This window comes from Narcine bancroftii, chromosome 11 (assembly GCF_036971445.1).
Source record: "Narcine bancroftii isolate sNarBan1 chromosome 11, sNarBan1.hap1, whole genome shotgun sequence".
Taxonomy (NCBI): Eukaryota; Metazoa; Chordata; class Chondrichthyes; order Torpediniformes; family Narcinidae; genus Narcine; species Narcine bancroftii.
In genome coordinates, this window is record NC_091479.1 from 89,599,821 (window position 1) to 89,721,716 (window position 121,896).

The 121,896-nt window shown below is 40.1% G+C and overlaps 3 protein-coding genes across 9 annotated transcripts in view; all 3 read right to left on the bottom strand.

The window, feature by feature from the left end:
• Window positions 1–6,420, bottom strand: part of dyrk2 (dual-specificity tyrosine-(Y)-phosphorylation regulated kinase 2) — a 15,033-nt gene extending 8,613 nt beyond the window's left edge. Inside the window, exons 1-3 of one of the 4 annotated variants that reach the window (XM_069903972.1) lie at window positions 5,908–5,980; window positions 5,005–5,054; window positions 4,394–4,533 (exon numbers count right to left, since the gene is read on the bottom strand). In XM_069903972.1, coding sequence (XP_069760073.1) covers window positions 4,394–4,533; window positions 5,005–5,047 — 183 coding nt within the window. In that variant the 5' untranslated portion in view covers window positions 5,048–5,054; window positions 5,908–5,980. Of the gene's footprint in view, window positions 1–278; window positions 423–4,393; window positions 4,534–4,695; window positions 4,981–5,004; window positions 5,055–5,907 lie in introns of those variants that run through there. The other 3 variants (XM_069903971.1, XM_069903973.1, XM_069903974.1) reach the window with 3 other exon arrangements.
• Window positions 6,421–70,076: 63,656 nt separating this feature from the next.
• On the bottom strand, window positions 70,077–87,172 carry LOC138746111 (uncharacterized). 2 transcript variants are annotated; one of them, XM_069903976.1, is made up of 6 exons: window positions 87,019–87,172; window positions 86,228–86,288; window positions 82,201–82,408; window positions 80,783–80,884; window positions 80,180–80,312; window positions 70,077–75,365 (listed from the first exon to the last, which is right to left on the bottom strand). In XM_069903976.1, exons 1-6 carry the CDS (start codon window positions 87,022–87,024, stop codon window positions 75,159–75,161), a joined length of 717 nt encoding a protein of 238 aa, XP_069760077.1. In that variant the 5' UTR covers window positions 87,025–87,172; the 3' UTR covers window positions 70,077–75,158. The 2 variants fall into 2 exon arrangements, with proteins under 2 accessions (XP_069760077.1, XP_069760076.1); XM_069903975.1 differs by having other exon boundaries at window positions 82,201–82,453.
• Window positions 87,173–94,385: 7,213 nt separating this feature from the next.
• On the bottom strand, window positions 94,386–121,350 carry cand1 (cullin-associated and neddylation-dissociated 1). 3 transcript variants are annotated; one of them, XM_069903979.1, is made up of 15 exons: window positions 121,082–121,350; window positions 114,986–115,129; window positions 113,564–113,718; window positions 112,412–112,535; window positions 109,553–109,809; window positions 109,344–109,449; window positions 108,979–109,106; window positions 106,750–107,042; window positions 105,976–106,117; window positions 102,340–103,833; window positions 100,837–100,932; window positions 100,073–100,242; window positions 99,817–99,981; window positions 98,700–98,807; window positions 94,386–97,011 (listed from the first exon to the last, which is right to left on the bottom strand). In XM_069903979.1, exons 1-15 carry the CDS (start codon window positions 121,147–121,149, stop codon window positions 96,790–96,792), a joined length of 3,672 nt encoding a protein of 1,223 aa, XP_069760080.1. In that variant the 5' UTR covers window positions 121,150–121,350; the 3' UTR covers window positions 94,386–96,789. The 3 variants fall into 3 exon arrangements, with proteins under 3 accessions (XP_069760080.1, XP_069760078.1, XP_069760081.1); XM_069903977.1 differs by having other exon boundaries at window positions 108,958–109,106; XM_069903980.1 differs by lacking the exon at window positions 102,340–103,833 and having other exon boundaries at window positions 108,958–109,106.
• Between the last annotated feature and the right edge of the window lie 546 nt (window positions 121,351–121,896).

A 121,896-nucleotide genomic window follows, 5' to 3' on the forward strand; every position in this document is an offset into this window, starting at 1 on the left:
ACTTCATTGAATTAAATGTGGCCAATGAAGTCCGAAAGTTCCAAAGGTACGTAGATAGGTTTGAGTTAGGAGAGACAGTCAGTGAATAAAATGTAAAGTTTTCTATATTAGCACAAAAATCAAAGGCAAGACATTTTAAAATGAGAGAAGCTGAGAATTGTTGGTATTCTGAACTGAATTTTCATTACACTTGAATGCCAAAAAGTCAACATTCAAGTAAAAACAATGAAGAAAGGCCTAGCTTTTGTTAGAAAAGTATGAAAATATAAATAACATACTTTTTTTCCCTACATGTTCCATTCTTGTCCACTCAGTCAAACTTGTCTATGTTCCTATAGAATTGCAATACAATTTTTGCAAAGATCTTAGTATCTCGAATACTGTGTTGAATGTTGGTTTCCTTGCCAAACAAAGACTCTTATCTAAGGAGAGAGTAACAAAGTTTCACCAAACTCAAGGATAGAAGCATTGTCCCACAAGGAAAGGCTGAGCAAAATTACACATTTGTCATCCTACACTTATTTACGCGAGATCATCTCATTATTTTTTTTAAAAGGGGGATTGATGAGTAGATGTGGGGAAGAATTTTCCTCTTACTGGAGAATTTAAAAGTCAGAGTTATTTTTCAGCTAAGGGGTAGGAGATTTAATATTAAGATGAAGATTTCTGGCTACCTCTTCTCCAGAAAGGCATTGATCAGTGATTCTCAACCTTTTTCTTTCCACCCACATACCACCCTAAGCAATCCCTTACTTATCACAGAGCACCAATGGCATAGGGATTACCTAAAGTGGTATGTAAGTAGAAAGAAAAAGGTTGAAAATCACTGGCATAGATAGTCAGTGGTCAAGATAATCAAGATGAAATCTCAATAGATTTTTTTTGAATAAGGCTGTATGAATGTTAGCGACGACTTGTTAGACTGCTTGCGGATGAACCCTTTACACTATACCAGGTATAATGTGACAAATAAATAAAATCGCATAAAGTTGCACCAGGATAATGTAGGAATGTGCAGTCGAGGTAAAAGATGAGCAATGATTTTTTTTAAAATAACAACAGATGCAAATAACTAGACACAAGGTATGGACAGCAAGCACCCATTTCCCAGGTCGAGTAGCAAACACCAGAGGACATCAAAACAATGCGAAGGGGGTGGGTGGAGCTTAGGGGAGACATCAAGGGTATGTATGTTTTTTTTAAAAATAAATAGAGTAGTGGGCACTTGGAATGTTTTGCTGGGGTGGTGCAATAGGGACTTTTCAAACACTCTTAGACAGTCACATAGATACAAGAAAAAGAGGGCAATCGGTGTAAGGTGGTTAATGTTAGTTTGTTGAGTTGGTTTCTATCACTTGACACAACATCGTGGGCAAAAGGGCCTGCACTGTGCCGCAATATTCTGTTAACTTTCTCCTGCTCCAATTTCTTACAAATTTACAATGGGCAACATCACCATACTGCCAACATTTCTGAAAATTATTTATATCTAATAATGGCTCACCAAAATAAAGGAAAGGATTTAAAAGTTCTACAACTCCATATTTTCAGCCAGACTAGAGAAATTCCAGTGATTGCATTTGCCTTGAAAACACTTGACCTTTAATGTTCACAGCACAAAAATGTAACTTTAACTACCACTGGAAAATTATTTGGCAAAATATTGGATATTAATCTGCACAATCTACACTAGTGGGAAGAATATGAATATTTTTCCCACAATCATGTAACATAACATGCAATGTTTTAGTAGTTGCTTTTATACAGGTTATCCGTGGACCAAAGTATCCATGGACCATGAAAGAAGGACTGTCCAATATCAACTTCATTAAAACATACACCAATCAATAAATGGAGTAAGCAATTGAATTACTATTAGCAATTGAATTGTTAAGAGCAAAGTTTACTACAAAGTTTAAACCATGGAAGCCTCCCATAAAAACTAGTTAAATCAGTGAAACTTTAAAATCATACCTTAAATTAAGAACCACACAAACCTGTCGAGATAGATATATTAAATATCGGAGCCCAGAAAAGAAGAACATATAGCCTTGCTTTTCTATTTGTGGCAATATATTCTATTTTGACGCATTCTTAGTTAAAGTGTGTAGACGACACATTTAGCAATGGAGAAATGCTGACTTTTCATTTCAGTAGCTGAAGAGAAAATTAACATCACCAAACTGGGCAATTTTAGACTTGTGCTAAACCTAGACCTAGTGTTTAATTCCTGATATTTAAACATTAGAAATACGTATCTTAAACAGTTACTGGAAACCTTTAAAAGGCTGACTCATGCAGGTTGCAAAATAGATAGATACATGAAAAATGATTTTGCATCCAAAAAATATTTTAGATCATCCAAAAGATTGTTCAAGATCTTAACTGTTGAAAGAAAAAAAACACTATCCGAGATGATAAAATAAATATATAGCCTATAGTGCAAAATCCTACGAAGAGGTACAACTTAAATTTTAAAGACAGTACGAAGCAAAGCTGCTTTTTAAAAAAGGCCATTAAAAAGTGGACTCGAGATGTACAAATCAGGAAAGTGACAATCCACAATCTGCTTCCCATTGAACCTGATCTACCACCCTCCCCATACACTAATAATGTCAAGTTTATAATTGCTAACATCTTATATTATGACAAAGGGTCTTCAACCCAAAACGTTAACTATTTTATTTCCTCACTCATGTTGTCTGAACTACCAAGTGTTTTGTTTCTGAAACTTTATATAGATTTAAAATGTATTGCCACTTTAGATGTTTTGTTTGAACCATTTCTGCAATGAACATCATTTGTGAGAGTCTGTTTTTGAGGTTATTTGGCTCCTGGTAAAACACACTATTTATTACTGCTTGAGAGTATCACCTAAAGTGTCTTTGGCATGTTTACTCACCTCAATTATACAAATTTACGAAGTACTCACGTTCACGTGGACAACTTACTGTACGAGTGCATAAAAATGCTGGCAACACTTTCAGTTTCAGCAAATGAGGTCAACTACCTAACCCATAAATAACCACATTTTTGCCCATGCAGTTGACAACTTTTTTTCAGATCTTACTTATCTTCCCTGTGACTCAAACTGTGACATTCTCCATCAGAAGCAAAGTAACAGCCCTTTTCATTTTGAATGATCTCTCCTCCCTCAATATAGCATCAGCTGGGCCCTTTGTATTTCAACAACATTCCACACGATGATGGTTACAATTAAAATACATTACCTACAAAATATACAAAAGGTAATCTCACAATTTGGGATATCAAAATGGGGTAGATATGGGGATGAGAAAACAATCCAAAATCTATCATGAATTCTAAATCTTAAACCAATTTCAAAACATAAAAACCAACATCCTAAAAGGTCCACCAGTAAAACAAAATCATATTGTGAATTATTATGGTTTAATGATCCACTTCAATGACTTTTCTCTCTGACTATACTTATCTCATGGTTCAAGTCCTACTCAGTAAGTGAAATGTAATTCCTGCCAATAGTGAATTATTTATCATGCCTGTACAATACTCCACAAAACAAAAAATAACATGTTACCTTTGACTCCAGATTTTTAAGTTCTCTAATTCTTGCATACAACTCCATCCCAATACAATTTGTTTCCATCTGATCTTTCCTAAACCGTGGATATTTTACATTTAGTCTCACTTACAAACAGACTTCCTTGGCATCCAAAAGGATAAACATTTCTTGTTAGCTTGCTTAATCGCAGGAGAATCCGTCAGCATCCTCTATCCCCACTGCCCACAAACTATCAATGTTCAAACACAATGTTCACTCTAAACTGTGATAGGTTTGTGCAATGGGAGTCAAAACAAAAGCTCCATTCCAACCAAGACCCAAAAACCGTTCACCGCCATCCCATGCTCCTGACTTGTCGGAGGAGGGAAGGAAGCCCACCCAGGGCCTTACAACACACACACACAGACAGAAAGCAGATCAGGCTCGACTTTCATTCTCAACACACCCCTGGATCATGTTTAACATGAGAGAGAGAAAAAGAGAGAGACAGAGAGAGAGAGGAGAGAGAATTCAATTCCAGCCACCCCACCAAATTAAACTTTATGTCAACTGGTTCATTACTAATTTCTGCAATAGCTTAAAAACGGTTAAACTATGTATAATCAATCTTGAAACAATAAGCAATTATTTCTATCTGGAGAAACCACATAAAAGCTTTAATCTTTAAAATTGAACGTGGTGGGGGAAACAAAGTCTGGGTGAAGGGACCTGAATTTAAAAGTCTTTTGACTGAACCTAATTGTTGCAACAAATTAGACAGCGCGGTTTCCATGGGGAGCTTCTCATTGCCTTTGTGCGGGGGCCGACGCGGGAACCCGGCTTGAACTGGGGCGGATCGACCCGTTTTACCGTGCGACTCCTCAGTGGCGGCAATCCAAGGGGCGACGGCGGCTCGCCCGGCCGGGATCCTCGGCCGCCTCTCCGGCTCTCCGAGCGCTCGGTGCCCGTCCTGCAGTCCGGCTGCGAAGCCGAGCTGTCGGCGCTCCAACCTGCCACACACCCATTCAAATCATGTCAAAGTTGGCCGGGCGCCCCTTATATCACAGAGAGGGGGGGGGGGGGGGGGGGGGACTGCGCCGCAAACACCGCCCTTCGGGCCATTAAAACGAAACGCCGCACCATTTTTGTTGGGTCAAAGACATCACCCCCACCTCATTATAAAGGTAGGGGAAGCACCGAGTCGGAAGCCAAGGCGCCTTACATCACTGGCTTGGCCTTCCCTCCTCTACCCACGCCTCGGGGATGCCCGTCTCTTCCCTCCACCCCCCACCCCCTCAGCTCAGGGCCGGCAGCCCAATGGATGGGAGCCGGTCCCGGGCCCCCTTTTTCCACGAGGCGACTCGTCGGAACTTCCTTCCCAGCGCCCGAGGGTTCAAGGGCCCGGGAGCGCCGCGGCTCTGCATCGGGCACGGGTGTTGCCACCCACCACCCTCTCTTCTCTCCGGTCGACGGCTCCTTACCGGTCGGATAGACAGCAGCAGCGCACGGTCTCTTCGTTAACATGGCCGCTCTGACAGGAAAGGGGGAGAGACAGAGAGGGGGTGAGAGGGGCAGGGGCTAGAGGGGGCGAAGGGAGAGAGAGGGGGTGGGGGAGAGAGAGGGGGTGGGGGAGAGAGAGGGGGTGGGGGAGAGAGAGGGGGTGGGGAGAGAGAGGGGGTGGGGGAGAGAGAGGGGGTGGGGGAAAGAGGGGGGTGGGGGAGAGAGGGGGGTGGGGGAGAGAGGGGGGTGGGGGAGAGAGAGGGGGTGGGGGAGAGAGAGGGGGTGGGGAGAGGGAGAATGAGGGAGTGAGGGGGGTGGGGAGAGGGAGAATGAGGGAGTGAGGGGGGTGGGGAGAGAGGGGGGTGGGGGAGAGAGGGGGGTGGGGGAGAGAGGGGGGTGGGGGAGAGAGGGGGGTGGGGGAGAGAGGGGGGTGGGGGAGAGAGGGGGGTGGGGGAGAGAGGGGGGTGGGGGAGAGAGGGGGTGGGGGAGAGAGGGGGTGGGGGAGAGAGGGGGTGGGGGAGAGAGGGGGTGGGGGAGAGAGGGGGTGGGGGAGAGAGGGGGGTGGGGAGAGGGAGAATGAGGGAGTGAGGGGGGTGGGGGAGAGAGGGGGGTGGGGAGAGGGAGAATGAGGGAGTGAGGGGGGTGGGGAGAGGGAGAAAGAGGGAGTGAGGGGGGTGGGGAGAGGGAGAGAGAGGGAGTGAGGGGGTGGGGAGAGGGAGAGAGAGGGAGTGAGGGGGTGGGGAGAGGGAGAGAGAGGGGGAGAAAGAGGGAGTGAGGGGGGTGGGGAGAAAGAGGGAGTGAGGGGGGTGGGGAGAAAGAGGGAGTGAGGGGGGTGGGGGAGAGGGAGGGGGGAAATATCTTCACAGCGAGGAAGGATCACCTACATCCGGAGGCACGGGACGGAACGGCGGCCAACTGCTCCAAACTCGGCCGCTGCTCATCCAGCAACATCATGCAGAACTTTCTCTGATGGGGAGGGGGGGAGAGTCCGTTCAGCGCCCCTGCACAATCCCGCCGCCGCTACTCTGGGAGCGGCTCTGCGCTGTGGTCGGGTAGCGCTGACTGACTGCGGTCGGGAAAATCTGCCCGTCCGGTTGCTAAGTGAAACTCCATACGTACACATTAGAGAGAAGGAGAGAGTCGGTGGAAGCAGCCGACACCCCCCAGCCCAGCCCAGCCCAAGCCCAAGCCCAGCCCAGCCCAGCCTGAGCAGCGCGACCACGTCACTCGGGCACAGGGCAGCGAAGGCGACTGCTCTCCCCTCCCTTCCAAGCGGGTCGGTGCACGGTTTCTGGCGAAACACGCTCGGTCACATCCAAACACCCTCTCGAGTTTCAAAGCAAATGGTAGAAGGCCGCTCGCGTTGCGATGGATTTGTTTTTGTTACCAAACCTTGCATTGAACCCACCCCGAGATCGAGGGAGAATATGAAATAGGATGACCCCGAGTTCATGTCATCAACAGCAGGAGTCCTCGCTCCTAATATGGGAATCCAGCACTCCAATGAAACTCATTTATTGACTATTTCTTTGCATCCACAATTTGGACTGAAAATGACAGCAATGGCGCAAAGATGAAATCACTTCAGCTCTTTTCAGATCTGGTTTAAAATGCAAATACCTCACCAAAGATATAAGCAAATTTAAAATGGTCTGTGTTTTCAAATCCTGCATTTGGCAATGGATGGCTCCCTGAGCTCATACAGAGACCCTGTTTCCTCCAGCTCAATTTCACTTCAGAGTTAGAGATTTTAGAATAGTTTGATGCAATAATAAATCGATCACCATTTCGGAGAGGTGAGAGACAATGTCTGCCTGTGAAAGAGATTAACTCGAATTATTGAGACGGATTTAGAACGTCTTCCACCCAATGTGGGAGCAAGCAGCAGGGAAATTTGAACGGGTTATTTTGCCAGGAAGTGTTGTCAAGCAACTGAAAATGCAGGAAAGATAGAGGTCGAGCAAGCGTCTGTAACAAGCTGGACCAACGAGGGGGAAATCAGTGCAGAAACTTGTGAGCAAATAAGAAATCTGTAAAGTGTTTTGAGAGGAAGAGCTTGAAGAAATGAATCAGTATTGGATCCCCCCCCCCCCCCCCCCCCCCACCTTTAAAAGCGGGTCAATTAACATTTTCACGTCTGAAATCGATAGATGTGCGTCTGGTCGGAGCATCCAAGTGATATGGACCCAACCCAAGTCGGTGAATGAATTACATGGAGTTGTTTATCGTCAGGTAGCGGCCAGAAAGTATCGAACCGGCGATGTGACATCGGTGCGTGATCGTGTCAAGCGCGTGATTCTGCCCTTTTAAAAGGTTGCGCGGGTCATTCCCAGTCGTTTGACAAGGTTCGAGGTCGTGACGAGTTGCTGCCACGCTGTCTTTCTGTTCGTAACGTTTGTGACTTGGTGATGCAGGGGCAGGCAGATGAGGTCACCAAAAGTGGAGCTACCACCTTTCTGGACAGCTGAGCCTCAACTGGCTGAAGCACAATTTCACCTCGAATTGGACACCACTCGTTATTACCATCTTGTCAGTCCCCTGGACCAGGCCATCGCTAAGAGGGTCGGCGACTCCCTATGGGATCCACCACATACCAGCAATTATGATACTTTAAAAGCACATTTAGGGTATGTCCCGTCGGGAAAGGTTAACTGCATCTCCATGGGTTGGCAGAACTAATGGATGAAATGCTTTTCCTAGCAGCTGGCGAAGGGCCCAATATGTTATTCCACCAGCTCTTTTTAGAGGGAATGCAGGAGGAGATTAGGCTCTTGTTATCCAAGTGCTGTAGTGGCAGAGGCAAACATTCTATGGCTGGCTAAAAAGAATGGCAAGGAAAGACAAGTCTGCACAACCAGCCCCTCTGATATTGACCTCGTGTCACACTCTAGTGCTCTTAGCACATCACTCCCTAAAAGCAGGCAATGCCCAAGACAAGCAAGCAGCCTGTGGACATCTCCTCTTGGGGTTATTACCACAGGCGTTGGGGAGGAAATGCCCACATGTGCCTTCCCCCTGCCTATTTACATATTTTCATAAAAGTGTCTTTTACAGTTTGCAGTTTCCTTTTAGCATTTATTTTTACGCTTGATAAAATCGAAATGAATCATTGAATATCCTGATCTACATCTTGTTTTCTCATTGTAAAATATATTCTTCAACCTCTGAAAACGTTTTACTTGTGCAGTTACCAAATATGCAGGAAACGTCCAGGCTAACCGCCAGTAAGGGCTGCGGCAATTGGCGAGAAACCTGCAAGCCGGACCAGTTGTCCCAGCGAAAATTTCTGGTAGACATGGGTTAGTCTATTTCCACCCATCAGTTTTGACACATGCAACTACAAGCACTTAACAGCTCCAAAATTCTGACCTTTGGCACCAGGAAGATGAATGTCAAGTTCGAGAATCATCTCTACACTTGGCCATTTATTATAGCAGCATTATCCCGACCTTTGCTTGGTGCAGGTTTTCTTCAGGCTCATTCATTTCTCATCCACTTAAAAGGGCGTTGGCTAATAGATGGAACTACTTTTCAGACTATTCCTCTGGCAGACACCTCGACCCCTGCTCTGTGCCTTCAAACATTAAGTAAACCAGTAGATGAATTCTCCAAGCTGTTGGAAGATTTCCCTTAAATTATACTCTACAATTTTCTGTCTCCACGGCAAAGCACGGTGTTACTCATCACATTTGACCTAAGGCCCTCCTATCCATGCTAAAGCCTCCAGAGAAGCTGCATTTAGCTAAGGAAGAGTTTGCCAAGATGGAGAAACTAGGCATAATTCGTAGGTCTGACAGTCCCTGGGCATCTCCATTACATATGGTCCTGAAACACAATGGAGATTGATGACCTTATGGAGATTACAGGTGGCTTAATGATGCCACCATCCCGGATAATTATCCGGTATCTCATATTCAGGATTTCTCAGCTAATTTGCATGGAGTGAAGACCTTCTCCAAAATAGATGGTGTGTGGCCATCACCAAGTACCAGTAGATCCAGAAGACATTCCAAAAACAGCAATAATTACCCTGTTTATCTTGTTCGAATTCATACGAATGCCTATCATCCCCAGACCAATGGAATGGTGGAAAGATTTCATCGACATCTCGTCAGCCTTGATGGTTTAGTTAGAGGGCCAGAACTGGGCTGATGAGCTGCCCTGGGTATTACTGGGCATTAGAACAACTCCAAAGGAGGACCTCCAAGCTTCATCTGTGGAATTCATGTATGGTGCACCGTTGGTCATTCCAGGGAGTTCATCCCCTACCATTCCACACTCCAGCAATGATCCTATGGAACTGTTGAGCAGGCTAAGGGAGACCGTATTGTCACATGAAGAACACTCGTCTTTTGTACCACTATTGTCACATGAAGAACACTCGTCTTTTGTACCTGAAGACCTCAAACACTGAATATTTCATCGTCCGAAGGGGAATACTTCTCAACCTTTACAGATGCCCTACGAAGGATCTTATAGGATAGTCAGACAAACTAGGTCGACCTGTACTTTGGACATTGGAGGGAAGCCACAGTCTTTCACTATTGACAGGTTTAAATCAGCTCATGTGGACAAATCTTCCCCAACAATCCATCAAAGAGGTGACAACCTAAAAGGCAGGCAAGCCTTTCTGCCGGTTCGGGGGGGGGGGGGGGGGGGGTGGGCATGTAGTGGCGCTATGGGGCACTACAAGTCCCAGGAGGCATCGAACGGGCCATGTGATGTCAGTGCGTGATGATGTCATTACGTGACGAGCACGTGATTCTGGCTTTTAAAAGATGGTGCGGGCGATGAAGAGGAAATCCATTTGATTCACTCTAGAAATGCCTTGTGTGGTTATTTTGTCATGTCCACTGCAATTCCAGTGGCCACAGTCTGATGTAGGGAGATAGAGTGAAAAGTTTTGCTTTGCGTACTATATACTTGCCTTGAAAAAGAAACGCCACAATGCTCTGGTGCCATTTTGGATCCACAGATAACAGGAACAAGATTAATTATGACAATTATAGCATTTAACTTTAATATTAGCATAACAGACAAACCAAGTTTAAAATTTAAACCAAATGCAACAGTGGCTTCCCAATAGGAATCCAGCATAATTGAGGCTCCAGTCGTCATTGCGTATCTATGATGGTGGCTAGAATTAAAGCTATTTAGGGCCAATCATGATATAATTGAATGGACATAGAGGCTCAAAGAGCAAATATATTTACCCTCATTCCTTTATTTCTACAAAATGAGAGAATAAGAACCAAGAGAGTGTTGTTTTAAACCTTTGACAAGGCCTTTCAGGGGCTGGTAATTTGATGGATGAGTTGGCAGATGAATGGGGATAAAAAAATGACAGGATAACTTTGCTGAAGTGACCTTGGATGAAGTAACACGTGCTATTATGGGCCATTTTACATATGGTGCACAGTGAACAAAATCAAATTGGCATGAGTAGCAGTGGGAATTAGTTCTTAGAATCCATTTGGCATGGCTTCTTAAAGCAGTATGTTGAGCAACCAACCAAGGAGCAAGTTGTTTTAAATCTGAAATTTTATAATCAGAAAGGATTAATTAATGTGCTTGTAGCAAAAAAAAATCCCTTGTGAAAATGGTAATTACAGCATGGGAAAATTTCAAATTCAGACTGAATGGTGAGTACAGAGTTCGCTTAGGTGGATGGGGAAAGAAGATTAAAGAGTAAAAAGGTAGAGAACACAAATAGATTTTTTTTTAAATAGTATCAAATAACAAAAGAGATATTTCATAGTTCTCAGTAAAGTTGGACTCTGGTGAGGGAAAAAGACATTTGTTTGAGAAAGATGCACCGACTGTTACTAATTATGTAGGCTAAGGATAGTATCGAATCAAAAGAAAAGGTATGCAATGTTTACAAATATTAGTGTAAGGTAGAGGACCAAAAATTAATAGAATCTAGCAAAAGTCGAATAGAAAAATCTTGAAGCGGGAACAGATAGACTATGAAAATAAATGAGTGAGTAATACTAAAATATATACATTAACAGCTTCTACAAATATAAAAGAGACGAGAAGAAAGTAGCTGAAGGAACATTTGGAGAATGAGAAATAGAAACGTGGTAGCAATTATAAATAATTATTTTGGATTGGTCTTTATGATGAAAGTTGTAAAAAAAAATCCAATAATATTCAAAGAGCAAGAACTGAAAACAATCTCTATCACTGTTGAATTAAATTGAGTTGTTTGTTGTAAGTTGTACTGAGGAAAAGGAACAAGGCGACTAATTGAGCAAAAGGGCAAAGACTGACGAGATCGCTGGACTTGCATGGGGGGGGCAAAAAAAAGTGGCTGCACATTTGAGAGTTTAATTTGCAAAATGGAACTAGATGGAATTAGGAGTTATAAACCACTACATTTTTTTTATATTCTGGAGTTGACCCTGAGAATCAGAAAACTGCAAATGTAGCAACACTATTCAAGAAAGGATGGAGAGAGAAAGCAGGAAGCTAAAGGCCATTTAGCCTAACATCTGTCATTGGAAAAAAAATGGTATCTATTATTAAGGTTAGCAAAACTGAGGAGATGAGGAGATTACAGATGAGGAGAACACGATCCAGTCCTCATCAAGGGCTCAGTAGTGGAGAGACTCAGGAACTTCAAATTCCTGGGTGCCAACATCTCTGAGGATCTGTCCTGGAACCTCCTTGTCAAATCAATCACAAAGAAGGCTCCCCAGTGACTATACTTTATGAGGTGTCTGAGGAGATTCAGTATGTCACCGAAGACTCTCAAAAACTCTACAGGTGTACCATGAAGAGTATTCTGGCTAGTGGCATCATTATCTGAGACAGATATGCCAACATTCAGGATAAGAAAAATCTCCAAAGGGTTCTTAACTCTGCCTGTGACATCATGAGCACCAGACCTCACTCCATCGAGGACATCTATAAGAGGCAGTGCCTTAAGAAAGCAGCCTCTATCCTCAAGGACCCCACTACCCATGCCATGGCTCTTCACTCTGCTAACATCTGGAAAAAGGTACAGGAGTGTTGTTGGGAGGAAATGTGGCCTCCCTGGAATGTGTGTATTGTGGGTGGTCACGTGTCCTCCCTGTCTCAAACTTATTCGGAAGTCACATCACCTCCAATTAAGGTTAGACTCCAGGCACCCATTAGTGCACACCTTGCCTTTGGCTAATTTAAATCACTAGGGTCATTATTGGCTAGAAGCACAGATTAGCACTATATACAATACCAATGCACAGCACGTTCTTTCTCTCTGCCTTGTGCTCCAAGTCCCAGACATCGCTCCATGCCAGGTTGCGACTGTGGACATTGCTGGAAGAGTCGCGAATAAAATGTGCACTTCACTGAAGCTGAGCAGTAGTATTGCAATAGATCAATGCTTGTAGACAGCTGCACCCTCATTGGTACAGGGAACCAAGTGTATGTAAGAGTCCCTGTTTGTAGTGTGTGTACTCAAGTATGTGATCGTGTCGAGTATAGGTTCACTATTGTCGGAATCCAACCTAGGTCCAAGATAATCATTGCTTATGTGAAATAGTAATTGAGTAGCATTTAACGTTCTTCCCTCCTTGCTCCCATTTGTTAATTAAAGTTATTTGTGAGTGTTACACTTGTTTCCAGACTAGTCTCTGTGAACCTACCGGATCTAATACTTTTTGCAACACGAGCCTAAAATCAAGCACTCAGCAGCATTAGGACAGCTTTTCCCCACTGCCTTCAGATTCCTGAATGACCATCGAACCAAACACACTGGCTTACTCTGGCTTTTCTTGCACTATCTTTTTTGTAAGGTGGTTTCTATGAATGTTTGCCCTGTGACGCTGCCACAAAACAACAAATTTTGTGGCTTGTTCATGACAATTAATTCTGATTCTGAAGTAAAAACATAGGACATCACAAGAAAGCTTGGTTTTATGAAAGGCAAATTGTGTTGAGCAAATTTGCTGCAGCTCTTTGAGAATGAAGCAAACAAGGTTGATGTAAGGGAAATAGTAGATGCAATGTATTTGGATTTTCAAAAGGCATTCAATAAATAACCATATAAAAGGTGACTTCACAAGATGAACATATAACCATATAATAATTATAGCACAGAAATATCACATGTTATTAGGGATCAACATTTGACCTCATGAAGAAAGCTTTTACACGTTGGACCTTAGCTTATTGAATTATAGAAGAAAGAGAGCTGTTTTTATTGAATTGCATAAAATGTTGAGGAGAGTTGACAGGATGAATATTAAGAGGATGTTTTCTCTAATAGGATATCTAAAACTATTAGGCACAGTTTGAAAAACACCAGTTTTAGTGAGTATAGTGCAGAAAATTAGTGCCAAAGAAAGCAAATAAATCTCAAGATAGTCATGGAGCTAATGAATGGTTATTGCTTCCCAGAATTCTATAAACTATGGAATAATTCCCATAGATTTGTGTGTGCCAAATATATCATTATTTAGAAATGAAGAAAACAAAATAAAAATGTAACACAGTTAGCCCAAATCAGTATTGCAGAAAATGAGGCTATTATAAAGTTTCAGATAACAAGACACTTAGAAAATACCAATGACTGGGACCAGGTGGTAAGTCCACATTGGAGTTATCAGAGGCACGGTTGGGTAGGTGGCTGAGACTGTGTGGTAACTCCGCAGTCGGTGTGTCGGGAGCTCGGGTAATGGGTGGCCAGGGCCTAGGCGAAAGTTGGCAGGTGAGGGGTTGGGAGTTCAGATGGGTCGGTGGCTGGGGCTGAGGAGAGAGCCCACTGTTGAGGTGTTGGGAGCTCTGGTGGGTGGGTCGGCGCCCTGGGTCAAAAATAGGGGGATTGACTTTTATATGCGATATGGGGTCAACGTTTACATGGGATTGACTATATACAGAAGGTGATCACCATAGTCTAGTTCTGTTCCTACGTTTTTTTATTGCCCTGGGTTTGTTTTCAACTTTTTGTGGAGTTGTGGAAGATTTTCTGTTCTCAGAGAGTCATGAATTTATTTTAATGCTACCCTCAAGAACAATGAGAGGGAGCCTTTAAATATTTTGAAGGTGATTTTGAAGTGAGAGACCAGAGACTAAATTGCCCAAACCTATGACTATAGTCTTAATTATATATTCAGGCTCTGGCATGTTAAACTGCAATAGCCAAATAGCACCATGGGGTTGTATTGTTTTGTCATCTGTAGTAAGAAGCCAGCAACAGCAAAGGAACAGTATTGTCTGCTTCAGTCAAAGCTACATAATTTCAGATTTTCTGCCTCACACTTTATAGGCTAGAAGTACTATCCTACATGCTGCGTGTGCAAATGACCGCTACTACTCATCTTTAATCTTTTTTCTAGCTTTGACAGGCCAGCAGATAAGCTTTGACCTTTATATCCTGTTGTTAATTAAATGTTTGTGGGAGTGAAAAACGAAAGTCTGCTAATTTCCTCCTTGAAATAACATGGCTTTCCCTCTACAACCATCAATTTGGCCCTCACCCACATATCCTCCATTACCCGCACATCTGCCCTGGCCCACTCCACCCCCATGCGCAATAAGGACAGGATTCCTCTTGTCCTCCCACCAGCTTCCGCATCCAACATATCCTCTGCTACTTTCACCACGTACTATGTGATCCCACCACTGGGCACATATACCCCTCTCCATCTCCAGCAAAGTCCACTCCCTCCATGACTCCCTTGTCCACTCCCTCCCCACCAATCGTCCCCTGGGTACCTACTCCTGTCATTGCAGGAACTGCTCCACTTGAGCCTACACCTTCTCCCTCAGCACTATTCGGGGGCCCCAAACAATCTTTCCAAATGTAACAGAGTTCTGTGTTGTGTATTTGCCTAAGTATTGTGTGATTTAGTGTTGAAAAGTGGCAGTTTGCCTTAGAGAGCCAAGGTGAAGGTGGACTGCTGAGAGAGTGGGAGACGGACTGGGCATGTGCAGAAAATAATCTAAAAATTTCTAGACTTGGACAACAAACCACCACTGGGTGGTGCTGTGGAGTGGAAGAAGGCCCAGAGCATGAGTCATGGTCTGGAGGACAGTTTAGAATGTTGGGATTTCACAAAGGGATGAACATTCCGAAGGCAGCCAGAAGGATCCGGACCAAGCCAGTTGTTCCTCTCTCTGCAAGTGACACAAGACAACTTCGAATTTTGTGCTCTCGCTCTCTCTCTGTCTCTGTCTCTGTCTCTGTCTCTGTCTCTCTCTCTCTCTCTCTCTCTCTCTCTCAAAGATCTTTTGGCTTCAGTTTACCAAACAAACTGAATTTTGTTTATGATCTTTGCTTTGGTTGAGATCAAAGTTTTGTGAGTTTTGTGTTTGTTTTGTGTCTAAGTTTTTCTGTGGGCTGGTTGAAAATATAACTTAGACTTTAATTACATATGTTATATTTAGGCTGGGGAATTTATTAGTTTTACCCTGTTATAGTAACCTTTGGGGGATTTTGAATTAAAGTTTGAAGGTGATTTTTTTGTTAATAAAGTAATTTTCATCTTTACCTCTGTGTGATATGCCTTCTTTGTGGTTGCTGGTTTGATCTTGTAATACAAGTGAAGCAATTATGAATCTGCAGGGGTCATCTACTGCATCTGGTGCTCCCGTTGTGGACTCCTCTACATTGGAGTGACTGAATGCAGACTGAGAAATCACTTTGTTGAGTACATCAGCTCTGTCTGCCACAATAGCATGGATCTCCCACAGTCCCATTTCCTTGTTGACATGTTTATCCATGATCTCATGCAGTCAAATTGAGACCACCCGCAAATTGGATGAACAACATCTCATCTTCCGTCTGGGCACACTTCAATCAGGTGGCATTAACATCGACTTCACCGGCTCCATTTTGTCTTTCCCAGCTCTTTCCCTTTCTCTCTCTCTCTCTCTCTCTCTCTCTCTCTCTCTCTCTTCCTTTTCCCCCTCTGTCTCCTGAACCAAAATCAGTTCTCACCTCTACTCTTATCATATCCAATTAACACCTTTCGTTGAATCCTCCCCAAGCCAGTCTTGCCTTTATTCTGACACCTTCCTGTTCTTTGCTTATTCCCTGAAGAAGGACTCAGGCCCAGAACTTCAGTAATATTTCTTTACCTCCTAAGGACCTTGCGAGACTGGCCTAGTTCCTCCAACATATCTGTATAATTAAGTGTTTGACAGCCTTCATGCCTATTGGTAAAAGGCAAAAGATTTATACGATCTGAAGAAATTATTACTGTTTTTATATCCAGCTGCCAAACTAGGTTAAATGGTTTACCTTTTATTTCAATTGTATTATTCCTTTCCTGTTCCCTTCACATCACATTTCCCTCTGACTTCCTAGCACTTACACAGCCATCAACTTCTCACTAAACTTACCTTCCACGCAGTTGATTTGATTTTCACCAGCTCCCCATACTTAGTCCATTGGCTTTCTTCTCCATTTTCCAGCATATTCACTATCCACAAAAGATTTCAACTTGTTCATTTATGTAGAACATCATTAACACTTACGTGCTCATTTTGAAGTTCACAGCTGCACAGCCGTCCAGGGAAAGGACCAAGACTGAGAAGGACTATCGACATTTGTAATGCTCACCTGCACAGAGAGTGAACCATTGAAGTTTATTGGTACTGGTGATGTCTTGTTTAGTGGTGTCTTTCTCCAGGATGCTTGCATATTACTTGTTGCCAATTATTTTGTTACATCCTGGAAATTTTCAGCAAGCTTCTAAAGAACTTGACAGTTATCCATCTTCTCCGAAACATTCTAACTTTCCCCTTTTCTGTCTCTCCACGTTCTTCTCGGTAACCCACTCAAGAAGATCCCTCTGAGAAGCATCCCTTCCATATGATGCACAGTCACACATTCCATTGTTGGCCATCACCAGCACAAACAATGGCATTCCATATGGGTTGGCAGAGGGTTCTGTACAATGGGACATGCTTGGCACAGAGGAACAGGAGCAAGGACTATTGGCAGGAAGCGTCAGCCCTGTGGGAGATGGGTGTGTGGAAAATTTCTTATCCAAGCCCTGAATAGACAAAGACATCAGCAAGACAAAAGCATTTCAATATCACTTTCAAACATTGATGGACTTGACAGGCAGGTTCCACTGTGTCTTATGAGTGGGTTGGATCTTGAGCAATATCAAGATTTTCCATTGGCCTCAATTCCATGTATTCGTGAGGGCTTATCTCCCCTGGGAGGCATGTCAAGTGACAAAAAAATTCCTGCATTTGTTGCAACAATAAATATCCTATGCAAACTGAACCTCGTGGCCAATCTGATTCAATCATATGTGATGGATCAAAATAAACCCAGTAGGCACCTCTACTTATCTGGAAACTAGTGTGTGTGGAGATTTTGATTCAACGGGTGGCTGTAACACCGTCACGCCAGATGTTGTGACCAAACTTTACCATGGCAACATCAGTGACAGTAGCTGTCAAATTCAAAACCACAGTCAAAGTTTGTGATGCGATTGTTTGAAGCTACCGTGGGGATACTGTAAATAGAACTAGATCAGCTGCTCGTGGATATCTGAAGCAAATTAGAGTTGAATTATTTGTTCAGGCATCACACTTCACTTCTTTCCCATGGCAGTTTGTAGCAACATGAAGATGATGGTGCAGGATTCCTGAAGGAATAGAGCCTGGTAGATTGCACTCCCCATGAGGCTCTAAGCTCTACCAAACAGTCCAACTACTTCAGTATGTGAATTAATAGGCTTAGGACTGCCACAGTCTTCAGATGGCTAAAGCCATCATCACCAATAAACAAACAGGGTGGAAAGGTTAGTGTAGCAGTTAGCATAATGCCTTTACAGCGCCAGCGATCAGAACTGGACCTGGGTTCAAATCCCGCACGGTCTGTAAAGAGTTTGTACATTGTCTCCATGTTTGCATGGGTTTTCTCCAGAGGCTCCAGTTTCCTTCCAGCATTCAAAATGTACCGGGGTATAGGTTAATGGGGAGTAAATTAGATGACATGGACTCATTGATGCCTGTTGCAGCGCTGTATGTCTAAATTAATTTTTTTTTATTTTAAATTTAAATAAATAAACACCAAAAAAAACCAATCATTTCACTTCCATGGCCCATTCCTATACCAACATATCTATCCATGGCTTCATGCGGTGCCAATCCAAGGCCACCTGCAAATTGAAGGAATAATATCTAATATTCTGTAAGGGCCCTGTCTAACCAGATGGCATTAACATTGACCTCCATAAGCCCATCCCCTATCTCTATTTCTCTCTCTTTACCCATCGCTCAGTCTTCTTTCCTCCAGCTCTCCATCCACTTCCCTCACCATTCAGAGAGCTAGCTATCCCCTCACACTATCACTTTCCAGCTTTTTTCCTTTCTGCCCTCCCATTCATATCCACCTATGACCTCTTTCCTGACGGGCTCTGCTCATCCCCCTGCCCCTCCCTCCACTGCTTTATTTAGGCATCTGCCTGCTTTTTGCTCATACCTCGATGAAAGGCTCAGGGCCAAAATCTTGGTTATATATTAGAAACCTGTAGCTCCAGAGCCACATGCAGCTTTTTAAGGGTTTGTGGGCAGCCTCTGATCCAAATGAATTGATGTCTGCTTTCCTCCCACTACAGAAAACTAACAGATGATGTGATACCATCTGACTGCGTGATTCATCAAGAAATTGTCTGCATACAGATGTTTCTGTGATGGCATTAACATCTCCAGAATGATTACCCTAGTTATACAAAATAATTGCAAAAAGGTTGAATCACTGGCAATTCTGTTACCTCTCTGAAGAGGTCAACTGACAATATTTAAACCAACTTTCATTTGGAAAATGGAAGGTGGCTGAAATAAAAACTAAAATGCTGGCGACCAGGTGAGATTTCAAAAAGAGATATAGTGATTGTTTCTGCTTCTATTCACAGAAATCCTGACATTAGGCAGTAAATAAAAACAATGGGAATAAGCCAAAATATTAATGGAAAGCAATGGAAATATCTCTGGTATTTAAAATGCTTTCCTTTGCATCAAAAGTCTTGCATGCTCTGCAGATCGGCCAATTGAGAGCAGAGTAGGCTGCCCTTGTAATTGCTCACTTCAATTAATATAGATCAAGAATTGTTTAAAATATGCAATTATATCCATAACCAGTAGAATCTACAGAGATGCTAACCACTGCATCTAACAACAGCCCTCTTGTTGGAGAAGCCCAGTGGACAAAGGGAAATCAGGAAAGCAGTGCCTGCCATAGGCAACCAAGACCACAAAATGGAGCTTCCTCGGCAGGCTGAAGATATGACAAAGGATTCCAATAGTGGAATGAATCAGGGTATGTTTTGCTGGCCCCTAAAACAGGAGAGTGAGAAGCAATGGCTCCCAGCTGGCACCTTCTAGTGCATGAGCATAGATATGCCCCTCTTGGATCTTTCCAGACACTGATGTAATATTTGAAATAATATTTCAAAGTACAGATGCCTCTGTCAGTCACTGTAATAATCAAGATAATAATCTGAATTTTTAAAAAATTTAATCAGATGGCCTGCCCATCTTATGTTATTTTCTGTGCCAACATCTCAGATCAGCCTCAATTCAAATCGTGGTCAAATGCCAAGGGCATTGAAACTTTCCCTTATCCATGTCTTGTCCAATAAGGGGCAATAAATGTCTAGGTTTTAAGATGTGCAACATCTAAAAGAGCAAGCATCTCGGAGTTTTAATGTGGGAAAGAAGCAAGTTCCTTTGTGTTAAATAACTTCACTTATAGAAGGGGCTACAGGAAGCTTTTAGCATGTGAAGCAGAGGAGGAAATTCTCTGCAACAATAAGGCCTGATGTAAACTTGGAGCTGAAGGGAATATGTGAATACAGTCATAAAAAAAATGAAAATGTGCAGTAAGTTTTCAGATACCATGTCAATTGAAAATCAGTCCTATTGTCAAAAAAAACAAAAGTGTACTTAATCCACAATAAATAGTAGATTAATCTATGTTTCTATGGAAAGGGCACACCATAAAAAAAATTATTGGTCACAAGGACCAAGGCACGTCACAGCTTAACAGGTAAGGTGGCTGTGAGGTTTGGATGGTCATGGTGTCAGAATCAACATGAGTTTGAACTCAAGAGTCAGTTCTGGGGTTCAAGACTGGCAGAGGAATAATGAGAGGCATAATCAGATGAAGATGGATTATCTGAAGGAGAGCCACAAGGTGGAATTTGTACCCTTTTTCCAATGTTGGAATTCAGGGCTAGGATGCAGTCTGATGAGCCCTTCTTTATTTTTTTTTCTGAAATAACCCTCACATTCACTGTGAAGGTCTATTTTCCAAGCAAAAGTGTACCATATACAGACCACTCACCTAAAATGCAAATTTGAGAGTATCTTGGTCAGGTTGGTACATTGATTATAATGATAATCTGCTCACCTCCCTCTCAAAAAGGATTGAAGTATGAACCAAGATTCAAGATTATTTTCTTGTCAAGTATTAAAACAGATGTAATATCACACAAAATTGCACTTAATCTGCTGTAAGGCAGACAAAGATTCTCAATCAGCAGAAATTGCCCAGTGCCCCTTACCATCAAAGAAAGAGAAGCAAAAGAGAGTCCCTGCAAAGTCACAGAGTGTCCATGTATTTGCCTCCAGCGCTCTCACAGCCTCCACAGCCTTCAGTCCAAACCATCAGCAACTTAAGTTCCAAATGCATACCTCTGACAGGATCAGAAAGCCTTCAGCAACCGAAGCACCTCAGGAGCCACTCCCACCCTTGGAACTCACTTGCATCCCGGTTCCAATACCTGGTACCCCTTCAGCCAGTCTCACAAGCTATAATGAGTGTTAGAAATGGGGAAGGAGCAGGTTATTCACCAGTTTAAATTTTTGTATCAGTTTGTTGGAGGGGATTCCATGGCAGAGGCAGACAGTGTCACTGCATGGGAATCTTGAGGAATGATAAAGAATGGAAGCTTCAGAATCGTAGGATTCTGGGCATTAAGCATTGATGTAAGTTCTAGGCATTGTCGATATCATCAAGCAAACTGCTTGAGCAATGCAGAATTATTTATGTCAAAGGAGAAAATGGCAACTTCAGAAACATCTGCCAAGTTGATTCCTGTTCCCAAGACCCCAGGGGCTCCAATTTTTCAGGTCCAACATTTCTTGAGGTTTCATTAAGCTTAATTTTGAGAAAATCCTCTGCAGGATTTCCATTGTCATCACACTGCTGTAACAACAAGGTACTCAGCAAAAGGTGTGCCAATGCATCATAAACTGATTGCATTTACGAATATTCTAGAGTTGCCTCCATAATATTTGGGACTAAGACACTTTTTTCCTATTTACCAGTGTGCTCGACTTTTTTAAATTTGTAATCAAACAAGTCACATGTAATTAAAGTGCTGGTTATTTGTGTACATTTTGGTTTGACCATGTCAAAATTACAGCTCTTTTTTATACATAATGCCCTCATTTCAGGGCATCATAATATTTGGAATATAACAATAGTATGTATATAAAGTAGTAATGTTTATTACTTTGTTTTATATCCCTTGCATGCAGTGACTGCTTGAAGTCTGTGATATGCAGACATCACTAGGTGCTGAGTATCTTCTCTAGTGATACTCTGCCAGACATCCACTGCAGTCACCTTCAACTCCTGCTTGTATCAGGGGTTTGTCTCCTAAGTTTTCTCTTCAGCATAGGGAAGTCATGCTCAATTGGATTTAGACCAGTCCATTCAAAAATGTTCAGCTTTGAAAAACTCCTTTGCTGCTTTAGCAATATGTTTGTCTTGCTTTGGGATGAAGTGCTATCCAATGAATTTGGAGGCATTTACTCGAACTGAAACAGATGTTTCTATGCACCTCAGAATTCATTGTGTTAGTACCGTCAGTAATTCTATCATCAATGAAGAATAATGCACCAGGACCCATGGCAGCCATACATGCCCAGGCTATAACTCCCCCACCACCATGTTTCACAGATGAGGAAGTATGCTTTGAATCCTGGGCAGTTCCTTGAAGCCTCCTCTCTTGCCATCACTTTGATACGGGTTGATCTTGGTTTCCTCAGACCACAAGACCTTGTTCCAGAATTCTCTAGCCTCTTTTAAATACTTCTTGGCAAACTGTCATCTGGCCATCTTGTTTCTGAGGCTAACTCGTGGTTTGCAAGTGTAGCTTCTGTATTTCTGTTCATGAAGTCTGCAGATGGTGGTCATTGACACATCCACACCAGCCTCCTGAATAGTGTTTCTGATCTGTCGGTCAAGCGTTTGGGGATCTGTCATCAGCACTGGAGGGTCTTCCTTGGCCTACCAGTTGCTTTGCGATTACTGAGCTCACCAGTACACTCTTTCTTCTTAATGATGTTCCAAACTGTTGATTTTTGTAATCCTAAGGTTTGGTCATGTGTCTTCCTGTTTATTCTGATTTTTCACCCTCATAATGGCTTCTTTGACTTTAATTGACACAACTTTGGTCCTCATGTTGAAAAATGGCAACTACCAAAGGTGATCAAAAGTTGGGGACTCTTTTTGAATTACTTTTATAATCTTTGATTTGTTACAAACTGTTGACTAATGAGGTGATTTATCATTCTGATAAGCATTCTGTCTTTTTTTTTGGCCAAATAGCTTCTTGGCAGTGGGTTTAGATTTTCCTTCTTTTCATAATAAAATAATATATCAGTACAATATAATACAATCTGTTTGATTAAAATGTGGAGTATCCTGGACGAAATGATATGATTTGCGTAATGTATCTCTTTGAATTTTAACATACAGTTAAAATTTTTTTCCAATTTAAAAAAAATATTCAGATAAATGAGAATATCCAAAACAAATCGAAATCCTCATTTAACCAATTTTTTTTTGGAGCTGAACTGACCTCACAGGTTGAAAAAAAATTCACTCAACATGAAATCAGAATGACGATAGTCCTCGTTTCAGGTAATTCCCTCCCCTCTCTCTTTCCATTTCTTCTTTACCTTCCCCTACTGATGTTTCTCTCCCTCTCAAACTGTGGACCATTATCTCCCAACCACAAGTGGTCAAAAGAATCCCTTGTCCCACTGTTTTCAAGGAGAGCAGCCTCCCGGGCAGGAGCAGGACCTTGGGTTCAGTGGCATTCCCTCCCCTCCCCTTCCCTCCCTCCTCGGCACACCGGCGCTCCCGACACCGACTCCAAACCCTCCCCTTGGCCTACTACTGCATATGTGTGTGGTAGGCCTAGGGGAAGATTCAAAGTCAGGACTCAGGAATCAGGATCTCCATTGATCAGGGAGTCAATACTCATTGGTGAGTATTTCACTGGCCCGGGAAGCCTCTCCGTGGATCAGCGGTGGGGACATTTCGGGAATAGGTGACGGCAGTTGGGAGGTCTTAGTGATCGGGGGCGGCATTTCTTTTGTTGAGAATTAAACATTATTTTAATGCATAAAAAGCCTTCCCTTGTTTAAACATTGATACAAGTGATTTGCTAGTTTTAAAAAATGGCCAGTTACCCCAAAAAAACGTTTATCCAATATAGGCCAGGTCCCGACCATTTTGGATAATTGGAAATGTACCATATATCCATATGTATTCTGTATTTTTGGATGTGAAATTTCAATGTTAATAAAAATATTGAAAAAGAACAAAGGTGATCAGAAACTTAGAAGAAAGCCTAGCTCTCTTGTACCTGCATCAATTAAGCAATTAAACATTCCTGGGTAATCACAAACACCTGTGAAGCCAAATGTCCTGAACATTATAGTGTCCTGAAATGGGGAACTTTGTATAAAAAGTGCTGTAATTTTCTACATGGTCAAACCAAATTGTATGCAAATAACCTTGAATAAAATTTTGAATGTGCACTTTAATCACGTGAATTGCTTGATTACTAATTTTAGAATGTGGAGCACAGGGCAATTAAAGGAAGAAAAAAAAGTGTCTTTGTCCCAAGCATTATTGAGGGCATTGAATGTAACATCAAACTACCATTACAATATATTTTGACGCAATCACATTTCAAAAGTACTTCAGTGGCTGTTCAATGCTTTGAGCCATCCTGACATCATCATTGTGATTACACAAGTCCAAGTCCTGTTTTTACCACTCCCATTATTCATCAAGACACTCTTTACAGATTTCAAATATATACTCCAGTTTAATCGGCTTCTGTTTGGATGTGCTACAGCTTGGAACAGGAACTGCTCTGCCCAAGATGGCAAGGAACCACACAGAGTTGTGAACACACCTCAGGCCATCAGACAAACTGGCCTCCTCTCCATCAACTCTGTCTATACTTCCTGCTGTCTCAGGAAAGCTGTCAAAGGACACATCCCAATCTGGTCATGATCTTTCCTCCCCCTCTTCCATCAAGCAAGAGATGCGTGGGTTTGAAAGTAACAAACCTCTAGATTCAAGAATAGTTTCTTTCCTGCTGTTATCAGACTATTGAGTGAACCCCTCATTAGTAAAAGATAATACTCTTGTATTGTGTAAGCTGTATTATTCACTGTGTTATGATATGTTCTGCATTCTTTGACTTACTATAACATTGCCCCCTGAGCTTTTGCTTTATTATTGCATTACCTGCGGTATTTAAATAAGAGTTGACTTGCCTGGATAGCATGCAAAAATAATATATCTCAACACATGACAACAAATAATTCAATTGAACAGGAATTTAAAACTGCCAGCAAAATCATTGTGTCACTCCAGAATTACTTAAAAGTATTCAAAACGGCGATCAACCACAAATTAATTTTAAACTATACAGGACAGCAAGAGGAGAACTTCTTAAAAATATGATTTCCCAAATTACATTTAGCCCACGCACAAGATCAACTTGACCAAAATATTTCTCATCTCATGTCTGGTTTATTAGCAGAGGCAGGTTATTTGCAAAACAAAACTGAACATTTCACGGCAGCCCTCAAATTACTCTTTAATGCAGTGTCAGTTACAATTAGTTGCCTCTGCTCCATATTATTGTGTTATACATTTTTGTTCATCATGAAACAGCACTCCACATTGTTGAGTGCTTCCATAAACAAGAAACAGGCCAAGGTTTTCAATTGCACATAGCAACAATCTAAAGCTGTGTAGAGTTAAGGTTTATCCATTACCCACACATTTTAATTTCTTTTTCAAGCAATTGGAATGTTGTGTGTTATATGACAATTAAAATATAGATATAACATTCCCTCGGGTACAGATACAACGTCAATAAATGGTATTGCCATTGGAGCTAATATATAACAGTTATAAAATGGTATTCCATCCACCCCTAGATCCATATACCGCCAAATTTTCTGGATATGGCCGGAGTCATATAGAAATCTAATAGAAATTGGTTCCACCTGCTTCCTCCATCCATCCCATAGCCAATTCCAAGGCTAAACAAGCTCAGGATTTCTGGACTATCATTTGAATCATACAGCATTTAAAGTCGGTTCACTGTCCACAAATTTAAGGTGAATTTGCTTATAGCTTCTCATTGCCAATGTGGTATTATATTGACTTTCCTGTATGAAATATGATAAAACAGTCCATTTGAAGTATATTGTAAAGATAAAAGATTGTCCATTAATTATGAAATGAATTATATAGTTTGGGTGAAATTAACTTACATAATTTGGATCTTATTCTCAGAACAGTTATTATATATAATAGCCACAGTCAAGAAGAGAAAAATAAAAAGTGCCTGCAAATGCTGGAAATCTGAAATAAAAGTGGAAACACTCAGGTCAGTCAGCATATGTGGAAAGAGAAACAAAGTTAATGATTATGGTCTGAAGAGAAACATCGTAGAATCATAGAAATGTACAACAAGTCCTTCCAACCCACCTCGGATATGCCTAGCATAATATCTACTTACATAAGTCCCATTTGCTTGCATTGGCCTTCTAAACCTTTCCTATCCAAATTCCTGTCCAAATGCTTCCACCACTACCTCTGGCAGCTTGTTCCAGATATTCAGCATCCTCTAGGTGAGAAGTGTATCCCTCAGATCTCCTTTAAATTCCCCCACTTTAAACTTGTGCTCACTAGCTCTGGACTCCCTTGTCCTGTAAGAAACATTCTGATAGCAATCCTATTGCTCCCCTCATAATTTTATAAATTTCCATAAGATCACCTCTCAATCTCCTACATTCCAGAGAGAATAAACCCAGATTATCCCACCTCTCTTTGAACTAAAACCCTCCATTCCAGGCAATATCCTGGAAAATCTCTTCGCGATCATCTCAATTGCTACCACATCCTTCCTGTTCTATGATGACCAGAACCATAAACAATACTCTAAGTGTTGTCTGAGCAACATGACATCCCAACTGTTACCAAAGCCTATGAATGCAAGCATATCAAATGCCCTTTTCATACCCTATCCATCTGTTTCACCAGAGTAATGGACTTGAACCCCAAGGTCTGTCTATACATAAATGCTCCTGTGGTCCCTGCCATTTTCTCTGTATCTCCCACTACAATTTGACTTCTCAAATCTCAAATATCACACGTATAACCATATAACCATTTACAGAGCGGAAACAGGCCATGTTGGTCTTTCGAGTCTGCACCGGTTCACTGATTTTGTGCCTGGATTAAGTTCCATCAGTCACTGCTCTACCCAACTTCCTAGCTAATCCATGTCCTCTTGTATCCTTAGACAATCGTTAACACTACTATACCAATTTTTGTGTCATCTACAAACCTGCTAATCAGACCATCTACCTTCTCATTCAAGTCATTTATATATACAGCATTGTAAGCAAGATAAGAAAAGTGATTTTAAAAAAATGACCGGGGGGGGTGGGGGTATAACAAATGGCACAATATTAGGAGTAAAATAAGGAAGTCTGCAGACACCGTGGTTGAAGTAAAAACACAATGCTGGAGAAACACAGTTGGTCAAACAGTGTCCTTCATAGAAGCAAAGATAAAGGTGCATAACCAATGTTTTGGGCTTGAGCCCTTTATCAAGGTATGGACAACCATGTGGCCCAGACAAAATGGCATAATATTAGAAAAGACCAGAACAACTATAAATTATTACTTTAATTCTGTTGGACGATATGAACACAGAAAAGTTGGGATAAAACTCGTAATTCAGATATTTTTCATCACATGAAAAATAGATAAATGTCACATAAATGTGTAAGAGATTTGGAAGAGTTTCAGACAGTGTTTGTAAAAGAATTGCGTCGGTAGGAAAGCACTCTGAAAGTGAAGAGGGTGTCAGCAAAAGTTATATTGTCCCAACATCCAATATGAAGGTTAGGCTTCATGCGATTTATTGATATGATATTACTTTGACATTTGAGGGGACTGATAGATGGCTGAACCTGCTGTTTTCTTATCTGTGGATTAACATTGTAATCAAGTCCTCATAGGCTGGCCACATTTCTTCTCGGAGTTCATTCTGATCCTGTCTTCATTCAGTTCCTCACTTCAATGCCTTTGAACTCTTTCAAGGATCAATGGATAGATTTTCTATATAACATGCCATTTCAAAATGCAGTTTTAAATTAAGACTTCAAGAAGGTTGAAGTTTCTGATGTTCAAAAGTAGAACAATTTCTTGAAAATTCCCAGTAGTTAAAAGAATGTTCTCTTCCTGATTACATGTTTGGTTTTTTTTACCGCTATTTATGGAAACTCAGTGTGTATAAATTGCCTGCTTTGTTTCCCCACATGACAGCAGGGACATTTCAAAAAAATCACATTGTTTGTGAGGCACTTTGGAATATCCTGAGGTTAAAAAAGAACACAATTTAAATGACTGGTTTTTTTAGTTATTCTGTTCAATATTTAATCACAAAATATGCTCAAATGCCATTGAACCCACTCATGATGTCAAATGCTACATAAATTATATACTAATTAAATAGAGAACTTCAAATGGGTTTAACATGGCTGCAGAGTATTTCAATTACTGTAAATGTTTTTGATGTATTATATAAGCAATTATTGGTGTCTTTCATCTACTTTTTGGGTTTTTTTTGTGCATTTTTACCTGTATACAAATGAATTGTTATGCAATTGTCAATTTAGTATGTATGCATACATGTTCAACTCAATTTTTAAAAAAAATTAAAAAGAGGAAACTGGAGTTTTGCTCATTGTCCAATTTTCCAATTTATAAAATTATTGTTATTAACATATGGGCTGTTGAAGTAATGCCATAATCTCTCATTTTAAGCTGGGTCGTTCAATTGTTTGTAAAATATATGATTCTTCTTCCAAATGAAATCCAACATCTGCAGTCCTTGTTTGCCTCTATATGGATATACAGTAGTTGGTGATTTGTGACCTGATGTATAACTAATGAGGGCAGAGGATCAAAAATTCATGAAGAAATTACAGATGATGAAGCACATGCAAGATATTTCTCAGACACTAGTGTGTTCACCAAGACGGTCTCTTTGCCACTTGTGCAGCTCCTCTATATTACCACACAGTGATGCAATAGAACCTAAAAGAACAGAAGACGGCTGTGACCAGCTTGGTGAGGGGCTGGCTCCGGTGACAGAACCCCCAACCTACAACATTCACACAATGAATACAAGCATCAATGCCATAACGATCTTGCCAAAGCTTCAGAAATCAGGTCAATGATGGCAAGTACAAAATGTATTTAAGACACATTTCAAGAGACTTTTAGTAGGATTATTGGGTATTTCGTCCTTGTTCAGCTCAGCCATGATTTTATTGAATGGTGAAGCAGGCTCGACAGGCCAGATAGTCAAATCCTGCTCCTATTTCTTATGTTCTTAAGATTGCAATTTCAAGGGAACAACCTTGATTAAAACAGCTGGCATTATTATGAAACAGATGTAACAGCAAGAAAATTAAAATATTTAATTTGTTGAGGGAAACAGTCAGCAGGAGATTAGTGATAGAATAACATCCTATTGATTGAGGTAATGATTATTGCTCAGATGCATGATCTGATATCAGCCATCGAAGTGATAAATTAAACAGGTACTGAGACTATTCATGATGCTGGTTTCAACAATGAGAAATGAAATCTGTCTCCCTTTCACTCCAAGTCTTCTGAATGATGGACCTATTGGAATTAAGGAATTGTCCTGTTTATTTGCACATTTATTGCACATCCTGTTTAGTGCAATATCATGATCTGAAAATTAATTCATATGTGACACGTGGGATAAATACCTTCAAGAAGACTAAAAAAAACAAATGGAAGGTTCCTTTGTTATCTAGGAATCACCACACAACTCAGAACTGTTCAAGACTTGACCTGAGTAATACTTCATGGAGTTATTATGTTATTGCACCACTCACAATATCAAATGATTGATTGTTCACTGTGGAAAAAAAATCTTATTTCAAATGCACCTGAAGTGTCTCAAGAGACACATGATATTGTCCTGTTGCTATGGTGATATTCCACTGCTTTTTGTTATGCCTGGTAGCACGCTATTAAGAGGTAGTCAAGTTCATATAATGTAGCATTGTCTTATTTAACTTTTTCTTCTCTGTGCTGGCTCTGTGGAGTGTTTTTACCCCCTCCATAAATCTTCGTCCGCGAAGCCAAGCCAAAGAGAAAAAAAAAGACATTATGTTACATTCAACAGTCTAATGTTCCAGTTGACTTCATTAATCGCAAGATCTGAAATTCCTAAACAATACTTGAGTAATACTTTTAAGATGTGCAGTAATTCTAAATCAAACCAAGAGACTTGGCAATGACAAATCAAAGATCTTCGAAACGTTGCATTCCAATCATGGCAATTAAAGCCATAAAGTTGTACTAATAGATCCAGGCAGTTAGAACAGATCCAGTGATGGTCCTGCCATGCACTTCCTCAATGCAAACACACATGAAAGACAGCTAATAGAGATGTACTTTGCTATTTGTACATTTATTCAGCAATAATTTGGAAAAGAGTTTACTATAATATTCATTGAAACATTTTTTCACCAGAAAAAATATATACACACATATATATGTATGGATATATATATATATCTATATATAGATATATATATATATATCTACATATATAGAATATAGAAATTCTCTTCACTAAAATAATTGTAAAAATTATTTTACAAATTACTTTCCAAACTGGTCCCATGTTTCATCGTTCTGTCTCTCTCTGTGGGATTTACTGCTGATTTCATTTGATACCTGAAACATTAAAAAATAAATATTCAAGCCACATCGGAAAGAACTACAAAAACTAAAATGCACGCAAATGGCGCATCCTTATGAAATAATGGCTGGCGCAATATCTCAGCTAGGGATGTTGCAGCCTCACAGCTTCAGCCACCCCCAGCTCAATCTTACCTCAGGTGCTCTCCTTGTGGAGTTTGCACATTCTCCTTGTAATCACATGGGTTTCCCCCAATTCTTCAGTATCCTCTCATGCCCCCAAAAAGTGTGGATTGGTAGATTAACTTACCAGTGTGAATGCCCCTATTGAATGGTAAAATTTATGGGGATATGGGGAAAATAGATTACAGTAAAAATTAGTGGGGAAATGGGATTGCTCAGAGAGCCAGCATACACTTGATGGGCTGAATGACTTCCTTTTTCTCTTACAAAGTATTGTGGAAACTATGGAAGAATCTAAATGTTCTTATTTTCAGTCATTAACATTTCTAAAGCTCTTTCTATACATTCAGTACTAGAAGGATTCAGACAAATGAAATGTCAAGAACTTCTTAAGAAGATCAAATTGAGTTCTTTTATAATAAATGTCAACAAATATCATGTACAAGATGTTATTAGCATCTTGGTGCCATCTCTTAAAATATTAACCACAAACTTTATTTGCTCAGTACAAGGAACAAATAGAAAGTTCCTGTGGGCAAAATATATAATCAGATAACGGAGAGATGGAGTGAAACACAAAAGTCTGCAGAGACGCTGTGACTTTAGCAAAATCCATTGAAGGGCTGGAGGAACTCAGCCGATCTTTCAGCATCCATAAGAGATGAAAAAGATATGTTGCTGACCTTTTGGGACTGAGCCCTACTTCAAGGAATAAGATGATTGAGCCAAGAGCAGGAAATCTCAGAATTCAGACAATGCTGGCTGGGGGAGGAAATCCAGACCAACAAAAGATGGAAACAGAAATGTGAAATGACATTTATTGCACATCATATGGGGGTGATACAAACAGTACATTTAAGACAACCTTAATCATTGAAGATAAAATTATAAGGTTTCATACTGATAACGTGTCAAGCCTGTCTCTAGTTGACCAAGATGTTTAGAGGAAATATTGCAACCATTTTCAGTTGAAGCAGAGCACGTATGGTGCAGGGATTCCTTGAATTATAGGGACGACAAAATATTGAAGTGACAGTGGGGACAAATAGATCATGTTATTCATCTTTGAAGCATGCAACAGCAAGCACAGAATGGATTGAGTCATTCTGACCAACAGACAGTGTGCTTTAAGATACTGCAGCATTTTTACAATGGATCAAGGAGCCACACACGCTTTGGGGTAAACCCAAATAGAAAATTGGTATGAGTGAAAAGTACAAGAGATCTCAAGCACAGAGATGTTGGCAGACTACAGCCTCAGTTAAGTAGTAATTCACACGAGAACTCATTGGCTTCCAAACTGCTATCTGGCACAGCAAGAGATAGTATAAGCTTGAAGTAGAGTCCGGAGTTGGCAAGTGGTTCTCTCCTGAGAGTAGGCATAGAGATCAAGGTATGGGTCACAATGCATAGGCAGCACTGAGATGTGGTCCATTGAAAGAGCAATGTATATCTTGGGGCTAAAGGGTCAGCAATGGCCTTTTTTCAGTGTTAGTGGTAAGTCTTTCCAATGTTCTAAGTCGTCTTGTAATTTCTTAATTAATGGCTGATAATTTAGTTTGTATAGATGGCCTAGATTATATACATACACACATACAACAGTACATGCAATTTGGGAAGATCTAAACCAGGTATTAAATAAAATCACAAAAAGCAACATACCAAAAAATCCAGAGATCTTTCTTCTAAGACTTTCTTTGGCTTGGCTTCGCGGACGAAGATTTATGGAGGGGGTAAAAAGTCCACGTCAGCTGCAGGCTCGTTTGTGGCTGACCAGTCCGATGCGGGACAGGCAGACACGATTGCAGCGGTTGCAAGGGAAAATTGGTTGGTTGGGGTTGGGTGTTGGGTTTTTCCTCCTTTGCCTTTTGTCAGTGAGGTAGGCTCTGCGGTCTTCTTCAAAGGAGGCTGCTGCCCGCCAAACTGTGAGGCGCCAAGATGCACGGTTTGAGGCGTTATCAGCCCACTGGCGGTGGTCAATGTGGCAGGCACCAAGAGATTTCTTTAGGCAGTCCTTGTACCTTTTCTTTGGTGCACCTCTGTCACGGTGGCCAGTGGAGAGCTCGCCATATAATACGATCTTGGGAAGGCGATGGTCCTCCATTCTGGAGACGTGACCCATCCAGTGCAGCTGGATCTTCAGCAGCGTGGACTCGATGCTGTCGACCTCTGCCATCTCGAGTACCTCGACGTTAGGGGTGTGAGCGCTCCAATGGATGTTGAGGATGGAGCGGAGACAACGCTGGTGGAAGCGTTCTAGGAGCCGTAGGTGGTGCCGGTAGAGGACCCATGATTCGGAGCCGAACAGGAGTGTGGGTATGACAACGGCTCTGTATACGCTTATCTTTGTGAGGTTTTTCAGTTGGTTGTTTTTCCAGACTCTTTTGTGTAGTCTTCCAAAGGCGCTATTTGCCTTGGCGAGTCTGTTGTCTATCTCATTGTCGATCCTTGCATCTGATGAAATGGTGCAGCCGAGATAGGTAAACTGGTTGACCGTTTTGGGTTTTGTGTGCCCGATGGAGATGTGGGGGGGCTGGTAGTCATGGTGGGGAGCTGGCTGATGGAGGACCTCAGTTTTCTTCAGGCTGACTTCCAGGCCAAACATTTTGGCAGTTTCCGCAAAGCAGGACGTCAAGCGCTGAAGAGCTGGCTCTGAATGGGCAACTAAAGCGGCATCATCTGCAAAGAGTAGTTCACGGACAAGTTTCTCTTGTGTCTTGGTGTGAGCTTGCAGGCGCCTCAGATTGAAGAGACTGCCATCCGTGCGGTACCGGATGTAAACAGCGTCTTCATTGTTGGGGTCTTTCATGGCTTGGTTCAGCATCATGCTGAAGAAGATTGAAAAGAGGGTTGGTGCGAGAACACAGCCTTGCTTCACGCCATTGTTAATGGAGAAGGGTTCAGAGAGCTCATTGCTGTATCTGACCCGACCTTGTTGGTTTTCGTGCAGTTGGATAATCATGTTGAGGAACTAGAGCTGGATGAGGTTCCCACCCTGGATGAGACATATAAGGCAATCGAACAACTGAAAAGTGGCAAAGCAGCAGGTATGGATGGAATCCCCCCAGAAGTCTGGAAGGCTGGCGGCAAAACTCTGCATGCCAAACTGCATGAGTTTTTCAAGCTTTGTTGGGACCAAGGTAAACTGCCTCAGGATCTTCGTGATGCCACCATCATCACCCTGTACAAAAACAAAGGCGAGAAATCAGACTGCTCAAACTACAGGGGAATCACGTTGCTCTCCATTGCAGGCAAAATCTTCGCTAGGATTCTACTAAATAGAATAATACCTAGTGTCGCTGAGAATATTCTCCCAGAATCACAGTGCGGCTTTCGCGCAAACAGAGGAACCACTGACATGGTCTTTGCCCTCAGACAGCTCCAAGAAAAGTGCAGAGAACAAAACAAAGGACTCTACATCACCTTTGTTGACCTCACCAAAGCCTTCGACACCGTGAGCAGGAAAGGGCTTTGGCAAATACTAGAGCGCATCGGATGTCCCCCAAAGTTCCTCAACATGATTTCTTCTAAGTAATATAAGAAGTAAAGAACATGGCCTCGATTTGGATGGAGCACAAAAAAGATTTATTATGATAGCCTTGGCTGTAGCAAAAAAATGTATTATGTCAACCTGGAAATTAGAAGATAGCCTGAGAATACAGCATAGAAATGAATAAATGTATTCCATTGCAAAAAATAACATCACAGTATTCGAACAAATTTGGGAACCTTACATGGAACACAACAGAGAAGTCCTACCGCCGACCTCCACCCCCTAAAATGACAGAAGGAGAAGAAGACGAAATGAACTGACCCAGTATGTAAAAGTAGAAGACACAAATTTCTTGTTTATTTTCATTGTGTGATGACATTGTTTAATGGGTTTAATGTATCATATAGGTTGAACGTTGAGTGGGTGGGGAGGGAGGGAAGGGAGGTGGGGAAAAGGGGAGAAAATGACACTGTGTATATTCAAGAGGGAAATGTTTGTGTGTACTTTGGTCAGTATGATTCATAGTGTGAAAAATAAAAAAATAAATTAAAAAAAATCAAGGACTTGTTCTTGTTCTATCGAGACAATCAAAGGGACTTTTAATGTGTTTTGATTGGGAAACCTTTTGAGAATTTTTGTTCTTTTTTTTTGTCAAACTTACAACCTTGTAAATCTAGATCCATGCAGGATTTGTTACCAATGAAGATTTCCTGAATTCCAGGTCCTTGACCTGATGCCAGAGATAATTGAGAAAGGCAAATTCTTGCTCCCTGGGGTACTGGCAGGTTGTCGGTGTCTGAACAGATGCATGACAAAATGGAGGATATTTGCAATTTGTCCAGGCAGAGTGAAATGCTTTTATGTTACATATGGTAATAACAGCTTGACTGATAGCCCAAACAGTATGAATATAACCATCCAATAAATTATTGAACAGTCAGAAGCAAAGTTAATTCAACCTGCAATTCTGGGGAAGATGTTCTAATTTGTTGGGATCACCTTTAATAAACATTTTACGTGTGACATACTCTGTTATTTATGCTCTCAGCTCACTTATATATATATTTAAAATTTTAAAATTTAGACTTACAGCATGGTTACAGAATAAAAACATGAATATCTGCGACACTGTGGTTGAAATAAAAACACAAAGGTGGAGAAACGAGGCAGGTCAAACAGTGTACTTTATATAGCAAAGAAAAAGAATGTTTTGTTCAGGTGCCTGCCAATACTTTTTCATACCTTGATGAAGGGCTCAAGCCTGAAACATTGGTTATGTATCTCTATCTTTGCTCTGTAAAGTGCACTATTTGACCTGCTGAGTTTCTCCAGCCTTGTGTTTTTACAGCACGGTAACAGGCCCTTTTTGGCCCACAAGCCCGTACTGCCCAACTACACTCAATTGACCTACAACCTTCAGTACGTTTTGAACAGTGGGAGGAAACCAGAGGGCCCCCACGCAGATACGGGGAGAACAAACCCTGGCCTCAGTCGCTGTAATAGCATTGCGCTAACCGTGCTGCCTTATCTATAAGATAACCCTGAGAAACTGACCCACAAACACAATTTTGAATTCACATGATTCAGCAAAGTGATCCAGACAGAAAATAGCAACAATTCGCCCCCCCCTCCCCCCCCCCCCCACCCCCACTGTTACATGTTGCAGCTTTATATTTTTAACTTTCTCCCACACAATGATACAGACACCAAAATGCTTTAGTCAGGTAGGCATTTGCAACAACTTAGAAGAACAGAGGATGGAAAGTAAGTGGGCCTCAGAGGTAAATATTTAGCCCCCAACACCTCTGACCATTCAACGGGCCCCAAAGGTATATGTCCAATCGGGAACTGCACACGTTAATCCACAAGTAGGAATTTACCTGAATTACTGATAGGATGGAAATACAGGAGCCTTGATGTCTCACTCTGTAAATACAGCAAACACTCTTTCTTTTGCTTCTGTCATTTTATTAGTACAGGCTTTTAGTTTTGTCCTGCAAGTTATCTGCAGAATATTATTTTCTCTGATAGGCCTACAGAACATATTCCACTTCAGGGAATCAAATACACACATTTTCTTTGACACAAGAGAGTATATTATACTGACAACTCTGTTTAATAACATTGATTGTACTGATAAAACTTTTGAGATTGTTCATAAGGTACTGGAGACTGATACAGTGCCTTGGAAGGCTGCTTAAATTTTACAAAAGTAATTCAAAGGTACTTGAATACATGTCCTTAAAACCCAATCATCAATTATCTCAATTATGAGATAAAGCAGAGATGGATTATTTTTCATTCGGTTTAGACTGTCGTGTTTGATAGCTTTCACACCAGAATCATGGTTCATTAATAAGCATCATGCTTTAATTTGCTTCACATGATTAATATTGAAGAGGCAGATTAAATTTTCTTTGCTTTCTTGAAGCAAAATAATTTCTTTGAAACAATTTTTTTTTAAATTTGTACACATAAAAGCTCCGGAAACAAAACCATGACAAATAATTAGGTTATTTAAAATATTCTACCACATTTTTTAAAAATCAGAGTAGAGTTAGTGAGTATCTAATACCTTTCAGGGAAGGAAATTTGCCTTTCTCGGCCTGTGTGTGACCTTTGACTCAGAGTAAAATGGTGAGCTTTTAACTGTTGCTTGAAATAAATAGCCTGGCAAGCCATTTAGTTAGAATATAATATAAGACCACCTAGAAAATGTCTGTTTTAAAGAGTCAATCAAAGGGAGAAAATTAAATTTGTATCAATCTTTACATTTTTTAGTGATCTTAACCATGAGATATGTAAAGTGTTCTTTAACTGCTCTAAAAGGTATATGAATATTCATTGCAAATAGTTCACTCATGTGGAGATTAAAATTATTGGGAAAAGAATAGATTTCTCAGAATCTGAAATATATACTATAAAAATACCTTATGAATTCCATCTCCTCTGTTAATACCTGAATATCACTGGAGTCACGAAGTGCTATCACTAAAAGTTCCAAAGCTAGGTTAAATAATAAAGGACTTAATGGACAACCCTGTCTCGTTCTTCGAAGCAGATTTTAAAAAGAGGATTTTTGATTATTAGTCATTACTGCAACCACAGGAGGATGATAGATCAAATTAATCTATGAAATAAAACCAGGACTGATATTAAATCTTTTCAAAATTTCGAACAGATATTTCCATTCCAGTCTATCAAAAGTCTTTTCTGCACCTAACAATACTGTACATTCCAGAATTTAGGGATTTATTAAAATTGCAATCAATTTCTAATGATAAATATAGAGGATTTGGGGAATTGGAACTTCAGTCATTTCTCCCAGATGAATTTTAGGAAAAGATTTTTGGAATGGTAAATACCTCTTCATTATGTGCTTGACATGCATTGATTCAGTTTAAAGTGGTACATCAGGTCGAAAGATAAATTAACTCGTATCTTCCCTAATGTCAGTCCTATGTGTGATAGATGTAAATCACAAGTGGCCGCACTAATGCATATGTTTTGGTCTTGCTTTGTATTGGAGAAGTATTGGACAGATATTTTCAAGACTTTGTCAATTACACTGGGTATTAGATTGCAACCTAATCCACTGGCTGTTATTTTTGGAATTATAGTTCCAGAGGTGGGTCGAGTTCCCATTTCTGCACATCAGCTATCAGCCTTTACTACACTTTTGGCCAGAAGAGCCATTTTATTTAAATGGAAAGATCCTAATCCTCATAGAGACATTTCAAATATTGAAAGGTTTTGACAGAGTGAATGCAGATAAGATGTTTCCCTTGATGGGTGAATCGAGGACAAGGGTCATAGTCTTAAAATTAGATTATCCAATTAAAAAAGATAGGAGGAAGAACTTCTTTAGTCATGGATCTGTGGAACTCACTGCCGCACAAAGCAGTGGAGGCCGATTCACAGTGGGCAAGTATCTCATTAGTAAGGGTATCAAGGGATATGGGGAAAAGGCTGGAAATTGGAACTAGGTGTGAGCATAGTTCATCTTAATGTAGAGTCACAGAACAGACTCTAGTGGCCTGCTTCTGTTCCTTTATCTTGTGATCTTGCAATTCACCTACTTTGATGCGATGATTATCTCAAGTTATATCATGCTTACATTTAGAAAAAAATTAGAAGCTGCACTTTTGATACCTCTGTTAAGCTTGAAGAGTCTTGGCTTCCTTTAATAAACCATTTTTGTATGAGTTCATTTTTATTTTGACTTTACCTTCCAGACTGTTTTGGATTTCTGTTGGGGTTTTTTTATTGGCAAGGACCAGATAAATAGTTTGTATTGATCTGTTGTAGTGAACTCTCAGTTTAGGCTGACCAGACTTTTTCATTTGTTTATTTTGGTTGGTTGGATGGGGTTTTAACAATATTTTTTGTCTCTTTTGAATATTCCACATTGAAGAGAAAGGGACAATATTGTTCAATATGTTATAATGTTATACGTTGTATTATATATAGCAATATATTGATGCCTTTGTTTTCACTATTCAATTCTGGATTCTATTCTCCTCATGTATTGTTTACTATAATATGTTTAATAAAAAGATTGAAGAAGAAAGAATGTAACAGAAGAATATAAGAAAAGAGGATCAGGAGTAGGTTCCTCATTCCCTTAAGCTTATAATCGTGGCTGATCTATCTGAGAACTCGTCTCATCTGTGCCAGTTCCCCCATAGTCCTCAATTCCCTGATCTTTCAAAAATGCAGTTACTTCCTCTGTAACTATCTCCACTGATGTCACAAAATTGTCAGACTGTTATATTCAAACACGAAGAATAAATCCAAAGCAAAATAGTTTGATGATGGACACTTGAAATAAATCCAATAACTTGAGGTGAAATATGAAAGTCTGCCGATGCTGCGATTGTAGAAGAAACACAAAAAATGCTGGAGGAACTCATCTGGTGCTGGTGGATAGTCAGATAGTGGAGTTGGTGGGTATGTGAGAGAAATACATTGGTGAATGAGTGAGCCAGCATAGTCAATGGGCTGAATGGCCCACTCTGGCATATAGAAAAATAAGGAATAGTATGAGAATCATATGGCACCACCAATCAGTCCCCCAACCTCAAGACCTATGAGATTTTGTGGACTATTTATTTTTCTTGCCTTTGGTACACTCTATCAACCCAGTCGCCTCACTTCATTCATTAAGGATGGAATTTCCATCCAAAGTGGGCTACTCATTTTAGAGCCTGACATTTATAAGCAATTTCAACAGTTTTTTTTTAAAACAGAAACTACATCTAAATAGTTACAGTGACTGGAATTGCCTGCTTAAAACAGTGGGCTTAAACATTGATTTAAACATCGCAAATATGTTTGGAGCAGAATAACACAGGAACAATGTTGCACAAGATTCATGTCTGAATTTTTTTTGTGCTTTACTTTAAATAATACAATTTTGCTCTGGAGCACTTAGTGGACTGTTGTGTTTTTACCAAGGTTAGAGCAAGGCAGGTGCTTTCTTACTATATATGGTTTCTGTAATTTAATGCAGGACTATCATGTTTCTTTTCTGTATGAACCCTCTGCAGACTAAAATAGAAGACATACCATGTTCCAACAAGAGTTTGCTTACACTAAACATAAAGTGCTCAAGTGTATTTGAAGCAAAGCACATCCTGTTGGCTTTCTGGGGTGGTGTCGAGGAGGAGGGTTATTTTATCATATGTTTACAGATTGATGTAAAATTTTAAATCTAGTAGATTTGTCAAGGGAAGGACAAATACAAGAGATCCATAATTACAGGGCAGCAATCAGTTCACTTTTGCAATTCTATAGAAAAAGAAACACAGAGATGTTTAAATTTTCAAAGCACAACAATAATTTCCCATCCCAAAATTTCTCCCACTGAAAATGGTGCAACTTTCCACAAATCCATATTATTTGTTTCTTTAGCCAGCAAACATAGACTTTTTATCAGAGAAGTTAATGGATGCATTATGGAAGTAATAATCAGGAATCTATACCGATGTTCTCATATTGTTATTTACATGATTATATTGGACTTGATTTAATCTTGGAATTTCACCCAGGATTTCTGAATCCGTCAGTAACTTAGGCCAGATGTAAAGGGCTGATGCTGCAGATCCTCCACAACTTTGAATTGGGCAGCAAACTCTCAGTGGTGTTGAGGCCAAAGGTGATGTAGCACAGAGATCTGGTGTGCAGAATGACCTTGCAGGCTTTCAGGGAAGGCAAAGCTCGGAGGCAGTTTTCTCTTCTGTCAAAACAGTAAGGCATTGAAAGTCATTAAATGTCCATAACATTGAAAATAAAATTTTACAACTTGCTATTTTAATAAAAAGGTAAAGTTAATTAAAAGCACACAAGAACAAGTAGGAATGAAATCATTGAGCAAAACACACATTTTTCCTTTGCCTTCCTAATCCACAGGCCTATAATCAGCATTTTAAAAAATCAATGTGATCTCAGATCCTGCATCAGGTTCAACTTTGTGTGACGGAGTGTGGTGACAGATACACCACCGTTTGTCTGACAGTGAGTTTGGAGTTCCACATTTAACAACACATGAACTGAAGTTGGAGATTTACTGGAGTTTCAACATGTGCTGTCAGTTCCCATTAGAACCGTTAACTCTAGCAAGACTTCCCCTTGCGAATCCAACTGTTTCTAATCTACATTCAGAAATCTTACTAAAATTTATAAAAGATGTTAGAGATAACAATTGAGCCAAAGACCTGAAAAAAAAGTTGGATAAAATCTGAAAATGACAGTTTAGAGATGGAAGAAATTCGATATTGGTAGAAAATAATAACTGACACAAATATGCCATGACTGATGGAGGAACAGAAAAAGCAAAATGGAAGTCCATCTGTATGTGATCATAGTTTGGCACATGAATTGAAAGCTTGAGGAATAATAGCAAACAGAATGATTAATTACTTTACTAGGTCAATTGAGCACATGACGGAAGATGTCACGCTAAGACTGAATAGTGCTGTGATCAACCTTCTGCTTGAATCATGTGTTCTGTTGTCATCACCAAGACATGCAAGAAGAAGCATTCAAAACCATACAGATGGTAAAATTTATTCATCAGATTCCTAATGCCATTGGACTTGACGAAGAGAATCAACTGGAGCAAATGGAGCTCTTGAACTGTGAATGGAATCAGCTGATAAATGACATTATGGAAATAAATAGGGAGAAATATGATTTATTTGGAACATTACTTCAGAATATATCAGGAACATAGTAAAGGTCATCTGTTAAAATGGTGAAAGATAAATTTATATTTGTTTTTGGAATGCTTCATCAAAATAACAATGAACATATGGCTCTGTATTTCAATAGAGATATTTTCAAACTTTGATGGGAAAAGTAAAGTAAAACATGAAAGTCTGCAGATACCGTGGTTGAAGTAAAAGCACAAGGTTGGAGAAACTCAGCAGGTCAAACAGTGCACTTTAAGTATCAAAGACAAAGATTACATAACCAAGGATTCAGGCTTGAGCCCTTATCAAGGTAAGAACAAATGCCGGCAGGCACCCAAACAAAATGGTAGGGGGGACGGGTAAGGGAGGAGCACGGTCCCAAAGGCAGGAGGTAATAGGTGGATAAGAGAGGGAGACCACCCCAGTAAGCAAGGGGAGGAGGGATTACTCTGTGAATGGAGAGGGAAGGGGATGGAGAACTGGAAGAAAGAAGACAAAGAGAAAGGGAAAGGAGGGAGAATGGAAAGTAGGCTAGCAGAAACTGGAGGTCGATGCTAATGCCATCCGGTTGGAGAGTGTCCAAAAAAATCAAGCGTTGTTCTTCCAATTTACAGGTGGTCTTGGTGGGGATAGTAAATGAGGCTGTGGACAGACGTGAGCATGTGACTGGGTTGCAGAACTCAAGTGGTTAGCCACTGGGAGATCACAGACACTATTGCCGATAGAGTGAAGGTGGTCAGCGAAGCAATCTCCCAGACTGCGCCCAGTGTCTATGATGTAGAGAAGGCCACATGGGAGTACTGGATCCAGTAGATCACTACTGCGGATACATAAGTGAAGTGTTGTTTCACTTGAAAGGACTGTTTGGGGTCAGAATGGTGGTGAGGAAGGAAGTGTGGGTGCAAGTGTAGCACTTTGTGAGGCCACAGGGCAAGTTCCAGGAGAGAGGGGCAGTTGATGGGGAGGGATGTGCACAAAAGAGTCAGGGAGGGAGCCGTCCCTACAGAAAGCAGAGGGGAGGAGAAGGGAAGGTATGTCTAGTGGTGGGATCCTGTTGTAGATGGCAGAAACTATGGAGGATAATGTGTTGGGTGTAGAGACTGTGGGGTGGTAGGTTAGCACAAGAGGAATCTTGTGGTTTGTTGCATCTAGGGGCAGAGGGGTCAGGGGTAAATAAATGGGAAATGGAAGAGTGCAGGTGAGGGCTGAGTTGATGGTGGTGGAGGGGAAGCTACATTTGTGGAAGAAGGCCGACATTTCAGATGAAATGGAAAAGTAAAGAGGAAATTAAAGCTTCTTTATTCTCGATGGATGTTTAAATTGGATTTTTCACTTTCCCCATCAGGAGCTACGGATGATATGATGCAAGGTGATCAATATGAAGTGTGAGGAAGACCAATAGCATCATTAAATGTAGGCGCACAAATAAACCCATTAACTAGCACAACATCTATATTGTTACACTCTAATGTACGAATATTTCTACTGCTCCTTAGATCTTGGGCCTAACATTTAGGCTCAGATATGCTCAGTAATGCTGAATATATTTTGAAGGACATTAAACAAATTAAAAACAAAATAGTTTTGAATCAGTAGAGAAGTAAAAGAAGTCATTAATCACAGGACTGAAAAGCTTCAGGTTCCAAATATAAACATCTATTTTATATTTATATTAGCCCAACTTCCCTCCTCACCAAGGAATCCAGCTACATCTCCCACTATGTAGGAAAGACAGGCAAGATGCTGAAGGACCCATCACACATTCTCCTCCCATCAGGGAGAAAAATGTGAAATTACACATCAAAAGGTTTGAAAACAGTTTCTTCCCCATGGCCTTCAGGCTCCTGGATGTACTGCAGTGCTCTCAAGCTGCTCTTGCCTTGTACTAATTAATCTTTTATTCCATTGCAACTCTATAGTCCGTAATTGTGCTCTTCTTTTTTATATGTCTGTATGAATGTTTGAGTTGAACTGTTAGCACAATCAGAACCAAGTTGTGGGGGGAAGCCGCGGCCATGGCCCTCCCCTTGCGAGGTGCTAGGCCCCCATACCCTCACGGCAGCCATTGTTCACATTCAGACCTACCCCCACCCATATATTAGTGTGCATTAGGTGTCACTAGTGTCCAGCTTGACGCACACTAGTGACTCTCCATGCAACAAAAGCAGCCCTTTCGGCTGCTCTTTGTTGAAGGGACAGAGGAGGTTTATGTCCGCTCGGCAGTTAGGCCACCACCAGCACCTTCCCCTCCCCAGCAGAGCAAGTTTACGACCATCGGACTGTGCCCCACCCTCTGCCAGCAAACCCCCCACCCACTGAGACCGCTACCCTAATGCCCTCCTCTAACACTCATTCTGGCACTGACCCTGGCTGTTAGAATGTTCATGGAAGAACTCTTCTCACTGCATCAGACATAATGTGACATATAAACAAAACTATTTAAACAGACTGCACCAAAGGCAATCAATGCACCAATGCTTTCTGCCATTGAAGATTCAGAATGCAATTTGTTTTATATTCAGATCATAAAGGATTGAGCAATCTTGGTCATTCAGCACAAAGGAAGTGTTGTCAACATAAAAAGGAGGGGCCTTAGCCCAAAATGTATTGCCTCATAAATAGCAGCGTGTGAAACTTCCAAATTGCAACTTGAGGAAAGCTGTCATTATTGGTTACCGGCAACCTGACATCCATCTCTGCTCTGCAAAAATCAGTATTTAACAAGAAAATGATAGATGACAAAATGGGATGTCCTTCCAAATGCAGGAACCCTACTGAATATCACTTCAACAGAATATTCGACTTTGCTCGCTTTCTATTCATATAAATTTTGCTGGCTATACAAGGTAATCGCAAGGAGTTGTTTGTTTGACGAGCGCATCAAGGGGCAGGTGCTCTCATTAACTGGCTCCTTCAAAGGCAGGATCCCCGGAGAACACCAAAAATATGACTCAACATTTATTTAACCTGCCCCTGCATCTTCAAGGGAATAATAATGTTTGCTTGATTCGTGAACAAAATTAAAGTGATGGTATGGTCAAACTTTGGTGTCATTTGTGCACGTGAATCTTAGCCCATATCTCTAAAATGGTCTATTTCCACCTTTGCCCCTTATCAGTTCATCTGCTGCTGATATCCCACATCAAGTGGCTTTGCTCACCCCTTCAATCTTCCTTCCGGAAACTGGAATCACCCAAAATTCTGATGCCAACTTTCACTGTGCCACTGTTGTCAGCCCTGTGCTTACTGATTTTCATTGGTTCTCCATCAAGTTGCACTTCCCATTTTAAAATTCTCAACCTTAATTTCAAAACCACCCAACCCTATAAAAGCTCAAAGGCATTCACACTCTTCAAAGCCTCTCTTTTTGATACTTCCCCAAATGTAGTTGTCCTACCATTAGCAGCTGTGACGAAGAGTGTCTAAGGCTGTTCTATGGACTTGAGAAATTTCCACAGTTATGTGCATGGTCAATCGACGTTCATGGCAGATACAGACCACAAACCATTGATAGTGATAATCAAGAAAAAATCTCAGTGAAATGTCACTGAGTGAAGCACGTAATGAGAGTTCCACAGAGACAAATGTGAATCCCCATGTGAATTTGATCACTGAATCTCTTCCCTTATCTGACATGAAATCCAAGCAGATCTCCAGCTGAAACAAAAAAGGATACAATTCTACAGAAGGTCATCAAGAATCTGAATGAAGGATGGTCTAGAGGTGAATGTCAGCCATACTACAACATCAGAGCTGAGCTGAGCTTTGTCAATGGGCTTCTACTCAGACAGAGCAGAATTGTCATGCCTCAATCACTGTAACAAGAGATCCTGAAAAGGGTGCATGAGGGGCACCTTGGAATGGAAGCATGGAAGACGAGGGCCAGAACTGCTGTCTATTGGCCAGGGATAAATGCTCACATTGACAGGATGTTTTCCAGCTGTGAGACCTTTTTGAAATATTATGCAAAGTAGACAAAGGAACCCATGACAATAACCAGCTCACCAGTGGAACCATGGCAGAAAGTTGGGACTGATCTGTTCCACATGGATGGAAATAACTATTTGCTGGTTATTGATTATCTATTAAAGTATCCGGAAATTACATTGCTTCCTAATACGACTTCCGCTCGTGTGATCAAATATATGAAATTGATTTTTGCAAAACAGGGAATTCCTCAAATTATCTACAGTGGCAATGGAAATGCTACAGCTGTAGAGAATTCCAGAACTTTTCAGAAATGTGGATTTTTGAAATGTGAGTTCAAGTCTTATGCATCTACAGTCAAACAATAAAGCAGAGAAAGGAATTCACACAATTGCTCAAGAAAGCACTAGACAATGGGTCAGATCCATATCTAGCTCTATTGAGTTTCACATCTTGGACATGGCATGTCATCTTCTGAGCTTCTGATGGAACGTAGATTATGCTCCACACTTCCCTACTCTGCAGACCCAAACAAGAATATAGATGTCAAAGATGTTGAATGGAAACAAAAGCATCTGCAATGGAGAAAAAAAAGCAAACTATGACAAGTCAGCAATAAGCTTCGGGCCCCTGACACAACAGGACACAGTGAGACTCAGAGATTCCAACACATGGGACCTAAAGGCTACTGTTCTGGAGGGAGTAAATCCAAAATCCTCCACTGTCAGAACAGAGGATGGTCGAATACTGAATGGTCTTCAAGAACCAACAAAGTCTTCAAAATCGCCTTTGCAGTACCTTCACAACCCAATAATAGTGCACGCACAATCCCATTTCCATTTGGTTGCTAGAGTGTGTGTGTGCCTTTTAACAGTGTCCCCCTTCAGCCCAAGAAAGCTGTACAGGAATTGTGAGGGGAGGACAAAAAAAATACTGAGAAGGAATGGAAAGAGCCAACTGAAAACACAAGAGACAGTGCAAAAGCAGACAAATGCAGAAGATCCAGCCTGCACAACAACAGAGGAAACACCACCAGTGCGAGACAGCAGTGAAAACACAAGCATCTCTGTTATCAAAGCACCTGACAGACAGGATCTCTGAAAGAAAGAGAATTGCACACTTAAAAAGTTTATGTTGCTAATATTGTGTTTACATTTGTATTGAACTTTAAATTGAAATGATTATTGTATTAGTGTGTAATCCTGTTAGATTAAACATCTCAAGGAAAGGGGATGTAGTGTTAGAGTGCTAATGATCCTCCTGATCATTGGAGGGAGTCAGAGACTAGTTTGTGGCAACTTGGGTTGGATTCAAGATGGATGCCTACATGCGGTCTTGTGCACTTTAGTTAATAAAGTATAGACAGACAGCCTAAGCTCTGCATTCCCCTTCCTTAGAGATGTTCCATTACATTAATACATCTGGCTAAATTTTCAGTCAACTGCCCTCATAACCTTGATTATCAATGAATTTTATTGAAAACCCCTGGTATCCACCACCTATGGGAATTGGTAGATGCTGGATAAGTATATTTTCTGTTTACTTGAGACTTACTCTTACAATGTCTAACCAATACACCTGCTTAACCAGTTTAAAAGACAAAAATACTATACTGTACTTACACTGAACAAACTTCATTTACATGAATATATAAACCTTAAAGTATTTTACTTTATTTTCAGTCAAACCTTTTGAAAACATTTAACCATCACTGCTTCTGCAGGTTCTTCCCCCTCCACGGAGACACCCAAAAGACAAACAATCACATTATAGATAATTAACCATCCCCTTCCCCAAGCTTGCAGATAAAATCTCTGGCCATGGAGTCTCTTACTAAGCAGGGGTAAGGAGGCACTTTAAGAGCGTCGCCCCAACAACGAGCAGCATCGACCAGCTCTACATCCTGGGTGAGGCCATTGCTGTTTCACACAACTTTATTCAAATAGCTGCCAAGAGCAAAGCACGACCAAGGCACGCTGCTGGCTGAATATTTGCTCCCATCTTCATGAAAGGTTTACGTGGTACTTCTACAATTTTAAACTTACACACACTATATAAAGTTCACTGTTTGACCTGCTGAGCTTCCCCAAATGCAATTAAATTTAGGTAATAAATGGTGGCTTTGTCCGTGACACACAGATCCATGGATGAATAGAATTTGTAGATTTAAAGGTCTTGTTTAGTTAGACGTCAATGTAACCTCATAACTTCACACACACAACGTTGTGTGCTACACTCCAGTAAATCCTTAGATGAGCAGGAGGCCATTGTAAACATTGCACTACTTGGTTTCTTATCAGTGACACTTTTGTTTTCATGCTCCATATATAATGCTGAAAAGTTTTAAGAAGCAAATCATATTATTCATGAAAATGCATTTCTAAAGTTAGTACCATTTGACGAACTGCAGCCTGAACAGAATTTTGAATTTATGATTTGTTTTGCTATGGGCCACTCTCGGTAGTCAATGCGACTTTAATTGGCTAAGTTTTCCATATTGATTCTATTAACATAATTTCCTCTCCCTGCAAATTGTATTTTATAGTAGGATATAGTCCTATAGCTTTATTTAAAAACAAATTCCTAACATTCTAATGTCAATCAATTTAATGGTAACACGTCCAAGAGTCAAAAGGATTCATGAATTTAATGGAATGAATATTATCATACTCACTTCCAGAAAACTAACTGGAAGAGAGTCTGGGGTATTCTTTCCTATTTAATTCTTCTGTATATGCAATAATAACAAGAACATTCATTTAAATCACTGTCAATCTCATTGACAGTTGCACATAATTTTTATTCTGTTCTTTGCTCTCCGTTCTTTAAGGTCTCAAGAAATGAAATAGAGAATAAACAATTATTTGAGAAGAAAAATAGTTGAGGCTTTTCCTTGCCACTGTTCCCTCTGAGCTGTCCACGTGTGCACATGGACACATATTTTGCGACCAGCCCACAAAGGAAATTGATGTGTGCACAAAAGGTTAGTTATCTAAAATAATGTAGTAATTAACGATTATACTTACTTCCAGGGGTGCAGTGCTAAATTTTTAGGTGCCAGAGCTCACCAAAAACGGCGGCAAGCAGGCACCAAAGCTGCCCCATGCGGTGCCCAGAGTGTCCCCATGAGGTGCCAGTGCGGCCCTCCGGCAACACGGCACCCCTGCTTACTTCGAACCATCGTACTTGTATTACATTAAAATATGCCAATACAGTTTTATTAGCCATGAGAGATAGGCTGTGCCAAAATGATCTTGAAACAACTTTAAGTTTACATTTGCACAAGCATTCAGTGTGCAAAATACTTTTGTCACAGGAAAACATTTTGCATAGACACAGGGAGAGCGTAAAAACTCCTTACAGACAGCACAGGATTCGAACCCTGGTCCCGATCGCTAACATATGGAATATTGTGTACAGATTCGGTCCACTGATATAAGGAAAGATACATTAGCTCAGAACAGGCTGACTAGAATGATTCTCAGAATGGTTTGATGTAGAAAGGTGGAGAGATTGGATCTATAATCATTGACGTTTAGAAGAATGAGAGGTGATCTCAGAACATTCTGAGGAGATGGCAGACTAAAGGCTGGCTGGCTATTTCCTTTCATGGGAAAGTGTAGGGCTAAAGGTTATAACCTCAGAATAAAGGGATGCCCTTTTAAGACTGTGAAAAGGAAGAATTTCCACTCTGAGAGTTGTGTCTCTTTGGAATTCCTTGACCAAATAACTATGGAGACTGAATCCTTGAATGCATTCAAAGCAGAGAGGCAAGATTTGTAACCAGGAATGGAGTCAATGGTCATGGTGAGATGGTATGAAAATGAACTTGAAGACAGTTGGATCAGCCATGAATGAATGGTGGTCCAAATAGCCTGTTCCTTTGTCTACATCTTATTGTTTTCAGATGGGCTGCATGTGTTAAATTCATAACAAGCCACAGCAAAGATACCCACAGTGTTGCAGAGATGAGAGGGTGAATGTTTCCTTTGTTAGAAATTCAGTACCATAGAACTACCATGTGTCGCCGCAGCAACCCCGCAATCACTATGAAGAACAATTGACTTCTATGAGGCTCATAATCTCCATCTAGAATAGCAACAATGAATAAGCTTTCAAACAATATTTCTCACTAAATGCACCATTGACCTTAAGGCCTGCTCAGAGCACCTGCCATTAATCATGTTACATCAGTCCGAGCATTGGGGGGGATTTGCTGTTTTGCAGTGGAAGCTGTGACATAGACCTCCGGCACTGAATCATGGAGCTTTATGGTACAGATTTTGTGCACAACAGAATAAAATTGGAGAAGACAAGAGTGACTAGAAAGCCATTCAATGTGTATTTGGTATTCTTTTCTATGCTTGCCTGTGAAAGGTGCAGGCAGTGGCTTCACACAATGTGTGTTAGGCCAGCTTTTGTGGAAATGGAAGTGGCTTTCCTGTGTCCATTTGTACTGAAGATGACTTTTAAGATCTCATGCATTGTACTTTACCATTCATGCAAATCCTCACTCCAGCAGTCCGAGGCTCCACCATGCTCTTGGCACTCCTCTCAGCAGTTAATCAGTCACCATCTGTCTCACACTGACCTTCAACATCTCAATCTTCCCTTTAACTTCTCCCCATCATCCCTGTCATTGTAAAGCTCAAAGTAAAAGGTTATTTTAGCATTCGTGTGTGTACGATCTGTTCCTCAGTGTCTTTGGCTGGGCTCAGGAAGTGGGAATCCAATCAGACATGCTGACAATAGCCAAAACCTCCGGCCTAATGAATAGCCTGCCTTCGTAACTCATTCAAGTTTAACCTCAATTCTGAATTTCTAAACAACTTGGAACTACAATCCCCAAGGCAAACCCTCAGTTGAATAAACAATGTCAACATGACAGAACCGAACAGGACCTCACCACACATATCAAGGAAGATTCCTAAGGGAACCAACAGCAGTGGTCGATAAACCTCTGCACTGAAGTCAGAAAATTTACCAGGGACACTTGGTGGAATCATGATTAAATTTGTTTTTTTCTTTATCGGTGTCAAGTGCAGCAAAATCTGATGCATTTAATTTTCATCTTCATGGCTATTTTTAGGCCTCCAAATAAAAGTGATTGAATATTTCCTCATTAGGGAACCGATGCAGCTCCAGCTGTTACATTTTTTAAAAGGTCAAGATATTCTTGGCCATTGCCTTTGGCAGTGCTATGCTTTGATCAGTTGAGCTGGTACCAGCAGTAGTTATTGCCCTTTTATCATTGCATGTCCTTCACTGAAGCTGCTGGTTGAATGTTCTACTGTTTCCCATTACTCAATATATTGCAAAATGCTGACGGCCCATTTCTATCCACAGATGCTGACTGATCTTTTTCGTGTTTCTCTGTTAATGCAATTAAGTTTGTTCTCATTGGTGGCCCTAGACATACTTCAGGGAACCTAGACCTGGACATACTATTGTTTTAAAAGCACACAGAAATGCTGGAGAAACTCAGCAGGTCTCGCAGGGTGTTTTTACTATAATCTGCAGACTCTCGTCTTCCACTTCATTCAATTATTTTATGTATGCTTTATGTGTGTCATGTGATAGCATTTCCATGAAGACATGGTCATTAAAAATGATGCCAGACATGAAATGGAATTTTGCATTTGTTTACTTTCTGCTCCTCTTTGTGTTGGAGGTGCTTGGATCTGAAGGTGCAAAGCCTGCCTGGACACTATTTCGTTGATATTCATCTGGAGATTCAGGGCTGATGGACACAGGTATCAAATAGGCCGTGGAACATGACGATGGAAGCACAGCATTGTGCTCCAAATTAAATCCGAATTTATTGTCATGAACAAGTCACAAAATTCATTGTTTTGTGGCAACGTCACAGCGCAAACATGTGTATGAACTACCTTATAAAAAGAGTGCACAAAAAAAATCAAAGTGAGGCAGTATCTTTGGTTCATTCAGGAATCTGATGGTAATGGGGAAGAAACTGTCCTTGTGCCACTGAGTGCTTGTCTTTGGGCTCCTGTACCTTTTTTCCGATGATAGCAGAGTGAAGAAGTGGTGGGGGTCCTTGAGGATAGAGGCTGCTTTCTTAAGACACTACCTCTTGTAGATCAGCTGTCCCTGACCTTCCAACCCATTGTGATCCCTATGCCCCACTTCCCAATCACAAGTCGGACATCACTCCTCCAACCTGTTCTTAAAGTGGAATTTGTCCCCTTCCCCACTACCCTTACAGCCAGTCAGGCTGACCCTCTCTTCTCACAGTACTACATGCAGTCTGAAGATATAGGAAAACTTATCCTGCAATTTCAATTCATCTGAACCAAGGAGACATTTAGTTTAATAAAAGACCTTGACACAGTGGGAGAATATAAAACTAGGGGTCATGGTTTTAATAACCATTTCAAATAAGTGATTTCCATTTTAAGATAGAGGAAAGGTTTGTGAACTTCCCTCCTCAGATGACATTGGATGCTTAAGATAATTTTATGGCAGATATGGATTTTTAGCAACATTGGGGGTGGGGGGGGGGGGGGGGCGGTGAGAAGTTACTGGGACTAGGCAAGAGGCCAGAGTTGAGTTTACAGTTAGATCTGTCATGATCTTATACACTGATGGAGAGGAGAGTGGCTTGTACCCACTCATTTATATCTTTGCACAATGTATAATAATGAAATAAAATTTTAACATGACAATTAACAAACTTCAGGCTCTTTCTAACTGCTCTAAGATCATATCAGAATTATGGGAGCCAAGCATGGCAGGAATATGTTCTACCCATTTCCATATACTAGCCCAAATTACTTCCTTCACAACTGAAAATACAGATACTCTCACTTAATATAGAGTCAGTTGATCTAGAGGTGGGATAATGACAGGTATTGAACAAGTCGGATGGAATGCATTCCAATATACTACAAACATTGTGCTCTTGATAAGGATTAGATCAACTACTGCAATTGCTTAAACAATTAATTAATTTTCAGATCATAATGATCTGATTATCTAACAAGGATTGTTACTGAATATTTCAGAGGTACATTGTTCACATAAAATTAACCAGACAAGTCTAGATTTGAAAGTCTTGGTATTTAACCATAAATGTGTTTCTACTTTCTATTCATTGAATTTGGCAGCTGTTTATTAAAAATGAAATCATTCCAGTCTGCTCTCTTTGCTGATCGACTGACAGATCCAGTCATGTTGTCATTCACAGATCAGCTATTCTACCTACATTAAGTGCTCAGTGACAGGATGGGTGACAGTAACTATGTGTTTAGCATTGCTCAGTAGATGCCAAGCATGCAGTTTAATACAGCAGTTTCTAAAAGAGGTGCTGGGAATGTCTAAGAACAGAATAGCTATTACAATTTCATCCTGAAAAATCTTATTTGAAAGCCTAGGTTTTGAATCTGGGTGCAACTTAGACTCACATATTCATATAGAGTTGTAGTGAGGATTTACAATTGCATGCAATTTTCCTGTTTATAATACTTGGATCTGAGAATGTTGATATTACTAGAGGGTGAAGGAAATTGCATTTAAAAGGATCGGTGTAAAGTGATCAGGAGGGGCAATTAAAATCTCAACGGCATTGGCTGTGGGTCAGGCCCCATCGTTGTTTGGGTATTGCTGGAAGAGAAATGGCAATGAATTCAATAATAATTGAAAACTAAACTGAAGATGTTGGAAATCTGAAATAAAACAGGAAACACTCAGCAGGTCAAGCAACATATTGGAAAGAGGAAGAGAGCTAATGTTTCTGTTCAGACTTTTTTTAAAAATCAGATCTGACGGCTGTTCTTAGCCTTGCTCTCTCCCATTAAAGCACTCAGCAAAACTAACCTCTAATACTGTCTATCCTAGAGTCTCTTTTTATATAGCTCAGTGTCTAATTTTGGTTGTAAATCCAGCGGAGGATTACATTAAGGTCATATGTAAATATAAGGTAGTTGTTTAAGTAGTGTAAGAGATGATTGTGAACAGAAGGGTGCTGTCTCCTTTTGCTCCTTGCATTGCCCGTGGAGATTAATAGCTCATTGCTATCAAGTCTGCAGGTAATGTGGGGCACAATCAGAATAAATTAATTCCTAATTATTGTGCCTCACATTTTTCTATCATGGTAAACATAAAATAATACTCTCTAAAAGTCAAGGTTTTTTGTTTTATTATCGTATTATATGGTAGCAATTTTTGAAAATGTATTTTCTACTCTTCTGATTAATATGCAAATTTATGCAGTATGCAAATTAGCAAGGGACCCGAGGAGCACATTTTTCTTGGAAAGTAAATGGAACAAGGTGCCAAATGAAGTGGCAGATACAATTCCAATGTTTAAAAAAACATTTGTCTAGATAAAGAATAGAGGGATGTTGATTCTAAACATTTGAATTGGAAAGGAATAGAGTAGGGGGTGGCCAAACTATGGCCTACGGCCCATTTTTAAGTGGTCCATTAGAACATAGACTCTAACAATAAATTGTACTGCATGGACATTGCACTTCTTAGTTTCAACACAAGATGTCGCTGCCATTTTGAGCAACTATTGAAAAGTTTTATTGTATTCATTTAAATCAAAGAGCAGAAATACCTATTGTAATCACATCAATAAAATACTGTTATGTCAACAGTTAAACTGTTCAGGAGTGTAGTTATTCAGATAGAAAATGAATTTTCGATTGCACAGGGGTTTTATGGTCGAAAACAACATTTTTCTTGCAGTTGTAACTGGTTGAAAACGTGATGGACTTCATATTGTTTGGCCTGAGGCTCCTTTTTTTTTCTGCATGTGACTTGCAACAAAAAAGTTTGGCCACCCCTGATATAGAGCGATATTGGGCAAAAACATTTGAATAGAGAGGGATGTTACCAATAATATTCGGATAGGAAACATATAGAGGGATGCTGGCAAAAGAAAAAGGTCAGCATAGACAATTTGGGCTGAAGGATTTGTTTCCATGCTCTATAACTCTATGAGGTCACATTGTTAGAATTTGTCTCACAGAAAAGCACTGAAAATTTGCTTCAACTGAATAACCACATGATTCGATAATTCAAAATATATTATCCTGCGTGATTTCATGAAGCATCATCTGCTATGGATGAATATTTCCCAAAATTAAGTTTTTGTTTTTACATGAAGTCTGGCACAGTGCATTTTCATTGCTCAGTCTAATCCACAGATGGTACTGCCTTCAAGAAGAAAAAAAATTAGGGCGAGGGTCATTGAGAATTTTTTTTTTTAACCATGAACATTCGAAATAAAAAAAGACAATTGCTTTGAAAATAAATCACTTAATGTCAACTTGTAAATGTTCCTGGATAAAATGTGATAATTAAGTGATAACATTCCTCAACAGGAACAGTCATTTACTGCAGTTCCTACAAGAATATGGACAAATTTTAAAAGTTCACCGAGTCCTGTTGCCTTGGCATCAAGGGTCAGGTTTCCACAGCCAGGGATGGGCTGTTCATTGTTGTGCTAGCAACAAAGTTAACTGTGTCATCCTGAATTAGCAGGATCCAGGCACTCAGTCTGTCAGCCCTACCACGAACTATTTCCCAGAAACTCACAGTCAGCAGTTCCATTAACTGAGAGAAAGAAATTAGAAAAAAATCTTTCCTTCAAATAGAAAACCTAACTTTGCCGAGCAGATGCCCAGATTTCCTCTTGCTCACTGGAGAGTTATCTCTTTGGAGAAAACAACGAACCACTGGAGGAATAAAGCAGAATGGTACAAAGTGTGTACATTCCAATTAGATCAGCAGACATCATCCTTCTATTCATCGCCTACACCTAGGACATAGAAAGTTACAGCCCAGTACAGGACCTTCAGTTTATGATGATGTGCCGACTTATATAAAACGATTCCATAACAATCTAATCCTCCACTACCATAACTCTTTAGTTTTCTGACATCCATGAGCCTATCTAAGGGTCTTTTAAATGTCCCAATTAAAGCAACTTCCACCACCACCACTCCCAGGAATGCATTGCAGGGACCCACCACTCTATTTCAAAAACTTACCTCTGACATCTCCCCTAAACTTGCTTCCACTCACCTTAAACAGACACGGTCTGGGGGGGGGGGGGGGAGAAAGTGCTGACTGTCTACCCTATCTATACCTCTCACCATCTTAAATATTAAGTCACCTCTCACCCTTTGTCACTCCAAAGAAAAAGACTGAGAGCAATCATTAGATCAGATAAGGGCTCTGAGAACAGAAACATTAACTCTTTTTCCACAGATGTTCCCTGATTTGCTGAGTCTTTTCTGTTTTTATTTCTGAATCCTAGCATTTGCGTTTTTTCGCCCCCCTCAATTACTCTTGCATTCACAACTACTTCTTTTCCAGGAATGACTGAATCCTGATGATGGCTGACCTGATAAGTGTTCCCAACACTTTATTTTTAACTCAGTTCCTAGACTGGGGCATACTTGCCTACTAACTCTTGTTGCTCATGTGGGCTTCCTTTATACTAACATTCACCTGTCAGTTTTCAATTCACCTGCACTGTAGCCTTAACAGTGGTTATTGCATGAATAGGTCTTTCAAACGACAATGAAAATTACCCATCATGATCTCTTATGCTCATTGCCCGATTCCTTTAAATGCACATACTGTATATCTTTGTCTATACCCTCCAGTAATGTTAACACACTCTGCTGGAGCTTCAGGTATCAACATGCAGGAAATTGCACTTTTCAATATCAGGCTGTCGACTCTCTGAGGTTAAGCTGCATCTCGATTCAAAACCTAGGCTCCCAAATAAGACTTTTCTGAGTTAGCTACTCAAGACTGAAGTGTAACAGCTATTCTACCCTTAGATATTCCCAGCACCTTCTTTTAGAAACTGCTTTATTAAACGGAATTCCTGATTCCTACTGAGCAATGCTCAACACTTATAGTTACTGTCACCCAGCCAGTCACTGGGGACTGAATGTAGGCAGAACAGCTGATCTGTGAATGACAGCATCACTGGATCTGAAATTAACTGTCAGTCGATCAGCTGAGAGAACAAACTGGAATGAGTTCATTCTTAATAAACAGCTGCGAAATTCAATGAATAGAAAGAAGTACAATTCAGTTATGGCTTTGATACCAACTTTTAAATCTAGTCTTGTCTCGTTAATTCTATGTGAGCAAAGTGCCTCAGAAATATTCAGTGACATATTTTGCTGAGTCATCAAATGATTATGAGCTGAAAATCAATATATTGCTTATTTTAAACCAATTCCCAAGGTTGATCCAATTCCATATCAACAGCACAATACAATGTACCACAGTGTTTGCAGTGTACTGGAATGCATTCCATTTGACTTACTCAGTTCCTGCTATTAACGCCTACTCACAAAAAGGTGATTCTATATTAACTGACAGTATGTTTATCTACATTTGCAAAAGGAAGTTATATGGACTGCCTAAAGAAATCTCTTGGTGCCTGCCACATTGACCACTGCCAGTGGGCTGATATCGCCTCAAACCGTGCACCTTGGCGCCTCACAGTTCGGCGGGCAGCAACCTCCTTTGAAGAAGACCGCAGAGCCCACCTCACTGACAAAAGGCAAAGGAGGAAAAACCCAACACCCAACCCCAACCCACCAATTTTCCCCTGCAACCGCGTCTGCCTGTCCCGCATCGGACTTGTCAGCCACAAACGAGCCTGCAGCTGACGTGGACATTTACCCCTCCATAAATCTTCGTCCGCGAAGCCAAGCCAAAGAAGAAGAATATGGAAATGTGTAGAACATACTCCTTCCATGCTTGGCTCCCATAATTCTGATGTGATCTTAGATAAGTTGGAACGAAACTGAAGTTAGTTATCATCTGAAAGATTTTATTTCATTATTAGACATAATTTCTGTTCCTGTTGAAGTGGCACCTTGTACAAAATCAAATGAGCAGGAACAAGCCACTGTCCCCCCACGTACTGCTCTATCAGTGAATAAGATCATTACTGAACTGAATGTAAACACAACTTTTACCTCTTGCTTAGCCCCAGTAACTTCTCACCCCCTGTACAGCTCAAAAATCCATCTATGTCATAAAAATATCCAAAGATTCTGTTTGCATTGCCATCTAAGGAAGGAAGTTCACTAATCTCAGAAAAAAAAATCACCTTCTTAAATTGGAGATCACCTATTTTTAAGCCATGGTCCCCAGTCTAGATTCTACCACAAGAATCAACATCCTCTCCTTCTACACTTAAACGAAATGTCTCCACTGTTTAGAAGAGCTGAATAAATTGCAGGACATGTTTTCCAATTTCCTCAGATAATAGGTAGGGGTGTGGGAAGTGAAGGATTGCCTGATTGGCTGCAAGGGTTGTGGGGCAGAGGACAAGTTCCAGTTCTTGAAAGGTTGGAGGACTGATTTGGGTTGTGGGGCAGAGGGATCGTATGGGATTGGAGATTTTTGGGAGAGACAGGGACTGCTGTCAAAAGGAGGTAAGAATTTAACTTGGAGCACTGTTTCCACCATGTACCAATACCTGTTTGATGTTCTTGCCCAAGATTCTTGAATTCCCAGATGAATGTCAAGGAAATGTCAAAAAAGTTGTTTCCCACAGTTGTTTCCCACAGTCTAGGACAAGAGGGCATAACTTCAGGATTGAAGGGTGTCCACTTAGAACAGAGATGAATAGGAATTTCTTCAGCTTGAGGGTGGTAAAACTGTGGAATTTGTTTTCACAGATAGTTGTGGAGGCCGGGTCATTGGGTGCATTTAAGACAGAGATTGATAGGTTCTTGATCAGCCAAGGCATCAGGGGAAAAGGCCAGGCAGTGGGGCTGAGTGGGGAAAAGGATCAGCTCATGATTAAATTGTAGGGCAGACTCAATGGACTGAAATACCTATTCTGCTCCTATGTCTTATAGAAATGTCAAGCACTGCCTTGCAGTAGCATATCTGACACAGATTTCCTAGAAGAGAAACAATTGCAGAATTTGCATTTCATTTCATAAATTTTGCTTCTTTTTTAATAGTAAACTCTTCATAGAAATATGGCATCACATATAAAAATTTCATAAAACAATACCATTTCTAGGTCAGGGTATTCTGAAGAATGTCTTAGCACTGCAATGAGAATATGTAAGCCTGCCAGGAGTTTCATTAGGCTGGAACTTCCTTGCATTGAGTATCGGGGAAGACCTGATCATTCAAGCACCAGCTGTGGTGAAGGGCAAGCAAGCAGTGACTACAGGTTTGTAGCAGCTCAGCTGATCACAGCATAGCACTACCAAAGTCAACAACCAAGAATATCCTGACCTTAGAACTAGAAGAGTAAATGTAATAGCTAGGGGATGTAGTGGATATGTCATGGGTAAACATTCATTCACTTTTATTTGGAGATGAAAATGAAATACATTAGATTTTACTGCATTTGTCACCAAATGCAATCACTTCAACTGGTGCCCAGGACATCTCAACAGGTAGAAATATAAATATTTAAATCTGAAACATGTATCCATACTCACAGATGAATCTGGGTGGGCTAAGTCAGTCACCAATGAGTTTCCAGCTTAGAAGTAACCTGGGTAAATATTCCCTTCAGCACAAAGGCCCTGTTCGATTTCTTTCATGTTAACATTGGTTACTCAACCAAGGTTCTGCCTTGGAGATCATTTTTCTCTGTCATTTGGAAATTATTTCAGAATTGTGATTTAATTGAAATGAGTTGCAAAGGCAGGCTGATTGCAATATTCAATAGGTCAGAACATGTTGACAATTGTCAGAGGTCCAGCTGGATTCCCCACTACCTGAGCCTGAGGCCCAAGGTTTGGACCACTTAGGAATGGATCCTGCACATTTTAATGCAAATGTGACCTTTCCTCAATAACTTTGCCTGGCAGGGGTGCTGTGGCAATTTGGGTGGGCTCTGTTTCACAAGCTATGGACCACAGAGAGTGGGTGAGGAGGACTAATGAGTGTGTCATAGTACCTGGGCAGTAGGAGGGAAGATGGTGGTGTTGAAGGTGGATGAGATAGGGATAGCAATTGGTTGCTAACAGGTGTGTCAAGAGCATGACTGAGCTTGGGACTGAGGATGCTGATCCCAAAGACAAGGAGAGTGGCCTCAATGTAACAGGATTGGTGAAGACCAAATCACTTTGGTTTCCTCGGTGTCAGCTGCTGACCAACACTAAACAGCTCAGTCAGTTCTGGTGTAGACTAGTCATATTGTGTTAGACTATGAAATCCTCCATCCAAAGGAGTACCCTCAGTGTCATCGCTTTGCACTGCTTCTTCCAAGGGAGGTTCAACCTATTTAACCAATAGCATGTCCTAACCATCATGCTCCTAGAAATTTAATTTGCAGTCAAGTTTAAGAACTGCCAATCAAAGGTGTGTTAATCTGACAATCACTTATTTGAATAATTTTGAAAATTAAAATTATTTTTTTTAAATTTTAGACACATGACACAGCCCATGAACCCGTGCCACCCAATTAAACCAACTGACCTACAACCCCTGTGCGTTTTGAACAGTGGGAGAAAACTGGAGCACCCAGAGGAAACCCCTGCAGACATGGGGAGAACATACAAACTCCCTGTAGACAGCACCTGATTCAATCCAGGTGGCTGGCGCTATAACAGCGTTGCACTAGCCATGCTGTCCCAAATTGTTGATTAAGTTTTTTTTATATATACACTGTAATGCTGGAGGAACTTAGGTGCATAAAAGACAAAGATCTACTGTATTGCCGACATTTCGGGCTTGAGCCCATCTTCAAGGAATAAGTAGAATAAGCCAAAAGCAGGAAGTCTCATTCAGAAAATGCTGGCTGGGGAGAGGAGCCCAGACCAAAAAAAAGGTGTTAATTGGATATGATAAAGGGAGAGGTGAGAACTTATCATGTCTGTGCAAATAGAGACGGGGAAGGGAAAGACTGAACTGGGGTAAGAAGTGAGGAGAGAAGGGGAGATTAGTAGTTTTAATGAAAGTCAGAAATGGGTATTAATGCCATCTGGTCAAAGGATGTTCTGCCGATAGATGAAATGTGTTTTCTCCAATTTTCCAGTGCTCTCAGTCCGGCAGTGCATGAGACCATGGACAGATATGTCAGCAAAGAAATGGGAGGTCACTGGGAAATTCACTTGATTGCGGCAGACAGAGCCAAGGTGATCAACAAAGGGATCTCCCAGTCTGCGTCCACTCTCTAGAAGAGATTACAATAGGACCATTGGTGCAGTAAATGACCCCTGCAGATTCTCATGAAATGATGCTTCACTTGGAAGGACTATTTGGGGCCCAGAAGTTTGGTGAGGGAGGAGGTGTGTGTGCCATTGGAGTATCTCTAGTGGTCACAGGGATAGGTACCAAGGGGATGATTGGTGGGGAGGGGGGGGGAGTGGACAAGAGAGTCATAGAGGGAGTGATCGCTGGAAAAGATAGAGAGGGAAACATATGCCTAGTGGTGGGATCATGCAGTAGGGGGTGGAAATGGTAGAGGGGAATGTGTTGGATGTGGAGTCTAGTGAGGTGGTAGGTGAAGATGAGGAATCCTGTTGTGCATGGGGGTGGAGGGCAGATGTGCAATTAATGGAGGATATGCACAAGACACATTCCCCTCTCCCTCCACAGGTTCCATTCCCTCCATGACTCCCTTGTCCACACCTGCCTCCTTGGTACCTACCCATGACTGCAGGAGATGCTTCACTTGTACCCACATCACCATTCAGGGCTCGAAACAGTCCTTCCAAGTGAGGCAACATTTCACATGTGAATCTGCAGGGGTTATCTACTCCATTCAGTACTCCTGTTATGGTCTCCTCTACAGAGAGACTGGGCACAGACTGGGAAATCACTTTGTTGAGCACTTTGGCTCTGTCTATTGCAATAGCATGGATCTCCCTGTAGCCATTCATTTCAATTCTCCATCCTATTCCCTCGCTGAGTCTGTCCATCGTCTCATGCACTGCCAGTCTGAAAATTGGAGGAACAACGCCTCATCTTTCGATTGGGCACCCACCAACTAGATTGCATTAATAACTACTTCTCTGCTTCATTTCTTCCTCTGTCACCTTCCCCAAATCTGCCTCTCCCTGTTCCCCATCTCCACTTGAACAAGCATGATAAATTCTCCCCTCTCCCCTCATCATATTCAATTAACACTTTTTGTTTGTCTGGACTGAGCACTGTCTGAACTCTTAAGATTTCCTGCTCTTGGCTTATTGCTCGAAGGGCTCAGGCCTGAAACATCAGCATTGTATCTTTGCTCTTTATGGATGATGAAACAAAGATCGAGTGAGTTTCTCCAGAATTTCAATGTGTTTTTACTACAATCACAGCTTCTGCAGACTTTCGTGTTTTATTTAGCTGTATTGATATCAAGTTGCTACTGAAAATATTTCTAACCACTGGCTTTAAAGTCTTCAGAACAAAAACCACAGGAACTTCAAAAGTGAAACAGTGCCACCCAGTGATCACATTATGACCTGAAGCAATGGATAATACTGCATAATTAATGCGAGATTGCACAACCATCCAGCATGCACCTGCGTTTTGCAAGTGGGATTGAAAGTAATCATTCAGAGGCAGACATGGTAAACGAGATTAACAGGACTAATAATGTTCTTAACCTCAACTGCTGAAGCTAGATAGACTGGACTAGAACTTCTGTGGAACACAATGCCAACAGGATCTATATTATTGAATTTCCATTTAGAGAAAACACGCAGTAAAGAAAACTGGAGACTTGGGGATTGTCAAGTCTGTGACTTCTCCACCCAGCTCTCCTATGACAGGCAAGTGCAGGAAAGCGACTGAACAGGTGATCATCTCTGCAGGGCTTTGTCTTCTTGTTGCATGCAGGCAACTCATGTCCCATATCTCTTCATGCAACTTGAGGTGTTTTTATGCAGGGCCTCCGCTTTGAGGCTGGCTCCATCTGCAGAGAAAAACCTGAACTTACCTTTTTATAGAGCAGCTCTAAAAGGCTATACTCCAGTGTCGCTTTCATGCAGATCGACTTCTCAGAGAGTCCTCTGGAGCCATTGTTAACGGGGTAACCATTGCCATGGTACCGCCCATCAACATGACAGCATAAATATGTGGCACATTTCCCCACATGGCTGGAACCGCTCTGGGAAACACAGAGCAGTTCCAGCAGCATGTGGGATCATGGTTAACAAAGTCAGCCATTGATCATTCTTAGAGACCAGGAAAGGAGAACTGGCGAACTAGTGCACCCTCTCCCCAATCTCTCTCTTGGGCATGGGGTGACTGGTGGGGGAGGGAGAGGATAGGGGAGGGGGATCGTTAGAGACCAGGACTGCAGTACAAAGTCAGCCCAAAACTGGTGCTCAGCCATGCATTCCCGAGAGGAGGCAAACTCCCCTGTGAGCATGGGGTGGTGGGGGGTGGGGCTGGGTGAGTGAGGGAGGTCGGCAACTAGCACAGGCAGACGCGGGAGCAGCGACCTCAAGGGAGGCTCATTATAGAAATGTCTGCAGGAATTACTCAGGGTTCTGCCTGACACGAACTGTTTAGCGCAGATTCACTAAACAGTTTTATTAAGTCCTAGGCTGACCCCTTCATTGCGACATCATCACCCCACCCCTTGCAAGCCGTTTACAGCGGCTGTATATTTATGATGCGTGGTGGAGCGCTCCGCTCCACCGCTGACACTAGGTTGAAGAGGGATTGGATTCGGCACCTTGTAAAACATAGGAACATAGCAAGTAGGGACAGGAGGAGGCCAAAAATGGCCCATCGAGCCTGCTCCGCCATTCAATACGATCATGGCTGATCTAATTTATGACCTAACTCCACCTACCTGCCTTCTCCCCATATCCCCTAATTCCTCTATCATGTAAAAATTTATCTAACCGAATTTTAAATATTTTTAATGAGGCAGCCTCAACCATTTCCCTGGTTAGAGAATTCCAAACATTCACTACTCTCTGGGAAAAACTATTTTTCCTCATCTCTGTCCTAAATCTACTCCCCCGAATCTTGAGACTGTGTCCTCTCGTTTTAGTTTCCCCGGCCAGCTCAAAAAACCTTCCTACATCTATCCTATCCATACCCTTCATAATCCTATATGTTTCTATAAGATCTCCTCTCATTCTTCTGAACTCGAGCGAATATAATCTTAGATGATTTAATCTTTCATCATAAGTCAACCCCTTCATCCCAGGGATCAACCTAGTAAACCTCCTCTGGACCGTCTCCAAAGCCAGTATATCCTTCCTCAAATATGGAGACCAGAACTGGACACAGTACTCCAGGTGCGGTCTCACCAGTACCTTATACAGTTGCAAAATGACCTCCCTACTCCTGAATTCAATTCCTCTAGCGATGAAGGCCAACATTCCATTTGCCTTCTTAATAACCTGCTGCACCTGCAACCTAACTTTTTGCGATTCATGCACAAGCCCTCCCAAGTCCCTCTGCACAACAGCATGCTGTAGTTTTTCACCCTTTAAATAATATTCAGCTCTTTTCTTTTTCTTGCCAAAGTGGATAACCTCACACTTACTAACATTGTACTCCATCTGCCAGACCTTTGCCCACTCATCCAGCTTAACTATATCCCTCTGCAGACTCTCCACATACTCATTACAATTTGCTCTTCCACTCAATTTGGTGTCATCCGCAAACTTGGCTACACCACATTTTGTCCCCTCCTCCAAGTCATCAATATAAATGATGAACAGTTGTGGGCCTAACACTGACCCCTGCGGCACCCAACTTACCACTCTCTGCCAACCTGAAAAACTCCCATTTATCCCGACTCTCTGCCTCCTGTCAAACAACCAATTTTCAATCCAGGCCAATATATTTCCCCGGACTCCACTTTCCTGTAACTTACTGATAAGTCTCTTGTGCAGCACCTTATCAAACGCTTTCTGGAAATCCAAATACACAACATCAACCTGTTCCCCTCTATCCACCACACCCATTATATCCTCAAAGAATCCTAACAAGTTTGTCAAACAAGATCTTCCCTTTCTAAAACCATGCTGCGTCTGCCTGATTGAACCCTTACGTTCCAAAAGTTTCACTATTTTATCTTTAATGATGGCTTCAAGCATTTTTCCAACCACAGATGTCAAGCTAATTGGCCGATAATTTCCAGTCTTCTGCCTACATTCCTTCTTTAAAAAGTGGCGTGACATTTGCTGTCTTCCAGTCTGCCGGGACCTGCCCAGAATCCAAGGAATTTTGGTATATGACCACCAATGCATCAACTATAACTTCTGCCATTTCCTTCAGAACCCTTGGATGCACATCATCAGGACCAGGTAATTAGTCTGGCTTTAGTCCCATTAGTTTCTCCATCACTACTTCCTTTGTAACAACTATTTTATCAAGGCCCTCCCCAATATTCGCATCCTTAATGCCGCACTTGGGCATGCTGGACGTGTCTTCCACTGTGAAGACTGACACAAAATATTTGTTTAATGCCTCGTCCATTTCCTCATTTTTTGCTACCAGTTTTCCTTTCTCATCCTCCAAGGTTCCTATATTAACTCTGGCCACCCTCTTCCGTTTTATATATTTATAACATTTTTTGCTTTCTGTTTTTATATTTTGTGCCAATTTACTTTCATAATCCTTTTTCCCATTTCTTATTACCCGCTTTGTAACCCCTTGTTGTCTCAAAGTTTTCCCAATCTTCCAGTTTCCCACTGCTCTTTGCAGCTTTGTACACCTGCGCCTTCAATTTTATACTCTCCTTTATTTCCTTTGTTAACCACGGTTGATTTTTCCCTCCCTTCCTGCCCTTTTTCCTGACTGGAATATATTTTTGTTGAGCATTATAAAATATTTCTTTGAAAATCTTCCACTGTTCCTCATCTGTTTCATCAATTAGCCTGTGCTCCCAGTCCACTCTGCCCAATTCCTCCCTCATCCTATGGTAGTTACCCCTGTTTATGCATAATATATTAGTTTTAGATCTAACTATTTCCCCTTCCATCTGAATGAGAAATTCAATCATACTATGATCGCTATTTCCCAGATGGTCTCTGACTATTACATCATTTACTCTAGCAATCTCATTGCACAACACTAGATCCAGGAGAGCATTTTCTCTTGTGGGTTCCTTAAAATTCTGCTCAAGAAAGCTATCGCGGATGCATTCTATGAAGTCCTCTTCCAGACTCCCACAACCAACTTGATTTTCCCAATCTATGTGGAAGTTAAAGTCCCCCATGACGACTGCCGTATCATTATTACGTGCCTCACTTATCTCTCTATTTATTTCCTGTGCCACTAAACTATTGTTATATGGTGGGCGATAGATAACACCCACCAATAATTTTTTCCCTTTGTTATTCTTTATCTCTACCCAAATGGACTCAACATTATGCTCTTTAGATCTCACTATTGCCTGGAGCTCATCTTTGATTAAGAGTGCAACTCCACCTCCCTTACCATCCTGTCTATCTCTTTGCACCACCTGATACCCTTGAAAGTTTAATTCCCATTTAGGGTCACCTTGTAGCCATGTTTCCGTGATGGCGACCAAATCATAGGCATGGGTACCGATTTGCGCCTCAAGTTCACTAACCTTATTTCTAATACTGCGGACATTCAGATAAAGTGCCCTTATGCTCTTTGTCTTTTTAATATCTAGTGACTTCTGTAACCTTTTCTTTTGATTTTTCTGCCCACTATTTTTCTTTGTAATTTTCTTAACACTATCATTGACCCGAAAACTCTCTGCATCATCTGATTTTTTACTTTCCCCTCCCAACATTACTTTTCCTATTTTACTTTTCCTGGTCATTACTTTATCTTCCCTACCCTTTTTCCTATCACTCTGGTTCCCATACCCCTGCCAAATTAGTTTAAACCTTGTCCCACTACTGCACCAAACATACTTGCCAAAACGTTGACACCCGTCCCTCTTGTAAAGATCATGCCTTCCCCAAAAGAGATCCCAATGATCCAAGAAGCCAAATCCTTGCCTTGTACACCAGCACCTCAGCCACACGTTCATTTTCCTTATCCTTACATTCTTTTCATCACTTGCATTTGGAACAGGTAGTAATCCCGAGATCATCACCCTAGCGTTCCTGTCTTTCAGCTTTCGTCCCAGCTCACTGTAATCCCTTTTCATTACCTCCTCCCTTTTCTTGTCAATGTCGTTTGTACCCACATGTACCAAGACATCAGGCTGCTCTCCCTCTCCTCTCAGAATATTTTGGACCCGATTTGTGATATCTCGTACCCTTGCACCAGGGAGGCAGCACACCATGGGGGTATACTTATTGTAGCTGCTCATGGAGCACTTATGATGGTAAGTTCTGTGACGCAAGGGCAGAGAATTTCCGCCTTTACGGTCGCATTTCTTCACTCTATAAAAGGGCCTTTAGAGAACCTGTCTGATAGCCCCAGCCAGTGCTTGAAATCTGGTTACCTTTAAAACAAAAGCTCATTATCTTTGAATTTAAGCACTGCACTCTGTGGGCAGGAAGCTATAGACAAGATCATATTTTTAAAAACACACAAAGAAACAGGCTTTACATATACTCCAATGTGGTTTGGACTGTTTACATGCAAGGTGGCAAATCATTACCCATGATGACCGCACTCTGTCAAAGTCCAACTTGAAGTCTGGCCTCTCTGCCCAATCCAGTTCCAATCCATAATAACCCCACCCTCCAATAACTCAAAAATAATTTAACAGCCATCACCAAAAGGATCCAAATGCTTCGCTTATTCATCTATCCCATCTTTTACAACTTAAAAACTAAAGGCTCTGGCGTTGCCCATGGTCAATTGACAGATATAGAACATCAGTGAAAACATTACATAACTAAGATCTGAATCATTTCTATGAAATGAAATAGGTTATTCAAGTTTGTTTGTCACCCAATTGTATGAATACAACCCAACCAAGCAGTATTCTCTGGTTCACTATGCAAACACGTACAGACATCACATACTCATACAGACAATTGATACATAAAGACATTACATATGTAGATATGAAAATAAATATTTTTAATAGTAGAGTTACAGAGATGTAACAATCTTATTAAAAATATACAAGGATTGTATATTTTATACTGATTAAATTTGTACTGATCATCAAACACCCATTTGCACTCGTTCTGCTTTCATCTCCCCATATTCCCAACAACTTCCCACATTCCACCATGCACTTGCATATGAGGAACAATTTCCAGTTGCCAATCAACCAAATGACCTGCAGTTAACAGAAGCACTCAGAGAAAACCCAAATGGTGACAGGGAGAATGTGCCAAATCCACAAAGACAAAACTGAGAGTAGGGTCATAGAGCTGCAAAGTACCCACCATTATCTGCACCTCTGTACCATCCCATAAACCAGATGGACCAATTACTCTGGACAAAACATTTTTTTCAAAAGGTTTGCTTCCTGAAAAAATATTAGGGATTATTAAAGACAACTTCAAGATGAACACAAAGATAATTTCAGATTTGATGGCTCACATAGGAACTTGGAGAAACATTAACTTTTATTGAATTTAAAGCAAAATGTTGCTGACACGTTGCATTAGTTCAACAGATGTAAAAATGTTTTGCCGCTGATTTTCCATTGTACTCAGCATCTGATGCCTCTCGTGTCAGCGTCCCTCAAAAGACGGCCACCATTGATGGATCTCATTTGCCCCAATAATGCTTATCCATGGTCACCAACCTTTCACCTTGTCTGTGACTGTCTGCACCAAGATCAGCAGGAAATGACATGTTGCACTTTGTGGTTTTGTATTGAAGCATGTGAAAAATAGGACAGGAAATCACAAAAATAAGTTACATGAAAAACTGTATGTGATAGAAAATTTTAAGGTGATTTTTGTGATCAGCTGCCCAAAATCCAGAAAATATACCTAAGTGTTCAAGAAGCAAAACCTTCATTGTCAATGTCATTTGCCCTTTATTTTACCTTGCAGGAGAGAGGACTATGTCTGTTGTCTGATTTGCAGAAATATAAAAACTGGAAGCTTCCCCAGAGATTTCTTTTGACACAAAATAGTCTTCAATCCTTGATAAAATTAAGTAAATTATTCACACTGTAACCTCGGCCCATGAATTTCACACTGATGCCCCTGCAATCCGTCTAAAGCACCAGTATGCATATTTATGGTGGCTAACTCCAGTTTTGTTTGGTTGCACAGCAACTAAATACCACCTTAGTCAATATGGCACCTAATGTACCTCAAACAGCAGAGATGCAGAAAATAAATCAAATTTCCATGCCTGATGCCTGTTTTATTGAAGTAAAACAATGCTCCCCTCCATCACATTCAATTTGTTCAAAATTAATTTTACCATTTCTTAAACCTCAGATTCATTTGTCACTTTAAATTGCTCACTTGAAACAGGTTCTGGTCCAGAGCCCTTATGGATCTAGGCTATGTTTCAAAAGTATTTCGGGAATGTGTCACTGCAGGTTAAAATAAGACAGCAGGAGGTCGATGTTACCACTGATGCTTGCAAATGCCAAGATCATAGCAAAGAATCTCAACTAATAGTTTCCCTGGTGATTAGTCATTATAAATTTTTCAAACAGAAGTCAACAACATTAACAGAAGAGCAATTTATCAATTGAAGTTAAAAACTGGCAAATGGGGAAAAAGCTATATTAAATGAATAAACTATTGTCTTTATTCTTATTTCAGAATGGAAAGTCCCCTTGATTCACCTTGGTCTCAATAAATGACTGATAAAACATGAAAATATAAGAAAAGGGGCCCTCTAACTTGTTTATTTTTCCATGTGTTTTAAATGATCATGTATCATCTTTTTGAAATCCAAGTTCGGCCCTAGGCAAAATATTTGTGTCCGTTACTGCACACAAACTTCTTGGCTAAAAAAAGTAACATTCCTGAATTCAAACACTCATTAACTTCACTCAGAAACTTCACCACATAATATTCCACCAGTAGATTTTCAGACCAAGATCTTGAATCAAGAATTGATTGTATTTTTGCCAATGGGTCATTCTGTTAAAACTGAAAATCCTTCAGAGCAACATACATGATTTGCTTTATGACAGTAGTTATTTTCTTTTTTTTTTAAAAAAGAAAACCAGTTACGGCTTTGATTCTTCTGCTACATTCTCCCTTTATTTCACTGCCAGAGCAGACTGATTTATAATTTGCCTAAAATGCTAGCATTTTAATCACAATTAGGTCACAATTGTCCTCTTTTTTAAAAATCTGGCACTGAATTGCAAATGTTCCCACAGAGGAAAAGGGAAAAATGTTTCCCAATCGAAAGTCAACATGTGAAGAGAAATGCATCTCAGAATTCTAAACATAGAACCCAAAAATAAATGACATGTGGATGATTTTAACCTAACTTGCCAAATGGAAACTGACCTGGTGAATAAATAAAATTCTTCAGATCATTTACCCATCTTTGAGTCCCAGCATCTAATCTGGCAAGCACCTTTGAAAAGGGTGGGTGGTGGGGGGGCGGTGGTCAGGATCTAGTTGAAATACCAGAAGGAAATAGCAGTTAGTTTCACACGAGAGCAAGCCTGCTCTGGAGTTCTGAACAGGGCCAGAAAAGGAGTGTTCTTGTGAGGGCATAAAAAATTCCAAGGCCTGGACTGCCATGACACGCATCCTCTTCAATCTCAAGGAGCCCTGGAGCATTATCCAACATGGTGTGAAATAGTCCACTGCTCACTATTAAAGTAATTGGAATATTCCCCGGATCAAAACTTGTTCGCCAAAACTATCCTTAGTCAAAATGTGTGTCTTTCTCACTTAAACACACCCTCTAGAATGCACCAAAAAATTTACCCTTCACCCAATAAATATTTTGCAGCCTTGGATCACTTTGTCCCAAAAGGACATGATTCAATCAAAACATTCAAATTAGTCATATACTTATGGAAAAAACTTGCAGGAAATCTCTGTCCAGTGTTCAGCCATGGACAAAATTATATCAATCAGAGATAAAATTCATAATTATGGAGTTTAGTTGAAGACATGGCCTTGAACCACTTACTCCTATCCCAACAGCTACACAAATTCAGAATGAACTGATGTACAATAAAGAACTGCTGTCAGAGGAAGAGTGTAATTCAACACAGCAAAATGGTTAGGAAATAGGATCACAATTGTAAACAAAACCTGCAGTCAATTGGCCTTAATCAATATGGATATTTGATGATAATTTTGCATTTGCTGTTGATCAAGAAGCCAAGGGTTACCTAAAACTTCAGCAAACTTATAAATAGCTTTAAAATTGTATGCATTCAGGCTACAATCATCACACATTTGCAAATTTTATTTAAGTGATTTTTAGAAAGTCTAAAAAAAGTCTATTGTAAAACACATCAGTATGACCTAATAATTCAGATCTGTCCATCACGAGGAATTTCAATCACTGGCTTCTTACTAAATTAACGTGTGCCAACATTTAATACGTTGTTAAGAGATTTTCAGTTGATAAAGCACTTTCCTTGTAAAATTTATTGTACATGGTCATCCTACAAGTTCAGCACACATGGGTTAAATATCACCATTCAAAATAAATGAAGGAAATATTTATGTGATTAATGTTCATTTGTGCTAAAATCGGTAAACTGGGTATCTGCTCACAACCTATATTCATTCAAAAAGACAATTAGAATATAAAATATTGACATATTTCTTCCAGAATAAGTGCTTAATATTTTTTGGAATTATAAACCACAAGGCAATGTTTAAATTAAATGGAGAATCAATATCCAGTGTCATATAATTTATAAAAGTGAATATAAACTTTGCATTATATATTGCTTGAGACAAAAAGCATTTGTTTCAACTAATTCGAGTTCAGTTGTGACGTCACACAAATTTTTAATAAAATCTTCTGCAACCATGCACTCTGGTTTCCTCGCAGATCCCGAACAGATGGGCGTTGGTCCTTAAAATGGCCACAGCAGAGTGCGCTGTAAGTGTTGGAATCTTGGAGAAGTTGATGGGAATGTGGGGCAAATAAAATAGGATTCGTGTACATGGATGCTTGATGCTCAGTAGGGACTTGGTGGGACAAAGGGTCTGTCTAATAAATCAAATATTAATTCATGAAGTATCAAGCATTTTGCTAAAGAAGGCTGTGTCTTGCATTCAACTTGACTCTAATTAAAAAAAAAACAAAAGGAAGCCCAAAAATTACGAGGGAGAGAACCTTAGGATGCATCTTGGATGGAAGTAATTTTTCTCCAAGTGATGGATTTGCTGCAGATTCCAAAAGTACATGGTGGGGTGGGGGGCGGGGAGTGGTCATTGGCACTGGTGCTCCAGATGGAAGGAATGCTAACTTTTAATGCTTTATTGAGCAGCTGAAGGGAATTTAAATATAGACATATAGCATAGTAATAGGGCTCTTCTGGCCTCGCCACCCAATTAACCTTCAACCCCCATGGGTGGGAGGAAACTGGAGCACCGAGAGGAAAACCACGCAGACACGGGGACACCATACAAACACCTTACAGATGGCACTGGATTCAAACCTGGGCTACTGGCACTGCCACAGTGTTGCACTAACCATGCTGCTCCTCCAGAAATTGGGCTGGTGAATTTTTGAAAACTTCAGAATTAATTGATAACTTTCTTTAAGTTTAAAATCAACCCATCCCCCACCACTTCTACGGGATGCAGTTGGCTCACTTGTACCCAGACTGATTAAAATAAAGGTTATTCGGCCCTTCATGCAACACCTCATCCACTGCAAAGACATTATTGAGTGTAAAATTTTCAGAGACAGTTTAAAACAAGGAATGGCCCTACCTTAAATCCCACAACTATGCAGAATGCTGCTTTTTGGGGTCCCAAGAATTTGGAGACTTATTTTCAAAAGCAGAATAATGCAACATTAGCTTTTTGTATCATTGCTCAACAGTTCATGACTTTGAGAGAGAAGTTCCCAGCTAAATGTCAAATTATATGCTATTATGACAAACTAAAGGAAATTTCATGTAATATTACATTTTATGCTTTATTGCATGATGATAATCTTGGGAGTCTTCAACCCTCTTTAGTCCTTTTGGATTAAATTTTAATTTCGACTTACAGCATGGTAACAGGCCATTTTGGCCTGCCACTCAATTTACACCCAATTAACCTACAACCCCTGGTATATTTTGAATGGTGGGAGGAAACTGGAGCCCCCAGAGAAAACCCATGCAGACACAGGGAGAACATACAAACCCCTAACGTACAAGTCCCAATCACTGGCACTGTAATGGCGTTGCACTGCTACACCAACCATGCCACTATTCCATTTCAGTTTTCTGGGGACTAACAAGTCCTTTCTAGGATGCATAGACTCTGCCTCTGGAGGGATAGGTGGACTGGATTCTTACACAGTCCTGCTGCAGCTTGTCATTGGCTCCCATGAGTTCCCATTGCACAGCCCTTCTTATGATGAAGCATTTCTTAGTGTGTGATACGGAGCTAACCACACAATGAAGTAAAGAGGACCATTACTTCATTCAAAATGTATTAAATTCATATATACACTGTCTGTTCAAGTCAATGTCACAGAACTGCTAATCCAAGTAATTAATCAATTTGCTTTGCAGAAATGTGAAGCATTGCATAGGCAATGATCGAATGCCAAACCAAAGCAAGTTTTTCTTTTGTTTTAAGAAAGAAAATGTGTGTTTAGTTAATTTTTCAGCATGAATCCTGTCCGTGAAATAGGCACAATACTGGAAACTCCTGCTGAGCTTCTCCCACTCAAATTCCTCCCTTCTGTAGTGTTTAGTGAACTCACAGCAAAAGGAGCCTGCGTAGTTAACACCTCACCAACCTTAAATAGGACTTTATGTCCCTCACCACTGCTCCACCCCAGTTATCCCACACCCCCTTCAAATGCACATCTTCGCCAAGTAAATTGTAACTCTGTAAGCTCTGGAGTACGAACTGGATCAGCTCCTTTCTCTCCATTGATGTTTTCTACATCGTGAACAGAATAATTAGCAAAACTCAATGTGTCTGCCATTACCGCAGCCACCGCCACTCAGAGAGAAAGAAAATTTAACAAGGAGGGTTTTGGACTGAATCTCACCGAGAAGGAATTCTGCATGGGATTGGAGTAGGACAAGTCATGATTATTTTGGGAACTTCACCATGAGAATTAAACAGTTCAACAATATGTTCTACTGAAAAACTTCGACTCCAATTTAAATCTCCCAGCTGAGGGAATGGCAAATTCTGTGGTTCATCCTCAGGCTGAGAAATGCAATTCTCTCTCCAATAAAATTGATCGGAAGACATCTTTGTATTTGCAGCCATTTCTCTGTTCCTGGTGAATCTTTGATCCATTGTGCCAGATCTATGCTGTATTAAAGTTTGCATGACATTACATGTGCTTCGATGATGAGGTTGATGGCAAAATTGTCTTCAATTCCAATATTGCTTCTGATTATTACAGAACTTTGTACAAAATTCTGTAGATTGCTCAGGAATTGAGCACATGTAATTTTGCGAAGTTTGGTTTAATGAATGATAGAGGGGTGCAAGTTTATAGCTTAAGCAGCCTTGAGTACTTCGGTCTAAAGCATGATTTACACCAGCTTCTTTACACTGTTCTCCAATCTTAGGGACATGTACAGCCGTTGTCTGACAATGAGCCTGCCAGTCAAATGACTTCTTCAAGGAAGACCTCAAAGGCCGCTTCTGACTATGGGATCTCATCAAGGGCTCTCCGTGATCAGCAGATATGTTTGCCCCCTTCTCCTGCCAAATCCGATCATACTCAAAGGTATACTCTTCACTTCTACCATCTTCATTCATGCTACAACTGACTTTGGATCCTTTCTCAGTCCATTTGCTGATTGCTGGGCAGCAAGCAGCTTTCTCAAAGGCTTTGCTGAAGTACGACTTCACAGATACTTTGCTTAAACTGGTTGCTGTTGTGGAGTTTGATTTGGTCTGTTGAAGTTTTGAGTGTTTCATTGTTTTCTTCAGCTTTCCTACAGCTTTCTCACGATTTGGAATCTTAGCACAACTATTGTGAATATCTGGACTGTGCAAAGTAGCTTTAGATGCCACTTCTGGAGTATGATCTGGATCAGCTCCTTTCTCTCCAGTGATGTTTTCTACATCATGAACAGAATAATTAGCAAAACTCAATGAGTCTGATCCAACACGTGCACTAGTTTACAGAGCGGCTCACACATCTATGCTCAAGCTTCAAATCCAAGCTAATTCCAATCGGACAAGAGGGACTGCTGTGCTGTTCTAGTTCAATCCTTCAAAATGCAAAAGTATTTTAAGGAGACAAAAATTTTAAATCTTTACCAAAAAAATTAGTATTTATGCATTTTGGTTTTTCTGTGGTAGTATTATGCAGTAAAACTCCCAGTATCCAACACCTATGGGGATTGGTAGATGCTGGATAAGTGAATTTACCAATTGCTTGTTGCATGGATTGGAAAATTGACTGCTAGGGTATGTCAATTTTAAATTTTCATTTAAAAAGAAACCTGTTTATTGTCTGTGATTTTTTTTGCCGTTTGCTTGAATTCTGGATAACGGAGATTTTGCAGTAGTAGGATGCTGTCCTAAAATGAGTGCAGGAACTAGGGTATGGGTGCACCAGGCACCAAAAGTGCCAGGGGTTGTTGAGAAACTGGTTACTAAGGGATTCACAATTCTGAACTTAACCCATAATGGGGAAGATTATAAAATCAGGAAAGTCATGCTGACGTTACTTTTAAATGGTTTGGCCTCAAGGGAAGTATGATGTTCAATTCTGGTTGTCTCATTATAGAAAAGAAGTGAAGCCATTAGTGAGGGTTCAGAAAATTTAAACCAGAAAGATTCCTGCGATGATGGACTTGTATATTCCAAGGACAAATTGGTGGCTAGGCTTTCTTTATTTACACAAAGAGAGATTTGACAAAGATATGTAAAACAACAAAGGGCATGAACAGAATGGGCAATAGAAGGGTCTTTCCATTGGTGGATCTAGGGACAGTCATAGTTTTCAAAAGAAAAGCACTGGAAATTAAGAATGAAATAACAAAAATGTGAAGATGGAATCTGGAATGCATTGTCTGCAAATGTGGAAGAGTCAGGTTCTTGCATGACCTAAAGAAGAGATTTGTATATCTATGCACATTAAAGGAAAAAAATTACATTTCTATGCAGAAGAGGCTTGGGGTGGAACTACTGAATTGTTCTTGGAGAGAACTCATATGAACTCCTGTGCTATAACCATTCTATGATTTCCAATGGAAAAGCTCTGTCATTAATACATGACCAAGTCCAGCAGTATTCATCAGTTAGAGTGGATAACATCTAAATTGGTGGCTTTCCTCAACAATGAAGTGGAGCCCACAAATACATCACAAGGTTCACTTCACCTGGTACTTCCCTTCTCTGCAAATAACATTGCGGAGGGTCTGTATTGCCTATTGACAAACCCTTTTGTCCATTTCATTCTTGCAACAGGGTCCGATAAGCTTTTTGCAATCTTAGCACTGTTTGCACTCTTCACACTTGTGTTGCCACCATCCACTGCGTACCAATGTCCTCCTTGGAACTTTGCTGCCACATTTATTCTTGCCTAGTTTGTTAAAACAAGAGTGAATCAGGACATACGTAACAGCCGAATAAACGACAAGCTCATTAATAAAACAAGTGACATGACAAGTGAAAAATATCATTTCCAGAAGCAGCATTCTTGATATTCAATTTGGGAATGAAAAACTTCCCTGTATTAAAAATGAGTACTTACAGCTAGAGTTCAGATCTGATCTGTGTTAAGAGCCATATTGTTGGTGGCTTACAGGTAGAAGATTTAGAGATGGTATTAATGATTAGGCGGCATGGTGGTTAGGGTAGCACAATTAGTACACAATGCTACTGTAGCACCAGCAACTGGGTTCGAATCCAGCATTGTCAAAGAAATTTGTATGTTCTCTCCACGTCTGCATGAGATTCCTCTGGGTTCTCCCGTTTCATCCCACCTATCAAAACTTATGGAGTTTGTAGGCTATTTGGGCAGCATGTACTCATGAGCCAAAGGGCCGACAACTGTTCTGAATGTAGAATTGGAATTATTTTCTCCAGTGTGATAGTCTTGAACAAGGAGATGAGATATTAAAAATTGAACTCGGTCATGAATGAAATTAGAAGTGAAAATTTTGAACTCTATCCCACAAGAAATTATTAAAGCCAGATCAATATTTTAAAGTACAATAATGGCAAGGATATTAAGAGAACGTATCCAAAGTCTGTGACCAAATTTTAGATCTGTTCCTTCCAAGAAGTTTCACTGACACCTGATACAGAAACTGGCATGCCCACTGAACTTCAAAAGTTACAGCACCTGATTGATGAAATCTGAACTAAATATTAACACATTCATCTGTGAGAATTTAGAAGGCTACATGTTCAATAAGATCTACAAACTGGAGCCAGGTACAGAGGGGAAACAGCTGTCATAATAACCCATCTGAAAGAAATGGAATAAGTTTTCTTTAAATTCTTAGAATCACTGAATACAGAAAGGGGTCACTCAACATCTGTACTGGCTGTTTTGAAAGACCTATCCAATTGCAGAGTCATTTCTCAGAACTTAGCAAGGTTATTAAAATAGATTTCACAATTTTCGTTGGTGTTGAGGGATCACAATCCATTATTCAGTGTTCTTTCTTTCCTTCCTCTCATATCTGATAAAGTTGGATTTCACAATCAATGCTGCGACAGCTCACTTAAACTATCTTGGCGTAAATGAATACTTGGGCAATGCATGGTCAAGCCAAAACTCCCAGCAGTTTGCAGGAGTTACTAACTGTGTAAATAATCCACCTTTTTGAAAAATGGAAAATTAAAGTAATATCCAGATGTTTCCCCTGTAAGGCTGTGTGTAGTGTGGAAATAATCCAAATTCCAATGGGATTTTTATTTAATCCAAAAAGTTTTGTGCAAAATTGCAATTACTAGAAAGGAGATCATAACATGGTTAAGCCAGAAAATGAGGACTGGCACTTCTCTTATTGCACGCTTCTTTTCCCTTAAATATTAGTCTGCCAACAAAAGCTTGGAAAATCGACTTTCTAGAATTCTCTAGGTTTTCAGATGGCGGCTGCAGATTGAAAGGTGGTAAATATCACCCCGGTGGGCGAAAGGCAGCAAAACTCAAGGCCAGAAATGCAAAACAAACAGAGAAGCTCTCAACGGTTCAAGCAGCACGTACGGAGAGAGAAACAATGAGAAGCTCTCAACGATTCAAGCAGCACGTACGAAGATAGAAACAATGAGAAGCTCTCGTCGGTTCAAGCAGCATGTACGGAGAGAGAAACAATGACCCTCATCGAAAATGAAAAATAAGGAAGTCCCAAAGTTGGGGAGGAGGTGGAGAGAACAATCTCCAATAGGGTGCAGACTAACATTCTCTAAGAATAGGGATCCCTACACTCACCTTCTACTACACCATCTCCATATTCAACAGATCATCCCTCCATGAACATATGGCACATCCAACACGATTTCATCACCAGACGCGTCTTCCTTCTGACAGCGTTCTAAAGGGAGCAATCCCTTTGTGAATTCCTAATCCATTCTTCCATCTCCACCAACCACTCCCCTTCAGGTGGCACTTTCCCAGGCACATACCGCGGGTTCAGCACCTGCTTTTTCCACTTCTCCCCTTCCCAATATCCGGTGGCTGGTTCCTTCCATCCTCATCCACACTTCTTCCAACTTAATATATTGCATTCAGTCCTAACAACATGGCCTTCTCAACAATAGAGAAACCAAATCCAGACTGGAGACCATTTTCTAGGGCACTTCTGTTCAGTCTGCAAAGGTGTCGCCAAGTTTCCGAGTCTCTTTCTTTTTAATTGTCTATCCCACTTTGACCTCTCTGTAGCTACCCTCCTGCATTGCACCTTTTATCTGGAGAGGCTGAAGTGGTCAGGATTTAACCCTTTGTTCTCTGTGCCTCTGTTTTCATGCACTACCAACATGGACATACTCCGTATCCCCATTTTTAGGGACTACTAACAAGCGCATATACTCCATGCCTCCATTTTCTGGGATTGGTTTTAAACCCAACTACCAGCTGGTTCGTATTGATGTTTGTACTATTTGTGAAAGGTTAAAAATGGCTGGAGCCCAAAGGGTTAAATATTCTATTTAACAATTTAAGATAACCAGCCCTCAGGCACCATAATGGCACAGCTGATTAATCCTCTCCCTCACAACTCCAGTGATCCATGTTCGATTCCAACTTCCAGTGCTGTCAGTGTGGAGTTTGCTTGATCTCCCTGTCACCATGTGGATTTCCTCTGGGTGCTCTGGTTTTCTCCCATTTCCCGTTGATGGTGCATGATGGCAGGTTATCTGGCCACTGAAAGTCCCCTACTAGTAGGTAGTAGAATCAGAAGGAAAACTTGGAGGGTAAATTGGGATCAGGGTGGATAGGTATTTAATGGTCAGTGTGAACTCAATAGGTCAAAGAGCCTGGATCATGCTATATAACTATAGCAAATGTGGTTGTATCATTCTGTTTTGATAATCTAATATTTGTTTTCCAAATGACAGCTTTTTTTAAAAAAAGCAGTTGTTACCTTGATGACTATAATCTGCAACTCATCACAAATATTCCCTCCGTTCTTCTTTGCAACATTAAAAAATACCCGTTTTCTCATTTCTCCCATCTCTGCTGAAGGATCCATGATAGATCAACTCCCCATGGATGCTGCTTGATATGTTAAGTGCTCTCAGCATTTGTGTTTCTGCTTTGGATTTCTACATTGACAAATTATTTTGCTAAAATCAAGAGAAGGGAAATTGCTAGAAACTATTATTAGAAGAGTGGTTACAGGGCATTAAAACAAATATGAACGGGTAGAGCCAAAAAGGATTTCATTCATTCATTCATTCAGGTGCCTTGCCATCCGTCACAATCTCTGACCCTCCAAATTGTAGTTGTTGTCTCCCATTTTCCTTCGGTGAAGGTTCCGTCTTTTAGCTGAGACTGTTATCGATTATACAAGAGAAAAATACTGAAGTGGTTTCCCATTGCCATCTTCAGTTGCATTGTCTCCACTGGACAGGTGAACCTGGCCATTGATCAGCAGATTCATCTGGTCAATGTTTTTAGTTTTACAGCTATAAATTCCAATTTGTAGAATCCTCCATCTGCAATCCATGGCTTAATGGGAGGCTAATCAGGTACCACACCTTGCCCAAGGGTGACTTGTAGGCTATTGGATGGAAGGAGGCCTGACACTTCCTTTTTGCTGAGCAATGGTGCAGCACAACAATGACAAAAAGGGGAAATCATCCTTGACATATCTGAAGGGCATTTTTAAAAACAGAAGTCAGTAGGATGGAATAGCAAAAGACATGATAGTTTTTACAGATACAAAATCATGCATTAGGTTGCCACGAGAGGTAAATGCAGAAAATTAGGGCTCAAGAGACTTGGAGCAACACATTAACATTTAGTTTACAGGTAACAAGAATGTCCATGATTTTCAGGTTGGTATATTATAAATAGTGGGTGATTGCTAAGATCAGTGCATGGTCCTCAGCTATTTGTATCATTTATTATTTAACTGAAAACTGTGAGGTCAATATAGTCTATGATCAGTGTAATAAGAGGAGGTTCAAGTTTAAGTTGTTGGAAGGAAACAGTTCTTCAACCAAGAGGTACTGTTCTTCAGGCTTCAATATCTTCTGGCTAAGGTACCAGGGAGAAGTTGTTACCAGGGTGATAAAGGGCTCTTTGTGATGTTGACTGCCTTCTTGAGCCAATGCCTCATATGAGCAGCAATGAATGAGAGGTCAGATGATCCTGAGGCCCTGACAGTAATGGCCCTGACTTCTGCATTCCGGAGCAGTTAATTCCCAAACCAGATGTTGAAGCAACCAGGCAGCATACATGGCGCACCTGTAGAAGTTTGAGAGAGTATTCCATCTCCTCCGACTCCTCATAAAGTGTGCTTTTTTACTTGGTTGAACACACTGCAGACATCCACGCGAGATGCTGCCTCAAGAAGACAGCCAATGTTATGAAAGATCAAAGGATCCCTGTCACCCTGGTCACATTCTCCATTCACTGCTATCTTCAGGTTTAAGTGCTAGAACCCTGAAGTTCAGCATCTCTAGGTTTAAGTCCCCCCACCAACAGCTACCTCCCCAAACTATCCTAACCACAGACCAGTCTGGGGCCACCAAAAAATGTCTGGACTATTGAAACCACTTGCTCTTGTAATAACTGCAACAGGTGTTTAAACTCTTATATATTATGAAGATTTTTGAGAATGCCTTCACTCATTTACTGTAAGATTTTGCTACTGAGATAAATAGCAATATTGACAGAAATTATGATTATAATAAAAGAACAAATTCAAGTCATGAACATACCTTCTGGAACTTGGCTGTTAATAGTCCATTGTACTGTCTCAGTGATGAGCTACCCTTGTCATCACCAACTCCCAGTCCAGTATTATCTGAATTTGTATTTTTCGATCCTTCTAATGAATTTGGAGGATTTTTCCTACAAAATAAACAAAAACAAATCTTTTTGTTGATGGCCACTGAATTATTTTGCTGCCAAACTTTAAAAATGAAACTATCCTGTACCTGAATACCCAAAATCCAAAAAGATCCAAAATACAAAACATTTTTCATCCATGGTCCCATAAGGTAATATGTAATAGATTTCAGAAATCCCAATCGGAGTGCATTATTGGAGTATAGATTTTTCAATATATGTCTACTTGAGTTAATTTGTGCATATGTAAATATTTGTATTGTGAATGCATGTATCTTTATGTCTGAGTGAATGAATGCATTTTTAAATGTGTTCCAAAATCTGAAACACTTCTGGTCCCAGACATTTCAGATATGGGGTACTGTACCTGTGCTAAGATGTTCTTTTATTTCCATATAAATTGAGTTCTTTGTGAATTGAGATGCAATGAATGATATATTTTTGCAGAAGGAACCAAGTGAAAAAATGCAAACCTTGTTTTGCTGGATTCTAAAGCACAACACTTTCTCCCTTTTCTATTTTCAGTGCGCTTTTCTTTATGTGTCACATTATCATCATTTCCACTGCCAAAACTCCTGGAACAGAATATAAAAATATTAAATACAATCCAATTCTCATTTGATAATTCCTGTTATCCAACTAAAATCAAGTATATGCAGCAAATACATAATCTTTTCACTGTTCTGAATGAAATTGATCACTTAATTAAATTTTTAATATTTATGTCATGCCTCTTCATACTTGATTCTTTCATCACTGCAATAAATTCAAAAACTAATATTAAAATAACCTCTTTCACAAATCAATGCTTGAAAAATAAATTTATTTATTATTAGGATTTGATTTTTTTTCTTTTTACTTTGTTTTTCTACCCCTCTGCAAATACACGAGATCATTAGGGTGAAACACAAAAATGTGCAGACACTGTGGATGTGGCAAAAAAAAACCCAGAAATGCCAGAAGAACTCAGCAGATCTAAAATATATAATCTAAGTTCCAGTACTGAAGGTATGAAGATGGGCTCAGGCCTAAAACATTATTTTTATATATATATATATATATATATATAATGTTTTAGGCATATATTTTTTTTTTTCTCATTGTATTTATTTAACTATTTATTTTACATAAGATCGTTAAACTGAATAACTACATTTTTCTTACATCAAAGGAGACAGCTATTCACCACCTCAAATCTGCACCAACTCAGAGCATTCACTTCAATCCCATGCCCTGACATTTCCCCGCAAACTATTCTCTTCCACATAACCATCTATTCTCTCTAACTCTCCTCCACCTACCAACAGAAACAACCTAGTGGCCAAGTATATGCCTTTGCAATGTCAGTGGAAATGGAAGCATTTAAGGGCACCCCAAGTGCTTGCAGGAAGAATATCCAAACTCCTTATGAACAGCACCCAAGTTCTGAATTGATCCCAAGTAGCTGAAGCTATGAGGCAGCAAAGCTACCTGCTGGTATCCTACTGTGCTGTTAATAATATGATGATTGGGAGACAGTCTGGTTATTAATTTTCAGTAGAAGTCCACAACATAAACTTTCAGTCTTCAATTAACCAACCCAGTATTAAATAGTATAATCCAATGGTAGCGTGCCAGAATTTCTGTAAATTGTTAATGTCTACACTACAGGGACTAAATTTATATGTATATTGCTTAAGTACTGTTCAGTGCACTGTACATTATCCATGAAGTCAAAAGTAATAAATGAAGTTGAATTCAGGGGAAAAAAAACCCAACTTTTAATCCTGAAAAACAAGTATTGGATACATCCCATTTAAGAGAAAGGAGAAAATATTTAAGCATCCATAACAGAAATAAGATTTGAAAATTCTGATATCTATTCAGTTTGTGTAGAAATGGAATTGCTTACCTTATTACTAATGGCAGATTGCTGGGCTGAGAGATATTTTCCCTCTCCCAGCGAAATACATCCAATTTAAGAGTTTCTTTCCTCTCCATAAAGTAGTCGGCAATATGAGAAATTGGTATTTGCCTTTGTTTCACATCATTCTCTTTAACATCTGCAGAGTTGATTTTTGGAAGATGTGGGATTGTAGTTTTCACATGGGTCTCATTTTCTGGAACATCATCAAGAGCTTGTTTTGAGATAACCAATAAGGCATCTGAAATATGTGTTTTTTCACACAAAAAAAATTGCTAAAGTTTCTTATTCCTGCTTGGAAATGTACTTTTTAATCCCCACAGCCTCCAAAGGGGTTTTGAAAAATGCTGCAAGTTTTCCCATTACCTTAGCAATTAGTCAGTAATTCTGTCCAGAATATTATTGGAGTTCTTTTAATGCTGACATATGTTTCTTGGTGAATTTTCAAACTTGCCACAAATTTTAAATGTTAATAATTTCCACAGCATTAAAACATTTCACAATGAAGGTCTCTACATATTTTTAATCATCGTAAATATTTACAACTTATTCGGAGATTAATCAATTTGTGTTCATAGTGGCTGACAAAGAAATCTTCTCAGCCCATTCCATTTTCAGCTGAAAAACAGTGTGTTTATCCAAGAATCTTTCAAATGCAGAAGTTTCCTGCTTCAACCACCCATTTAGGCAGTTGAATTCCAGGTCATCATCACCACCTTTCTCTGGGTGAAAAGCAATTTAAATTTCCCTCTAATGTTTCTGCTGCTCCGAAGGGGGCTATGCAGCCTGAATACACCTGAAATTATCTGATCTCAGAAGCTAAGTAGGCTCAGGACTGGTCAGTGCTTGGAGGGGAGACTGCCTAGGAACACCAGGTGCTGTGGGTTTCTGTGAGGGGCACTGGACAAGGAGGCGACTCTCTGTCTGCCTTACAGTAGACAAAAATTAAAGAATTTTATGTATATTACATTATAAATGTAGCATTACATGACAATAATGGAACATTTACCTTTACTTAGCAATTTAAATTTTAAAATTTGGAGCTGACAAGGCATCAAAAAACAAAGAAAGCTCAAAACTCAGCTTGAAATGTTGACAATTCTGCTTGACCCACTGAGTTCTTCCAACAGACTGTGTTTAGCTATCCAATTGGTTATCCTGTTTTCTAAGGTTGGTGGATGTAGCCATGAATTAGCATTTTTAATGGAAAAAGACATGAATGGAGGACAAAATATTTGCCCCAGTGATAGGATAAACAAGACTTGCTTGGAAGTGATGAGGGGAAAAGGGTGAATTATTTTAAGCAGTAAAGTTGAAGTGTATTAAGAATACTAAAGGTGCTTTTTTTTTGGCTATTTCAGAAGGAAATGTCCCACAAAGCATCTTTGATGTGTTTGAGAATGCTGCAAGTTTGAGACAAGTTTCTCTGGTCCTCGGAGCACAACATGCAGATACACAACCAGACATAACACACATACAAACGCAGGACAAGCATTCATCTATACAAAGAAATATTGTTACATGAATATGAGAGTCTTGGATGGTTAATGTAAACAGTTCCTTTGGTCTCACTGTCTATGGGAAGAAGCTGTTCCTCAGACTGGTGGTGCTGGCTCTGATCCTTCTGTATCTCCTTCCCAACAGGAGCAGCTGAAAGATGTTGTGTGCAGAGTGGAAGGAGTCCTCAATGATTTTCCATTGGCATTGGAAACACCACTCATGACAGAGGAGGGGGAATTTTTCTGACTGGGTTGTGAACTGACCCGATTCTGTTCCAGCCAAAAGAATGCAAAAGCTCAACTATCAAATCAACACTGATGCAAACATTTTATCATCGGCACTTTATTAGAGAATAAATTAGTTCACTATTTGTCATACACTTCCATGACAGTAAAACCCCTGGTATCCAGCACCTATGTGGATTGGTAGATGCCAGATAAGTATATTTTCCAGTTGCTTGAGACTTACTGTTACAGTGGCTTTAACTAATGGACCTGCATTAAGAATAAACAGTTTAAAAAAAAATACTACAATTGAACCTCGAATCTGACAGCATCAGGACTCAGCCATTGTCAGACCACAGAAAATGCTGTAAAACAGGAAATGGCTCCTAAGGCAAACCCATATGTAAACATATCAAAGGTAGAACAAAGCTTAAAATGGGAAATAATACTGTGGGGCCGCACAGTGATTAGTGCAATGCCTTTACACCACCAACGATAGGGACTTGAACCTCGATCAATGGAGCTGTAAAGGTTGAATCTGTCGCCATTAATACAAACTCTTTACAGACAGCACGAGACTTGAACTGGTCCTGATCGTAGCAGATTGTCTTCTATATTCTCCTCTTGCTGCAGGTGTTCTGCAGCTGTCGTTGCCGGCTGTGGAGATCGACTCCCCAGCTGGTCACCCCTCCCGTCGGTGTGTTTTTTTGCATGCGCACCGCGCACTTTTACTCGGCTCAGCGAGCCATTTTTGTAGTCCACTTTCTACCGACCTGAGGGAGCAGGTTTCTCTCTCCACCGTGGGCCTCTTCGAACAGGTAAGGCCTTCTCCTTCATCTTCCGTTGTCTTCTCTTCCTCTCTTCTTACCGTTGGTTTCGATTTTTCTTTTTTCGTCGCTTTACTTTAATTTTTATGCCTTTGTGTTTTCCTTTGTTTTTTCTGACTTTTCTGGAGAGGGCTGGAGTTCACCGTCCGGCCACTACTCCATCACGTGACTCCCTGCCTGATCGTAGCAGATTGAACCTTTACAATGCTAACGATTGGGAGTGGGGTTCGAGTCCCGCATTGTTGTCTGTAAGGAGTTTGTTCTAAAGGCCACAGATTCAAAACGTGTCAGACCTCTGGGATTGCCGGACCACAGAGCACCAGATAATAGATGTTCAACCTGTACTTAAACTGAACAAACTCCACTTGCATGAATACATAAATTTAAAGTATTTTATATTATTTTCAGTCATATTCTCTGAAAATGTTTAACTGTTGCTGCATCTCCAGGTTCCTCCACCTCCAGAGCTGCCCGAAAGACAAACGATAACATGATAGATAATTAATAAACCATCCTCCCCCAAGTTTACAGATAAAGCCTCTGGTCGGGTGACCCTTACTATGCAGGGATAAAGGGGCACTTGAAGAGAGTCATGCCAACGGCAAGCAGCATCAACCAGCTCTTCATCCTGGGCGACACCATTGCTTGTTTCACACACTTTATTCAAACAGCTGCAATGAGCAAAGCACGACTAAGGTACTCTACTGGCTCCCAACTTCACCAAAAGTTTGTGTTACTTCAGAGAAAATTTACTTTTACAATTTTAAACTTTTTTAACCCATTATTTTATTGTTAGTTATTTTAATTATTTTCTTCTAATTTTTTTGTCGATTGCTTGAATTCCAGATACCAGTGGTTTTACTGCCTATTTTCCCACTGTCACTATTTTGTCCATTCTGGCAATTCCAGATTTTAACTATCAGAATAAAAGAATCTCTGAAAGAAAATATCAGAATGGAAATCCAAAAGAACTGGAGATATTTTCTCGGAAGTAATAGAAACATAACTGTCATTTTCAAATCTGGAGTCAAATATTTATTGCCTTAAGTTTGTAATTAAGACACCACTCAAGCATCATAATATTTACCTCTGATTGTCTCCAAGTTTCTGAAAATTTCCAATCCATGTTTTTTTTATATATAGCTTTATGCAAGTTATTTTCCACCTGTACATTACTGATTTCCTGACAAGCTTCTATTGTCACAATTCACATCTGAGTGAACAAAGTCTTAAAATCGTCGATTCTTTTCATTTTGATCGAACCTCCTATTAATTGTTCATTACCATTGCACACAATTAACCTGACAAGCCAGTTCATATTTTTCATTTAAAAAATCCACATACTGTAGTTCAAATACGATAATCTCCAAATCAGATCACCTTCAGAAAGTCTTTAAACTTAAACAACTTGCATGAAAATTCCTTCATTTACTACTCTGATATTTTCATAAACTTCAGTCTTACCTGTTGCTCTCATCGTTCCCTGTGTTTTTATTGATGGTCTTTTGTGTAGTTTGATAGGATTCTGTAAATGTGTTAACATTTAAAGTTGTTGACATTCTTTAGAAAATGTAACGACAGTGTATTAAGAATTTGAAAAAAAAAATACAAGCCAGGAATGTGCTTTACGCTGACATATTAAAATTAAATCTTGATATTGTGCAAAATATTGATACATTTATTGCAAAGATTACCACAAAATATACTTAAAGTAAGTCTCATTTTTCATGAGCTCCAGTATAAAAATTATTTTCTTTTAAATGCTAAACTGATCACACATTGGATCAGATTTCAAAATTACCTACTGAGAGCTTGGCCTTCATCCAATTCAAGGAAGAAATCTGAGATAATTCTGCATGGAGAATTATTAATTTCCATTAAGATGGACAGGACACAGAAAAGATTCGCAAGGATGCTGACGGGATTAGATGGCTTGGGTTACAAGGAGAGGCTGGGATTTTTCTCCCTCGACGTAGGAGGCCAAAGTACATAAACCCATGAGGGACATAGATTAGTCAAAGTCTGTTTTCCAATGTATCGAAATCTAAAACTAAAGAACATAGATTTACAGTGAAAGGAGTAAGATTTAAAAACGGACCGAGTGGCACTTTTCTCCACACAGAGGCTGGTAAATATGTGGAATGAACCGCCAGAGGAATAAATAGAGACAGTCACATCGCAGCATTTAAAAGACATTAACACGTACAAATGGCAAAGTTATGCTATTATTTCACTTTTAATATATTTGGACTTACAGACATCTCTCTCTGGTCTTTGTCCTCCAGTTGTTATTAAGTTAGTCTTATTGTTTTTCACTGTAGTTAATCATTTTTCCTTAAACTGGTCAAACAAATATTTTGAAAATTCAATGGATGTCTGAACATGCAGAAAAAAATCTATTAGCGAGTAATAATGCATACAATTGAATTGACAAAACAAAATTCAGTGCTCCAATTTAGATTTAGACCAGGTTATATATCCATACTGAACCCCACCCATTGAACAGATTGACAGTTTGCACACAGCACAGAATTTGCTGATTGAACTATTGAAGTCCAACTTGACTGAACGTGCACTGTGGAATCAGTAATTTCTTTTAACATTTGGAATCACAGTGTATCTAGTTTGAAAGCACTGACAGTTATTTTTGTATTGCAATTGAGTTTAATAAAGAACATCTTTAACTTATGGTACGCTACTCTAGTTTGCACAGAACAGTTGTAATGAAGGCGTTGCCGATCAAAGATTAACCTCCTGAACACTGCTACAAGTAACATGACAAAGATTAACCCCTTGGATACTCCTTCAAACAACCTTGTAGATGCAGCACTAAAACATGTTTTTCATACCTATTCGGCTGACAATCACTAGAAAAACTTTTTCACCTCCCTCATGCGACTCCTTACATTAGCATTGAGCTGCAAGATCCTGATAATGCAAATTTCAAACATCACACACCTCAAACAAGGATCCAACAGTTACTCTTGACAATCAATTGAGTACCATTACAAAGTCCTCAATCAATAACATCTTGACCAGAAACCTAAGTGGACCAGAGGCCTACATACTGTGACTTGCTCCTTTTGCTAACGACTCAGTTCTCATCTCCCAGGAGTTTGTTGGAACCCTCTCCAATTTCCTTGAAGACTGCGGAATAAATGACATCCTCAAAGTAACACCTTACAGAACAAAACAGCTTGCAAGTTGGCATTCCCTCCAACTACAACTTGCTCTGTAGCATTGTTACTAACCAAGGATACTTTTACTACTAATAAGTGACCTTCCCAGCAAACACATGACAACACTACACCCTGCAAACTCCCCTCTTGCCATAAAACATTGGAAATATATTATCCTTCATCATCATCAAGTAAAATTGTAAAGTCCCCTTGAGATATATGAGTGAAGACCTTTACCTGCAGGATAACCGGTCACCATCACCTTCCCCAGGGAAACAGTCACCCATAATTAAGTCCAATACTTGTTTTTAAATAGTGACCATAAAACCCATTACAGATGCTACTTTCTCAAAAACATTGTGTTTCCATATTCTGATTCCTCCAACACATTTTGATTATTATTGCAATATGTAATGTGCACTTTCATGCCCTGGGAGTGGTATTCCTGCGAGATGAAGCCAAATTGAAGTGAATCAATTTCGTAAAAACCTGCTCCACATAAATGTGGTTCAAATCCTGCAGGATCCCTATTGCTAGAATCCAACAATCATTCCTTGGGTTTCATATCCTGAAATTAGTGTTCCCTATAACGTTGATTGCTTTTACTAAAGCCAATGAGGTTAATAATTAAATCCAAAACAATCCTGGGAAATAGAAGCTATATGATTTTGTAGTGGCACTTACGCCAGGAAACAAAATGAGCCAATTTGAAGGAAACTGTCAACTATGAATTTACTCGTCGTTGATTCCTCGTGGGGGGAAAAAAATCTTCTTCATCCTCTTATAAACATCTAGGTCTAATGATTCAAAGTAATTAATTGTTAATCCTTACTGGTGAGTGGTGTTCGCACTGTATTCTACTACTCATGCCTTTTAAAACCACACAAATCAGCCAAATATATATCCCAGTGGAAACAAATGCCCTGTCTTCCTCGGAGGTCTGTCTTGTTTTACAAAAATCAGAGATATGCATTTTCGGCTCATTAAAATGCAGCCCTGGCTCTTTAAAGCATTATTGTTTGAATGGGAGCACAGTCCCGACTTCTCTGGCAAATTTTAAAAAAATACGTTCACGATGGCAACATTTCTGGTTAAAGTGAGTTTTCATATTACACAGGCCCTGAACACCATCCTTGATGGCCGTCTTTCCAATGCATATCCTTAAGTCATTTGGAAATTATAGTCGATGACGAGAGATATCTGGTGTATCAGTTTTGATTGCATTATTTTATTTCCAATAAAGCCAGCAGGGGTCAGATTAACGGAGCTGACCAGAGATTCCTGCGCAGGACATTTGTTTCAAGCTGACCGTAATGAAAGAAATAGAAACATAGAAGATAGGAGCAGGAGTAAGTCCTTCGAGCCTGCTTCACCATTCAATGAGATCATGGCTGATCTTAAAGTTCAGTACCCCCTCCCCGCCTTCTCTCCGTAACCCCTAATTTTCTTATACTGAAGAAATATATCTAATTCCCTCTTAAATATATTCAATGAACCTGCTTCTACTGCTCTCTGTGGCAATGAATTCTACAGATTCACCACCCTCTGGGGAAAGAAATTCCTCCTCATCTCGGTTCTAAATGGTTTGCCTATTATCCTCGAACCATGGCCCCGGGTTCTGGACTCCCCCACCATCGGAAACATCCCTTCCGCATCCATTCTGTCTAGTCCTGCCAGAATTTTATATGTCTCTATGAGATCCCCTCTCAATCTTTTAAACTCCAGCTGCAGTGTGGACCAGGGCTCTTTTGGCAGGTTGCCTGGAGTCCGCATTCACGGGAAATGCCCCCCACCCCACAAATGGACTAACGTGGTGGAGACGCCGTCCCTCTCTGGGCTCACCCGGAGGGGCTGGTCCCCCTTCACCCCAGTGCCCAGGCTCACTTCACAATCTTTCACCCAGCGATAGCTCCCACCTGCCATCCCACACATGGCGATGCCCGGGAACGGCGTCCAACTTCTGAGACGGCAGGACAAAAACGAGCTCAGCGCAGTTTTTTTCCCCACCTTTTAAATAGAGATCAGTATCGTTAAGAGTGCATCGTAAATAAGTGAGGGGATAGTGTACTGTCTATGGGAGGCAGCGGTCCACCCGCGAGCGGCATCCAGGGGGCAGGAGACCACCTCCCACCGAGAAACCATGCATTATCTCCAAAATCCCCCATAAACACCGATCAACAGTTCTCTCAAACTTCCCAAATTGTGAAATAAAAAGCTGAAAGCAGGAGAGGACTGTTCGGAATTCAATTGAGAACCTTTAGTCCATGACGCAAGAGCACATCGGAAAACGCCTTGGGCAAGAAAGGGAGGGGACACCACTTTGGACACTCTTTGCTTGTCCTTTCTCTTACTGTTTGGCACGCCAAGCAATGCTAATAGCGACTGTTTACCTTTACTGCTGGTAAAAGGAAATTTTGTGCATATTACATTTTTGCAGCGAGAACTTTCTTTTATAGTTACTTGGAGGATCAGAGAATGTTTTTGTCTATGACTCATTCAAACAAATTCGTACTAGTTTGCCAAAGTTCATTAAACGATATTGTCAACGTTATTACCAGTTGTCTATGCTGTTACAAGCCATTAAAGCATTGTTAGACGGTCAATGGAAATTGTCGGAACTTCTCTGATCCGTCTTTTTCGAAGAGCAAAAGAACTAAACTAACACATGTAATCTGACATGGCCCAGAGACCATCTGTAACCTTGGCATTTAGATGTTGCTAGGAGACAGCATACAAATGTTAAACAACTACAAGGCAGCACAAAGGTCTGCTTACAAATTTGCAATCCATTTTTGACCCTTACAATTTTTGTATTATTACATGGCAATAAAAGGAATCTTGAATCTTATATACCCTCTGCTTCTACATCAGGAACCTCCTTCCACATATTTCTAGCACTAGACTGGTTAGTTACCTCAGAGGCCAAAAAATGGAGTTAAAGCATTTCCACAATAGGGAGTGAATTTCACTTCCCAGACGACCCAAGAACATAATGGACTTCTCAAACACTAGAATGTCATATTAAGCTTTTCTAACATACCATTGTAAAATACATTGAACTTTAACTATTAATGATTTACACATATTTTTGACCAGGCTTGATTAAAGGTTCTGAAAGCCACTGGATTTTTGAAAACAATTAATCATCAAATCCAGTAACTACTATTAAACCAGACGACTAAGAAAATCCACTCTACAGTTTTCTGTAATAATATTCTTGCCTTCCTGATTAACTGGATTGAACTTGACTGCTGTAATTGATTGTATTGATCCCCGAAGGAAGCCCAGTCCACCTTCATTCAACTTTGGGCAAGATTATCCATCAGATATACAGACCATTGCAACAAAGCAGCAACAAATTTGAGTCTGGAAAAATTGGTAGTTTAGCTGAAATTCTATTTCATGGAAAACCTTTTTCCATTTCATTAATCCTATGGCACATTGACAATAAAACAAAATTGCCTCGTGGAGTAAAATTAATAAGAACTTTAATTTAAAGTCAATTTAGCATCCTTTTTTTTTTAAGTCTATTTGGTCATCTTCAGAGCAATTGTTTGAATACATATTTATTTACTATGAGTACAATAAAACATATCCAATGGAATACTCCTAACAGTCCTTTGGGGAGAGGGAGAGGTCAGATTATAGGAGTCAAGTTGAACTAAACCAATGGCTTTTCATACCCATCCAGTTATCCCTCCCCCAATACCATTTATCAGGAAAGGAACAGGTCACAAACACATGACCGACGCAATAAATACTGCAAAATGATCCAACTGCAGGACACCATTACCAGTAGCAGTCACAGACACTAAGGTTGTTAACACATGAACCAGAATCAGGATCACCCCATGCATGCCTTGCCATCAAATCTTACCTTAGCTCTGGAGGCCCACCAGCTGTTGTAAGGCATTTCATTTCAACATTTTCTGAAGATGGAACTGGTTAATATTTATTTACACCTTGTGATTTTAATTGCTTAACAGTATTAAATGCACAAATTTGAAAATATTCCCTTTAACTGGCATGTGGCTCAAATATATCCACCAGTATTTCATGAACTCATTGATTACTATACCAGGCAGCTATCTTCTTTGGCTTGGCTTCGCGGACGAAGATTTATGGAGGGGGTAAAAAGTCCACGTCAGCTGCAGGCTCGTTTGTGGCTGACCAGTCCGATGCGGGACAGGCAGACACGATTGCAGCGGTTGCAGGGGAAAATTGGTTGGTTGGGGTTGGGTGTTGGGTTTTTCCTCCTTTGCCTTTTGTCAGTGAGGTGGGCTCTGCGGTCTTCTTCAAAGGAGGTTGCTGCCCGCCAAACTGTGAGGCGCCAAGATGCACGGTTTGAGGCGTTATCAGCCCACTGGCGGTGGTCAATGTGGCAGGCACCAAGAGATTTCTTTAGGCAGTCCTTGTACCTTTTCTTTGGTGCACCTCTGTCACGGTGGCCAGTGGAGAGCTCGCCATATAACACGATCTTGGGAAGGCGATGGTCCTCCATTCTGGAGACGTGACCCATCCAGCGCAGCTGGATCTTCAGCAGCGTGGACTCGATGCTGTCGACCTCTGCCATCTCGAGTACTTCGACGTTAGGGATGTAAGGGCTCCAATGGATGTTGAGGATGGAGCGGAGACAACGCTGGTGGAAGCGTTCTAGGAGCCGTAGGTGGTGCCGGTAGAGGACCCATGATTCGGAGCCGAACAGGAGTGTGGGTATGACAACGGCTCTGTATACGCTTATCTTTGTGAGGTTTTTCAGTTGGTTGTTTTTCCAGACTCTTTTGTGTAGTCTTCCAAAGGCGCTATTTGCCTTGGCGAGTCTGTTGTCTATCTCATTGTCGATCCTTGCATCTGATGAAATGGTGCAGCCGAGATAGGTAAACTGGTTGACTGTTTTGAGTTTTGTGTGCCCGATGGAGATGTGGGGGGGCTGGTAATCATGGTGGGGAGCTGGCTGATGGAGGACCTCAGTTTTCTTCAGGCTGACTTCCAGGCCAAACATTTTGGTGGAGTAGTGGAACTGATCAGAACAAAAAGAAAGCTAATGTACCCCAGCCAGGAGTAATTCAGTCATCACCCACAATGGTGTTGCTGGAGTCTCAGTAAAGAAAGATTCAATTGAGTCTCTGGATGACTAAATATTGGAAAAATGAATAAAGTACCTGACTGATAGAACAGGTCTGAAGTTACTCAGGGAAGGTATCTTCCACTTATCAATGCTGCTACAGGACCAGAAAAATGTTCTTACAAGACACCATCCAGTTGAACCAATGTTGGGAAAGTTCTCAAAACAATAATTAGGAGTCTTATATGCAAAGAACTAAAGATGACAAGAATGTTTTGTATAAACAACAATAAAGTGGTTGTGTTAGATTGCACTGTCAGGACTGCAGTGCTTAGATTCATTTGTTATTCATATAGTATATTACCCAACATCATCAACATTGGAATTGTCAAATTTCAGGTAGCCTGTAGCTCCAGTTGCTTCTTCACACATTCCTTTTCTTTCCAAAGTATCAGCCTCCTTTCACTCAATTTCTTTCCCCTCCAACATCTGACTCTGTCTGCTGATCATCTACCTGCTTCTCCCACTGGTTTCTTTCTCTTACACCTACTGTTCCCATTGCCACCAGCCCCTCCCTTCTCTGGTACTTCTCAGATTCCATAATTAGTAGTTGTTTGTTGTCTCCACATAATCTCCCAGCCTCAGTCACTATCTCTACCCTTCCCAAATTTGCTCTATCTATCCATCAATCCCTCCTAACAGATCCATCCATCACTTGCCATCTCCCATCTCATTCTTTACCTCTTTTTATGGGTCACCTTGCCTTTTACACTCCCACTCCTAATGCAGGGACTTAGCCTGAAATAGCAACTGCCCTTCCCTCCAAATATGCTTGCTGATTTGATGAAGTTATCCAATCTCTCAACTACATTTGACCAAAAGATAAAGATCTGTAAAGTATGAATTCTCAGGGTAGAAAATTCCAGTATTAATTTTTCATCACTATTTCCAGGATGTGATCAGCTACCTTCAGAAACGACTTAGATCATAGGTGAGGGCAATTACACAGAGGTGTTGCTTCTAAAAGAATGGATTAAAGAATTACAGGATGGATTGATAGATAATAATAATTGAATCCCTGGACCTGCTGCTTTTGTCCCAAATGTGAAAATTCAAAGATAAAGTTTACCCCCACATCACATGATAGCATAGTTTCTCTCCCACCCCCGCCCCCCACCCCCATCATCAATTACTGTCAGCAATCAACAAGTTAGTAACCTGCTTTTCTAAAGGGGAAATTATTGACCTTATCACTATTGCAATGCGACAAGGACGGTGATATTCAAATTCCTTGTGTACATTTGTTCTTTTTAATTAATATGTGTACTCTTACATTCAGAAATTATTGTCTATTGAAACTGGACAGAGACTTTAATACTACTATTTCTCTCCAAGTATTTATTATTTTGGAAAGAAAACAAATATTAGCCATGAACTACAACCCAAAGGGTACATTCTTTATTTTACTCATTTTTGTCGGCAGAACTGCATATTTCCTCAGTTATTTCAGACGCTATTGGCCTTTACTTTATGTAACAGCAAAACAAATTTGAATCAAAAGATATTTAATCAAACACACCAGCATCTAATAAAATGAGCACAAGTTCCAATATACAAAATCTGTAGCCCCCCACCCCCCCCAAAAGAAATGAAAATCTGAGAATAGACAATTAAAACAAAGAAACCAAAGACATTAATGCATAATTTATGACCACTATTGGCATCAAGGAATGGTACTAAAAAACAGAATAATTGCTTCACAGATCATTAACCTCTGACATGTACAACATAGTAGTTTACAGCAAATCAATACCATCTTTGGACCCCCCTCAAACTTTACTGATCAGTAATATTTCAAGTACCTGCTGAACAAAGCACTAATCTGGGGCGAGAAGTACAAGTCTTTGTAAAAATGAAAGGATCCATGAAATTTCAATCTGCAATGCAGAGATAAATGAATGAACCCATGTACTTACATCCACATTTATAAATACAAAGTATCCACTCTAGGAGCTGTAAGTATGGGTCATAACCTTTGCTTTTACTTTTAATGCAAAGTTTAAAAACTACAACTTTGAGAGAAAAGTAGTTCTCCCACGAATCAGATTTTAGACTGCAGACTGAAGGGTAAAATGACAATTGTTTTCCAATGCACAGCTATTCTTTTCAATGAAATGGCTTAGCCATAATCGTTGTAAACCATTTGAACCAAACTGAAATTGGTTTCATAGCAAAATAGGGATTATGTGCACAAGATGGATACTAGGTTACAAAATACGGCTATTAAATTTAAATGTCTTTATCAAGTATATTACAGAACAAGTCCTATCACTGCTTGTTAACAGTGGAATGGAAACAATAGAAAATATATAGCGACTGTGAAAGAAATCTGTAGAAAGATTTCAATTTGTAATGGAGGCATTTCTGAAACAGATGTTATATACATACACAAGGTATGACGTATGGCATCATAGGAGAACTAACCTTCTGAGAATTTGAATACCTAGTGGAATTAAGGACAGTGTGATCTTCCTTTTATGTCACAATTTTATCCCACCTAAAAGAACCCACAGATATTAAAATTTTCAATTCACTATCATCCAGAAACATCCACTTTCTGACTTCATCATGTCATCTTTCTTAATTTCCACCATACTACCTCTTCCTTTCACTTGAATTCCTATTCAATGAGCCTCAATCCCTTGGAAAACCATATGAGAGGTTTTGTTATCAAAAAAAATTCAACTGCAAGTTACCTGAATCCATTTAAAGTTTGAATTTTCAACACCTTATCTACTCATCATGGCTGCAACAATCAGCAAAATAAACGGATACATTTCAAGGTACCAAAAAAGGAACTCTGTTCATTTTGAGTCAAACTGTCAGAGATGCAGAGTTTCTTTGGTAAAATTGTTTGAGGAATTTTTATATTAGCATTGGGTTAGGAATTTCTGATCAACCAGAATAAAATGAGTCTTCACGTCAGTGCCTTTCCATTAATTTGAGTTGGACTCTATCGAGAATTTCAATTCAGTTTCATTCTGCTGAATGTCATAAAGATTTTTGAATGTATTATATGATCAAAACAAAACAAAAACATCAAGGCTTTACTGGCGCACAGAATAAAATCCTTTGAATTCACATTATGCACAAACAAAAACAGATTTTACAGTACATGTTTCAAAATGTCTCATGGACTACTGATGCATTCAATGGAAATGATTGTGCCATTCCAAGAACTGGAAGTACAAAACTAAGAACTGTGCTAACCATTTTAATAATGATAAATCTCACAATGCAGAGTTCTTTAACCTTTGTTTAGCAAGCTCAAACAAAAACAGTAGACAGATAAACAGAGATTTTTTTCTTACAAAATCTGTCAAATAATAAGAATGGCATGTAGTTTCCTTAAAATAAATCTCCCAGAAGTTTTTAACATTTATATTCCAAGTTCATTCATTCAGTGCACCAGTATCTTATCTCATACAAATACGCAACCTACTTCTACAATTGCTTTATTTTGTAAAACACTGCTGAACTGGACATGGTAAGACAATGAAGTTCCGTGTGTAATTTACATTTTTTCACATTTAATTCTGACTTTCTGGATTAAACACTAAAAAAGCAACAATAAACAAAAAAAACTAGAATTTCCATGAAACTAAAAAATAAACTCGGTAGCTTAAAGCTTGAAGTACAAGATTTTTTTTGCTTGTGCACTGGCTGAAATTCCAGTGCATTACAACAATAAAATTAGAGCTTCCTTCTTTAGAAGAAAAAATTTAGGTAGTGTCCATTGACTCCAAGCTCGTAGATGAATCCTTCTGAATACTCTCAAAGATAGCTGCCAATTCAGGATTGGAGCTTATTTGAGACTGAAACTCACTCATGAGTGGACTTTTTTCTGCTTCTGGAATGGTCAATAATGCTGCAACTGCCCTCATTGCCGAGCGTTTCAGTTCATCTTGCTTCTCAAACTCTTGTTTGACAGAATTGGCTTTTACCTAATAGAATAAATTTTTACGGATAAGTCTTCTGAAAATTCTCAGAAAATCAATTTTAACTTTCAAGTATTAGGTGTAGTTTAATATCATTCAGACACAATTAATACAAAATTATCTTAGACTTGAACACGAAATTCTACCTTGACAAACCCACTACAGAACTGAAAGACTGGAGGTATCAAAAGGTTGCATTATTTGAAATTGTATTATATTGAGGTAATTTTGAAGAGCTGGGATTTTCATAGATTATTCTGACAAATATTTACCCTATAATCAACACAATTAAAACAAATCTTGATTATTGTTAGCAAATGCATAAATGAACAGTTGCATTTCCCATGGTACAATGGATTGAAAATTACTTAGTTGACTGTATCTCTAAATTTTAAAACGATTGCAGCATCATTAGGTTGCAGAAATATGATTCTTGTCAAAAATTTACCAGTAAAACAATATGTGAATTGATGGTCAGAATTTAAAAACCAACTTACAGATTTGCGGTTTGTAAAAATCAATGACAATAGGAAGAACAAGCAAGGAACTGACAACATTCCTTTGGATTTAGATGAAGTAAACTTTTGCAAGGAGATCATCAGTGCACATTTTGCTCAAAATCATGCATTGCAAGTCTAACCATCATTGTTCCAATTTTAGCCTGGACTGGTTGACTTGTTACACCCTTAAAATAGCTTTTAACCTTAAAAGATGTTTTCATCCAATCCACCACACTAACTTAGCTTTTGAAGTCCCACTAGCATTTCATGAAAAAGTAAAAATCTTATTTTTTGCCCCTAACTTCTAATCCAGTCAGTTTTCAAAAAACCTCTGAAAAGATCATAATATTCTATGTCATAATCCAAGTTCAAACACACACCAACTTTGTTTGGTTGATATGAACTGTCAATTCCAACTCATTTGTACTCATAGTTTATATAAAATATGAGCACAAATGGTTTTCCCAGAATATCTACTTTTAGATTGAATTTGAATTTAAAAGTTATGCACTAAAGAGACTTTTGACTGAAGGCCAGAAAAGTTTTATTGCAAGTTAATTACATAATTCTTTAGGAGAATATTTAAGGTAGGCATTGGACAACAGGACATCAAAAACCATTCGCACAAAACACCAATCCTTAATCTAATATTATCAAAATTCTTAAAGACAATGTAATTCACCAAATTTTCATGTTTCATAACCATGCAAAAATACACTCAGGTTCACGTACAGGTATACCCTGCTTTACAAAACTAGAGCATTCCTAAGGAACCTTTTGAAAGCCAATGTGGTGTAAAGCAAAGAAGTGATTTCTATGGGAAAAATATTTGAGCGTTCCCAGACCCAAATAAATAACCGACCAAATAACGCACAAAACCCAAAATAAAACTAACATTTACTAAAAGCAGGAATGATATGATAAATATAAAATAGAAATAATGCACGTACAGAGTAGTTAGGCTGAGTCTTTGGAGGTTGGGATGGTGGGAGGTTCAGAAAACTGGGACATAGAAGAGTGAGGAAGAGCTGCTCGAGGCGCGCACGCAGCCTTTTCTAACGGCTTGCTGCTTTTGTAAAAGCGAACACGGGTTTCTTTGTAAAAAGTGAATTTGCATCAAGTATTCGTAAAGCAGGGTACATCTTTAATTTAAGTCATCTTGCTATCAGAGTAACCTTTATACCAGCGTCCTACCTTTGTTGTACATGTAGCACGCAAAGGTTCCACCAGCCTATCCAATCTCTGCAGAACTGCACTTGGACAAAGAGTTGACAATCGTACTAACATCAAGAAGGTCAGCATCTGTCAAGTTTTAAAAAAATGGAGTTTCTACAGTGTCCTCCTTACATTTATTTCATTTTTGCCAGACTTCAACATGTTGTTTGGATGAAGATTAGTATAAAAAAAAGTTTAATCCTCAGTGCTATATTTTATGCAATTTTGAGGTACTGCAATAATTATATTTGGCCTACGACAGGGTGGCTCTTTGCCATAAAATGTGCGGCTCACGGAAATACCATTATATGCCGTTGTGTAGGACAATCCGGAAACTTAAAATGTTCACCTTAAAGTCGGGTCATCCTATACAAAGGGTCTAAAATCAGTACCTTGATGACAAAGTCCCAACACCGCCGTCACCTTCCTGTCTGCTCCGAGTTAATTCCGCATGTGCCCTGTTAGTTATTTGTGAAGTATCAGCGCTCCTCCGTGGGGTCCATCCCAGTCTGACTACTGTCGTCTCTGTGCAGGCATTAATCAGCCTTTACGGAGTGGCAGTGGTAAGTGCCAGTTTTGTTTTTTTTTTGGGGGGGGGCACCTTGTACAAAGGGCATCACTCAAATCCAACAATTTAGATGGAAGTTGCGGGATCATCCTATACCATGACATATATGGTATGTTGGCTGAGACATAAATCACTGCTCACAATGGTAGTTTTAGTGGGCATGGCTTACGATCACCTGATTGTTGAGGCTTTTATACATCTGACGTTTATCGTATACGGCTCTTACATTGAACAAGTCTGGTCACGCCTGGCCTATGATAATAAATAGATATCTCACATTTGATCTAAAATTAGTCCAAATTTAATTGCTTTTAAATGTCTATGTGGCAAGGTTGAGCAGAAAAGTATCAGAGTTAGACACTGTTGATTCCTGTTCTCCAACATCTACTGAAAATTTGGCATCAGTGAGCATTTTCCATGGTTGAAATAACACTGGTAATTTTTCTTAAGTTATACACCCATTTCAAATTGACGTTCTTTCAAACAATTAGTAATTATTATTGGATAATATAATTGAGACATATTTACCTTGATATCATAGTGGTCCTTGAGCCCATCTTCAACATGGTTCAGGAATTCAAAAATGTCCAGTCTGTCAAGACAGCTATCTAGAAGCGTGTACATGCATTCAAAAGCTGCTTTCCTGATGTCTAATCCATCATCCACAGTATGCTTGAATGGTCCCATTTCCACCTATCAAATGACAGAAACAAGATGGCGAGATCTAGCTTAGAAGTGTAAATTTTATAAATCCATTAAAAATTGAAGTTTTATGTCCACAAACCTCTCTTATTAATTCCTTCCTAACTTTTGTTTCATTGTAAAGATGAGGAAGAATGCTATCCAAGAGATCCCGGATTAGTGACGGTTTATTATGTGCAGCTGAATTGAAAGTAACTAAAGCAACTCTTCTAACATTGAGATCTGGATCCTCCAATGTTTTAAGGAAATCACCTGAAAGAGTAATTTATATATTTTTTTAAAATTATTGTATTATCAAAGAATCCTTACATTACCATTCTAAAACTTGCCACTGAATACTCAAAGACCAACTTGAAAGATTCACAGGTACCTATATCTCAATGTCAATCCTTGTATCCATAGCTAGATTACATCCAGTGAGGATATTACAATGAAGAGTTCACTTATACTCAAACGTTAGACATTTTCATTAACTGAAATCAGTAGGAAGAACTACAGTTCATTCTTCCCCCACAATTGCTGTCAATTAACATCATGCAATGCAGCAGATGCTTGGAATGAATCTGCACTTTTGTGATTTGGCTGAACCAGTCTGGCCTTTACCCACTGGGCTTCTTGAAGGAAGGGCTGTTTCACTGAGTAGCACACATTTTGCAGTTGATGCTTCAGCCATGTAGGTTGCATCGAATGGTGGGATTTTGCAATGACTAAACACTCTCACCCCCAGGGACGAACCTATTTCCTATTCTTAGGAAGTGAAACAAATACAGAAGCTTTTAATAAGTTAAATTGAAATAATGCCCAAAATTTAAACAGAAAATGAAAATCTGAAAACAAAAAGCTTACCTATGCAGTTCTTCAATAGAGGATCAATTGGTTGTGGATGATCAGAAATAGTAAACTTCACAGCTGTAACCACTGAGCTTCGAGCATAGGAAGACTCTATATAAAAGTAGTAAGATCAATGCACATCAGGAACTGCATCCAAAAGTTTCCATGCTTGGAACAGACTCCCTTAAAGTACAGGTACACGATCCTTTATCCGGACATCTGAAGTCCAGAAAGCTCCAAAATCCAGCAAGTGGGGAGAGAGGTGGCAGCGCGAGTCGGGTGGGCGAGAGACCGGCAGCGCGAGTCGGGTGGCCGAGAGACCGGCAGCGCGGGCGAGCGGGGGAGACCGGCAGCGCGGGCGAGCGGGGGAGACCGGCAGCGCGGGCGAGCGGGGGAGACCGGCAGCGCGGGCGAGCGGGGGAGACCGGCGGCGCGGGCGAGCGGGGGAGACCGGCGGCGCGGGCGAGCGGGGGAGACCGGCGGCGCGGGCGAGCGGGGGAGACCGGCGGCGCGGGCGAGCGGGGGAGACCGGCGGCGCGGGCGAGCGGGGGAGACCGGCGGCGCGGGCGAGCGGGGGAGACCGGCGGCGCGGGCGAGCGGGGGAGACCGGCGGCGCGGGCGAGCGGGGGAGACCGGCGGTGCGGGCGAGCGGGAGAGATCGGCAGTGCGGGCGAGGGGGAGAGATCGGCAGTGCAGGCGAGCGGGAGAGACCGGCAGTGCTGGCGAGCGGGAGAGACCGGCAGTGCGGGCGAGAGGGGGAGACCGGCAGCGCGAGTCGGGCAGGCGAGGAGGGGTGGGTGGGGGAGATGGCAGCACAATTCCGGTGGGCTTTCCGAAATCCGGAAAAATCCGAAATTCAGAACACACTGTCCCCCAAGGGTTCTGGATAAAGGATTGTGTACCTCTACTTAAAACAACTGCATTTAATTAAAATAAGGATGCTTCTGTGGATTTCACAGCATGCAACATGTGTTATTGAACAACCATAAAAGTTTGACAAAAATCTTGGTTTTAAGGGGATGAGAAAGCCAGAGAAACCACAGGTGGAATCTCAGAGTTTGAGGATTCTGCAACACTCTGAAGTGAGCAACTAAATCCAAGGATTTACACAGAATCAGAAGGTGGATTTTTTGCAAAATCCAAGCAAGCCCAGCAAATATTGCCCAACATTCGGTGTTGATGAAAAGGCAGCAATGATCCAACTTGTTGAACTGCATAAACTTTCAAACACTATTCATTTTTTCAACTTCATTCTCAAAATCAATTATTATCACCCATTTTCCCAATTTTACCAGACTTAATATATTTTTTTACACAAAGATGGAATTGATATCTATCTCCATAATATCACAGCAACAATGGTTGGTTACCAGTGGAAAAAAACAACTAAATTTATTTTTTTTTCCTCTTTTAAGTTGCCATCTTAGAGAAGTAATTAAAACATTCACTCTCCTTCATTACAAGGATCCAGGTTAACTCAAAATATATTTATATATTTTTCTGAATATAATTACTTACCAGAGTCCAAGTAGCTCTTAAGTCGTGGTAATAATGTCTCTGGATCTATCAAAGCAAGTTTGCCCAGGCATTCCGCCACGACATTTCGAGTTCCTTCTTCTGCACATTCACAGTGTTTTAGCAGCAAATTCCAAATATTTTCCACGTATGGTTTGAGACCTCCAACAGAAGAGGAACTAATAATCTCTTTCAGAGAATGCAGTAGCAGATACTGCCTTTTGGGTTGACTTGTTATTTCTTGCAGAACGAAAGGTAGGTACTCAGGAAGGTTTCCCACACTAATGCTTCCAAGGGCATAGGATGCTGCAGATTTCACCTCTTCACTTGAGGAAGAGAAAGCTTCCAAAATTACAGACTTGAGCTCAGTTTGTCCACTTAAGTCAATATGATGACCAACCTCTCCAAGAGACAGCAAAGCCAAAAGTCGGATCGAATCAGTGGATCTGGAATTCTTTACATCTTGGATAAATTGCCCAACCACTGCAGGTCCTTCTTTTGGGCAAGCTCGAGTTAGTGCTGCTACACACTTTGCAATTGAGTAATAGGATTGCTTGTGAGTCAACACATTGCTTTGAGAATAAACTGGACCAGTTAGCATTCGTAACAACTCCATATAACCCAAATTAGCAGTTCCAGTCCCAACGAGAGCTTGGAAGAAATACAGCATTGCACTAAGAGCTCCTCCTTGCAGTAGAGGAGACCGAACAAGCCCAATAAGCTCCGTTAGAATTGAACCACTGACCTTTGAAAGAGAAGAGGGATGCACCTTGGCTAAAGTTGTAAGAAAGCTTATGGCCATCTGTGACACATGCATGTCACTTTCACTAATAAGCGGTGGAAGTTCCACTAAGACTGCTTCAATCATGGAAGGTGTCAGGCTGTCACTGTAGTTCTTGATTAAAATGTCTAAAGCAGAAAGGGTACTCAGCTTCAGTGCCCGCTGATTTTTTCTCAAGAACGAAGCTAAAATTGGTACACCTTCACCCAGTACAGGTCGCAAGTCAATCTTGAGAGAAGATCCAGCAATCAACGTCAATGCTTTCACCGTTGTCAGTCTGGTAATTTCATTCTTCAGCCTCTCCAAGAAAATCTGCAGTGTACTAGGTAAATCACTGCCTAAATGGTCCCCAAGATTACATATTATCTGACCCATACAGGAAATAGCTCGCTCCTTCACCTCTTGATCAATATCGGCGGCTTTTAATCGCTTGAGTGTACAAGTGAATAAGTCATTAATATATGGAGCAGCATCAAATGAGTGCAGATGATTGACAGGCCTTATTACTTTTACCAGTTGCTGAGTTACAAGAAGAGCTTCTGAAGTGATCTTGTAGAAAGGATCACCCACACAAGCCACAACTGGTGGAACTAAGGCATCTACATGAGGATGGAAGACCTGAGGTGAGTGGTTGCAAAGGATAACATACAAACAAGAGAGAGCATCAATCTTCAGGTTGGATGAGCTAGATTTATCGTTCAAGGAAAAGATTATTCCTGCAAAAAGAAAAAAGTACAGTCCAGAATATATTCAATATTTATCAAAAGATATTGGCATATCTCAAGTAAATATTCTGAAGCATTTCCTCAAAAATTCAGATGATTTAGAAGAAATAAATATAATAATTTTAGAAAACAGTTGGGATTTGCTATTTTTTGAATTAACATATTATTGTCATTAATTTGCTCAGTTGTCAATACAGCACCAACAATCTGTTCCTACCATTGCATTTATTAAATGTCTATTCAATCCAAATATTAATACAGTACATTTCCCTATATCTGAAAAGCTTGGTACCAGACGGTTTTCTGTTATTTGATTTTTTTTTGGTTAACAGAACAAAACCAAAAAAACCCCAAAAAGAGCACAGTAGCATCAGCCACCGCTGATCCTCGACATCTCCCCATTGAGGTCCCCGCTCCTGCCCAGGAGGTTAATGTTCTTGATGATGCTGGGACAGCAGAAAACCAAGTACAGTGGAGGGTAAAGAAGAAATGGAAAGAGAGAGGGGAGAGAGTTACCTGAAATTAGGACAATCGGCGTTCTAATTTCTCCCCATGCACAGTTTGACCTGGTGACTTCCTCCAGCTATTTACTGATAGCTCAAGATTCCATCCTTTCAGCATCAGTCTTCCCAGCTGATTCTGAGTTCAATTGTTACCAAACTGGCTCCAAAAGAGTGTCTGAGCCCCACATGGGCAAGTTGGGTGATCATTTTTTTTCCAACTTGTGATGTCATATCAGCACCGAAAAAAGTTTGGTTAATCAAACTTTTTGGTTAACGGAATTTCGGATATTAGGAAATGTACTGTATTACTTGCTTGAGCCAAAATTTCATCACATTTAGAAAAATCTAAGTATTCTATACTCCTTTAGCTAGATCATGAATGTGCAGTAAATGGAGTTCAATATTTAGGAGAGGGACATTAACTAACATCAATTTCAAATTTCTTGACCTATTGACAATCATTTTACAAATGGTTTCAAATAGCACCCTACATCTATGGTTTTGCATTATTTGCTTTTCAATAAGCATTTCTTCATTACTTTTATTAATTTTTTTCTTGATTCCATTGTATTTATATCCATTTTCCTTGCTTTGCTGATCTTGTCCTTATACTACTCCCTATCAACTTTAATTTCTACATGAAATTCCCAACATATCCCAGACTAATATAATGTTTTGCTTTCCACACAAAGTATGAAATAGAAATTGATGTGTTCAATAAATATTTAGCAATAAAATGAATACAAAGGATAGGAAAAAAAGTAAATGAATGCTAATTCTGCATTTTCTGAACACTTTACAACAATCTCTCTATATATAGACACATGTACATACACACATGTGTATATATGCGCGACCGTGCATGCTGTAAATGCTTGCAGCTCACAGGTACATTCTCAAAATATTAAGCCATTTCAGAAAATAATAAGCCAAATTCTGCATATTGAAGCCAATGGTTTGATTGGAGCCACCACCAGTTTATCATCCGTGCTCTGCTCTGTTACTGGATGAGGATCAATTGTAAAGCCAGACATGCTGGAATTGCCGATTATTATAATGCAGACTTTGCAACCTGACAGATTCCGAATTCACATTCACTTCAATAAGCATTTCCTTATCTGAAAATGAGGTGGAATTGCTAAACATTAAAATCTAAATTCATCAAACTATTCAAATATTTTAAAATATTTTTTGTATTTAGGGTTATTCTAAAATTAAAAGTTTAGGAAGCTTAATTAGCTTTGGGAGAGAAGGCCCTTTTCTCTGGGTGGGTCTTCTATTAAAAAGGCTGTCAGTGTCTCTGAGGTAGCCGAAGTGCTCATCTTACTTTATCTCACTGTCCGACATCCAGGAATGGAAAGTCAGGACATTCACTCCTCCACATCTGGCCCAGTATCTAATCAGTTAGGGAGAATAAGAGCAAGGGGAAAAAAAAAAAGCAATAGAGCAATGTGGAGCTCAGAAAGGGAAATCAGTATTTGTTTCCAACAATATCAAATTCATGACAGTAACAATTTGATTTTACATTCAGATTTGAAGTGTTGGGGTTAATATCTTCAAAATTCTGTTCTATATCTTCAAGTACATTTACAAAAATTTTATAAAGTAATTTGACAAATAATATCTTTACCTGGAACAAGAACTGGTACATGCTGAGTTAAAGCACCAGGTAACACAGTGACCAGCTCAGTCAGCATATGAAAGCAGCACTGGCGCGTCTTCACGCTCTTTTCTTTCATTTGCTTGTGCAAAGCTTTTACAATATTGGGAACCTGTAAAAGACAAAAATCTAAGTCGCATCAGAAGTGTTTCCTTAAACAGCATACAAATGAGGAAAGAGTAACAGAAATATAAACCATTTAGTCAGATATTCAATGAGATCTATTGCTTCTATTTGCAAATATTTGCAGGGTAAAATGTCTCAATTCCTTCCGCATGAGCCAGCTAGAAGAAATTTACAACGTTGGAATTTTTTTTTTCTCAAGTCACAGACAATGTTTGACATATGGTATACAATCCGTACAATTTACCTGAATACAAAGGCCAAAACATCATCCATATGGAGTAACACTTGTTGCATGAAGCACATACCGATCATGCATATACCAGTTAAAGCACCAATACTTTGTCAATTTTAGGCACTCACACGCTTTAAGAGAAAAAAATGTCATGGTTGTATTTCACGGAAGGCTCAAATTGGATGAAGCATCTGCAAATGACATTACGAAGTTTTCACATGACAAAGGCTGCAAAAAAGCAGTATTAATTAGAAAAGTTTTAAAATGTCAATACCTTCAGAAAATTGACAAACACCATCTGAATAAAGGTTGACAGCAGTAACCAAGATTAATCCACAGCAGAAAAAGGTAGCACATATTATGGCAAATGTTGTCTTTAAACTTACTTGATTCTGAAGCATGACCAAAGGTGTCTCTTCTTGTTCCATTGCATCTGGGTCAAGTTGCCAACTCTGCGCAGGTCTGGTCTGTTTTAGCAGTGAGAGGTAGGCATGGAAAACATCTGCTTTAACATTTTCCTCACGTTCCTTGAATCTGGCAATCAGCGCTGGAGACACAGTTTTGTAAAATTCTGGTAGCATTTCATGACGAGTGCTAACAACGCCATCTAAACACTTGGCAGCAGCACGACGGACCTTCCAGCTCATGTCGTCATCATCACTGTACTCATCATCACTTCCTGGTAACAGCCGAGGACAAGGGTATAAAAAGTTTATATACAAGTAAATATACACACCAATAAACACTTCTCAAACACAATAGACATTTATATCAATGAGACAGGAGATTTTTTTTTAAAAAAAGGCAGCTCTGCCATGGACGCAGGAGAGCAGGAAGCAGAGACGCAGCACTGGCCCGTAGGATCCTACCGCCATGTCCTGATGCCAAGAGCTCCATACAGGTTTAAACAGCACATTAAGGGAGCTGACTGTTATTTTTTTTAATCCTGCATCCACGGAGGTCTGTGGCCAAGATGGTACCGTCTGTGCTGGGAGGCATATTACAAGGGGTTGTCGACTCTGGGGAGCAGCGGACTGGTGCAGGACACCAGAAACAGGGAGAACAGCCCTTGGGTGAGAAGAACAATCACAGGAGACAACCTTACAGGGAAAGTGACCACAGCAACAGACCTATGAAGGCTCAGCAGCTGAATAACCCACAATGACAGTTGGCAACTTGCAGTTGAAGGACTCACAAAGGCTGACTTGGGGTTGAAAGACCAAGACCTGCACAGGCTGCTGGACAGTGGTTCATGGGAACTATTTATTGGAACTGGGATTCAAGTCCATCCTGAGGGAAAGAAAGGATCCCAAAGGGCCTTTGGTACTGAAAACCTCCAGATCCTAATCACAAATTTGTACCTGGAGCCTGGGCTACCAATAGTTTAAATACATGCTTGTGTGGCTGCAGGAATGCTGGAGGCAAATCCACAGGTACTCGGTGCCTCTGAAGGGTCTCTCTTTTGCTTCTCTTTCTCTTGTCGTTAGGGATGCCAGGCAATGTTTAGGCAACTCTTTGTTTTCTTTATGGCAAGCAAAATTTGAAGTATATCAAGTATATTAAATTTCTATGTATTATTATGCGACAATAAAGGAATCCTGAACCTTGAGAGAGAAATTCAGTTGGGATTTTGAAGGCCTTTTTGCAAAACAAAACAAAGAATACAGGTCAGATCCAAGCCGTGAAGAATATTTCACTCTAAAATTATCACATAGGTGTTAGGTTACCGAAGGACTATGACTATTGAAAGTCTGAGTAGAATCCACTCTGTAATTTTTTTAAAATCGTAATTATATATACATAATAAACACAATTACATAGCTCAAGTTTCTCAAAGAGAAAGCCCTTCAAATCCCAAAGCAATTTATAAAGTATTTTTGGAGTACAATGTTGCGATGCTAAAACGCAAACGACATAATAGAAACAGAAGACACTCGAAACATTCAGTTCAGACACCACAAAAAATAGTTAATGTTCAAGGGTGAAGACACTTGATCTACTTCTCTTTATACAGGTGCTATCGGATCCAAGTGTTTCCAGCAATTTATGCTTTTGTTTCAAATTTCCAGCAAGCTGCACTTTTGTTTTGGACACCCCATTTCGCTAATACAGTAAGATCCCTGTTATCCAGAATTCAAGGAACCAGAAAAAAAATTGTGGAAAATAAATAGGTAAAAAAACCCCAAAAATTTTAAATTGGCAGTCAGTTTGCCAATTATGAGACATGTAATCTCAAGCAACAGGCAAATTCACTCTCCGGCAGCTACCAATCCCCAAAGGTGCCAGATACCAGAGCTTTTACTGAAGTTACAAATAGTTTATCTCATTGATGTTGATTGAGATTTAATATTGTCCAAGACCAGGATTTCTGAACAGGGTTTTTCTCAACCACTAGAGGGCATATTACTGTTTCATTCAAAAAAGATTCCACCCATCAATGCGGGGCATTTTACTGTTTTCCTGAATTTCCATGTACCAATCATAACTGTCCAATTTGGATCTACAACCCTTAGAACACTACAGATCGAAGCAAGGCTGATCATTCAACATGACTGGAAAAGTACACTGAACATCTGTGTCAATTTTGTTTTAACCTGGATCATCATCATCTCCACCTTCAGATTCCATTGCGGATTCATCCTCATCCTCATCTTCATCGTAATTGTAATTGGGGTCATAAGTCAAGTACCTCAGACATAGGGTAATGATGGTGGTGACATGAAGAAACACTTCCTTTGGACATCTAGGAAAGAATGATAAACCAATGCTCCATAAATTAAACTCAGGATGTAAATTCAATGTCTAAGTCACAAAGCCACTTGTGGGAAGAAACTCTCCATTTCCAATCCCAAGTAGGATGCATTAAACAATCTCCAATTATAATAATTAAACAAGTTGCATGCTCTTACTGGGCAAAAGTTTACTTCAACTTTGTGGCATCATTTTTTTTTTCAATTTACCAACGAACATGACACCATACCTTCTCACAAATGACTCAAAGGCTTGAATGCAGTATTCTCTCAGTTCATCATCTTCAACACTGCAGAACTTAACAACTAATGGAATGATTTTCTCAAGATATTCTCCTGAAGAAAACACAAAGATTCAAATATTCTCACCAATAATTAACTTAACTATCAAACTGGAGAAGGCTTTTCATGGAGGTTATTAAATGTTGATTCACGTTACCGATTCTGTGCCCGGCCTGTCTGCTAATAGCAGCAATGCACTGAATATAGGTCCTGGTTGTAGACATAGATTCATTTTTGGCAAGTTCTGTCAACAAATGCTCAATCAGGTCGACAAAGACCAGGTTTCCGCAGCTCATAACGAGGTGACCAAGAGCAATAATAGTTCTCTTCCGTACAGCAAGTCGGGGACTGGTGAGTTGTGGAAGGAGGCAGTTCAAAATTGATGGATGGAAATTAACCAGCAGACCTCCTTGCCTAGAAATGGAGATTACAGTTATCATTAAATTAAAAATGGCTATTTTTGGTTAAACCCATCTAATATGTATTTTTTATTTGGAAATTAATTTTTAAAACGATAGACTCATAGTGCAATAAAAAAGTTATTTGTCCTGCGTCACAGGGAGGGAAAAAATCTATACTTGAATGATTTTCATAAATTCAAGGTAAAGTTTGTATTAAAATCACATTCTTGTCCCATTTCATAATGCAAATTGGAAGACAAATTTGCCTCAGATCAAGTCAGAGTAGTTAATCTCTAAATTCGCCAATACATGGGACTAATTTGGCAATGTCAAATGATTAATAAAACTCAGCACATTATTTACACATCACTCAACATTTCCTACATCTATTACTTTAAAAAATGTCACTGAACAATAGTCTCTTCTTGGATACTTTACATCTGGAACTTCATTTTTTCAGTTCAGCTTATTTGAGAAGTCAAAAAATATTACCATTAGTCTATTACTTAGAATCGTTTAGATTTTTAGAGAGTTTTAAAAATTTATTGCAGATAGGGCAATGAATTAATTTTATTCAGTGTTCCAAGATATTAAGTTTCTTCCAGCATCTTGTCAAACATGACACGACTACAGTTTTAAACATCTTTTTAGAATTATAGGATGTAGTGCACAACCAATGCAAGGTTTAAGCTTATGTAACAGGGTTAAGGAATATATGAAAATGAAAATAAAGTGCAGCTGGATACATTAATGAGTAAACATCTAAGAATTTTCATCATGAAATGTTAACATGGTTTCTCTTTTTTTTTGCAGATGCTGCGTGACCTGAGCACTTCCAGCATTTTCTGTTAAAGAATATTTGTTGATCTCACATATTCAACAAGTATAAAACTAAGGCGCGAGGTTAGACAGAATTGTTATACAAACGATCTTTTTGTTGCAAGTTAAAATTATTGGGTGAATCAAGAAACATATTCCCTACTATTGCATTTAAACAAGAGCTAGCCTGCTATCACATTTTAAATTAAATCACATTCTTTTTGTTCATTGATCTTATCTGGAATACAGATTCAATGCACCAAATCAAGCTGGTTACGGGCATGACAGAACAGCCTGCATTCAGCTGTTCCCACTCTATGTTCTGGATCTTCCAGTGAGTCTGTGACTGACCAAGGAACAGATGTCACCTATCTATCATTTGAATTCCATATGGTGTTCAAAAGTATACTACAAACTTGCAAGAGTCCTCTGTTACAACAGGAATTTGCTTAATCGGTGGACTCAGGAGACCACAGATCAGCAGAAAATATTGGCTTGGGAAGCTAAAGGTTTACTTTTAAATCTTATTTTATTCAAATTTTAGTTTCACTTCAAAATATTTTTTTAATGCATTTAAAAACATTAAAAAGAAATTCAAAGGCTTTGACCTGTGTCACATCTCCTCACTCACTTTGCATTTGGTAAAATATCAGAAATGTTGTAGGGCTTCACAATTACACCACACAAGGTGTAGTCATGTGGTCTGAAGAATTTTTACCTTCTAATCCAATATTCAGATGTGGAAGATAAGATAGTTTGGCCCTTTGTGTTGTTAGTTCATTGCTGTGGTGATTTTGGGCAGCAAACTAAGATCAGCTAGATCCAGGCAATTTCAAAATACCTACCCTTCTGCAATAGTTAGTAATCTTTAGCCTTTATAGTAGGGTCCCTTGGATTCATTCTTACAACAGATTTCATCGCCAGATCCATATTCTTCTCTCCATACATTTTTGCATTGTAATTGATGCATGGCATGGAATTTCACAGCAGCAAAACAATCTACTTTTCTGACAAGACTCATTCAAGTACTATTTATGAAATCAAATAGATTTATGCCTTATCTATAGAATGGGATTATAGTCTACTTTCCTGTTCATTTCCACAGAACTGTACAAGTATGAACTCTCAACCAACATTTGACATGTAGAAGAATCTGGGGATTGAGGTCCATAGCCTCTTGAAAGTGGCCACGCAAGATGATAAAGTGGAAAAGAAGACATGTGGTATGCTTGCCTTCAATGGGTGGGTACTGAGGACAAGATCATAGAAGTCATAAAACTTTGGTAAGACTGTGTGATGTACTGTGTGCAATTCTGGATACCCTGTTACAAGAAGGATATGAAGGATACATAAGTGATTTACCAGGATGCGGCTGGGATTAAAAGGCATGAATTATAGCAAGAGTTTGGGTAGGTCAACTTGGACGATTTTCTCTGGACATCAGAGACAAGGGGAGACCTATAGAAGTTTATAAAATGATGAAAGCCATTGATGGGGTAGACAAGCAAAATCTTTCTCTCACAGAAAATATCACAAAGTGGAGGTTATGTATTTAAGGAGAGGGGAGAAAAATTTAAAGGAGAGTGTGGAATGCCAGGAGTAGTGATGGAAACAGATACAACATCAGTATTTAAGAGGCTTTGAAATAGACACATGAATATGCAGGAAGTAGAGGGATATGTATCAGAAACAAGCAGTTTTAATTTAACGGGCATTATGTTCAGCTCAAAATGTGTGGGCCACAATACCTGTTCCTGTATTGCATTATTCTATGTTATATCTCAAGTCAAAATTACCTGCTTAGCATATCTGCCATGATATCCAGTGCTTCCAACTGAACAGAGACATCTTCTTGTTTGGCAATGGCATTAGTGAGGCGTCCTGTGATCTTTTTGCAAACATTAGCTGCCAAAGCAGATCCTACAAAATAAATACACATTCCTAAAAACCTCTTACATAAATAATAAATGTGCCAGTGTCCTATGTAAAAAAGGAATTTGTTTCAGTCAGATGATATCTGCACTTCCAATAGATTTCCTAAAAGCACAATTGCAATTTGCTTTCCCAGCCTGAGACCAAGTTCACATGATCTACAGCTCCAGAGGCATTTCTAAAGAGCTATTCTTTGTTAAAACATGCAAATCTCCCAAACAGAATAGCAAGAAAAAAATGCATAATTAAAAAGGCAAAGAACAAAAAGAGTTTAAAAAATAGAATAAGAGGGAAAGTTAAAAAGATGGACCTCGTATTTAAAAATTAGAACTGGTTAATAAAATAATTTCTTACGATAATGTTGAGTGGCATAGAATTGTTCATCAGTGCATCACAAAACCTTTATGCAGTGGCATCCTTTCATCTTACTTGATCATTCTTCTATTCACAAGTCATATTAAGAACCCTGTTTTATAAACACATTAGTATTCCCTCAAATCCTTCAAGGGATAATCAAAGTTTAATAATCAACTTGAGGAGTTGATTCAACAAGAGGAAAAATTGAAAATATTTTAGAGCGGATCGGGAATCAGTTTCACTTGAAGGGAAATGGAAATATGGAACTCAATTCCCCTAAAGGTTGTGATTGTGGTCATATCCTCTCACATGCTAATGAACATCAATATTTTGCATAGTTTTACTGAATTTATAATTAGTAAGCAAAAGTAAATTGGGACCAACAAAATTATTTAGGCTGTTAACTCCACTAATTATTTCAATATTCCATGTTAAATCTTATGAAGACCAACAATAAAACAGTTAATGTCTTACTATTAAAGTCATGATTTAAATTAAGCTAGGTTTTTCACTCAGAATCGTATTCAGGCAAATGCAAACATAATACAAACTGGTGATGATTGCAGCAAGCCAAAATATAGACAACACTCATTCCTGGGCAAGATGGTAAACTCATGAGGAGTTCAGTAGAGTTCTGGATGATTAGAATATAAACATACCACTAGAAGCTGGAGGCAGTTCTCCAATCACTGTTTTCAGTCCAATACTAGAAATATCTCGTAGTTGTTCCTTATCTGACAGCATATTGGTACACAAAGTATCCACAATTGTCTCCACCTGATATTCCTTTACTTTGCTGACCAATGGGCCAAGACTAAACAAAAATATTCAATTACATATTTAGAATAAACTAGAACATACTCAAAAGCACGTTTAATTACATGGCTATTAAGTGCAAAATCTTCTCTTAAAAAAAAATCTTTCTACAATAACTGAACACCAAATAACTGTTGATACTGGAAACGTCAAATGAAAATAGAAAATGCTGGAAACTGAGCAGGTTTAAAGGCCTGTCATCACAACTAAGAGAGAAAAATGAGTTTGCTTTAAATTGTTTTGTAACTTCTTTCTAACAAAGGGTTTGCACCTGAAATTTTAACTGCTCAAATGTTGATGCAGGTTTCCAGCATTTTGAATTTATTGCTCTTTCTACAACTTAATTCACAGATGTTTTTGTGAAAGCTTGTGATTACCTACTAAACTAGAATAATTACACTTTAAGTTATGTCATTATGTAGGCTGCAGTAAATCAACAAACTCCTTTCTCCTTAAAATTGTATGTCAATGAATCAAGAATTATGAATGATATGGAGAAAACAGCCATCTGTGGTAAATAACATGACTTTAGCTTACAGATTGTCAAAAGGCTTGAGACAAATATTCTGTCAACGATTATGTGAGCCAATAAAAACTGCAAGTAGCTTCAAGGAAATTCACTCAATTATTTATTTTTATAAAGTTGCATGATACAACATAAAATATTGACATTTTAGATATTTAATTCTTCAAGCTAAATATGGTTATTTGATTTTTGAATGTTTCCATAAAATTATAAATCCAAATGTTATAACTTGTAAAACTTTACGAATCACTAAATTATAATAATTTCTTAGGGCCAGTGTTACCAGGAAGTAATAGTCTCAGCTATTTATGGGAAAAGCCGAAGTAAATCATCGTGCTAAATAATATACCCACTTTTATCATTGGAAGTATGTGTCCACTCTTATTATCAGAATTTAAAATTACTGGAAGCAACAATGAACAAGCCTTCATTGAGTAGAGCACAAATCCAAAAGATTTTCATTGATCATTTATTCAATGCTACCCATTCCCAGAACAACAAAGAAAAACATGCAGAACTTTCCCCCAATAAATAAACAATACTTAATGCAGAAATCTGCCTGGATGAAGAAGGATTGTGATTGTGGGTAAAGATACAATCGCACTCAGCAGCAGATAACACCCAACCATAATGGCAGGGCATATTGTATAAAATCTCACAAAAAAAGTCAAATAATCAACAATTATAACATATTGGCTCATGCAACTTTACTCTTGCTGAATTGACAACATTATTTTACCATTTCACAGCAAGGTTCTGTACTTCACCATTCTTGTCTTCCAGTAACTTCAAGATCATCTTGACCACTTTTCGTTCACTGTCATCATCCAACTTAATGGAATCTTTTTGCAATTCTGTCATCAAATCATTGGTTGCCATGAATCTAGAAATAATACAAATGAAATGTAATTATTATAGTGAGGAAGTTTCCATTACCAACAACGCAAATTTATTTTTCCAGTAGCACTGACAACAACTTCCATGGAACATTTGAACATCAAACATTTTTTAATTGAACAGCAAAAGCCTCTGCACAACAGCTAAAAATATATTGAAATGGTGTTTCAGCTACTTTAATGCTCGAGAATAAATTTACTACCTTTTACAACCATAAGACATGCAAAATCATCAAAACTAATGAAATATTAGAATAATTCTTATGCAGCACAAATAAAATGCAAGACTTCAACATTATCAATGCAATAATATAAACATACCTACCCAAGTAACCAAGTTCTCTCCCTTAATCTTCCTTTGATATCGTAGAACATAGAACGTTACAGCACAATATAGGTCCTTTGGCCCATGATAGTGAGTTAACCTCCATAAACCTACTCAACAATATCCATCCCTACCTCACACCCATAACCCTCCATTTTTCATGCATCCATGTGCCAAAAGTCTTTTAAATATCCATATTGTAGTTCCCTCCATTACCACCCCCACCAATGTATTAAGGCACCCATTGCTCTTTGTGTAAACAAAATTTCTGACATCTCTTCTAAACTTTCCTTCCATCACTTTAAACAGATGTCCTCTGGTATTTGCTACTGTCGCCCTGGGGAAAAAGGTGTTGGCTGTCCACCCTAACTATGCCTCTCATAATCTTGTCAAGTCATCTCATCTTTCTCTACAAAGAGATAAAAGCTCTAACTCTGCTAATCTTGCCTCACAAGACACACATTCTCCAATCCCGGCAACATTATGGTAAATCTTCTCTACCCCCTTGTCATAACTTCCACATCACAATACTATGTTCTGATCAGCTTTATAAAGTGGCAACATTACCTCATGACTCTGGAATTCAAACCCCTAACTGATGAAGACCAACATACCATAGTCCTTCTTAATTAGCCTATCAACCTTTGCAGAGATCTTGAGAGATCTATGAATTTGGACTCCAAAGTTCCCCTGTTCTTCTACACTGTTAAGAGTCCTGTCAGTACTAATGTACTCTGCCTTCGTTTGATCTTCCAAAATGAATAATTTCACATTTATCCAGATTGAACTTCATCTGCCACTATTCTGCCCAACTGTGTATCCTGCTCTAACCTAGGACAAGCTTCTATACTATCCACAACACTTCCAAACTTTATGTCATCTGCGTTCTACTTCTTCGACTAGGTCATTCATAAAATTCACCAAGAGCAGGGGTCCCTGAACAGATCCCTGCAGAACTCAACTAGTCAATGACCTCCAGGCAGAATACATTCTCCTACTACACTGAACTTTCTGCAGGCAAGCCAATTCTGAATCCACATAGCCAAGGTTCCATGGATGCCATGTCTCATGACCTTCTGAATGAATCTACCATTGGGATCTTTTCAAATGCCTTACTAAAATCCATGTTCATATCTATTGCCCTACCTTTAATTTATTTTGTTACTTCCTCAAAAAAATTAAATTAGGCTGTGAGACATGATCTAACCGTCACAAAGTTTAACGGACAAACCATAAAAAGGCAAAACTCTAAATGCTCACAAATCCTGTCCAAGTTTGCCCACCACAAATGCAAGACTCATTGGTCTATATTTCCCACGATTCTCTTCGTTAGTAGTAGGAGGCTTTAATTGTCACTTTAAGAAAAAGACGTTTCCCCAAACCCGCAGTGATACATAAAGACAACGCAACTACAAACTGTGCAGGTCCTGATAAGGCTGCTGCAAGCAACTGCTGTGTCGTCATCTTGGGCCCTTAGCTGCCACTATCTCCCGCAGAACAGTAAAACATCACAAAATTAAACTCTCGCTTATACACACATCTCCAATTACACACAACTATTTAAAATGAATATAAAAACAGTGCCACAATACAGTGATTTTCAGAGGCTGGGCCATGGTTAAAGAAGACAGGTCAAACAATGTCTTTAGGTGTTAAAAAGTCCATTAGAGACTGTTCACCTGATCTGAAGTGGCCACTGCAGGATACTATAATGCCGCCATCAAGGCCATGTTTCCCAGCATCTGCTGGACTCAGGATGATAAATTGTCCTTTTTGAAAGGGAAAACCACTCTCACATCTTTAGGACCCCGAACTGGCCCATGACTCTGCCACTCCGGACACCTCCGAACACCTCAGGACAAACCTCCTCCGAACGCGCCATGCCATCTCCACGATGTCTCCATGACCCCCGGCATCAGACAATGTCAACTCTGATGCTGAAGACTGAAGGCCGCATCGCCCCAGCAGAGGCCTCGATCTGCTCAGCCTTTCAAGTCCGTAATGCAAGCTCCATCTCTGGTAGTCGAGTCTGTACACTTCTCAGCCTCTTTCAAAGGTCTGCTCTTATTTGGCATTCCTCAAATTTCAATATCCAACTCCCTGTGTTCCAGTCTCCATCTTTATCTGCTCAAAGATTGACCACGGCACCTAATTGTGGAGGGGGGGTGGGGTCCTCTAGCACCCGGTCTGGAGAGGCCACTGCGGACTACAGCCATGCCACCATCTTGGGAAGGGAAGAGCTTTTATTACCTTTTCTTAAACAAGTGAACACATATTCCATTCTCCAATCTGGTGGTTCCTCCCCTGTGGCCAGGGTGGACACAAAGATACTGTCAACACCCCACACTCTCTCCTCTTGCTTCCTGTAGTAACCTGGGGTACATCTCGTCTAAACCCTGGAACTTATCAATCTGAATATTTTTAAAAAGATTCTTCTTATCCTCAACATGCTTCAGCATACAAGCATGTCCTGAGCTGACCTCATATTGACCAAGTGGTCATTCTGGTGAACAGTGAAGCAAATCTTGTGATCCATATTTAAGTTATGGAAGAAGAGTACTCAAATTTGATATCAAAAGGAGCATTTGTAAATGCCACACTAAGATCCCCATGAAAAGCTGATGAGAAGTGGAGGAAAACGCTGAAGGCACAACTCTAATTTCCAGCAGGCCAATCTCCATGCCAAGCTATCAAGAACTCATCCTAGCCTTGATCATATTCATCTGTTTCTTTTCAAATTGCTGCATGAAAATATTTCTCACCTTTCATTACCTGCTTGTTATCAATGTCCTTACAGTGACCTCCAGTTCGACCTGTCTAACTTACTGAAAGTCCTTTGTTAACGCTTCTTAAATCTCTTCCTAAAGCTTAAAGAATGGAATCCTACTCTTCCATTCACTGTACAGCTTGATTTTTCACCTCTTGGATTGCACTCATTTAGCATCTCTGGCCCATTCCAGTGCAAATAAGAAATGGGCATCAATCTACTGAGGTTTATACAACAATTTAAAGGTTTGATCAAGGTGTTAAGTTTTGTAAATTTACAAAATCTAATTTAGCTGAAGTTTTAATCTTGGTTCATTCATTTTCTTGGTACTTATGTTCTCTTCCTCTTCAACGTGGTGTTCAACATTTTCAGACGGATTTTATGCAATTTTATTTTGAGATTTCCAGCATTCCAGTGCCTTTGCTAATTACCATTTTATACACATATTCTCCACTCATAGATAGTTCATTTTAATCGCTCCTGTCTTCAATTTTGTTGCAGACCTTGAATTTCTTTGCCTCACCTAGCTTCTGACATTCTTCCAAAGTACATTGAACAAGATTTTCCAGTTAGTATCAAAGTAAAAGCACTCACTACTGACTCTCTAATAAATACACAAAGAGCTAGTGACTTCTGTTGCATGGACATTCTCTGTTTTGCTGTTTCTTGGCAGTTCAGCACAAGCCCTGAGATCCTGTTGCTGTGACATCATTTTTATGCTGGCTGAGGGAGCAATTAGACTGGAAAATTCTCGAAGAACAAACCAAGTGTTTGGCAGTGTTATCCATATGAAAGAATAAACATTTTTCAAAGAATAACCTATTCATTTTTATGTCACTATCATTACTTAGGACTAGAGCACATACACCAAAATTGATATCAGCAATAGGAGCATTTAAGAAACTTTTGGACAGGCACATGGACAAAAGAAAAATAGAGTTATGAGATAGGGAGTGTTCAGTTACTTTTGGGGGGGGGGGGGGGGGCGGGGGGTATATATAGATCAGCGAAACATCATGGGCTGAAGGACCTGTGCTGTTATGTTCTAGGTTTATAGTTAAAATAACTTACAAGTGATTTCATGTACACCCCTCTTGAAAACATGATCATAGATTTAGGACAATGACAGGGCAAGATGCAAAACCCTTCATAAATCATTCAGATGAGTTGCACTAACTTCACTTTCCACAGACAAAACTTTCTCTCTAATGAGTGGGGTCTGGAAAGCAAAATTGGCAGCAAATGCAAAAAACAATAATTTAACCAGTCAACCAGAAATAAGCACATTGCTCAAAGCTTTGATATAGTTACATGATCGATTTCGAAGCATCAAAAACAAAGCTTCTAACATGAAAACCTTCAGAACCAAGCCTAATTTACTTGACATTAGGAAAGTAATTGCCTTTACTTTTCACCCCAACAGCATTCACATTGAACAGATTCTGGCCACGTTTGTGGATACCTCCAATGTGACGTGACCAGAGAGCTTTCAGAAGGGACTGTTCCTTCTAGCCCACTGTGCTTCCATTAATTACATCTCCTTTTCCTCCTGTGCAAAAATTGGAAATAACTACAATTTCATCTCTACCTCCAAAATGTCCAGAGTCCAAAGAAGGCTTTTGACATGAAGTACTAATTTACTTACATTTCTGATTCAAACAACCACATTTGTTATTCATACCAGGTTCTCCTCCACCTGATTTTGTGTTTTGCGGTCCTGTTATTTCCGCAGACTTGACACCAAGGTTTTGGTTGTTTATCACTTCAGTTTTATTTGTCTCCTTCATACCTGCGCTCTCCATCCTTGAGCTATTGCATTAATGCTTAATTCAAACAAAAAATGTTCTTACCAGTCTCTTTATAGCCTAGCTCAGCATCATGTTCAACATTTTCAAACAGAAGATTTTAAAATTTAATTTTAGATTTTGAGTATTCCAGTGCTTTTTTTCCAACCACTATTTTATACATATATTCTCTATATAGCTTTTATTCCTTTTAATCTCTCCTGCCTTCAATTCTGCGACAGACATTCACTTCCTCTGCACTTTAAAACACAATCTCCAATTTGTTCCCAATTCTTAAGCTACCTGGAAAGGTTGATCTGATTAGTGTTTCCAGCATTTCTTGCTTTTTGTTTTTTTTTTGGGAATTAGGTTCTTAAAGCAACTAACAACCTAAATCAGCCATTCGCAACGAGGAGCCGGTGGGAGCCAAAACACATTAAGTAAAAGTCTTGTTTTCTTTTCCCCTCATGAAACATTTTTCCCCCCTTTGGGTAGAAGAGAAATACAGAAGAAACCAAAACTTGAGTGCTTCACAGGGAAGGAGGCCTTGAAGATACATGGATAGTGCACATATACATGGATTTTTACTGTATTCGTCTTAATAGTTTAATGTTTAATTTCAATTCTAACGATCCGTGGTCCTGGAGAAACACCATCTCATCTTGACAGTGGGAGCATGGAACAAACGATAAATAAAGATGACTTGACTCGAGCAGAGTCCTTGGAGGGGGGGGGGGGGGGAATAGGTTGAGAATGGCTGGTCTAAATCCTCACCAACTCCAAATTTCATAAGTTTGCCATTCAAAACAAACACACTGAAGTTAGGTGGAAGTGCGTGGTCCTGATGCACAGTGAAAGGGGGAGGCCAATGATCCCCTGCAGGCCGCGGCAGTAATGGTTAAGCCGCTGGCCATTACTGTATTCAGGAACTCAGAGAAAGCGAGGTTGAGACTGGGAAGGCAAGGGATAGAGGGTTGTGATCCCATTATAAAATGGGATCAGCTTGGTTGGGCCTGTGCACTTCAATGGCAAGGAGACAAAGCCCCTCCACCGGCCCCGTCACCTGAAGTCCTTGTCGCTGGACGTCATCTTCTCCAGCAGGTTGGAGATGTGGTAGGAGGCGCTCGCCATGTTGCGGCCTTCACTCCCACGCCTCCTTCAGCTCCGACTGCCGGGCTTCACGGGCGCCAAAGGGGGAAAGGAGGGGGCGCAGCACAGCGGTGCGGTCAACGAACACCTCCCCCCACCCCTCCCCACCCGCCCGCCTTGGCAGCAGCAAGTCCACCGCTAACGGGCGTCTGACAGGAGCTTCACGCCACCCCGCCGCGGGTCGCAGTTCAACGCGCATGTTCGGTTCGCGCCGCCTCCTCCGCGCCTGCGCCCTGTGACCACGCGCTGTTTCCCCCCCTCCCGTGGTTCAACGCGCATGTTCAGTTCGCGCCGCCTCCTCCGCGCCTGCGCCCTGTGACCACGCGCTGTTTCCCCCCCCCCCGCGGTTCAACGCGCATGATCGGTTCGCGCCGCCTCCTCCGCGCCTGCGCCCTGTGACCACGCGCTGTTTCTCCGCCCCCCCCCCCCGCGGTTCAACGCGCATGTTCGGTTCGCGCCGCCTCCTCCGCGCCTGCGCCCCGTGACCACGCGCAGTTTCCCATCGCTCAGCTGAGGTGAGGCAGCATCTGGGGTGGGGGATGCGACAGGGAGAACTAATGGAAATTCGCTGATGGGATGGTATCATTTCTCTCATGGTGAGCACTTGGCCAGAAAGAGAAAACGGTATCGGAGTTTAATCAGGTGTGGGCCGGCGCATCACTGAGACCCATGACCCCCCGCCGCCCCCCAAACGGAGATGCAAAGCAAGCACGAAGATGTCGTTATGGG

What these genes read in the sequence shown, in the direction of transcription:
- LOC138746111 (XM_069903975.1), bottom strand. An exon ending in GGGAACGATGAGAGCAACAG is followed by an intron (nt 82,454 to 86,227) that starts GTAAGACTGAAG and finishes CACATATTTCAG; the next exon opens with ATGCCTTATTGGTTATCTCA. An exon ending in AATCTGCCATTAGTAATAAG is followed by an intron (nt 80,885 to 82,200) that starts GTAAGCAATTCC and finishes ATTCTGTTCCAG; the next exon opens with GAGTTTTGGCAGTGGAAATG.
- cand1 (XM_069903977.1), bottom strand. Translation starts at nt 121,149, where the DNA reads ATGGCGAGCGCCTCCTACCACATCTCCAACCTGCTGGAGAAGATGACG. An exon ending in TCTATTGAAGAACTGCATAG is followed by an intron (nt 100,243 to 100,836) that starts GTAAGCTTTTTG and finishes TTACTCTTTCAG; the next exon opens with GTGATTTCCTTAAAACATTG. An exon ending in GTGCTACATGTACAACAAAG is followed by an intron (nt 97,012 to 98,699) that starts GTAGGACGCTGG and finishes TTATTCTATTAG; the next exon opens with GTAAAAGCCAATTCTGTCAA.